This window comes from Mercenaria mercenaria, chromosome 1 (assembly GCF_021730395.1).
Source record: "Mercenaria mercenaria strain notata chromosome 1, MADL_Memer_1, whole genome shotgun sequence".
Lineage (NCBI taxonomy): Eukaryota > Metazoa > Mollusca > Bivalvia > Venerida > Veneridae > Mercenaria > Mercenaria mercenaria.
In genome coordinates, this window is record NC_069361.1 from 24,028,737 (window position 1) to 24,172,915 (window position 144,179).

Sequence of the window (144,179 nt, forward strand, 5' to 3'; positions counted from 1 at the left end):
AAAACAAGAATAAAATAAACTACATTCCCGACATGATACAGGATTTTGCTGCGTCAATTTAATAAGTGTACAACTAATTGCCTCAGTAGAGTCGTCCTGCATTGTTTATTGGTTGTTCTGTTATCAGCACCCATCAGAATGAATTATGTTATGCCGCTTTAGATACTGTAGATCTGTCAAAACAAATTCTATCATTTAATTCAAGGTATTTTACTATTAATGCCTAACTGATCATAATGGTGGTTGTAACGGCTATTTAGTCTAAGAATAGGTTCAGATAACATTACCATAGCTCTTCCTTTGGAGATAATTGGACGTAAGAGAAAGAAACGATAAACGTCTTCAGGAGAGAATGAAATTATTCTCTGTTAACGTATGTTACCATTACTTTTATCACTTATATATAAAACTTTCTAAATTAAGATCTTCCAATTACTTCCATTTTAAGGACAACCCATACAGCAGTCACAGCAATTGTTGGCACAGTAAATTTAAGTTATCTAAAAGAAAAGTGAATAATTTGCAGACCATATCGGACATTGCGCAATAATTGAAACAATCTAGTTGTGAACATTTTACTCGTTTTAAGGTTAAACGGTCGGTTTATATCTAAGGGAAAGACAGAATGATGCCTTTTTACAAGCAACACGGTGGAAAGTAAAGAAAATGCAGTTTTCTGTAGAGCAGTCAAATTGAATACAATAAGGACGCTACGTTTAATTCTTATCCGTGTTTAAGCATTCAATAAGACACGTGTGTTAATGTTCCTAAACCAGACACACAAGGATGGAAACAATACAGACACAAACGAAGTTAAAAGGTCGAAACTGTCCATACGGTTACACATATAAGACAAAGGTTAACATGGTCTGTTTCTTGTCCGGTCTATAACTCTGCCATTCATCAAGTGATTTTAATATTACTTGGCACAAATGTTCTCCATCATGTGCAAGACCCAAACTCTTTACTCCAAGGTCAAGGTCATCCTTTTTAGTATTTTTTTGTCTTGGCTGTAACATTTTTATACAAAGGTGTATATTTAAATAACTTTGCATAAATATTCACCATTACAATTTTGTGTCACGTGCAAAGGTCACAGGCATCCAAGTTGACTTTCTTTTTTGTACCTGAAATTACCTCCCTTTTATATGATAAAGAACAATACATGTGTTTTTATATCAGTTTTCCCACTAATTTAAAATACAGTTATGTTTTATTAAGATGATTGATATTGATAGATATGGAACGTTATTTACAAATGTAGACTTGTAGAATGCAGACCGAGGCACAAGTAAAACAAAGCAGCATTACTGAAAGGGCGGATAGAGCGGTTGCAATACACTAGGTTAATATAAATGTAGTGCAGCTCTGCGTTAACCAACGGTGTAATTTAAAAACAATATTTTAGTACCATATAAGTGACATGCGTTTCATTTGTATATTAATTACCTCCATTTAATATCATAAAATATTTCATCATTATATTTTATTTATTTTTCCTGACCAATTTAAAAAGAAGTTCACATTAAATTTGAAAGCATTCACCAATTATAGATTTCCAGACATTTTCAAACTTCATAACATCTTCCTGAATTATATGATATATGGTTATGATTTATATACATTGTTAGTACGGTGCCATATTACTTAGAAGATTTTGTATTGGCATGCAATATATTTTGTGAGTGGGGGACGTTTGTAACTCTGTTACAACTTCTTGTTAGCATTATAATTGATAATTATAATTATGTCCCCATATACACACATGGAAAAAAACCTATCTGAATAAAATTAAATCCTTGGTGTTTTTAGGAAATCAAATCTTTGAAACTTTAAAAATGCATTTCTGATTCATAATCATTGGTTATATTTAGAAGTATGGATACATTTTAGAAACTTGTTCTATTTGTGCAAAAATACCGTAAGTTATTCAACACAAAATCACTGTAACATTCCTCATAAATCGACATTACATCTCCAGGAAATGAAATAAATGTCACAAAATCATTTACTGTATCTCACTGGAGTGCTAATATTCACGAGCTCTTAGCTTCGTTGCTTAGTAAAATTAGTGACAAGACTATAAAATAGTCCCTCGATGGTCATTATATAGAAATAGGCACATAACTTAATATCTTAGCATAGCACAAGTGCTGAACTAGGTAACTGTAACGAACATTTGAGAATATGGATTGACGTCAGTCAGACTGTTGAATCGTGTAACTATGAAATAAAGTTTTGGAAGGCCGTTTTTCAAGGTCTATTCCTTTAAAAGAAGATATTTTCTTAAAGACTCAATACATAATTTGATTACATATAGGATCTGAGGATACAAGTTTTTTAAGATTGATGTCCCATACGTACAAAATAAGCGAAGTCTTATCATTCTCTAATGACGGTTATCTAGTCATTCATAGCATGAGAATTAACATGTATGTTGCAATGAACTTGAATTTGTATCGTGTATTTATTCCATTACTTACATGTCTATATACTTTTAACTACATGTGTTTACATCACTTAAGTTATGGAAGTTACGTAATAAAGATGTCAGCTGTAACGTCTGTTAATATGAGTCGCTTAAGAAAGTGAAACCGACAAATGCCAAGAAAACGGTTTAGAGGAAAATGTAATAATGTTAATACCGATGATAACTAAAAAATGTTGACGACTTGTAATGATACTGGCAGTAAAGAATAGATATTTGTTTGTTTTCAGGATCGAAATATATCTTTACCAACAAGGGAGGGAAAAAATTTAAAATGTCAGAATTGTCTCCCTTGTCGGTGAAGATATATTTTGATATCTCACTGAAAACAAACAAATTTTCTTTTTTGCGAAGATCAACGAATTTTCTGTTTAGTATATGCTTACATATTCAGATAAGACCGATACTTTATGTCAAAATTTGGATTTATTTAGGCAACCATGTTTCGCTAAATAATTTAAGGCTGATCACTATCAAATCAAATATAGGCATCCATAGGTCACTCTTTCTTCCTTTTCTCGTACCCTTTCTCCGTAGCATCGTGTTTCTTTTACTCGCATGTTAGATAAAATGGCGGCGTAAGAACTGTATGCCTCGAAAAGTGATATTTAAAGAAGCGAAAATGAGTACATTCAACGCGTTGTATTTAACAAACTGTAGTTTTCTTATATAAAAGTTAACACCAGTTTTTCTTTTTCTTTGTTTTTCCATAGTAACGATGTAGTTCTTTCTGAGAAAATAAGCCTCTAAGTGTCTGATATGCTAGAAAACTTTTATAAAGTAAGTGGATTTTTTATGAAATAAAGAACAGCCGGATTTAGTGGTGTTCATCCATAACCACGGTTACTTATGCACAATAATATCGAATATTGGAGATAACGTCCATGAAATCAACACGAAGCCATTTTTAAAAACAAAAACACATTTAAATATGTTAAAAAATACTATTTACACAATATGTTAAAAAATACACTATCCATGGCTAACAGATGGTTTTAAATGTCAATAGTAAAGTATGCATTTTAAAATCTTTTCGCGTCAATGCTGTCAGTTCGTTGAATAACCAGAAGTTTGCTTTGCTTACCACACAAACTAACAACACGTAAAACGTAAACAAATGAGGAATAATCGAAAGGCCTAGGTAAATGAAGCTGCAGAATTAAATATTATCACGGATTCGATAGAAATAGCTTAGACAACTTGTGTGGAACACATCTGACAACGGGCTAGGGAACTATGTCGACAAAAATGCTGGCATATTACGTAACCTTAAGTTTATGTCTTGCGATAATTAACTAAGACAACAAGTAACTAAATATGCTGTCGCCAGTATTATCTACCAAACGATAGTAAACAGATGAAAACTGGAGGAAGCACACACAAACATGAATGGCAGTCTTTTACACTCCCGCATTCATTCCGTAGAGCCGATAGCGTGACGCCTAAATTATTTAGAAATATACTCCAGGGGGCTAAACCAGGAGAATATATAAGGCAACGAAGGGTGATATGCAACATTCTTTATGTCCATTCTGTCCATTCTTATAGACGAGTAGTCACGGTATTTTGAGACACTTTTGTATACTCCTGGCTCAACAAGAAACATATAAGACAATGGGAAAATATTTTGAAATTATTAAAGCGTCACGGTATCAACTCTACGGAATGAATGTGAGTGTGTTACTAACTTTCATCAGTTCAATTTGTAAGGGTGACAATGTACAATCCCTGGGGCTAAACCAGGAGTATATAAGTGACTAAGAACAAAAATTTCGAAATGATTTAGGCGTCATGGTATTAGATCTACTGAATGTTATGGTAACAATGTATTTCACTCATTGGGGTGCTAAAGCAGGAGATTGCCTCAAGTTCAAGCAACTAAGGTAGCATTTCTAGAGCATTACTGTTACTGTCTAAACAGAATTGTCTAGCTGTACATGATTCATGTATGGCTTGAATATTAGGATTAACATAGTGTACCAGTAATTATAAAGGCAATAAAGGGAGGTAATTAAAGCATATGTTTCATAGGAGATATTTCGGCACTATGAGTGATACAGATACAAATATCTCACTGATTTTACCAGTTAGCATAAAATAAATTATTGATTCACACTTCCGTTTCATTAAAAATTTAATTACCTTGTAAATAACCAACTGAAATGATGTGTTAGATCTGATGTGTGTCTGGTAATACATTTCCATTTGTATCCACTTTTGTTTTCGTGAACTTATATCTGTTCTGGTCACGTTATATTATTCATAGGCACTATAAGAAGCTGTGAGCGTTAGTCTGTAAATTTCTATCTTCAGATGGTTAAAGTCTTTTTATTTTGCCTAACTTTAAGGTAAACTATGATACAATACAGATATTCTCTTAAAAGATAATTCATTTTTATGCTCCTTAAAAGGGAAACATTTTGTCGGCGCTTCGCCCGTCCGTCCGTCCCGCATTTCTTGTCAATAGTATTTCTCAGCAACCATTAGTTGGAATATAGCGAAACTCCATAGGAAGCTTCACTCTTAAGAGGAGATGGGCATTATATCTTCGTGTTTCGGTTGGATGAATTTATACCGAGTTATTGCCCTTTGATTATTCTACAGCAGTATGTTATAGTACAATTCTTGTCCGGAGTATTTCTTTGCAATCACTGGTTGGAATTTAGCTATATTTCATAGGTTCGAAACTTTACTATCAAGAGGAGATGCGCATATTATCTTCGTGTTTCGGTTTGATGATTTTTCACTGGTTTATTGCTCTTTGATTGGACTTTAGCGAAACATCATTGGAAGCTTCACTATTAGGAGGAGATGGGCATAATATCGTCGTGTTTGGACTTTTTACTCAGTTATTGCCCTTTTATTGTTAACAGTAGTATACTATTGTACAATTCTTGTCCGGAGTATTTCTCGTACTTCATGGAAAAATTCACAATCAAGAGGAGATGCGCATATTATCTTCGTGTTCCGTTCGGATTATTTCATACCGCGTTATTGCCCTTTAATTATTCTACAGCAGTATATTCTTGTCCGGAGTATTTCTAAGCAACCACTGGTTGGAATTTAGCCATACTTCATCGGAAGCTTTACTATCGAGAGGAGATGCGCATATTATCTTTAGTTGGATGGTTTTTCACTGATTTATTACCCATTGATTGTTCAACATTAGTAAACTATAGCGCCATCATAGTCAGGAGTATTTCTCAGTGACGATTGCCCGGAATGCAGCAGAAATTCAAAGGACGCTTTACTCTCAAGAGGAGATGCGCATAGTTTCTTCATTATCCGTTGGAATGAGTTTTCAGTGAAATATTGCCGTTTAAACTATTTGTGTTCAGGCAGTAAATTCCGCTTTTGTTCTTTTAATATGCAAATTTCGGGGAGCATCAATCGGTTTCACCGATATTGCTTGTTAATATTGCGTATTTGTTTGGTGATGATTAATATACTCTTTAAAAATAGATTTTTACTTGTTACATTGTCCGTTGGGCTTTCTATTGATGAAAGAAGTTAAACGAGTATTTCTTTAGTTTATATGCCGTGCCTTCATGTAGAGAAGTTGCCAGTTGCCTTTGGAAAACGTTTATTCAAATAGCAATGAGGAATACTTGAAAAGTCATGCAAGATCCGATTTGTTTGTTTGAATCTAATTAGAGTCACCTTGCTTTTTGCATAGGTTGTTCCACTATCAGTGAAATTAACATTGACTTTTGGTTGTTCTGCTATCAATGAAATTAACATTGACTTTTGTATCTGTGGTTGTTCTACCATCAGTGAAATTAACATTGACTTGTGCAGAGGTTGTTCTGCTATCTGTCTATGCTATTCTCTGCCAAAGTAAATAAACTTTATCATTACATTTACGGCAATCCGATAGCCCAAAATGACCGTGATGATGGTTATTGGGCATATTCTCCAGAAAGATTCAAAGAACGAACCTAGGTTAAATACACATAGGTCTTCCTACTGATATAATAGGACAAAACATTCCATGCAAGTCAAAATGACCATTTCCCCGACAGAATAAAATGACACCCTGTTCACTTGAGTAGCAATTATGTTTTTCCCTTCAGTTATATCTGAAGTCTTCAATATCTAAATAAAACCGCTACGTGTTTCTGAATGAAAGAAGCACCAGCTTCGTAAAACAGAATATCATATATATAGCAACCCGGAACTTTATTTTATTTTACATTCTAAACATGACTCGAACGTCCAACGTCTTATATATCTGTGAATTTTATCCAGAAATTCTTAGTCATGTCAACTGCAATTTATCACACATTTGGCTTCATGTTTAGAGTAAATCAAATAGAAAAAAGTGGAAACTCCACAGGTCCCTCAACACGACAAAACGAAAATGTTGCAGGCTCAGTTTGACTGAGCCTGTTGATATCATTTGAATAAAAAGACGTTGGTGGTAAATACTTTGGAAATAGGTAAAGAAACATGAAATTTCGATTATAATGGAAAACAAGCAAACAACATGTTATTTGGAAAAGTTTCAGTTGGCAATAATTTATCTTATTTAAAGCAGATAGGCATTTATCACAAAATCTGACATTATATTTTATTCACATCTTTTGCAATGTTATAATGCTTATAACTGATATTTTTAACCCTATATATGTATAAACATTTTTACATAATTCATTTTAGATATGTTTTACAATTTACGTTTTCAATATAACTTCTCGGCGATATATGAACTTTTGTGTCGATTAGCCGTAAAATCCAACTAACACACTCACTCACACTATAAAGGGAAAACTATATTTTTGTCTTTCTACATTGAATTTATATAAAACTTTTGGAATATTAAACAACAGGGCTTCGCATTTTATAATTTATTCTTCTCGTTCAATAAATTCAGTTTGAAAAGACACTCTGATTTGTCTCTCCTTTACAATATATACATCAACTTGCTTTCGCCGTCATAAATTGTTTCAAACAGAAGAACCCGGTGTATTCCAGTCTCATTTCCAATCAGTCTGATTGATCTTTAACGCCCATCCTACAATTCTCATGATACACTCTCAGACAATTGTATATTTGGCGATTGCAGCGATAATATCTGCGTAAAACAAGTTTTCTCCGGCTTGCTGATTTTTTTAGCAATCATCGATTGGCATTTGCTTTATGTGATTGCATGAGCATGACCGTTAGGAAAACGAAAGTTTGAAGTTTGAATTCATTGCCGAATAAGGACATACTTATGTTTAAAGGAACACCAGACCAAACTTGATATTTGAAAAATATGAAACAATACCATAGTTTTAAAAACATAAAATCTAACATCTAAGGTAAAAGTAGACTTCTTGCAAACATTGGACACATCTAAAACAGCTACAGCCAAACAGACCGAAAAGTGTATTGCACAGATATAGTCGACGGAATGTTTCAAAAAACCCTTAACAAGTTCATTAAAATCAGATACAATATATTAAAATGCTATTATGGTAAAAAGGAGACAGTGAAGGAAGAAGAGTAAAAAGGGAAAGGTACAACAAAATCTGTAAAATGATCCTTTGGAAGAAAAGAATGCAACCAAGAATAATAACAGCAGACTGGGTTTGATTGAGCCTGTTCATGAGAGGTAACACATACAACATGCAAAACAATGTATATACTAGCATGTAAAACAATGTATATAGCATGTAAAACAATGTATATAGCATGTAAAATGAATTGGACAAAACATGTTGAAAAGAGGCGCACCGCCTTGGAACCGTCAGTTACCAGTATAAATGGAACCGGGGGTTTAAACGCGAGACTGTGAATCCAGGAGTATTTACTATATTCACTGTAGTATTAAACACCTAGATTTTCTACTTATTACCAGACGTTCTGTATTTAAGTATGCAGATTAATCCTTGTTCGCACATCTGTCCTTTCCATCCACCTGTCAACTTTATCGTAGAAACCTCTGCAAATGTATTGCAGTATAATTACTTCAATGTACAATGACCCTGTTGCTGTAAAAGCAATACAACAGCTATTGTTAAACGATGCACACTAATGTTGAATTCAAGAGTATACGCTAGATGAACTTGCAAAAACAGGAGGCAAAGCAATGACTTGTACCGTACAGAACATATTCATAATAATAATCATCATTCAGGTAAGGTAGTTACCTAAGGTATTGCCTATATGACTCTTTAAGACCGCAATAGGAATACTATTCGTATGTTGTGCTCCCTTACACTCTAGTTATATAAATAAAATTGTGGAAGTTCAACGCAGGGCCGTCGGTTTGTTACAATTATTCGTAACGGGCAGATTTACCATTATGAGTAACGAACTTGGTTGATACAACTCGTAGAAGAGACGTACTGACAAGATTTATTACCTTTAATAAAATTGTTAACTACTTAGTTGAAGTCCTTTTGCCGTCATGCCTTGAGTGTGAATCGTCATATACATTTCACATCATACATACATGTCCATACGTCTGCCAATTATTTAAAGTGTTTTTTTTACCCGTATACAGTGGTGATTTTGGAACAACCTTCTTTCATATGTCGGCCCTACACTCCTACTATAACCCCTAGATAGCTGAAATAGTGTTTTAACCTTTTAAGTCGCCTGCTGACGTGCTGTTAATTTCTAACTAACACTACTTTTGACAGCTCGTCAATTAGCTTTTAACTTTTTTCTCGCACTGATGCGCATGTACCAGTAATTATAACGAAGTATTTCACACGTGTCTGGTGGAAGCATGTCTTAACTGTCACTGAAGAATATAAATGGCATTGGGCGATTGGCCTCTAAATACCATTCCGCAACGTGGGTAGGTGTGTTTGAAGAGAAATTGTAAAACATTTGATCAGTTAAATCTTCATAAAATTACTACTTTTAATGTCTGGTATGTCGTCTTATTGAAATATTTACATAATAATGGTCATCATCTCTGAATTTTACAGTATGTGCCAGGATCGTGCATTAGTAGGTAGGCCTAAGGAAAAAACGAATAACTGTCTGACCTTCATTGTACATATTTCGTGTGTGTGGAAGGTCTGCTTTGCGGTGTGTTAGTCTGTAAACTTTGATGTGCTGAAGAATTCCAGGGATCATTCATATTTCCCGAAGCATGATCTTACATCGGCTGTAAAAATGTATCTTTACTGCTCCAAATAAGTCGGCATGCTAAGAGATAAAAGTTGAAGTAACTCACTTATATTTGATTGGGCGTCCGTGCTAAAAAGACCTTCGAATACTCACGGATATTGCAGGAGTACGTGTACATGATTGTATTTATACATCGGACTTATGTATTGATATAGTTTATCAACTGTGTATGTATCGTTATTTGGTTCTCGCGCAATGTAAAACCAGATCCCAGGTCAGTGACAATGAAAATAATAGTACGGTTATGATTTAGAGCAATATAGTATCATAGATACATGATGTTATACTAAATGCCTATTTCTTTCTTTTGAGAATTTGTTACATAATTTGAGAAACCCATTACCTGCATAGATCTTCTAGACTGATTCACAAAAGTACAAACGGAAGCACGAGTACATTTCAGTGCTAATTTACGTTTCACGAGAAATGGTTACAATGTATTTGACATAAAATAAAGAGTAGGATTAGTCCTGGAAAACATTATTGCGCCTCAAGGGTATGACACAAATGTCATAATAATCATTTAGCGTATCTAAATGGATTGCTAATGTTCACGAACTCTCAACTTAAATGTTTTATATTGACAAACTAATGCAAACACTAGCCAGACAGGAAAGTATCTCCAAAAAGGTCATTATTTATAGAAACAGAAAAATAACATAATAAGTAGAGTATTGTGTAAATGCTAAACGAATCATGCTGCAAGCGTGTCAAAATATTTAGATTGCTATTAATATTAAGAACTCGATCCATTTCTATGTTTTCAGAATACTTACTTTAATAGGCTAACTCTGTCACGGTCATTTGAACATTTGATGGAACTTATAAATCAGAAATAGTCTTACACTTATCTGAGGAATTTATTTTGTAGAGCACACTTAGATCATAAAATGCCTATGAAATAAAAAGTTAGATATAATGTATCGAACAAGACTTAATTTAGTTGATTTTAACAATATGTAGTGACTTAACAGAATAGAAATTTTTCTACCATCACCGAAATTTGGAATGACCTGAGATAAGATAAAATAAATATACGACTTTGTTTTTATTTATGTTTGTCATTATTATTAGTAACATTCAATAAACTAGTCTGAATATTCTAGAAATTAGATATGTTGGTATCAAAGTTTTATTTTGAGATAGATTTTGCTAAACTTCTGTGTTACTGTTGTATTTCAGTACAAAAAACGTTCAATACCTACAGACAAAGATAAGGATAAATGCAAAACACCACTGAGGAGCCAAAATCGGTTTAAGTTAGTTATTGAACAGACAACAACTGTTTACTATAGATACAAGCTTTGATACATGAAACACAATAATCATTACCGTGGAACAAAATATTTAGTAGATTCTGTGGTATGTTCTATTTAACAGAAGTTATTACTAACAAATATATTATCTAAACGCATATATGATTATTATTAGAAAAAGAACATTGAAGCTACCAGTGCATCATTATTATCAAACTAATTAAAATGATTTTACATGCCATATGATCGATAAATCCATGACTTTCTCAATCAATATAAAGATACGATGAGAATTATGACAATTATAAAAATAATAATTCCTTTCTTTAGAATGTAATTAACTTTACAATATTGCGCACATCATTGGGAAATAACATCAGACGCCCATTTTGGTCACGAGAAAACGTAATTTCAAGTTCACACTAATGGATGTTTAAAGTGCCCAATAGTATAGGGCCAATTCGTTTCATTCCACCCGGGGCACGCCGGTCACGTGGGCGGCAAGAAAAAAATCTCGCCGATTTATCAATAAAACGAACGCTTCGGCGTACGCCAGCCACGAGAACTGCAGAAACAAAAAAATAAGTTTCCAATTTATTATGATTTTCTCCTGTGACCTTTTCCAAATAAGTTAGCAAATAGTTCTTACAGCATGTTTCTACATTTACTTGTATTAATACCCAAATTTTCAAATGTTTACTCGATTTTGTATCGCGAAAATATATGATTTGCCGGTTAGCCTATCTCGCAAGACCGGCGCACATCGGCGTACGCCGGGTAGACCCGGTCAGTGCCGGCAAGCCAAACGAACGCCTAGCCGGTTGTACACGACGAAACGGCGTACGCCGCAAAAGTGAAACGAATTGACCCATAGTTTATTCACATAATTGGGAAATATTTGTTCAAACATTGTTAAGTATAGTACATATTCAGACTGTTAAAGCCCGCCCGCTTAGCTCAGTAGGTAAGAGCGTTGGTCTACGGATCGCGGGGTCGCGAGTTCGATCCTCGGGCGGGGCGTATGTTCTCCGTGACTATTTGATAAACGACATTGTGTCTGAAATCATTAGTCCTCCACCTCTGATAATTCATGTGGGGAAGTTAGCAGTTACTTGCGGAGAACAGGTTTGTACTGGTATTGTTAGGTTAACTGCCCGCCGTTACATGACTGAAATACTGTTGAAAAACGGCGTTAAACCCAAAACAAACAAACAAACAAATAATAACTGTTAATATGACGTTTATTTTCAGGCTATCTGTTAAATCAAGAATCATGTGGGAATAGTTTAAGTATTCCCTGATGCCGTCAACATCGTGGGCTTTAAACACTCGCAGCACTAACAGTCCTGTCCAGACCGTTTGTTGAGTAACGTTTTTTTTCCGTTTCTAGCGCTTCAAGAAAGTGTCTATGTGTACGTTTTGTGGTAAGGACCGTAGCTAATTTTTGTATCATTACATATACATGAACTATTTGAAGCGTCGCAGGAAATGTGTACTACACAACGGTTTATACTTTGAAAAAAGAGTGACTTCCAGTTGCACGTCAATTTTGGTGTATAATAGTGCTGTTTTACATCCTTGTGGTTAAAGTTCAGGAGTTTAATCATAGCTATGTGTGTGCTAGTATTGAAGCCTACAATGGATACTTCTAAATGCAACATTTTATATTAAGACATATCTCATTTAATTATCAGTTGATTCGAAGACAGCTAATTAGCACGGCCAGGTTTATCGTAGACATATGATATTCGGTGTATTAATAAAAAATGTAAGAGGTCAAACAATACTGTGAGACAACTAGTCAGCATCAGTATTTCAGTAAATTCTGTTTTGATCCAGAATAATGCGGACTGACTTCGAACATTTTTACTAGTAACTTTTTTACTATTATCGGTGTCTATGTCTTAGACTAAGTGTTCGTCACTTTTCTACGTTCCAATGGTCCTACTGATGTGTCAGTTCAGTGACTAAGTATGGAATGTTTCGATTGCTTTAAAGTTTCCGGAAATTCTACTTGGGTCGACGTCTCGAGAGAAATACATGTTCATTTTGTTGTAATTAATAACAGATCCCAATGCGTGTATAAATGTAGCTCCCGTCATTTTCTGTCAATTATTTCTATTTCCAGAATATTCATGTTCGTTTTGTATTGATGCACAAACGCGTTTTGATGTTTTTCTGTTAATGATAGCGGTTGTATTACAACGTAAGTAGCGCTTAATTTAGTCTCGAATCATCTATATTCTGTTATTAAGGTGTGTTATAAGAAAACGTATTTGTTCACAATTCTGTTTTAGCTATCTATTTCAAATTATTTAAATAACCCGTCAACTGCTCATTCATGAAAAACACTTCCTGTATGACAGCAGCATTATAATCATACCAAATAACGCGCTTAGGAAGGCTGGCTAATCTGAAATGCGTTGGTCTTGTGTTATCTACATTTTCTAAGAGTAAATATGTTATCAAAGTGATTTTTTTCATAATATATCATTAGATTATAATATTTTATAGTCATTTTGCATCAAAGAATCCTTTTTAATGTACCTGTATTATAGAATGCTGCCAAAGCCGGTGCCGGTCCTAAGACCAAACGTAAACAAACCGATTTTGCGAATACTTGGTTGCGTTCCATGTCCCCAGTGTATCTTCTAATTGATTTTAGTAATCGAAAGACGAGTGGAAAACATTCTATAATATTTCTGTCAAAACTATGCATATCCAAAAGTGTAAAACATTCTAGGAAAATTACGCGCAGTGCCATATCAAAGAAGTTATAGAGGTCGCAATAGAAAAGAAAGAAGAATCTTTATTATGCATGAAATCTTACCAATCTGTGAGCATAGCTTGAAAAACACATGTAACCAGTTTATCTAGAAATCAAAATCATGGCAAGATGGCAAAACATTTCCGATTTAATATCCTTTTACAAACATCCAAAATCATTAAGTATCAAAAACGCAGAAACTGCCTTTTGTGGGAGAGACAAATTAACATGAAAATGTTTTGCCTTTCACAACGCAATATAACAAAGACAGAAAGGTTATATTGTAACAATGACAAGGGTCTTTAATAAAATTTTCTGGGTGTAAGTATGTACATGTATATTGTTTCTAACATTAATATTCATTCGACTACCTAGTTTTAACAATTGCAAAAACTTAAAATTACTCGGATTTTGCCAATAGTATTTTCTTAAATATTGTCGACGTAAATAAGAAAAAACTGAGCACTCAATAACAAAATAAAATTCGTCCTCCGGGACGTTACAAGGTGTACATTTACGTTCCTCAAAAGGGATGCTTACTGGCTTTCTCCACCTGCCCGTTTCAACTGCCAGTCTTTGAGAGGATAGCCTAAGTCGCGAAAATGAAAACCTGTATTTCTGCACATTTAATATGTCAAGATATTCGCTGATTTTAACTATAAAAATTGCTCAGCTAGAGCCATTTATATTAGAGTTTAAATCTTGTACAAAAATTTCTATAACCCTTTGTTTAAAATTTGTTAAAAATAGTTTCTCATTATATACCCACTCCTTGTGAGAGCCAAACTTCGTAAAAAACCTAACCGTGCTAATAATTGTTCAACTTGCGAAACCCAATTCACTCTCCTAGGATCCGATTCGTTATAACTTGATTATATTGTAATTTCTGTAAGTTTAGACTGATTACCCAATTTAAAGAATAATAGGACTATATAGTAAATAGATAATATAAAAATGAAGGTAGGAAATGTGAAAATCACACAGAATATTTTAGTGTTGTCATTATTGACAAAGATGTCTCATAATGTGCAAATATAAGCTTTTATCCTTTACTTTAGTGTGTAAAATGTACGTGTTAAAATGCCACGAATCAATGATTCTATAGCCAATGTACCAGACTTTTGGGCGTAGCTGTAAAACACTGAATATCAGAAAACATATACTAAACAGAAAATATTTAGTAGTTTTGTTTCCCAAAACTAAAATGATTTATTTGAATTTTAAAGTCATCGCAAGAGAAATCGAAACTAAACTTCTTACCTCTTTGCGTATCTTGCTTACTGATGAAAGTGTGGCTGGTTGTAACTGTAGTCAGTATACCCGGTTTCGCATCAAACATCCAGCAAATTTATTTTCTTCGTAAAAATAAAGCAGAAACTTTAACAGTTCTTGTTATTACTTCAAGAATCTGAGTTATTCTCGGTTTCACGGTTACATGATTTGACACCAGGGGTCTTTCCCCCACTCAGTCCTCGCTCTGGTAAATACAGACGAAAACAATAACAACACCAATGGAGGCCAATAGGTAAGCTGAAAAAGCTTAAATTTCATGACAATAATGTTAATGTAAACAACAACAATGTGCAAATTGAATTGAAAAACCACCATTTAATCATAAATGTAAGTATTTACCTATTACTTTACCCTGATGAAAAAGATTTCAACAGTTACTGAAGTGCTCCCAAACTGACTTCCTCTTGATATTTTGCATTAGATTTTATTAAATCTGAGAATTAAATCGAGTAATTAAAATGTGTATGGGTCACTAGTGTTTCAAAAACATCTAGGGTTTTATTTTATTTCAGGTATTCAGCTGCCTTACCCTTTTCTGCATTTACGTGTAAAACAGGATTTTAATATCTGGCTTTCACGTAAGAACTGCATTTAAATCTCACGTTCATGTGGTGTTTTATTCCTTGCATATAAATTTCGCCTTCATGATAAACTACATAGACGTAGCAGGGACGATTTAGAAAGGTAAAAACTAATTGTATGCGGGGCGAGATATTGTGCTAGTAGGTTATTTATTGGGGATTCTGACCCAACACGAAATAATTTCAGAATCCGCACAAACCATTTTGACCGTCTATCACTGAAGGATACATATTGATCATTTAACATGTCTGCTTAGTTAAAAATATTTGTAAATGAATCATTTGTTCATAGATGCAAATCCAAATGTTTTCTGTCTGCATATCCTGCATATCCTGTTTAATTCTGATTTTTTCATGCGCCAAACATTATTAATGTACCTCTACGCCGTTTGTCTTTTTTGAAGACATTTCTCGTTTCTGATTTATAGATTTGTTGCGGACTTTGCAGCCTTTGAGTCATTTATTGTCGTCACAGTCAGAATTATTTAGAGATATATAAGTTCATGTATTTCATCGTTATAAAATGCAAATATTTTAAAGCGTAAAATGTAAAATTATAGTGAATTGTATTATTACCGATATAACAATTAAACAGGCCCAAAAGTGAAGAGCAAAACTATACCTAATGTATGCTTCCATTTGGCTGGAAATTTGATATGCATGTAGACAAGAAAATATTTATTTAAGAGGTAATAAATATGGCTTGCAAAATAAGCACACCTAATGCAATATTTGCCCGACAGCTTACTCCAGTGGTCAAGAAACTACTTAGGTCAGGCCACTATGACTCGAAGCGCTAGTTGTATACAGTAATCACCGTGTCTTTTTGTTCGTCCCGAATTCGTTTCCTAGCTCAAGGTCATATTTGGAGGTCAAACGTCAATAGTGTTTTTCCCTGACCGGTTCCTAACTCATTCATCCTTAAAGGGATGTCACAAATGTATCCCATAATGAAATACGCATACCAAGACCCCTAGCCAAAAGTTCCAGGTCAGACTCAGAGATGAAAGGTCAGTAGTGTTTTACCTGTGCAGTCCATGACATATAGGCTACAAAAATGTGACCAAACATTTACCTACATATTACGTATCAGTTACCAGTTCCATTCAAATGAAGCAGTATTGGGGGGGTGGGGGGGGGCATGCACTTTTTCAAAAGAAGTTTCCTAATTATGATATACATATTCATATTTTTTATCATGATAATACTATTTTTCATATTTTCAGCAGTCTTAACGTGACAACTGTATTGCTTTTTTCACGGAGGTTCCGTCTGCATGGGGTCGTCATGACTATTTTTGCGTGAGGCATACTGTACCGTTATCAGTCCTAGAAACGCATGCGTAAGGATCGTTTCTTATGGTGTTTTAACACTATCTTAGTAACTTTTTAACATATATAATAAAAGATATATTCTCATCAGTCGAGTAAGCAAATTGAAATGTGTTAAACGATAAAGTTACTTAAATTGCACAACTACCGGATATGTTCTCGAGTAATATTAACAAAAAAAAGAAGTGTGCTGTTTTCGAGCTTTTAGTATGTTTATATGTGTATTAAATTGTATCATCCTTTTTCGCTATCAATGGTTTTATTAGTTAGAAAAGAAGAAGTTCATTTAGACTATACAATATTGTGATGTGTTATTAATGGATCCATTTACAAACACGCAATCCAGCGATGTGATCTGTGTACCGACAGTGGTACTGCCTTTATACATCTACGTTTAATTGATTTTGAGTAGAAGAAAACAGTAAGCTTTTGAAAGTGGAAACTTTACGTAGCAACTTCGCAAATATAAACAAGTGTTTTTGCTGAAGAGGCGTTGATCGTGTATCACACTGTTATCCATTTTACGAGGGTCCTGCAAAAAGTTATGTCACTAATGGAATTCCGTAGTTTTATCCCAGATTTTTTAAAACGCTTTATTGCACTTGAATGGTGTGTCCAATAGCTAACGATATCCGTTTATTTCGTGCAAATTGCTTTTCGAGTAACTGAGTTAATTCAAATTGAAATACATGCAGTCGTATACACTGACCAATTTACTTGTCACATTGTATAATGGACGCAAGACTGAAATTCGTAGCCATATTAAATGCCGCATTAGGTTTGAAATCTACCCTTACCTATTATCTTTTGATTTAGATTCAAATCAGATATTTCATGAATTGTGTGGAATATATGGACCTCAGGCCATTTCAATGCACACATTTTTTAGTTAAAGCTTTTAAAGCTGGGAAATTATCTGCCGAAGATGATACCCGTTCTGGTAGGCCTAAAACCTCTGTTACCAAGGCAAACATCGCTGCACGAACAGGATGCGCGATTGTCGGTGAAAGATATGGCCAGTTGTACTGGTATATCAAAAGGCATTGTTCAAGCAGTTGGACATGAGAAAGGTTTGCACTGGATGGGTACCTCACTGAGGAGCAAACATCAAAGCCTTAAATGTGCCCGGGAACTTTTGAAAACATACAAAGGCTGTGGTAGTCGGATTATTTCTAACTAGCTAACAGGTGACGAAACCTGGTCGCACATGTTTAAGGTTTCGATGGAGGCCTTGAGAAACAAAAATCAAACAACACCAAATCATAGAAAGAAAGAGTTGTTTGACATGAAAATTGAACAGCATGTAAAACATGTATATTAATTTACGAAACAAGTGTCAGTATACTGATATAAATATTGAATTCCGGAAAAGGGCTGCCTAAAGGGGCTCCACTTCCGGACAGTTAAACGCCTTTAAAAACTCACCATTTTCAAAGAACAGTTACACATGTTCGTTTTGATGCATTTGCAATAGCGTGCGAGTGGTGAAATTTCGCATAACAAGGTGGAACACAGTTTTCAGCAATTGTTTATCTTTATTTATTTACAAATAGCATTCATTTTCAAAGGGAGACAACTGTTCCCGATTATTTTAAGTACAAATGACATTCATTTTCAAAGGGAAACAACTTTTTTCCGATTATTTTAAGTAATCTTTGAGAAAAAGTTGTCTCCCTTTGAAAATGAATGCCATTTGTAAAGACAAAAATGTAAACAATTGCTGAAAACTATGTTCCACCTTGTTACGTGAAATTTCACCACTCGCACGCTATTGCAAATGCATCAAAACACACATGTGTAACAGTTCTTTGAAAATGGTGAGTTTTTAAACGCGTTTAACTGTCCGGAAGTGGAGCCCCTTTAGGCAGCCCTTTTCCGGAATTCAATGTTTATATCAGTATACTGACACTTGTTTCGTAAAGTAATATACATGTTTTACATGCTGTTCAATTTTCATGTCAAACAACTCTTTCTTTCTATGATTTGGTGTTGTTTGATTTTTGTTTCTCAAGGCCTCCATCGAAACCTTAAGCCACAGAGAAGGGCTGATAACAAACATTGGGAGAAAAAATAAAACAACTTCCCTGTATTTTCAAGAGAGCCATTAGTTCAAAACATGATGTTGTACGCAATTTTCTTCAATTCTAGTGGGCCAGTCATTCAAGTGCCTTTATAAGGCTGAAGAAAATACTTTCTGGAAAAGAAATTTAAGTACAGAAGTTCTCTTGGCAGCGCCATTTATCGGTGTCTCGAACAGAAACCAAATGAAGACTATTTATCTGCTTTTCGCGATTGAGTAAAAAGGTTACAAAAATGTGTTTCGGTAAAGGGGGGATATTTTAAAGGTTTGTAATAAAAATACTTTAAAATTTGATTACGAAATCCGAACACAATGACAGAACTCTTTGCAGGACCCTCGCTTTATGAATATTTTATCAAAGCTAGACGATACATCTGATGCTTTTTTATTGAAATCGCGTAGATAAGTGTTTAAATTAAAATTGTATGAAACTGTCAATAAGCAATTAGAAGATTTTGCGAGTGGGAAGATCAAGTGTTAAGCCAGAAGTGATCATGATATTTAAAGCTCAGTCTTAGTATGAAAAAATTATGCTTTTGTAGATAATATATCTAAGCTAACATGGTATTTTAATAAACAAATACATCAAATTTCACATAATCATCCGTGGCGATATTGTCGAAGACAGTGGACAATTTTTCATTGCAACGGTGACCCGGGTTTGGTTCCCAACGCCGGCCTCGTGTTTTTCTTAACTTGGCATTTTAAGATAGTTTAAAGACAAAGGGTTCATAACTTCAATTTTAAAGAAAGATCACGCATTCGTATCCATGTCGCACTAATTGGTTAGAACAACGCTCATAGTTGTTTTAATACCAAAACAATTGCCACATGTATATAGGACAATTTTTCAGTCATTTGATGAATTGACTACCTTTATATCTAATCATCGATACAATCAGTCTAGTGAACTTTAATAATGCTTTTTTTTTCTAAAAAAATACAGTTGTAAGGATTTAGCTCAGGGCTAAGGCGTTTTCTATTTTAATTGCGCGTATTCTTTTCATATATAAATCATGTAAATGAAAGATCAATGAACAATAAGTAAGACTGGGTTGTGCGAAACTTTCAACTGTCATGTACTACTTCACTCCCCCAAAATTAAAGGCTCTCTAAAGGCTAAGATTTAGGCCTCTTTTTTTTTTGCTACACTCGTGTTATGTTCTCGTTGTTATTTTCGCTAACTCGACGCAACCCTACTCATGTGTTTGCAAAACAAATAGGCTCTTTGAGTTTTTCGAGTCATCATAGAAATGTTAGAATACTATTAGGTTCTTTTGACCAGTTTTAAATGTTACTGAAGTGCTGTGAAATCATTAAATTTCATTACATAACATTTCAAGCATGATTTTGACAAAAAAAGCTTATTTATGGTTTTCAAAGTGTAATGAAAACATGTATAATGTTTTCCAGTCGAGTGAAACCTTACAATAAAGATGCGTGCGATGTAAAACATATAATATTTTCAATAAAACCCCGGAATCATAGTCATTCTAAGCGCAGAGAACAGAAATGTATTCGGACAGATGAAGTTGTACATTTAGCATATTTATTTTAAAGCACAAATTGTGCTTGTTGAAAGGTAGTTAGTAACAATCAAACTAGAAAACTATTTATTTCATGGTGGGCCGGTGGTCTAGTGGTAACGCGCATGACTGTCAATCCAGAGGTCCGGGGTTCGAATCCCGGTCAAGGCACTGGAAATTTCTGAGATGCTCTCGAGTGTCTCCCAACTAACTAGAGGCATGTACTGGTTCTTCCCAGGAAAGACGGCTTCGTGTGTACCGGTGCTATTCACCGGGCACGTTAAAGAACCATACTGTCTATTCGCAAAGAGCTAGGCTAAGTTAGCCGGAGACGTCTGTATCTAAAACGTCTGTCTGTTATTGGGACTTTATCTCACTCTGTCCTTCTGGTCAGATCGCTCTGTATCTGTACTAGTAGAGGATGAATTTCGCGCCCTGTGGGGCTGCGTTTGCTATATGTAAAGCGCCTTTGAACGTGTTTATCATGAAAAAGGCGCTATATAAATCTGGTAAAAAAATGAGGCGCAGAGCGAAAAATATTTTTTTTAGTTTATGAGAAAATCAGCGAAGAGCGAAGAAATATAATTGTCTTGTTTGGGCACTCGAATAACTAATGAAAACCTTAAAATAGAATGTAAAACCCTTTTACATTAAAAATAAGTCGTCATGGGATGATAAAATATGGGTACATTTTGGTTTGGGTAGGTTTTGACCTGCAGGCGCATAGAGCGAACTCGTGAAAAAACGTAATAACATTGGCATACAGTGAATAATGAAATAATGTATGTGTTTGAAAATGCGTATTTACCCTTACCAAATAATGTACATTGATGTTATCAAATAAATTAGTATGTTTTTTTATCCAAATTTCAATGAAATAAATCCGATTTTTGTAGCAATTCATTTTGGTAAATCATTCGAAGAAAATGGCGTAACTGCATAAGGGGACATAACTTTAATGCAACTAAATGTAAGTATCATGTTATATTATAGATAATGTGTGTATATAGTATGTTTTTATTGTGATAAAAGTCCATTTTAGAACAATAAAGGACTGGAATTTTAAGCATTCATATACTGTTACGTCTATAAAAAGTAGCACACTAACAAATTTCAGCTTGATTTTTTTTTCAATGGGGCGAGCACAAGAAAAAAACAACAACACAAAAATATTTTTTGTGTTTCTGAAAATATATGAGCTGCAAATCAACCTGATCAACATATTTTTAATTTGGTGAGGCTTTAATTAAAAAGTGAAACTAGTCAAAAGGTTCTACTATGCACAAGACATTATTGTGTATCTATGTAAATTTTATCAAAGTCGGATAAGCATTATTATATTTAGTGTGTTCCTTAATACGACATTAATATCTACCAGTTTAACAATGATATATTTAATAAATGCCCCTAATATTAAAAACTGCTTTGTGATATATGGGTATTTCGCGTAAATGCAACATATTACCATGTCTTTCTTACATCAGTACGCCACAGTTTATAGCTAAGCAAACTAGAAAGACGGTGATCACTATTGATTTTCTATTTGTTGTCTATGAAACAGCCTTCGTAGATGAAACTAGTCGAGATAATCTAAGATAACTTTAACTTAACTTACAGAAGAGAATTGGTTCATGATAATGTTAAATGACTTTGATATATTTGAGCATAACATCAACTATTTGATGACAGATAAAAGATCAGCAAGACTGTCACAACAATGATAAACACGCATTCTATTGGGCATGTTTTATATGCTTTTACCTACAAACAGGTACAGCTTATTGCTCTTTCCTTTATTTGACTTGTATTATTACATAATCATACTATTTCACTTAAAAGATTGATTTTAAGAGACTATAGCAAACACTAAAAAGAACAAATATTATCTTTTCGCCGTCAAGTATAGTACAGAACATCAAGATATTCGAGATATGCAGATGCCGACTTATGACCGGTGGCCGCTGGCTATTCACCGTTTTGCTAATTATTTGATTTACGCATCATTCTTAGAACAGATAGGAGATCTGTTAATGAACGCCACAAGCGGAACATTAGGAGAACGCCGATTTTGAACACAGATATTTTTCCTATTGACGAAAGCTTTATCTAGCTACAAATTAGCAAGAGACTAAGTATGTAATATATACTGAACAAAGAAAGAAACTTCCAATTTCTATACATACTTTTAATGTTTTAAAAAGGAATCAGCATGTCAAATGTCCTACATATGTTCGAGCGAACGATAATGTGTCCAATAAAACCAATTATAACTGGATTGCACGCATTACACAAAACAGAAACGTTGAACTCGACTTCCTCTTGCATGAATGGACCAGTATGATCCGTGTTTATAAAATAAAAACTTTCAGTCTGATTTTAAACACTTTGTTGTCAATAAAAAAGACGTTGAAAAAAAAAAAAACAATTTTAGACACATATATTTCGTTTATTTAATATGCAAGTTGAATAATACTTTTTATCCATTAACTAGGCATTGAGATATATTCGAATTCTTTTCTGTTAACAATGCAGACATTCTGTAAGATTCAATTTCGCATATATACGTAAAACTATCGGTTTGATTCAGCTCTTGCATAATGTAGAAAATAGTTGTGAATAAAGGGTATACTGATTGTACTATAATATGACAATAAATGGATATTCAAATATATTAATATTGTACATCAAACTCTCACTATACTCAGTATAAACTCGTACACAATTTTAAGAAAATCATAACACATTCCTGTTCTTTCTCCGCATTTTTGATTACGCGTACTATATTGAAGTATTTTTTCTACTACTCTACATTTGAAGATCCTAGACATTTTATCATTATTCAGCACACATTGGAGGATTAACGAAGCCAAATACATTGCATTCTATCATAACCGAGATTGTCAAAAAAAGGGTATACACCGATAAACATGTGATCCCGACACATCTATTCAGCAGCCAACCAGAAAAGTGTACAGCGCCAACCTGGAAACAAAGTAGCATAAATACGAGTTACACTGATGTTGGCACATTAGCTTGAGATGTTATACAGAAGCTTGTACCTTAGAATATAAAGTAAGTACACACATGTACACAAGTACTTTTATTGAACTGTTACAAAGTTTCATACATATTTCTTTTTAGTACAAATGTAAACACAAACTTCAGCAATTGGAGAGTATAATCAGGTTCTGTTCTGTAGTTAGTACACACATACAATGTAATATAGTTATGTTAAGCAGAATAATAATATAGTCTCCGCGATTTGATAAAAGCCATTGTGCTTGAAATTATTCGTCCTCCACCTCTGATTCATGTGGGGAAGTTGGCAATTAGTTTTTACTGATACATAATCCAGGAACACTGATTAGGTTAACTGCCCGCCATTGCATAAATGAAATATTGTTGAAAAACGGCGTTAAACTCAAAACCAAGAAATAAACAAGCAACTTATACGTTCAAAATCTAAGTCACATAAGACCGTTTGAAGTATGTATACATTTTTGTACATGCAGGATATATATAAGCACTCACTGTTAGCAGAACTGTAAGGAAAAGGAGAATAATACTAAATACCATGCCCTCACTATTGATTGCAGCCTGAAATAATAATATACTTTGATAAAACACACATAGACAAATCGGTAGGTACTAAAGATGGAGAACAATTATCGCCACTTTCCTTTTTGCGTGTATTCAGTATCATAACAATTCAGTGTAATTAAAGTCAATAAAATTATCATACTATAGATCTTCAAATAATGTGTTATTTTGTACACCGTAAATAACCGTCCGAATAAGTAACGTCTTAATATTAAACTAAATAGTGTTATATAACCGTAGATTAGAAACCTCTGTTTTTAAGACGGTGACGTATTGCGAACACCAATATGTGGAAATGAAAATATTGCCAAAACCAAAATAGAATGCAAAAATTGCAGTCCGTTTAAAGTATGCCCATTATATACTCACCGTTGATCCTGGACTAACGAGTGCAGTTTTCAAGAACCATGGGAATGACAGTCCTAATAGTATATCAAATATATTGCTGCCTATACAGTTTGAAACCGCCATGTCACCCATACCTACGGCAATAAAATATATACTATTTTATAAAAACAGACTCGAGAGTATAGATATAGAACAAATTTTCGTTCTCAGTGCAAAACAAAGGAACAAAGTAATTTACACCTTCCCTAACAGGGTATCACTAAGCCTAAAAGATGAAAGAATTGTTACATTAATTTTACAATATATAACCTTTTTGTCTACTTCGGTAAATTCGAAGAGTTTTCATTGCTTTTTTAAAAATATATGACAAAGGGTGATAACCACAGAAACGTCATAAAATTGAAGCAAGTTTTGCAATTACCAAACGTTCGTGACATGGTTCCCTCAAGTAGTTAAAATGCAGTAGAACTTACAGAGAGCTAGCTTTGCTAATTTATTCATGATTAGTTTCGCATTTAATTCCAATTATTGACCAATAGCTTTTTGCACTTCCTATAGGCTATAAAAATCAGTTTTCTGACAAATTTTGTCACCATTGGCAATATTATTTTGCCCGTATAAGCTCTGATGATCAGTTTTGTTTAAACTGTTTAAATATTTAAAATGTTTTTTTTTTTTAAACATGTGTAAGGGTTATATCATTTATTAATATCATAAAAAGATACAAACGTTCAAAATAAAAGTATGCGCTGAAAGTACTCTAGATATGAATAACATGGCTATAAACCATTGTAATACATAACTAAATGTCAAGTACGAAAAGGAACGACGGATTATACCTTGCTTTGCTACGAAAACACTAGCTAATGCATCAGGTATACTTGTGCCAGCAGCAAGGAATGTTATGCCCATTACACTGTCTGGGATATGGAAAGCATAGCCGATATATGTGACCTGAAATCATAAAAGAAATTTTGGTTACATGCAAACCTTCGATACGCGCTAATCTGTCATTTTTAATCGAATACAGTTAGTATGCGTGCCGCTTGCAATATCATTTACTGATATCTAGTCTAATATCGATACTGATCGATTCTATGCCATTACATGTATTACATAACATAAATGAAAATGTAATGTACTCTAGTAATTTGCTTTGTTATTTATTGATCCAGCCACATGTAAACTAGTGCTTATATAATATTTATTGCATTCAAACACTTCCTAAATAAAACGAAAATCCCTCTATCTAATCATTATATTTATCTTACTGCATAAAACTCACCATCCAAATTGTAACGTAGGAAAACAGAAATATCCATACTATAGACATGACAAACGTTCCTAAAAAGTACTTCTCCCACCTGTAAATAGCAGGACAAAAGCAATAAGAATAATTGTTTCCAGCGAAATTTGGATGATATAGTGCTGTAATTCTCTACAGTCATATTTTTGGACAGTCACATTAATTTAATATTTGTGGTGAGGGTTTGTTTCCACCAAAAGCTCTTTGCAAATGTGGTGAATATTAACTTATTATAAACCGAGTTATTATCCTTGGTTTTGCTCCTTTTTGTTTTCTGAAAACTATATGCTTGATTATAAAAATATCTAAAATATTTGTATTTACAACAGTCAAATTTTCAAAAATATGCAGGATACTTTCCCTTTTAATTCCGATGATTAAAAACTACATTTTCTGCCGTATATGGTGCCTGAGCTTGTACTTGATAGTCACATGATATAACTGTATGTAGTACTTTTCAGTCAATGATCAGTTTCCAAGTTTAGTCACAGTAAGGCTCGTTCTTAAACAGCCAGTAGTCTGGTGCCAACAGTGATTGATAAACCAGCTAATGCGCCAAACTGTTATTATGTAAAATGCTGACTATTTTTTATAAACAGTGCCATAAATCCTAATTTAAAACATACTTATATTTTATCTTTCTATCCAGACATTTTAAAATGAGATATTCATACGGCGGCTGAGGAACATAAATAAAATTACTATCTCTTCGTTTTCGGAGCGTACACGATGTTTTGGCAAGACTTGATATTCTGACTACATTTTTGTAGTTATATATTTTACGCGGGAGATACTTACTTAATTAGACAAAGTTGTATTATTGTGTTCTAGCGGGACATTTCAATGCGATAAAAGAAAATAACATGTTTTTTCTTTCTTTAGGACGCATTCACGATATATCATCGAGGCTCAGTTTTGCGGGTGTTGGTTTAAAGTGACACGTACACATTTAAGGTCAAATGGCGACTTTTTAAGGTCTTTGTATGGAGGGGAATTACGCCATATGCCCCTCCGGGCATCATTTCATGATGGGCGGACACCTTGGTAGCAACACCGACCTTCTACGAGAAAGCTGTGTTGCTTCCTAACATGACGAATTCTACACGAAAAGGAAGGTTTCGAACCTGCGTCGGTGATTAGCAAGCAAGCGATTTTAAGTCAACGACCTTAAGCGCACCACCACTACGGCCCCTGAACAAGTTCAAAAACACTTTTGTTACTCTACAAATAGTTACTACTCACAAATATTCTATTGTAGTTCATGGTAGAGTTCAATCTGAAACTCAAACTTTAAGAAACAATAAAAGCAACTCACAACATTTTCATAAATAGAATAAATTTGAAATCTACCGAGAAACCTACGGTTTCCTTTTATTTTCTAAGAGGTGTTAATACAATATTTTGTATCAGTTTATAAAAATAATAATATACCTTGGTTTTCTGCTGTCTGGTACGGTATAGTAAAGTAATGTTTTAATAGGATAAACTATTGCCCATTTCACTGTTGCAAGGTAACCTTCTTGAGCTGCAATGTACAAAATTTATAAAAGAGTTTCAATAATTATCACATCCCTTACGCTAAAATCATTTAACTCCACAAAATATTAATAATACTTTAATCCTTTACTGAATTTTATCATCGTTAGTCGGAACAAACTTAAGACTCTTCTGCGGAAAAGGTATATTTCACAACCTGACTATTTTTGAAGGTGCTAGGGGGCGTTGGCCGCGTTGCATTTTTCATTACTGCTCATGAACAGTCTCAATCAAACCGAGTCTGCAATTTTCATTGTCTTTGCTTTGTTCTCGGTGCTTCCGAGGTACCTACTTATTTTATTCATTTAGAAACTTCGTAAAATTCCCGAGGGCGTAACCTTTTCCGACCAGTATATTTTATGTTTCATTGAGAGAAGCTATGTCCGTATAGATCCGGGACGAACTGCAAGCTTAGTATTTCTCCTTATACCTTGATCAGTAGACTTTCCCCTTTGATTTTTAGATGACGTGATAGGTATCGGACCCCATTGAAAATAACTGTTACTTTCCCATCTAGGGAAGGACTGGTGTGGTATCTGTCCACTGTCCTGCTCCGTCGTGCCCTTACTGGTTTTTATGGCGTTTGCAACGTCACCAAATACAAGTGTCTACCACTCTGTCTACCACTCTGTGATTATTACATCTTTGCATTCAGCATATTTAAGTTTTAAAATGTGTATTCCGTGGTTACTGAATCGTGCGTAAGTGACTAGTCCATTGGGATGTTTTTTCATTTACATTTTCTTGCAATATATTTCAATAGCGGGGTTTGTTGCAAGTAAACTATGTTAAACTCCTCAGTGGTGTTTTTGCCACTGACCGTTCCAAGACAGTACTCTGCTGTGTTTCTTAATGTACACTGAACCGCTTTAAAAACGCAACAATTTTGTCGATTATTCAAATAGATAATATGTTTTAATGAATCTGCTAACTGCAGTTGAAAGACCAATACTTTTAACTAGCAATGTTAAAATACTCGCTTCATTTTAGGAAAAACTATGCATATATTGGTGGTTTTAAAGAGCGCAACCGTCCACAAGGACATGTCATGAAATTGTCGTTTATTTTATATCATTTAAGACTAAATTTATAAACATTTTATTTCATTTGTGAATATTTCGTATTTTTTGCAGTTTTTTAACAAGTGAACGATTAATATTAATATATCCAAACAAGAGTTCCAGACTGTCACAAAATACGCCCGTCATCGAACTTGGCCTAATTCAAGGGGCATAATCAAAGAGTGCCTGAGACGATTTGGGTGGTCATCGTACTTGACCGAGATATTATGCCAACAAACATTGTCAGCAAGTTTGGTGATTATCGAATGAAAACTGTTCGACTTAGAGAGCGGACATGCTTTGGACGCCGCCCGCCGCCACGGATGTTCACATAATACGCCCAGCTCTTTCAGAGACGGGCGTATAGAATCGTCACATTTTGCCTAACAAAACATATTGAAACTCAATTTCACAGAAATTCACAATAGCATTGAAGGTAAACGGCACTCTGACAAAACTTAAAACTGTTGTTTTTCTGAAGTTAACAGCGTATAAATCATATAGTTTGGTGCAATTAAAACACTGCAAAATGTTGTTTTTTTTTTTTTGTTAAAGCAATTTTGAACGTAATAGAAGCGGTATCGTAAGTAAAAGGACGTTGTAATGTTTGCCCATAAGCGGAAATCTCCTCAACCCAATAACGCTGATTTCCATAGCACATAGAAGTGCTAGATCTTATTGGAGCAACTCCAATACGTCTTTGTTTTTAAATGTTTAATGTTAACGTTTAAATCTAACTGCGCAAACCATCTTCAATTTACAAACAGCTTTTTGTAATGATTTAACGTATCATTTCTGAAACAATTTTCTTTTCATATTGTCCGTAAGTATTGACCTGGCACTTATTAATCTTCGCCAATATTTTCGGATGTGTCCGTTATTTTACGCGATATTTGAGTCCTGATATCTACATTTATCAAAATAACCAACACAGTTAATCAATGGCACGGTGGCGTAGTGGTAAGCTCTCCGACTTTTAAGCACGTTACCATGGGTTCGAATTCATTTCAGATCATTTTTTTTTTGTAATTCTGTGTAATTGTTACATTATTTTATTAAACATTTCAGTTCCTTGAATTCTGTTCACTGGCATCACACCAGAAGAAATTGCCACTGTTCATGATATACCCTACCCTAGTTATACTACAAGAACCTTAGTATACCTAGGGACAAGGTATAACATGTACAGTGGCATTTTCTTTCTGATAAATCATATGTGTGACAAGTTTTCCGTCTGTTAATTTTACAGATAAAATAAAAAAAAAATAAAACAATTTGGTCAGCAGACACAGGACTGGAACACACATCCCTGAGATTAATAGCAGAACGCTTTGTCCGCCCAGCTATATCTGCACATGAAACATGGTGGTATATTATTGGGGTTTTTAAAAATAATATACCGTTGTTTTAGGTTCGGACACCGGAAATTAATTTACGAAACATACGGAATATTCATAAGAACCAGGTCAATACTTACGGACAATAATAAAGGATGCAATCCTATCTTTAGCATTCTTGTTTTGATAAAACCTTTTTTAAAATTATGATGGTCTCGTGCAAATCATGAAAACTGATAAAATGTCATTAAATACCCACCACGGCCTAGTGACCTATTTTTTTCGCTCACAAAAACTTCATGAAAATCATTCTTATAATATAGATAACATACAGCTATAGTATCCCTGTACGAAAATAGGACCTGTTTTACAGCTGTAAAACGTCTGTAAAAGATTACAGCTGTAAAAGACCTGTAAGTGGAAAATTACAAGAAATACAGTTGAAATTTACAGGTGTAAAACAATTGCAGGTCTCAAAAATACAGCTGTAAATATTTTAGTTGAAAGTTACAGCTGTAAAATGGTCATGTCTCAAAATTACAGCTGTAACTTTTTTTGGTGGGAAACGTAAATACTGTCAGCCATCTTTAATGCATTTTGGCGGGATATAACTGAAATTCACAGAGACACCACATCATCTAAAATATTGGCATTTTAGCCATTACGGAGTAAGTGCAAATGTTTAATTATCTAATACAGTTGTAAAAGGACATGTGTAAGCATATGCATTAACAATTTACTCTTTATTTGAAACTGATAAGTTTAAAGGAAATAATTACAAGATTGTCATATGTTTAGAAAGTTTTATAAACAAGATATGATGCATAGTTTCTACTTTGTATCCTACTCTTTAATTTTGCAATTGCTATTATACTAGAAACATACTTGATATTGTTCTTTACTTACTAGATCATTTATTTTGCCATTTGTATAGTAATTGCCTGTACGAAATTTTACAGCTGTAAAAGACCTGTATTTTTGTTCAAAATAACAGTCATGCTTATTCCAAATTTACACCTGTGGATTTTATATAACAACATTGATTTTACAGTTGTAGATTTCAATTTACAGCTGTCAAACGACTGTAAAACAGTTCGAAATATGCAAATGAGCTACACCTGTAAAAATAGTTACAGCTGTAAAAATGAAAAAAGTTACAGCTGTAAAAATGCCCCAAAGTTACAGCTGTAGAAATATTATAGGTGTTGAAAAAGTGAGCATTATTTTAAGGGACGAAAGTAGAGGTGCAAAAAGTTTTAGGATGAATTGCAATTCTCTAGATAAGGTAGCAATTACTATGAAAATGGCAAAATAAATGATCTAGTACGTAAAGTACATGTGGTATGATTACAGTATAGCAACAACAAAATTCAAGGGTAGGATACAAAGTAGGACGTATACAGATCTTGTTTATAAAACTTTCTTTGTCAGTCATGAAAACTTATGACAATCTTGTAATTATTTCTTTTAAACTTATCGGCTTCAATAGTAAGAGTAAACTGTTAATGTACGTACTTATACATGTCCTTTTACAACTATAATAGACAATTAAACATCTGTACTTACTCTATACCGCTTTAAATTCCAAAATTTTACAAGATGTGATGTCTGTGTGAATTTCAGTTATATCCCGCCAAAATGCATTAAAGATGGCTGACAATACTCATGTTTCCCTCCAAAAATGTTACAACTGTAATTTTGAGACATGACCATTTTACAGCTGTAACTTTCAACAGTAAAACTTTTGCAGCTGAAAATTGAGACCTTTATATTTTACACCTGAAAATTTCAACTGTATTTCTGATCATTTTTCCACTTACAGGTCTTTTACAGTTGTAATTTCGAAATACAGGTCTTTTACAGACGTTTTACAGCAGTAAAACAGGTCCTTTTTTCGTACAGGTGCTACCCTTTCTAGAGAATTACAATTCATCCTAAAACTTTTTGTACTTCTGCTTTCGTCCTTTAAAATAGTTCTCTTTTTCAACACCTGTTATATTTCTACAGCTGTAACTTTTAGGCATATTTCCAGCTGTAATTTTTTAATTTTTACAGCTGTAAGTTTTTTGTTACAGCTGTATCTCATTTGCATAATTTGACCTGTTTTACAGTCGTTTTACAGCTGTAAATTGAAATCTACAGCTGTAAAATCAATGTTGTTATATAAAATATACAGGTGTAAAATTGAAATAATCATGACTGTAATTTTGAACAAAAATACAGGTCTTTTACAGCTGTAAAATTTCGTACAGGACTACACGTTATCAGGTTGACAATTTAGGCCCTTCCTGAGTAAATGTGTTTCACAACTTTATCTGCAAACTTATTCAGTCAATCTCTTTTCAGCATAGTTTTAAGAATATAGATGAATAACTGTCCGACAATGTAGAAACCAGATGTGATTGAAATTTTAACTAAATACACTGATTTATGTACATTTTACTGCATTAATTCAATAAAATGTTAGAACATTGAACACATTGTCTTAGCCTAATATATATCACTGTCAATTTGAAACTAAATTCTTGTATATCTCATATTGTTCATGCAAAGCATGTATAATTACCATCATGGAAATACAAAAGACTAAAGTTATTTTGTGGTGCCTCTTTAAAGGGAAAATTAGCCCGGATCTTGCAAAAACAAGATACGACACAGCAAACAGGTAGACGGTAAATTAAATCCACTGGTCCAGCAAATTGACACATCTTTATGAATTTTGACAAACTTATAATTTGAGCATTGGGCAAATTTCCTGACAAGCGCCTTAGACCAGAATGATGTCTAACAGACTGAAAAATAATATTATCGAAGAATCCTTACGTATATTGTATCTATATACCCGTTCTCTTCATCAGACTGGCGGCCGGGGGATACCTTTTATTTACACTGTCCTGTGACTTTGGAACATGGTGGAGTTGAGAGTGAGGTTAGGTGCACCATAAACCGGTTTAAGCTCCCGAGTGGTGGTTTTGCCACTGACCGTTTCAAGGCGATGCCCCTCTGTGTTCCTTTATGTGTTCGTTTTGTCCTTGAGCGTTTTGTCCTTGAGCGTTTATTTTGTGTGTGTGTGTGTGTGTGTTGGTCGTGTCCGCGTCTGCGTGCTGGTTTTACGTTTGGGGAGGCTGCGTTTTTGGAACGTGGCTTTCCCTGTTGGGTAATCATTCTTGTTTAAAAGGAAAGTTTACTAACTTAACTATGTCTTTCAATGTATTGTTGTGCATTTTTATCTTAGTTTTGACTACATAATTGTCATCTGTATTACCCATGTTAGGAATTTTTCTCCAGTCATCTATGTTTTCGTCATACGCCATGCTCATCCTGAAACGAATTTTACGTTCGATGCTTTAGATTTATTATTATTATTATTATTATTATTATTATTAAAGTGTATTAATTCGTTCGATTAATTTGCCTTCTGATTCTGACACTTTCTAATGAAAACGACTTATTATCAGTAACTAATGTCAATTTAAAGTTCATAGACATTGAAAAAATGAGAAAAATCATACCAATTTCTAACAGATTTTGCATACGAACGCATCGTTGACGCCCTGCTTGCTTTCTTAAAAAGTTGTCGACGTAAATAGGCAGTATCACTTTTCATTCGTTTACTCTGAAAACATTAACGTTTAGAACAGGTCTAAGTTTTGTTTTTGAATTCAAATATTCAGTAGATAGGCGAATATTCCTATCAAAATCTTACTATAAGAACGAAAGGGGGTATAAACATTCTGCTTCTTGGGCGTTGCAGTACAAATAAATTCATGAAAATGTATTCAGTATGCCAGTAAAGCTGGCAGAAACAGCACAGACCACCTTTCCAGAGAGACTGGCATTGGCAGGACACTGAGTGAGATATACCATGTAGCATTATTATTATTATTTCGCTGTTCTAATTTGCATCAATTATTTATTTACAAAATGTGTTAGTAATACAATACTTTGAATGGGATTTACATACTTACGTAGGAAATCAAAAGTCTGGCTGCAGCAGTAAATCTACATTTTCCTCGAAAATTGTGACCCATCATAATTCGGAAAGCTGCTTCCTCGAATGTCAGTCTGATTATAACAAATTAATTGTCAGTACACTAGAAAATACTATTATCACTGAACTTTTGTCATACATATAATATTTAGTAAAAACGTGATTTAACTTTTTCATGAATATCATGTTTTTCGTGAAAATTTGTTTTTAGTATGCTGTAAATTGTATTCAGTCAAAAATCTAAGTGAATGATTGTTTCAGATCGCACCAGTTGTTACTTTGAAATAAGTACAAAGATCTGTAAATATATGAATCACGTACATGAGCAATAAAATATGCTTTAAGGGAACAATAAGCTTTAATTACTATGTACTGAGAAATACGAAATATGTACACAGCAAAAGTTTGTACACAAGTCAAGCTGATTAGGAATCAAGTAGTAATTAAAATAATTTGATCAGACACCATTTGTAATAATACAGAAAATGTCGTTATGTGTCTAGACAATAAAAGTTACAATCAATTCTCTGCAAGTGGCATTATTATTAGAATATTTGCATTCAACTATTTAATTAGACAGCAACGGGCACGTACTTGATATTGGAGTTCACAGCATAATTATCAGCTGACATATGATTGGTTCTCGGAATCTCCTGCATTTCAGTATGGTCTTCATTGTGTTCCTCAGTAGATGAATGAAACACATCATCATCATCGCCGAATTGCTCTGAAGTAAAAAGATACGTTGACACTTGTCTGGTATCCTCATTATTCCTGAACATTTAATGAAACATCGGTTATCTAATGATTTTATCAAACACAAAACGACTGAGGATGTTTACAGGGACAATTTTTGCGCAAGATTTGAAAAGCTGAATTATAACTTGTAAATCAAGCTTTATATGAGCCGCGCCATGTGAAAACCAACATAGGGCTTTGCGACAGCATGATCCAGACCCTACGCCTCGCGCGTCTGTCAGGATCCATGCTTCGCTTTCAAAGCTAATGGAATTAGAGAAACTAATAGCGATACAGCATGGATCCTGACAGACTGCGCGGAGGCGCAGGCTGGTCTGGATCCATGCTGGTCGCAAACCCACTATGTTAGTTTTCTCATGGCACGACTCATATATCAAAGTTCACAAGAATGGTGTATGATAGTAAAGTTCATTGCTTCTGACATTCCATAAATAGATGCATTTCTAAATCGGTAATTGTCTGCCTAGAAACGTTATTAGTGATAGTTCTATAACAAGAATAATTTCCCCATTTCGTGTTCTTGTGAAGCTAAAAGCATACAAATATCTTGTTTAAGCTGCAAATCACACTTATCTTTGACACATATGGCCATACCATAATCCCCTTGAAACTTGTTTAGCTGTTTTCCAATAATACCATTGGCAGATATTTTCTCGGTCGTTAGCCACTTCAGTTTGTCCGTAACCATGCACTGGATAGTGCGATTGTATCTGTCAGAAAGTAGAATAATGTGTTAGGTTCTTATTGTAGAAGGCTTAGGAGCGCAACTATTGTCATATTTGTTTAGCATCTTATCTTTAAAACAGTTAAGAGGTAAGACTTATAAATTCATTCATTTGATGACTTTTCATCCAAGAGGCTTGCTCAGTCACAAGAACGCTTCTTTTCTCACATTTAGGATTATTCAACTAAGACCTAACTGAAATTTAATGAACGCCAAAAAAATCGTTACACTTGCATGATTAATCTAAATCACTGGAAATGTTTAGCATTTTAAACCATTTAACGCGTAAACGATTAACACAGATAAGAACATTATTCATCGTAGTCAAATGAATTGCAGTCGACCTGACTTCTAACTGTAACATTTAGTTTTATGGGTAACCTGAACCTCTTTAGATTAGAAAATATAATACATACCTCATTATAACAATATAGACCCCATACATGAGAAGCATGATAAGTGATTCATACCATGTCACCTTTGAATCGGCTACTACCTAAGAAATAAAGACACATTTTTGTAATGTAGTAGGAACTTAGTTAACTTGCTTAGTTCAACTGAGCACAAATTGTGAGCTTTTAATGTCGTCCCTTTTCCACCGTCCACAATTTCTTTAAATAACATCTTTTAAACCACCTGGCCAATTTCAACCTAACTACAGGAATGCTGCTTGACGTGTTACCTTTCATATTTCTTCAAGTCTAGGTCAATTCTGCAGAATGTCATAGCAACTACAAGAAAATATCGTGAAAAATTCTCTCCTCAGAAAACCTCTGGCTTGATTATCAAATTCCTAATGGGATTCCATTCAAATCTTTGTTTCGTTAAAAAATTGGCCGCCGTGGGATTGGACTAGTGTTCACGTCATCGTCCCCCATCTCCTCATTGATCCCCTATAAACCGACATCCATCCAAATAAATATTTTTCGCTGTCTCATTGTATTTTCTCCCATCTTTATTTTGTGGAAACTTAAAAAATACCGCTATGACCCTTTACCCAAAGTTTCAGACTTTTTCTTTTGTGGTCAACTGAAACTGTTCGAGCAAGTTGTGAAAATCGGATAAGAGTACTAGTGCTACCATAGCCCTCTTGTTAAGACATCATGTCAAAAAGAATGTCTTCTAAGTTTTCCATTTGTTTACACTATCAACGATTTAAGTATAAACCAGTTTTGAATTGTCAGAAGGACAAAGGTTCTCAAACATTGTTGTTGCCTAGGGTATAAATTATTCCTAAGCATTTCCACTACCTCCTCGAGCAGGCTCAGTCTCATCGAGCCTACAGCATTTTCATTTTTGTCGTGTTAGATGACCTGTGGAGTTCCCAGTTATTTTATGCTATGTATATTAATATACAGTGTATCTTTGTAAGATAATGTCTATTCATGCATATGCGACTGTACATTTGTCATAAAATATTTGTTTTGTTTTTTGTTCGGTAATATAAATTTTCGATACAACTTTATTGCATGAAGGAGGTTTTATACCTTGTCAGGGTAGATTCAAATTAATGTAACCGTAGCCGTAGCAAGTTATTGTATTTCGTGTAATTCAGTGTTGTACCTGCTACAATCTGAACTTTGTTTATCTCTTGTGCTTCAAGTACAGTTTTTATATTTTTGAAACACATGACCCTCTAAAATTATTCAAAATTGAAATTGAAATGTTTTTTTCTTTTTGTTTTCAATGTTATCCGTAGAAGTCTGTGTAGTTGATAATTTTATTAGAGTGCGCAATTGTTTTCTTGTACAAGCTTAATATGTATATGTCGCGGTACTCAAGTTTCCATGGTAACGTATTTTCTCTCTTTTTTAATTAATAATGCATGATAATGGTTCTTTCGACGGCTTCGGTGTCATTTTCTTTATGAACAGAATAGAATTTCATTTTATAAGCAGAATATCAAACCCTTTACAGGGTATCCTATTTATCTTGTGTGTGTTAAATGGCTCAAGTTAAACAAAATGCTCAGATATACGTTCTTTCAAGATAAAAGCTGTTAATTTTGCGCGATATATTACACATAACGTCATGACGTCGATGACGTTATTTTAGCGCAACAATGTTTTAAAGCGTTTCTGCGGTAATTCATTATTTCAGAATTATTTAACCATTAAGCATCAGATCGGACAGTGGTTAATTATCTTGTTTTAGATGAATGAATGTACAAACACATTTAGTTTGTCGCATATGTACGTTCTCGTCAACCCTCACGTTAGCATGCGCACATACAAATATAGTGAACACTTACTGCTATATTACGGCTGCGTGTTGAAAAGCTTTTAAAGAAACGAAATCTCGAGGCAGAATATTTTCAAAATGTCATTCTTCATATGAATCTTTTCTACAGCGATTGTTTCATTACAAGACAAAATAAGACCTGCTCGGTCTAACTCAACTACATTTCAAACATATTGCACACTTGTTATTCAATTTTCAGACCATACGTTAACTAGAATTTCCCCCGAGACACTTAAATGTACTAATTATTGAAATAAAAGTGATATTACATTAAATAATGATGCTATAAAATAGAAAAAGTGGAAACTCCACAGGTCGCTCAACACAACAAAAACCAAAATGTTGCAGGCTCGGTCTGATTGAGCCTGGGTATGGACAGTAGTGGAAATGCATGCTACCGTCCACGCCCTCTTGCCCCGGGTTGAGCAGAACTCAACATTTACACATGTTAAAAGTACAAAAATCAATTAAGAGACATCCGCAGATGTGTTCATACGGCGGTGCACATGGAACCTTCAATGCTACACTAGTGTGTAATTCCATGAAAAGCGGCGTATGGTCCCCATTTGCCCTAAACGAGAAAACAATGAGCAGAACTAAACAAACTGGAATTTAGAAAGGGGATCTGAGGTTATGGAGCCTGTATATTACAGGAACTGCCAAAAGACAAAATTAAAAAGCAGGCGCCATATCCAAGCTGAGGTGATAGTACGTAATAAATATAACCTTCCGTAATAAAATTGCCTTCCATTCTTAAGAATTTCTTTTTCCATTATATTTCATGTACATTTTAACTTTGTGTTTGTCTTTTTCTTACTGTCACGAATTAAGCATATAGTTATTTTACACTGATGTGAACTGGATATGACTTACCAGAATAAGCACTATGATAGCAAGCGCATAGAATATCGAGTCTCTACATAGAGGCCACCAGGACAGCGTGATTGCCTGTAAAAATATTTGATTCAATATTCATTATTGTACAAATTTAACTTAAGTAAAATATATGTGTTTTATACATATAGTATTGTTCAAGCGTACAGGCTGACAATGATTTGAAAATAAGGAGTCAATCATGAATTATATCTTGCAGCTTTCTTCTTATTTCATAATAGGTTTTCATAACTCCTTCTAACAAAGTCTGTATTTAAATGTTTAAATACATTGTTAGCATTTAGATACTGTTCTAGAATCCATTTGCATGTTAAATACTAATAGTTTTCATTTGACTACTATTCTCCAACCGTTAATGACATTTTCATTAAAATACCTTTGACAGAAACTTGATTTACCTGTTTAATAAGAACTCCACAGATTCCTATAACAAAGAGAATATTGAAGACAGCTGAGCCAACGATGGTACCTATACCTACATCTCCTTTTGTTATGAACACTCCTGGAATAACAAGTGAATGAAGTATTGCCATGCAATACAAAGTCCCCTACTGGAAGGCACCTATTTTATCTACCGCAGTATAACATATGAACTGATATCTGTCAATGATGTATAAACATCTATACTATATATACAATATGTTATAACAAAACACTTGGATTAAAATTGGCATATATAAAAACCTTAAGTTGTTTTCAAACGGAATTTATTTGGCCAATTATAAAAAGTTATCATATAAGTAATTTATAGTAACAACAAATGGAAATTAATCCTAGAAATAATCTAAATATAAGTCCACACAAAACATTTTACCAGGTACAGATAGGTGAAAACACATCTAAAATTCGATTTAACATGCATGTTGTACCACAGAAAAGTGGGCTCGATTTTCCCTACAGCCAGTTATAAAAAGGTAATAATATAATTTATTTATAGTTACAAAGAAGGGACGTAATTCTAAACTCAAGGTGCCTCATGGAGGTGAACATTTGTGCCAAGTTACATCAAAATCCCTCCATGCATGAAGAAGAAATGCTCCGGACAATGTCATTCTTAAATTAAGCTTTGACCTCAAAGAGTGACCTTGACCTTGACCTAGGGCCCGGGTTTTTAGATGTTGTTCATCCAGGGGAATATTTGTGCCAACTAATATTTGAACCGTGTCTTGAATGACAAAGTTATAGACCGGACAGGAAAAAAAATCCTATTGACATTTGATCTCAGATGGTGACCTTGACCTTTCAGCTTGGGTTCTTGGTGTTGCGCATGACACGTCGTCTCATCATGGGGAACATTTACACCTAGTAATAATGTAATCCCTTGATGGATGACAGAGTTCTGGACCGGACAGAAAAAAAAAACATATTTACGTTTGAGCTCGAATTGTGACCTTGACCTTTGAGCTAGGGTCCGGGTTCTCATCATGGGGAACAATTGTGCTAAGTAATATTACAATCCCTTCACGGATGGCAGAGTTATGGACCTGACAGGAAAAAAAGCCTTGTAGACCTTTGACCTCCAACTGTGACCTTGACCTTTGAACTTGGGGTCTGTGCTTTGCGCATGACACGTTGTCTCATCATGAGGAACATTTCTGCCAAGTAATATCAAAATCCCTTCATGGATGAGATTATGAGTTATGGACCGGACACGAAATTGCGGACGGACGGAATGACGAAAAAGCGCATTCCTCTAGTCCCCGAAACTGGTTTTCAACCAGTAGGGGACTAATAAAAACATGGCATAATATTTGTGGAAGGAACGATACCCTATTATCAATTTTTAAAAGGCGGGCGATCTGGTTTTAACGAGTGAAAGATAATGATTTTACGTGACAACAAATTTTCCTCTAATATGATTATTTATAGTTTTACCAAATTTTGTTCACAAGAGTTTTGATATGTTTATTTTATTTAAATTACCAGACCTAGTTATTAAATATGTCACTGAAAAACACATAATAAATAAACTCAAAAGTATTTTCTTATTAACTGAAATGCTTTTCAGACACATATACATTTGATCCTTTGTGACAGAAAGAGGAAAAAAGTCCCTTTATGCAGTAACATATATGTGCCGAATATAAAACATGCTTCATTAATCTAACTAGAAACAAAAGTTCATCAGTTACAATTTACCTATAATCGCTGTGAATAATTCCGGTGCTGAACTTCCTGCGGCCATAAAAGTGGCTCCCGCGACATCTTCGCTAAATCCAAAGCGCTTAAAGAAGAAATTAAATACGCTTTAAAACTTATCATTTGAGTATCAAGCGAATCAATCAGCAAGCTTGTGTTATTTTTATAGCGTCCAAAAGTTATCTGAAGAATTAGGAAATGCAAGAAAAGACAAAACATGGCTACAGTTAACCTACTGTTAGGAAGCAGTACAAATTATTCTCCGAAATATCTTGAATCTACCTAACAAAAGACTGATGAAGTACCTGATATGGTATTTTCTGCCGTAATTATATAACAACAGACAAAACAAAATAAAGGTATAAGTTTAATCTCTCCTTATAAAAAGAAATTATTCAACATTCAGAGGCCAGAAAACTTAATTAGGATGTTTTGTAGGTTGAGTCAAGATGTTTTCTAGAATATCGTTTTTCATATTGTTGGAGATGTTCTGCTCGTTAGACCAAAGACCCTAGTATATGAAATATGCAAATATGTTGAAATACTTGGTTTGGTCAGTAAAGGTTCTGTATGACACTTTTCAGTGAATACTGTATAACAGTATTGTATCCATAACATGTTTTACCCATCTGCAGAATCAGCGTAAATGTCAATGAAATGCACAGAATATATCACTTCAAATACAAAATACTCATCAAGAATTAGTTTGCAAAACCCTTCTTATACCTTCATTTCTGTGTTCTACTAGCATGACACGAATTTTACATTTAACATGCCATTATCTAATTCTATGAGCCGCGCAATGAGAAAACCAACACAGTCACTTTGCGTCCAGCATGGATCTAGACCAGCCTGCGCATCCGCGCAGTCTGGTCAGGATCCATGCTGTTCGCTAACAGTTTTTTTAACAGGCTTTGAAAGCGAACAGCATGTATCCTGACCAGACTGTGCGGATGCGCAGGCTGGTCTGGATCCATGCTGGTCGCAAAGCCACTATGTTGGTTTTCTCATGGCGTGGCTCATATAATGATAAAAGTTGTAACGCTCAACGTTTATAATATTGTACGTCATTAAAAATAAAAAGCACATTTTAACCTATACCAAATTCTGAATTGACTTAAGAATTATTTGTTCTCTGAGAAAGCGATGAAACACTTTGAATGAAATTCTTCTCGGTTGCAGACAGCAGAGCGGAAATATAGCGCCAAAACTTCACAAAAGGCATTTATTTTTGTACTGAAATCCAAGATTAATAAAATAGCAAAAACGTGACATTCTCATCGTCATCAGTAACGTCTTCCGACAAGAAGCAGAAAAGAAAATGATTGATTTGCAAATGACGCAAATGCTGCGAGTAACAAAATGCATGCACTAGAAATTTGGAGATATTGATTTAACAGATTGTTGTAACTGTGTACCTTTTTCCATATGAGAAAAGGACACTTAAGACTTAAGCACAGCTTTTCTGTCGGACGAAAGCTGGTGGTATATGTACATCGTATGCGTATACGTTATTAGAACATTTGAAAGGTTGCGACGTGGTTCGATCAAACACGCATCCGTGCCAAAGCAAATTAGTATGATTCTTATACTTTTGAAAACATAAATCTAATGTGTCATCCTAGCAGCAGATATTAATATATATAGTTCCACCTTCAATATGCATTAACGGAAAAAACGTGATGATTGAAGATATCTATTTTAGTTTCAAGATTAGTGTTCTGTGTTCAAAACAAATATGATGAGCATATTCATTCAGTGGTCCTTTATCAGCATACCAGCACAACAGAAGTACCTTACATACATTTTGAAATTATAACCGAAGTATGGACGGACAGGCAGATGTGAACAGGAAATTTTATATTATTATAACGTTATCATATTCTTCTATGACTAAACAGTTTTTAAGTTACAGTTCTCATCCGTTTTAGTTACTTCACTTTTCAAATAATTTTCTTTGCTGTTGCCAAAACAACCAAAATTGTGGCCAGACGTTTAAGGAAAAATACCATGAATTATCAACAACTGGTCTTCACACAATAGCAAGTGCCATAAGAATTCAAGTAATCGTATGAGCAAGATTTTGTGGACGAATGAGCAATGGGACAAAGCGGTATGTCCCCTGTTAATACCAGTATACGACTAAAACAATGGCAAAAATTGTTCTAATTAGGTAACCTCGTATATCTAAGGGAAAACTGTAAGGTTTTTGACCAATAACGTCACGAACCATTTATTCATGGTTCGTCAAAGCCTTGTAATCGGCACAACACTTAAAAGTTGAGACATAGGAAACTAACACGTTTCGTCAGCCTTTGACTAAGAGAGTATACATCAACATGCTCGATTACAAATAATGACATCTGTGGTACGCACTTAATAAAGGAACAGAAATATAAGCTATATTTGTAAAGATATTTTGTTGAATCCACTTCCTGTATAGCATTGTCCTTCTTCAAATTGATTGTTAAATTACGAAATAACCTTATTAAAAAGCTGACTCACCTCACACACTTTGTCAAGTGAAGCGACAAAATAATCATCACACACGATGGAGAGTGCAACAAACATGTAAATAACGAGAAAAATGTGCAAGATGATAGCACCGTGGGAACGTTGGCTGTTTGTAAATAAGTCCGGCGGAAACTCGTGGAATGCTGTAAAATATAAATTAACATACACATTTAATTACACAACGATTTAATTGCAAGAACACAAGTTAATATTCAAGTTAAAAAATAACACATTTATGGAAAAGTAAGTTAATATATTGCTTTTATTCTACCTTTTAGGTAATAATAGAATTTCATGCATGTGATGAATACATTTTTAAACAGTACCATGCGACATTTTACACTACCATGCGGAAGAATAGATAACCAGTTACTGATTATATCTAAGAAGTGAAGTCTAGTTTTTATCTTATGATAGTCTGGGTAATAAACTTCTCCCTCAACACATGTATAAGAAACTGTAACTTCTTTTCGTCGTCTATCGTTGTTAATTTGACAGTTTAAATTAAGATTTTGCTCAATCTAAATGAAACTTAATCAGAATGTTACCCTCAATAACATGCCGGCAGAAATTGTTAGTGGGTCATCTGGTAGTAAAAAGCAGGTAACTAGGTCATCAAAAAGTTACAGGAAAACTTGATAATTCTTCCGAGATCATCTTTATAAATCTTTATCAATTGCAAATTGTTTGTCTCTATATAAAATCTAGGTTAAGTTTGGAGTCTGACTTTTTGAGATCAAAGCTTCGGTCTTTAGGTCTAATAAAAGAAAAAATATTGTTAACATACTAGGGGTCACATTTTCTTTCGATCAGCATAGATATTTTAGACTGTCTCCCTCTGTGATGACAAGTTAAAGTTCAAAAGTAAAAAAAAAATGTTACTTCATTAAAACGTAGAACATTTATGTAAACATTCTAGAGGTAACATGATCTATTTAATTATCATCACATTTTTTTTAAATGTTTGTCTCTATGAAAATGTCAGGGTTGAAATGAGATCAGAACCTTGGTCACTAGGTCAAATCATAGAAAAAATGCTAACAAATGAGAGGCAACATTTCCGATTAAATTATCCAAACACTTGTCAAAATATATATGACATCAAGATCGAATTTATTACTTGGTTCAATTCTAAGAACAAAAGCAATGCCATTATGGCAACTCAAAAAGAAACCTTATTTAAACTTGAGGCCACATTTTCCACTTAATCATAATATGTTGTTCGCTAGGTCCAGTGCAAAAATGTGTTACATGAAGTAAAAAACTAGGAAATTAGTTGAAACCATAGAAAAACATTATAAATACACTAAAGACAAAATTTTCTACTTGAAATTCATGAATCTTTGTCAGAGTCATTTTCTCTATGAAGTTAACGTCATTGCATGTGGCCTAACATTATAAGAAACGCTCTAAAAGATACATTTTCAAAATGATTTTCATAAAAAGTGAAAAATGTTTTTCTCGGTGAAATCTATGCCAATTCTAATACAGACATATCTAGGTCAAAAGCTATGTCATTAGTATAAAAAAATGGAAAAACCTTGCTAACATTCCGGATGCCACATTTTTATATTCCTATATAGACCTAATGTCATATTGATAACATGATCTTTAAACTTTGTCTGCATGATTGCTCAGTCTCTAGAATAAATTTGTAAACGAGTTCATCGTGTAAAGCATTAGGTCACATGTTACATAATTAAAAACGTGATAGATGATCTACTTGATTTACAAATTTTGTAAGAATATTAGTGTGTATGAAATCTAAGCCAAATTAGAAAACAGATTATCTTGGATGAGAACTAGGCCAGGTTAACGATACAATGCCTTTAGTCCCCTCTTGTTTTCAACATTGTACCTTCCTGTTAGCCAGTGATTAACGGTCACATGACATTTCATTAAAGGATCCGCACTCATGGAATGCGCCAATAAATATGATAAATTTCAATGAACTCTTCATTCAAGTGTACATTTCAGAGACTGACCTTATTTTAATTTCACATTTACACATTTTCTTGAAAATATATTGTGTTTAAGAATTAATTACGTGAACGACGTGGCTGAAGAAAAGCTTTGTTACTAGAGACCAAAATTTCTTCTTGATCATCATTAATCATTGTCAGAATGTATATGCTTCAATGAAATCTAGGTTAAGTTCAAAACTCGGTTAACAGAGATAAAAAAACTAATTCACTAGGTCAAACCGTAGAAACTTTAAGATTAAAACCTAGAGGCATTGTGAAGTAAATACAAGAGCCATGTCAGACATGGCTAATCCCCCCCCCCCCCCCCCCCCCCCACCGGGCATATCATAATTGAAGGATGTGGTCCGCATCAGGGGTTTTAAGATGTGGAAGAAAGAATAAGTCAGTAGTGAGGTGGTTTACTGCTAATTGTATTAATTTTCATGAAGAGTATAACTATGATGTTTTTCTATATGGCTACTGTAAAAAGAAGGAATGGAAAGTTAACAGGGAACAAGAGTGCCAGAATGTCACAATATATGCCCGTCAAAGCAAATTTCTTTACTCTAGCAGCTGTATTTGCAAATGGAATGCTAATTTTGTGGTTGTTTAGTAATCATTGTAAGTCTTTTGTTTTTTTAAAGTCCACAAAAAAACTCCTTACTAGGTAGAGATACCTTATATATAATAAAATTAATAAAATACACCTAAAACTGGAGAGTAACATCTATGCTGTACCACAGAAAAGTGGTCTTGTTTTTTCCCTAGGGTCAATTATAAAAATGTTACAATATAAGTTATTTATAGTAACAACTAAGGGAAGTTAATCTTAAAAAAAAAAAAAAAAAAAAAAAAAAAAAAAAAAAAATTGCAAGTCCACACAAAAATCTTTATCAGGAAGAGACTGGTCAAAATACACCTCAAAATTGGATTTAGCATGTTTGTTGTACTACAGAAAAGTGGTCTCGATTTTTCCCTACGACTAATAATGAAAAAGTTACAATAAAAGCTATTTAAAGTAACAACAAAGGGAAGTAATTCTAAAGAAGGGAACTGTGCATGACACTTCGTCTCATGATGGTGTATAATTGTGCCAAGTTACATCAAAATCCCTCCATGCATAAAGAAGAAATGCTTCGGACAAAGTCATTCTTGTATCTGACCTTTGGCCTCTAAGTGTGACCTTGACCTTAGGCCTAGTGACCTGGATCTTGCGCATGACACCCCGTCTCGTGGTGGTAAACATTTGTGCCAAGTTATATCAAAATCCCTCAATGCATGAAGAAGAAATGCTCCGGACAAGGTTTTTATTCTTGTATCCTTTGACCTCTAAGTGTGACCTTGACCTTAGACCTAGGGACCTAGTTCTTGCGTATGACACTCCGCATCGTGGTGGTAAACATTTGTGCCAAGATATATCAAAATCCCTCCATGCATGAAGAAGATATGCTCCGGACAAATTTCTTTAAGAAAATATGATAAAGGGGAATAACTCAAAAAATAGGCAAGGTAGAGTTATTGTTCTTACACACTGCACTTCCTCCCAATGTGTTCTATCAGTGTATGAAGTTTGAAGAAAATCCCTCCAGCACTTTTGGGGTTATGCTCCGGACAAAATGTTTTAAGAAAATATGATAAAGGGAAATAACTCAAAAATAGGCAAGGTAGAGTTATTGTTCGTGCACACTGCACTTCCTCCCAATGTGTTCTATCAGTGTATGAAGTTTGAAGAAAATCCCTCCAGTACTTTTGGAGTTATGCTCCGGACAAATTTTTTTAAGAAAATAAGATAAAGGGGAATAACTCAAAAAATAGGCAAGGTAGAGTTATTGTTCTTGCACATTGCACTTCCTCCCAATGTGTTCTATCAGTGTATGAAGTTTGAAGAAAATCCCTCAAGTACTTTTGGAGTTATGCTCCGGACAAATATCGTTGCGGACGGACGGACGGACGGACGCACGGACGGAGAGCATTTCTAATATCCCCTTCACCTTGGTGGGGGGGGGGGATAAATAATCTGGAAAGTAGATCCCTTGGAAGCATCGAGAACAATGCAATCAGTGAAAATTGCAGACTCGGTTTGATTGAGTTTGTTCATGAGCAGTAATGGAAAATGCAACACTGCCCATGCCGACTTAAGCAGTATTCAATTTTCAAATCTAAACGAGTTGAAACATTTGTCATTCAGTCATAAAACGGGTTTTTTTTTTGTCAAAATAACAATTTTGTCAGAATGCTTGTTAATATGTAGAATAACTTTGTAACCGGATCGCTTGGGACTAGTTCAAATTATTGTAGACCTTGTCAAACGATCGACATGATTTACGTATGACTTTGTCTCTATGAAATCCAGTGCAATCTAGACACTAGATTATTTGGGATAAGAACAAAATCAGGTTACATATACAGGTCCTGCAGGGCCCTCTTGAGTTAACCCTTGATTACCGCTTAAAAGACATTTCATTAAAGGCTCCACCCTCATGGAAGGCGCCAATTAAGATAATAAATTTCAATGAGTCAACGTTCAACAGTACTTGTACAATCCCAATTCAAATACTTTATTTGATCTCATAGTCACATTGTACATTTATATAATGTAAATAAAACGTGTTTTAGAATTTATCAAGTGAACGACGCGTCTGAGAATATATGTTGTTTGCTTTGTATTAAATTAATACAACTTTACGTCTTTCTCTATATAGAAACAACAAGTCTAAGCTATATATATTTTTTTAAATGTTTGTGGTGACCTGAAGAGTCTGTTGGTGTTGTGAGAACAAATTGGCTGCTATTTTACTGGAATCAATTACCTTTAAATTTGATTACTATCCAATTTCCTATATGCCGTTATCTAATTGGAAAGAAAATAAAATAATTGGATTTTTCCTAAGGATAGCAAATACGTTCAGGGCAACAAATGACAGGAACTGTTCGCATTAATTATTGGAAACCGATTAAAGCAAATAATGATTTCACAACTGCAGAACTAATTGCAAAACTAACTGAATAGATGGTTTTTAGCATTTTACTTTGAAGATCACAATTTAAAAAAAATCTTTTACGTTATAAATGATTTTGTTGACGATCCAATATATTTTTCAAAATAATTAGGCTAGGTTTCCCGAAATAAGATTTCTGTAGAATCTGCGACGTTTCTGTCTGAAACTATTTTACAGATGCTTTTCGGTCTCAGAGAAAATTGCCTTTCTTGTGTCTAGGCTATTCTGTTAGCCTCATTTCTGTCTATGTCAGTAAGTTACCGTTAATAAAATAAGGAATTCTATATATCGCCACAAAGACCATGATGATGGTTGTTGCGGGTGTTATGATTGGCAATTCTACGGAGAAATTTAATAATGGTAAAATTGCCACAGCTGTACATATCGAGACAATTGGACTGAATTGTCTCTGTAGGGCATAACTAATGTATCGTGGACAGGAGGATATGATACCCTTCTCAGTATAGTGACAAGTGTTTTACTTACTTTATATACCTCAAGTAACATAAATAGGACTCGAAAATAAGCCACCAAACCTTTACAAAAACAAAAATAAGCCGCAGCTTATTTTCGGCATTTCGGTGCATAGTTAATTTCGTTTATGATTTTTGACTTCTAACAAGTTTTATACGGCCCTTTGGAATCACGGAAAACAGTAAATTCTACTATAACAAAATTCTGCTTAAGCCCGTACTGGGGCTTGATGGGTATTACAAATTTTATTTCCTCTCATGAGCTGAAGCTGCAATCAAACCGAATCTGCTATTATGTAGTTTCGTTGCGTTTTGTTCTTAAAAAAGGATATTTTCACAGATTGTTTGGTCAAAAGTATTACTTTTTGTCATGAGATCCATGTTATAGATTTATTAGTAAAATGATGAATTTGTGCACCTGTTGTTTTCTTCTTACTGTATCAGAGAGCAGTAATTACCTTAAAATTTAGATACTTATTACTAACTGTAAAAATTATACAATTATGAATCCGGATATGAATAACACGATTTCAGCATCATTGAAACGACAATATCCGAATACAAGAAGTTTATATACCCAGGTTAGCTTTAACAGCTGTGTAAGTAGGAATAAAGAAAGAACAAGTCGTTTTAATCAAACGAAGTCCAGACTACACACTTCACGAGAAACTTAAAACAAATTACAAAAGCAAACTTTACGTTAGGTACCTTGAAATATCTTCAGAGGGAAGCTTTGACAGAGCCTTCATTGACGGGCTTATAGCTTACAAAGCAATGATTATATCCACACAGGTTCATTATGTTATATATGAATTTTAATAGTCTGATTCAAATGTTGTATTCTTTACATATGTGACAGTTAGCTTCCTCATCGTGGCAATGCAATGACTAACTAAATGACAAACGTGGCACTCCAATAGAGACTAGTCCTCGTGAATCTTAAAGGATACAGTGCGAGATCAATTTGCAAAGCGTATAGACGAAATGATGACTCATACTGGACACAACATACTGATTGGTCAAAAACTAAATTTATCAATTCCTTTTATAATCTCAGTACGACCAGATCTCAGAATATACAGGATTCTCAGTTGTTTGTTAAACACGAACACTGCCCTGAAATTCAAGAAAAAAAAACAAAAAAAAAAACAAAAACTGTGGCTTTTTTAAATATGAATTTGCATTAAAACTTACTACATGACAGGAGAAATTCAGTCAGATACACACGGTATATTGCACATGTATGCAACTATTTACAATATTACCCGAGCCTTCATTTCTAGATTATTTCTTAAGTTGAAAGTTTGCTTCAGCCTGCATTATATACTCTTTTTTAATCTGAATTGTATAGAATACAAAACACGAGTCCCTATAAAGTGCACTTCAATCTCAGTTAAAATATGAACTGCAGTTCCCTAACCTCATCATTTTATGGTATTTAGCTTAGTCGTAAAAATCTCAAGTATACTGTGAAATCATTAATATTCGTGGGGAAGTCATTTTCGTGGATTTCGTGGTTGAGTCAATCCATGAAATTTAATCCCAACGAACAAGTAAAATTTGCGTTCATTTTATGTTCAAAAGTTGAAATCCACGAACTCATATCCCCACGAAATTGCCGTTTTGACCAAAACCACGAAATATCATGTCCACGAAATTAAATGATTTTACAGTAAATGCTTTCAGACGGCACAATATTTCTTACCTTAAAGTATGTTTATAATGCTGTTTAAAGTGTATTTGCTGATTCCCAAACATAGAGCAAATTGTATAGCTCTGCTATGATAACGTTTCAAGATTTTTCAAGAAGTGTGCATTACAGGTTTAATTTCAAACGGATATAATAGTAGAAGATAAAGTGTTTGCTTGAACAATGCAATTCTTGTTCTTCACCACTGATGTCTTATTTCATGATGGGTGTGTAAAATATTTTTCTGGCAATAAATTTACAATAAATTCACACCATTTAAGCTCTTCTGTATATGTATTTTAAAATATCTCTTAAAAAAGTATGTTTATGTAAAGGAGAAAAGCCGAAAACTGTCCATTATGTGAAAGAATGGACGAATCGAGGCGCATCGCGCCGTGCTTGTCCATTCTTTCACATAATGGATAGTTTGAGGCTTTTCTCTGACTTAAAACACGGTCCTCACGAAAAATTCAAGATTGCCGTGATATTATATAAGGTCTCTAATATTGTCCTCTTTGAGGCAAAGACAAGTCATTGATTTGTGTCTCTGTGCTAGTCCAGTAGAGTTTAAATTAGATTGCATATAAATATTTCTTGCAATTAAAAGTTTTTTAAACACTACTGTAATGATATTCTGTGCTTATTCTTAGGAAGTTTCGAACATATCTCGTTTTGTCATATTGATGAATGATTTTAAGTACCTTTACAAAATCAAATCACTTGCCCCTCATCGATGTGGGTTCGAGCCTCACTCGAGGCGTTGAATTCTTCATGTGAGGAAGCCATCCAGCTGGCTTACGGAAGGTCGGTAGTTCTGCCCAGGTGCCCGCTCGTGATGAAATAATGCACGGAGGGGCACATGGGGTCTTCCTCCACCATTAAAGCTGGAAAGTCGCCATATGACCTATCATGTGTCGGTGCGACGTTAAATCCAACAACCTTTACAAAAAGTAAAATTTAACTTGGCCGTATGATGTATGTAAGAATAATTGTCAATGCTTTGTTCGTGCTGAGTTTGCAGTTATATATAAATCACGGGTCCAGGTGAAGACATTCTAAAATGTATGTATGTATTTTATATCATTATTACAAAACAATCGTTCTTATCTCATAATCATGAGATATTCTATCGATTTTATTAGAAGAAAATTATACGTAATACATGAGCATACTAGTTATGACTCGTATCGCGTTTTACGAGAAAATATTTCGTTATTACAATAAATAACATCGTTATTGCAAAAGGAAATGTATTGTTAAATTAATATCATTATGGCCAGATTTTACGGTAATACCTAAATACCGAAACATGCAGTAACACTTCAGCCTTTTTTAGGGAACTTTACATTTTTTTGTTAATTTTTTTTTGTCTTTGTAGGAGAAAGGTGAAATTGCACATTTCTGGGTAGGACTGCATCAAATGTCTGGTATGACAAAAATTTAACCAATTGTGCACGAACGCTGCATGAGAAAGATAGGTCTGCATAATTTGAAAAAGAAAGGAAAATTATGTTTTTAACTCGATTATTCAAAGAATAGGTAGAGCTATTGGACTCCAGTTTGTTATTTCTGCCCATTGTTTTCTCGTTTAGGGCCCAACCATTATTATATCCGCTTTTCATGGAATTTGCACTCAGTGCATCAAAGAAGGTTCCATGTGCACCGCCGTATGAACACATCTGCGGATGTCTCTAAATTATATTCTGGTACTTATAGCAGTATCTTGTCAACTTGACAGCTCTACTTTCACTTTTATTTTGCAATTTGTGCAACGTTTTGAAATGTACATGTTTTTAAAATTTCAACACTGGTAGTACCTGGAGAAATATGTTAGGCACACAATAAATAGACACATAATGTCAAAATAGTTTTGAAAAGAAAGTTTGATATTTACTACAGTTTGTTGTTTCTGCCTATTGTTTTCTCGTTTAAGGCCAAACCATTATCGTATCAGCTTTTCATGGAATTGCACTCAGTGCATCAATGAAGGTTCCATGTGCACCGCCGTATGAACACATCTGCGGATGTCTCTAAATTATATTCTGGTACTTATAGCAGTATCTTGTCATTTTGACAGCTCTACTTTCACTTTCATTTTGCAATTTTTGCAACGTTTTGAAATGTACATGTTTTTAAAATTTCAACAACACTGGTAGTACCTGGAGAAATATGTTAGGCACACAATAAATATAGACATAATGTCAAAATAGTTTTGAAAAGAAAGTTTGATATTTTCTGCAAAACAGAATGTGGAGGAGCAAAGTACATGTGATATACTAGTAAGAGAAAATTTATTATTCCAAAATATAACTATTCTCTTGAAAGACACTTCTACTTATTCTGAACAGTTTTGTATACATTTTATGAAAAGCAAAGATCTATGATGCCTAAAAACATAAACCAAAAATTCACCTGAGGGACAGTTTCAAGACACTTAACATGAACCTTATTCACAGTGAGAAATTGGCTTACGCTACATAGGTCCCATAACTCTGTTTTGCTTTTGTATAAAACTGTGCCCCTTTTACGACTTAGAAATTTTTGATTAAAGTTTTATATGTAACCTGGTATTTCAGTACCTACTAATAGAAATGGATTAAAACGTCACACACTTGTTCACTGTGATGATCTGATATGCAGTGCTCAGATGTCATACATCTATATTGCATTTTTACAAAATTATGCTATTTTTTTCGACTATGCAGTTGTTGGTTATTTTTTTGTATGTTAGCTAGTATCTCCGTACCTTCTAATAGAATGGATTGAAACTTGCACAGTTGTCCATTGTCATGAGCTGATAGCCCAGGTTCCATAACCCTTTTTGCAATTTTACAAAAAGATGCCCCCTTTTCGACTTTAATATTCATTCTATTGACAAGACTGTTGAATGGTCGAGCGTTGCTGTCCTCCGACAGGTCTTTATTTTATTATCATCTATTTTCGACTGAAAGTGCCATATCAAGTGTATATCTGCGATACTTTTCTATTGCGATTCAAGAGTACACAAAGAGGACTTTACTACTTTCTAACGATTGAAGATTTACTTTTGGCACATTGTTCGATTTTCATTTGACTGATAATTTGTGTTAAAATCATACGTTCCCCTTCAGGGTTTTTTGTTGCAGCTGCAAAATTTGAAGAAAAAAAAAACAAAAACAAAAACGTTGCAGTTTATATTTCGAAACTTTCGAATTTCGTAGGTTGATGTACTCGCACCTCCCAACGTAAAAGGTTGTTACTATACCTGTCCATTATTAACCTGTACCTGTCCATTCTTAAAGTATCCATTTTTTAAGAATGGATAGTTACAGGTTAATAATGGACAGGTATAGTAAAATAATCATGTGTATAGAGCGGTATCGGTACAATAACCTATATAATGGACAAAAATAACAAAGGATTACATCACAACCGTGTTTTAATAATTGGGTTAATAGGTAACATGTGAAGTGTTATGTGTCTCTGGTCATTTTTTTTTGAAAACAGTTTCAATAAATGAACAAACTGATATGGATTTGTTCATTAATAAACGATCGTATGATTGTTTCGTATGATTGTTTTACTAGTTGATATCACAGCATTCATCGACAGTCATAAATAAATTATCCCTAGGCTCACTTTCCTTCCTGATATTTTCTGCACTGGGAAATTGTATACACACAGGAAAAGTAAAATAAACATGAACACATCAGATTCAATTATATAACCTGTGAAAGTTTCGTGAAAAAGAACAAGGATAAATATCCAACACGGAAAGCCACGTTCCAAAAACGCAGTCTCCCTAAACGTTAATCCAGCACGCACACATACGCACTCACATAAAGCAAATAGTGGGGACACCGCATTGGAACGGTCAGTGGCAAAACCACCACTGGGGAGCCTAAACCTGTTATGGTGAACCTAATCTCACTCTTAACCCCATCATGTTCCAATTCACAAGGCAGTGTAAATAAAAGTTATTTCCGCCAAGTGAAACCCTAACATACACCGAACCGCAAAATAAACGCAATACATTTCTTTTTTGAATATTTCCGCCGTAAATATATTTTACTAACCCAAACGTATTTTAATATTATTTATACATGTAAAATATTACTATGCCACTAAAATTTATTGAAATCATTGTACCGTGACACCTGACTGTCACAACAATACGAAAAGCACGTTTTGCACGTGCGTGCTGAAAGTAAGTATTACTAAATTATTTTTTAAAAAATCGCTAATTTCGTGACCTGTTACGATTTTGCAATTAAAAAAACACCCCGAAAAGATTTTTGCCACGACTTCCGGATAATTTGCGAAATCAGACTGTCGGAATGCTACATGCCGGAATGTCCACGAGACGTATAGCTGCAGCATTAGGTTGTCATGCTTTGACGATTGTAAGACTCCATCTGCGTCTATTACAAACTGGTAATGTTCAGGATCGACCAAGGACAGGATGTCCCAAACTGACAACACCGGCACAAGACGCACAGGTGCAAGCTGCCCACCGTCAGGACAGATTCCTCAAAGCCACAACTACCGCCAGCAATACTATTGGTATTAATGGATGAGTCTCATATACATGTACAAAACATTGCAATCATTCTTTATTTTAAATAAATAACCAGTTATATGTATCAACCTTGTTGGTATCAATTGAACAAATAACTCAATGAAGTCATATTAATAATATTTCATATGCGATTCGGTGCACTACTTCATACAATGATACAAATAACGTAATGTGCATGTACTTGTACTAATTGCATATTTGTTCATTATAGACGTAACGTCAGCGATGATACGATATGCCGTCGGCTATATGCTATTGGTTTCAAGGCTAGACGCCCGAAGAAAGGATTGATTCTCACTACTAGACATCGGCAGCGGCGTTTGAACTGGGCTACGAGACATCTTCGATTTACCCGCAGGCAATGGGGTCAAGTGCTATTTTCGGACAAATCCAAGGTCAACGTCAACCGGCTGGATGGACGTGTACGTGTTTGGCGCGCACGTGGTGAGCGAGTAGCAGATCAGTGTGTACAAAGGTATGACCGGTGGGTTGGTGGAAACGTGCACATCTGGGCTGGTATGCCCCAATTTGGATGTATTAATCTAGTTATTCTCAACGGCAATGTCAACGCCCATAGGTACGTAAATGACGTTCTCCAACCGGAAGTGATCCCGTATATGCGACAATCCCATAACGGCAATCCCATAAATACAAAATTCTTATAGAATCGCTGTTATTGCGACATAAAATAAAGGTTATTGCGCTTCCATCTCCTCTCCTGGGGATGCTCTAGAATAGATTAAACTGATTAAATATATGTAGCGTATGATGTGGTTAAAATGACTTCAGATGTACATGCAATAAACAAGTCTTTCGTTGTTTGAAAATAAGACATGCTGGTATCAAGGCGTTGTGTTGGGATTATTACTGTCTTATTTTTTGTTTGTTCATTATACAAGTACATACTGAATATCGGGTAATAAAGAGCTCCTGAATGATAAACTTTATTTCATATAATTATCAATTATCTACTGCAGTTATAATATATTATTATCAGGTCTTCTGGTTTTCCGAAATATCATATGGTTACGCGTCTTGGGCTGGCCTCATCGAAACGGTATAACAATAGGATTTTACAACGAAAACTAGCTAAATATACGATTTTTCCAAATACAGAAAGTGTATGGTTTCAAGCTTCTCATTTCATTATAAAAGCAATTGACTTATGAAAAGAGAACACTAGAGAGATATTTTGCTCCTTAAACCGCGCCATCATTAATGAACACAAAGTGTTCAATGGCGCGAAATGGAACAAATCTAGAAACAAGAGTGCCAGAATGTCACAATATACGCCCGTCACAGCAAATTTCTTTACTCTAGCTGCTGTATTGCAAATGAATTTTAATTTTGTGGTTGCTTAATAATCATTGTAAGTCTTTTGTTTTTCTAAGTCCACAAAAGAACTCCTTACCAGGTAGAGAGACCTTAAAATACACCTAAAATTTGAAAGTAACATCTATGTTGTACCACAGAAAAGTGGTCTTGGTTTTTCCCTACGACTGGTAATGAAAAAGTAACAATATAAGCTATTCATAGTAACAACAAAGGGAAGTAATTCTAAAGAAAGGAACTGCGCATGACACTTCGTCTCATGATGATGCATAATTGTGCCAAGTTACATCAAAATCCCTCCATGCATGAAGAAGAAATGCTTCGGACAAAGTCATTCTTGTATCTGACCTTTGGCCTCTAAGTGTGACCTTGACCTTTGACCTAGGGACCGGGTTCTTGCGCATGACACTCCGCCTCGTGGTGGTGAACATTTGTGCAAAGTTATATCAAAATCCCTCTATGCATGAAGAAGAAATGCTCCGGACAAGGTTTTCATTCTTGTATCCTTTGACCTCTATGTTTGACCTTGACCTTAGACCTGGCACCTATATCTACTTGTCTAACCCTATACCAAATATTTGAGAAAAGAGATGACCGTGCTAATTCATCCATTTTATTCATTAAATTAAGCCATCCCTAACGATCTTTTCCATTTTCAAAAATTGAAAACGTATACCTTCAAGGTCGCCGTTCTTTTAAAAAGCCGTTACAGTTAGAGATGCCTAAACGAATACTCCCTGAAGCATTCAAAAAGTATGAAAACTTTCAGGTCGGCTGCATATTTTTTTTTTTTTAAAAAAAAAAGGTAAACTCCCGTTATTAGAATTTTTTTATTTTTTGGTGAAAATTGCATTATAAAATAATGAACTGCTCTCGTATTTTCTGGTTAAATACTTGTAAGTTTCTCGTCCAACAGAAGTTCATTTCAATACAGTGTTTGGAAGAGTGACGCTTCAGCTCTCCGCGAGCAATAACGGTAATCATTTCACCAAACGACGAATGAAAAGTGTCCTGTAGATCTGACGTCATGTAACAGTGCACAGGTTAATCAAATTTTGGATAAGATAATTTGATACAGCTATTAGATTAAGGTTTCCAACATGATATCAAACCTTTCATCGAAGTTCACGCGATAACATTAAAACATCTGAAATAGCCCGTTTTCAGCGCATTGGCAGTAACACTTTGACATTTAGTAACTGTTGTATTTCTACATGTTCAATACATCGAAGCCGAAGACACTACTCACTTGATAGACTAGAGCATAAAATAAGTTGAAACACTTGCGCCAGAAAAGAAATCATGTTTTTCTTTTATCTGAAAAAAATGTGTGTATGTGACATATTTCTAAAGCTTTGAAAAATTCAGCTTAAAATATGGAAATATCTTTATTCTTATTACTGGTAAATCTCTCAAAAATTTGATAAACTGACTAAAAAATTGCCTTTCGCTTAGTGTCATTTAAGAAAGCTTGCTTGCAGGAAAAATTATGATGATACTTTTTAAAAATTGACGTTTGACCAAATTCTTCATACTAAAAAGTATTTGAACCTCATGTTCAGACTTACCTTAAGATGAGTTTTTGACTGATAAAATCTATGAAAAGATCCTTTGGAAGCATAGAATGCAACCAAGCAAAATAATAGCAGACTCGGTTTGATTGAGTCTGTTCATGAGAGGTAATGAAATGTGCAACACCTCTCTCGCCCCCTAGCACCGGCTTAAGCGGAACTCTATTACACATGTACTGAATGGACTCCCAAAGGATCATGATCCCAAAGGACCAGAAAATATAACAACATTGAATCCATGTACGGGGAAACTTTTTACTGCCGCCACACGGCACTGAAAGATTGACTAAATGAGACAAATATACTTAGTCTATTACAGGATAGATACGCAATCACAACTCACATCAAATAATTCTAAACACGTTATCAATAGTATGTCCGTGCGAGTGGCTGAAACTAAAATTTATTGCAATAAATTGCAATGCTTGCAAACGTTGATAGTAAAAAAATACTTATTCCTGTGGCATGGTATTTGTACAGATGCTATATGTTACCTGCACATACATAAGAATAAATTGATATTTGATAGGTTACCGTATTTACACTGTCCGTATTAAATATTGACATATTCCATTTAAAAGACGATTTTAAGAATTCAGTTGCATTGTGTTCATGTCATCTTCATTGACATGCTGCCAACATAAAAAAGTTTCTTTTAAATACATGTACCGTACTAAGCTTCTCTGCGTTTCAGAATTGATTAGAATTAAATTCCAATGAAACACCAGTTAATGTAACGAGCTGGTAGACTATTTCTGTTAATCATTTATGATCGATCTAACGTTCAATATGTTCACAGACTGCACCTATTGAAACTCGTCTAATAGGCGGGTGAGACAAGGGCAATCAGTACACTTCTATAATCACTTATTAGTCATAACTAATGGCTACGACAGCAGTAGAGAAATCTATTTCAATACGGTTAATCACAAATTGTAGGAATGTCTAAAATATTACAATCCAACATGTAGGCGTCTTTATCAAACAGCAAAGTGTACATACAATTGATGCCGAATATATACTAAATTTTGTTTTTTTGTACTTAGATACAAATGTTCGTAGACTACCTAACTTGTCAGTCTTAAACTATAAAATGTTCTTAAATTGAGTACATATACATACACGTCTATGAAATAGTTACTTGCCAATAAAATATACTAAAAACTATTGAATAGATATTTTTTGAATACTAATTATTATACAAGAAAGTGTTTTACAGGATGAAATCAATATTATAACGAAATTAGATTATTGACGTAATACAACATTGATTTTCTTTTCTAGGACAAAAATATATGATTATAGAATAAAACATAAATATTGCTTATTTAATTTTGCAATGTTTGACAAGCTATAGATATAATTTGGTTGCTAATTATAGTCTCATGTCATAATATCTCGCCTGATGATCGCAGATGATCTTATATTGTTATTCAATTTCAAAAAAAAAAAAAAGCAATGCCAAGGAAAGTAAAGTTAATGGGTTAAACGTATTGTTTCAAAAATCATATAAACATGTAAAATATTCATTCTCAATGAAGAATGGACAAACCAGAATATTGGCTTTCCGTTCAGTGATACATTGCATGGTTTGTTAAATCTCTTATTTTTGGCATGTGTTAAACATACACCTGAAGGATTTCATAGAAACTACAAGAACATCAGTTTAAGACGTGTCTTATTTTAATATTTCTCAAGGAGAGTCTAAAGATAAACCTTCGAAAGGCAGAACCTTTCATCATGTACGTTGAGATGTTTTCATCCAATGAATAAATTATTGGGTTCAGTTTCTTTTCTTTTGATTATAGCTGGAGGATCGATACCAATCTTTGAGATGCAACTTTCTATATCTTACTTTGAATTCAACATGCAACACGGCTATGTCACAGCAGTATGCATTGAAACAATTGAAAGTATTTACCATAGGAATGGTAGTTTTTGTAAGACAATGTATCGCCTAAGCTCTCATACACAATGTGTCTTGGTGTTGTTATTATAAATAGGTATTTCGATTACTTTCAGAGTTCTGCTAAAACTGATGATAAGGGTATGAGGCTTTTTATCTCTCATGAACAATAACAATCAAACCGAGCATACTATCATTTTGCTTGATTTCGAAAAGCATGACTATAAGACAAAAAGATAAAATTCATGAAAGTTTTACAAAACTATTATTTCATAAGAGAATCCTTCGGAAGCATAGAATGCAAGTACGTGGAGACTCACGGCACTGTGATAGTTGATAAAAGCTGTAAGAGGATGCTTTAGAAGCGACCAAGAAAAATAATAGCAGAAGTGGCCAATATAATATCATAAAAAAAATGTGAAAACTTACAGAAATTTTGGTATTCTACCTTTGTTCTTACGAGGCGAGAAAAACATTTTTTTTTTCTGCGCGCTGATAAGTCTTGTAAATGTCATGCAAATTATGCATTATTTACCATAAGGCAAGAAAAAACTATGTATGGTCATAAAAGCTGCAACTGGTAGGGTTTATTATTTCTCATGGTGAGCCAGTGAAAGTCCCAAACCAAAATGTATGAAACACTCTATTGCTAGCTTAGTCCGATACCATGTATATGTCTTTCGCACTAATTCTACGCTGATCGTTCTAGAACCAGAACTACTTTGTGATCGCCCAGCATTAAACATATGCCACAATACCAGTTGCAACAGGAATTTGCTCCTGGGGCGATAGCACTGTAGTTCAAACTGCTAACCACCACGCCACTGATTCCTTATCTTTAACGATGTTTTATGGAAAATGTAACATTTCGCGCTCTTGAGATTGAACTTTTATAAAAAGTCAAACCTCACAAACCCGCCCGCTTAGCTCAATAGGTAGAGCGTCGGTCTACGGATCGCGGGGTCGTGAGTTCGATCCTCGGGCGGGGCGTATGTTCTCCGTGACTGTTTGATAAACGACATTGTGTCTGAAATCATTAGTCCTCCACCTCTGATTCATGTGGGGAAGTTGGCAGTTACTTGCGGAGAACTGGTTTGTACTGGTACAGAATCCAGGAACACTGGTTAGGTTAACTGCCCGCCGTTACATGACAGAAATACTGTTGAAAAACGGCGTTAAACCCAAAACAAACAAACAAACAAACAAACCTCAAATGTGGAACATTTAAGTAATATGAAGGAGTGATGGGAAATAATATCTCTACTTACAGATATTAGCATATGGGCCATTTTAAACCATAAATGCACAGAAGTATGAGAAAAACTCACAAAACAATTCAAAAGATATTAGCAATTCGACTGAGATAAATTGTATCGCATGTAACGAATGTTTTCAAGTAACAAATATAGACTTAAAATCAACAAATGACATAAAACATGTTATTACTTTTCAGTGAAGAGTGTTTTATAAGATTTCACTCGCTTGAAATAACACATATTAAATATACATACTAGTAGTGAATACTTTGTATTCATAAAATCGTCACATAATAATGTATATCCTATTAGAGGATATTTGTGGGGTTTTTTTTTTTTTCAGTGTATAAAAAAATATCCGAAATATAGCTCTTACCAAGTGAACACCACACGAGTGGTGTAGTTCATGAGTGAAATATACTCACTTATTCCATAAACGTCTTAGCTATAAACTATATTATAATTTTAAACTAATTCTGATGCACGCTATTCCATTTGTAATACGCATTTGAAGTGGCTATGCGATGACATTATTCCTAGTATATAGTCGCACACGTTTAGCGTATTGCCAAACCCCTGATATGTCTGAACAAAACATTACTCTGGCAATTTGCTTGAGATTGAAAGTCATAAATTCTTTTTTGTTGATTGGTGTTTTCTGAACTCAGGAATATTTCTTCAGATCTTAACGAAGCACAGGTCTTCAGTAACTAAGTTACTGAAACATACGTCGATACCAAATGAAATTAGCTAGATAGTAGACAGGTCTTTAGAATCATGACTTCTGTGATAGAGATGATTTTATTGTGAAGTTTTCGATAATAGAAGTTGGCAAACAACAGTTTTTGCGTATTTGCCTTAGTGAGTTACTCATTAATAATACGTTGTAGACAATTTTGTGTGAAATGTTTATATTTGACCAGGAGATGTTCTAATAATGATCGTCAGACACAGCCTGCAAATCAATAGAGCTTACCATTGTCTCGTTCCTACGATTGGGGGTCTATAGATATTAGTTAAATGTAACAAATCAGTATTTATTATACTTATGGTGGGAAGGTTAGGAGCAATCTGATGTGAGTGTTTATATATGAAATGAGCAGTTACTGATCATTGTAAGCTTTTGACGTAGTCATTATATTTATATACTTCAACATGACCGTTCCAAGTGTTATTTCTAGCATTGATCCGGCAGAAGTCTTCCAAGTGGTACACATTCATACTGTTGTACCAGTTTAGTTCATGGATAAATTTTTAATCAACACCCAGTTCGCGGCAAAACATACATTGTCAGTTTCTATAAAGTCATTGTGAATTGCACGTTAAAAGGTAGTCATTAATCACTGTTGTTGTGCATGAAACACTTTTCTAAATAAAAAAAAAACAATCTACTTTAAATCAAATTTAGAGATGTAAAATGCGAATACATTTACGTCTAAACAAAAAATACAGCTTTTAAATTTACGTTCTTGAGTTGCCTCTTGTGTTTATTGTCATTGGCAGAAGGAAAGAGATAAATCAACAATAATATTCTTCAAGGATGGTATTCTGAAATATTAATCAAACAGCAATGTTGTTCAAACATCTATGAACCATCATGTCTATGAAAAGAAGCACAAAATACAAAATCACTTGAATGACATGGTAAGTTGTACATGTATCTAATTCGTGCATACAAAGGAAAAACTGCATACTAGACAAATATCTTCAGAAGTAATTAAGAAGTCTAATTAAAAGCATATTACTAAAGACCTACATTTATACATATGTCTTAATGTCATAATATTATAAAGCGAAAATGTTTATGTTTATTGTTTTTAATATTATGCTTGTATTTTTGTACAATGTTTTCGTGTTTTGATTTTGATGAAGCCAGGAAAAATAACAGTTCATTTATATAAATATGAAAATGCCTGTATATAACATTCGGTTTGTTACAATTAGACACATTTGCAATCGGTGTGCAGTGTGTACATATCTAAATACACCCATGGTCAATTGACGTAATTTGTACCAGTAAATGTTTGAAGCAGCCTAGCAAAACCCCCATTTTTCGTTTTGTTTTGTGGGTATATGTTTTTATTGTTTCTTTTTTTTCATGCTGCAGTACTGTAATCGTGAATCATACTGCAATTTTAAGTGTGAAAATATTATCTTTCACGAAGCTAAGATATGCTATTATTACTTATCATCTTCAATGATGCATAGGTCGTGTCTAAGTTATCCCCAATACTTGATCTTCTATATGCAGTGTATATCCCATAGTGTCATACATGTCATATTTTACAAAAGATAATACTTTAATCTCTTAGACAATTGAATATTCAACATACATTTAAAAATTAACAACTCGTTGTTGATAATTTCATATTTTGTAAAATTAGGCTGGAAAATGTTGTGCTGCATTTTATTTTAGCAAATAACAAAGTACACAGTCATCTGAAATAACAGAGGTCGAATTTCAATTACATAAAACATTATCTTTTATCAGACATAACAATCTTGTGCAATACATCAGAGGTCATAGGACCGTGTTGCCGATACGAAAGAAGAACAATTACATCTTATAGCTATACAAATAGAAATAGCTAGTAACTCTTTCCTGTTCTCGTTTTTCATTATTTAATAAGGTTAACTTTTCGCTACGACATCTAAGTATTAAAAACTTAACGACCAATCAACACATTGAAAGAAACATGGTAAATATGTATAGCAGTAACTTCAAATACTAGTGTCTATGTTTTGCTCTGTACATAAATGTTTTAATAGTTATTTGAAATATGTATCATTTAATAAATAAGCCCCCGTATGAGATATATTGTCGTCTATTTGTCGGTCAATTGGAGATTTAGTATTGAACGCAGCAGAACAATTCCCTTGATAAATTGGGAGTACTCCTACAGCCAATCTAGATGATACGTTTTTCTTGTTGATAAATGTTTTATCTGGGTAAAATTGGTGATAAACAATGTAATATAGTTTCCAGCTGATTTCCTATCAATTAGCGTTGCATTGGATGGTACCAATCAATAGTATTAAGTAGATCGGACTCGATGGCATAAGTCTTGTCACAGATTTATTCACAAGTGATAAGTAAGAACAAAGAACAATCATCAAAATGAGTAATCCGATCTATAAGAAGACATTTAGAAGCATTAACCGCAACAAAGTAATAATAGCTTCGAAACAATCTTTGTTTCCTCTTTCATCCACTTAAGTGGACATCCCTTTTTTTCCACAGAAGGCCGTAAATAACACAGAGTTCAAGCAGAGGTGCAATTTTATGCCCACCAGATGGCCCATAAGGGCACTTGTTGCGAACAGTAGTCATGTCTGTCAGTTGAATACTTAGAAGTTTAGAATGCGAACAAGCAAATATTAGTATATTCGCTTTGACTGAGTCAGTTCTGGGAGAGTACCATAATCTGCAATATCATTTACGTTTTCTAGTGCGGGCTGACATGGACGTCTAGTAAACAGTTACTTCACTTATTCAGAACAAAACTAATAAGATGACTCAGTAACTGAAAATGAAAAACGACTTATAGATTGAAACAAATTCTTCCGACATACGAAAACACAGTTGAAGAAAGATATCAAGAGGAATTTCAACAAGGCAAGTAGTGTTTCTTACCTGGGTAAGTACAAATCTCCCCTGGAGCAGTTGAAACATTCATATAATATGATGTGGTATTGGCAAAGGTAGACGATAACGACGACAGTATTTTACTGTTGTTAATCGTCGTTGTAAGGATGTTTTGGTCAGTCGTTGAGATACCTTGAATGGCATCGGTTATGATAGAAGAAAGGGTTGAAGTTGTAGAAATATGACCGGATGTATCCCCATTTGCGTAGGAGTCTCCGGAACTGTTACTTGACATCTGAAAAGAAGAACATACTAACTTATTATGTCTAGTTTGATAATAACATTGCCGAACACGATCATCAATATAGTTACTGCTAGGAATTACTATTGCCACATTCATACAGTAATGGTAAATATGTACATAATACAAAGCGAACAATGGCATGTAAACACTCTTCTGATCCGGAAGTCTAATATTTAAGCTCTAACATGAAATCACTTGACGCCCACAATTATACCATAAACCGTCAGACTATTCCCAAATCAGAAACTATGTACATACGTGTTTTGCTAAATGAGACACACGGGGTATCATCTCATGTAAGAAATGATATATATCAGGACCATGTTTAAAGGTCCATTACTAAGGGAAAGTGAGTTGGCAATTTTTTTCATAGCCAGTGCATAGACTTCTGCAAGACACTAAATAATGAAGATTGGCAGGTCAAAATTTACAGAAGGTCTTTGGAACTCAAAGAAATGTATGTGTATTATGTTGAAATTTCAATGAATCGACAGAATGACCCCCCAGGTCTTTTTAACTTTCTTCATACTTCATAGAAAAATAATTGTACATATACTGCGATTTATTTCGAATTTCTACATACCAACTTTCATTTTCCAATAAAATGAAATAGTTTCTGTGCTTTTTAAAAGAAATTAAAATGTTCACATTCCTTAGTATTGGACCTTTAATATATCTAAAGAAGACGAAGCGGCTAAACAACTGCGGAATAAACGTTTCAAATTAGCGATTCTGCAATATCATTTCATTTCTGAAATGTTTTTGATATGTATAAGTAGATCAAATGTGGTAGCAATCTTTCTCGTATTCTAGTTTCAGAAAGTGTTTTCAACAGTTATGAAAAGAAAACAAGAAATATCTTTTAAAAAGAAGGCTGCAGTGTAGTTGGAAAATATGTTATGCATAAATTTGGTAATTGTTTGTTCTTGAAAAACTTGACTTTGAAGGTATTATGAAAGGGATCCATAATAAAATGAAAAAGGTCCAGAGATGGACAATGTGATAAAAGAGTTTGTAGGTCAACGTGAAATGTTTATACATCAATGTAAATGACTAGAAGTATTGTGTGTGACATTCAAAGAAATCCATCTTCAAATGATAGAGTATGAGCAATGTAACACTTTGTGATAGACATTTTGTCTCGGATATCTTGTTTACGTCTGACGAGGCTACTCTTGTTTTGAAGATCTATCCACAATGAAACATATAACGAAAACCGCATGTTATTCGTAATTATACAAGAAAGCTATGGTCACGGGACTGAAACACCTGACGTAAACAAAACCATTATTCGGTAACCGGGGAGCAGTTTCGAATTGTGGTTCCGGTCGATTCTTCTTAAATATTCGGATACCTTTATTCAAAGCGCATTTTTATTAATGTTTTAATTATTGAAAGTAAATTTTTAAAGAAATCAACATGTACATATATTTACTCTAAATAGCAGATGCAAATATTTGGCTACACCTAGATTCATCAATTTTGTGAGTCATTTCTTTTAGATACAAATTAGAACGAAACAATTCTTTTCTAGTGCAAACGACAGTAAGTGTCTTTGACCTCCTTTTTTCTCCTAAAATCACTGAATGACAGACACTTTGTTCCCTAAGGGTTGATTTGTATAAAACATGACCTTATTGTATTGAAGTTCACAAACGAGTGAAAGGGATATGTTTAAAGGAAACAATCCAAAATTTCTTGATTATCAGAGTTATCATAATGCCTATCCCTTTAGAGGTGAACACATACGTCCAAACTGATAATATCCTTTTGTGCTATATTATAAAGGAAAGCAGAAGTGCTGCTACTTTTGTTTTTATTACCTATAACAACAGTTGAAAATCAACTGCTTGAAACCTACAAGAAAAGAAGAAAAAAGAAACGCTTTCATTCCTTTCACTTTCAGCAAAGCAACCAAAACCGTGATAACTACTTTCGTTTCGGACATACCTTTCAGATCTATTCCAAACATGCTGTATTTGAGATAAAAATCATCTAAAGTAGTGCCTATTTATAGCTGAACATCAAACAAGGAAAATTCTTGCATTGAAATAATTGTAGTTTTCTACATGTAACAGAAAATATTGTCACCAAAATTCCTTCTATACCTGGTACACTAAATCTTTTGCGCCTGAAAACCACACCTTCAACTTCAATGAATTTTCTTGCTAACATGCACAACGTAGACATCTATAGCAAAGTGACTGTACATCCATGTAGGGTGAAATGCGTCGGCAACCATTCATAAAAACTACTTACAGTTCACGGGATTAATGTTACAACTAGCTGTCCATACGGGGTCGTGAGTTCAATCCTCGGGCGGGGCGTAAGTTCCCTGTGACTATTTGATAAACGACATTGTGTCTGAAATCATTAGTTCTCCACCACTGAATTATGTGGGGAAGTTGGCAGTTACTTGCGGAGAACAGGTTTGTACTGGTACAGAATCCAGGAACACTGGTTAGGTTAACTGCCCGCCGTTACATGACTGAAATACTGTTGAAAACGGCGTTAAATCCAAAACAAACAAACAAAACATATATCATGATGTTCACCCATACACTTTTAAAATAGTCCAACTGACTATGTATATACAATGTATATCCAATGTTCACTTTTTAGAATTGTGCAGATGGTACAAAGCTGGACTGCTGATTTGAAGGCGTCCAAACTTGCAGAAGTTACACAAGATTCTAGTAGAGATCCAGGCAATCACAGTTCTTGGAAAGAAAGAATATCTGTATACATTTATTCTAGTTGTATACGGAATAAACTTTAAACAATGACTTCCCCGTTTGGATCGAACTTGTGCAAATTCAGGATGGTAATTGACTGGTACTGCTATGAAACCATTCACAACTTAGTACATTAAAGAAACATCGGACCATGTCCTGCGCTGTTCTAGTGACGGCCATTGTAGTTTTTGAATGATTGGAGTCACGCTGGTTGGATTGAGTCTACTATACGGTTGACTCGTTACCCAGCGAGCTGCATTTTGTTGTACCTGTTCGATTTGTTTAATCTGTGTCTTTTGATGAGGGTTCCATATTGTTGACGCATATTCTAATTTAGGTCTCACTAGGCTGGTGTATGCTTTTTCTTTCACTTTTGGCGGACAATATCTAAGATTCCGTCTAAGGAAACCTAGAACACTTGATGACTTCTTTGTGATGTTATCGATATGTAAGTTATATTTCAAAGTGTTGGTCAGCTCTACTCCTAAGTAGGGATGGTGTTCTACTGTTTCAAGTGTTTCTCCTTTCATTTAATATACATATTGCCTTTTCTTTGATGTTGAGAATTGCATGATGGCACACTTTTTTACATTAAACTCCATTTGCCAGATGTCACTCCAATGTTCAAGTTTGCTTAGATCTTGTTGTAATAGATGGTTGTCAGAAATAGATTTAATTACCCGATAAATGACACACTCGTCAGCAAATAAACGTATGATTGATGTGATGTCATCTGCGATATCGTTAATATATATTAAGAATAACATTGGGCCGAAAACAGTTCCTTGAGGCACTCCAGATGTAACCGTTGTTGTCTCTGATGTTCCATTATCAACAACTACCTGTTGTTTTTTATCCTTGAGAAATGAGTCAATCCAGATCCGGGTGTTGCCTTGTATTCCATAATATTCTAACTTGTGGGATAATCTACTATGTGAAACCTTATCGAAAGCTTTTGAAAAATCTAAGATGGCCATGTCTATCTGGTTGCCATTGTTAACTTTTCTTGCTACGTTGTCAGTTGTCATGAGTAATTGTGATTCACAAATTCTTTTTGCACGAAATCCGTGCTGGTTATTATGGAGAATGTTTTCTGAGTCCAGATGGTCCATTATTTGAGACACCACTATGTATTCTAACATTTTTGAAACAATCGCTGTTAATGAAACTAGGCGGTAATTCTCTGTTTTAGTTCTATCACCCTTCTTAAAGATCGGAACTACATTAGCTTCTTTCCAGTCCAATGGTATTTCACCTGTGTTCATTTTTAACACCATGTTCAATAATTTTAATTTCTTCCATCGGTTTATGCGGAGATGCCCCTTTGTTCGGAAAGTTAGAAAAATTTTCACGTGTGAACACTGACGTAAACTGTTTATTCAAAAGGTTGGCTTTCCTTTCAGCTGTGTCTGCAACCACCCGTTTGCTTTTAATGTACCTATACACATAGTGTCTTGTTTTCTAGCTTTAATGTATCTCCAAAAACGTTTAGAAGTTGTATCTTGTTGTTCTGTGTCAAGAAGATTGTTCAAGTATTTATGGTAATCTCCGTGTAATTTGTTTCTAACTTTCACTCTACAGAATTTAAATTCATCAGAGTTTAGGTTGTTATTTCGTACCCGTTTATACATTCTTTTCTTTTTCCAGATCTTTCGCTTTGTTTCTTTACTTAGCCACGGAATGTCTTGTTTTTCCTTCTGTTTTCTGGTTGGTACAGATGTGTTCATATTTTCAAATAAAGCCTTTTTAAATTTCAGCCAATTTTCGTGTACACTCACTTTTGATATAAAATGCAGTATGTACTACTGGCTCTATGACCGTACACAGTTCTATATGTGAATTTATAAAGGATAGTATTTTAAGGGATTTATATTCTATTTATTTGACATACTTATTAATTCATTTAGACAAACTAATATATAAACATATACCTTTAAACCTGTAAAATCGTTACATTATCATTACAATTTGCTTCCTTTTGGATCTATTTGTTTATAGTAAATGAAATAGCTTGCTTAAGGCTACCGTAATTTAACACTTTATCATCATCATTAAATAACAATCTCAATGTAATGAGAGATATTTGCAGTCTATTTGCATCAACATTTTTACATTAATCAGTGTACTGAGAGACAATTATTCTCTTTTACCTCACATATCAAAAGATTGGTTTCCATTGATCTGGCAAAATGTGAAAAAGTATAAGGCTCTATCTCTTTGTTTTTCGCCCGATGTAATTAAACATTGATATGCATTATTACGCATACAATTTCAGTTGTTCCTGTACATATAGCGTGACGTGTAGCGAGGCACAGCGAAGTTTATTATTTTTTAAACACGATCAATCTTCCATGATACCTAACTGAATAAAACATAACTTAATTTCTTCATGGGAAATTACTAACCAATTTAGGTGATTCCCAATTCCATTGAAGATTTTATCATCTGAATTTTAGTTATCAACAAATTGCTGCCAAACTGTTTCAACTGTTAAAAGAATGAAGCCTGGGTGTATGAAGATTTTTTTACACTTCTTTTGAAATATATATATGTACGAACAAAACTCGGTTTAGATCATGGGGATAGTCATATGTGCTTTATTTGATACTAGTGTTTTAGAGTTGTTTATTATTAAGATCTATAATTATAGTGTTTCAATTTACAATAAGTCGGTATTAATGAAGCAAATGAATAATGTCAAGTATGTAATGAACACTGTATAGGTTTGGCGTATAATTATACACATATATCATCATTTACAAATGCGTCATTTATACTGAATCAATCGAATACGAATAGTAGGGACAATATTGAAAAGAATTACTGGAATAACTCGCGAATTTGTGGTGCAACCTTAACATAATGATTCACCGGCGAAAACAATTATTGGCGGATCAATCAAAGCAATTACTCATCTTTCCTTTAACAGCCGTCCGTTATGAATATTGTTATATTGTCGCATGTTAAATTAAAAAAATATATATATACTGTTTCATAGATAGTGCTAGAATCCAGTGTAATAATTGAATTTAAATAAGTTATCCGCCAAAGGTTGGCTTGTCTTTAAAACTTTTTTTTTTTAAAAATGTGTATTATATTGATTGTACACAACATGTATAATAATTATATAAATACGAACTAAATACTGTTTAAACCAAAATTGAATATGCTCTTTTCCCTCTATTAAACGGCAACTTGGACACGGATAATTTCTTACTAATTTTACTAATTACTTACTTCCTAATTAGACAAATAACTTACACAAATAATACATGAATTAAGCAATAATATACAGCAAAAGAGTGCTTTAACACTGTTTATGCACGATGGGTGGTTATACGTCGGGCGTAATAATTTCACAAGGGCGCAACCCGAGTGAAATTATTTGTAGGACGTATTACCACCCGAGTGTATAAATAATGTTAAAACACGGTTGTGCTATAAATATTTCGATTCTAATATACCCTTAATCTATTAAAACAGTAGATAAAATATAGAAGCGCTCTTTCTTGGCCGCAACAAAAACCTTGACGTCACCGCACGTTAGCGTAACGTCATTCTAGCGTAAGTGTTTTAACAGAGACAAACATATTAGAATTAATTTTAACATATAAAACAATACTCCAATAACAATTTTTTATTTGAATATATATTTCTTTCCGTGTTTGAAAGCAACTGATATTTATGCTTAAGCATAAAATGTGTATTCAGCATATGAATTTCAGTCTAGACATATCTTTAATATGCTATACCAGCCATTCATCAACTTAATCATTATTGTTCTACAAAGAGAAGTACGATATTTTGTATTTACTATTGTTTTTCTGAAGATAGGGAGACTATTTTCTTCTTCTCAACTGCAAACATGTTGCCGCTTGTTTCATGCGGAATAATAAAGACTGCCGTTTTAAGAGTAAAGAATCAATACAAAGCAATCCAATATTCCACTACGATTTCTTGCCAAATTTACCCAAAGCGCAAACGTTGGGATTGTCATATGTAATCAGTTAAAAGTATTCATGAGAGAATATTGTTAGCTAATAATTATCTAGGATTTACAAAAGATTATGAGCAATCTTCACGACGTCCAACATTTAATGGATGAAAAATAATTGCATCACTATTTATGGATTGAATTGAATTAAAATTATTAAGTCAGTGAAAACTGAGGAAGTATTTTAAAATATCAATTAAACAAAGCTTTTTTTCAAAATAGATTTCATTCACGTTTAACAAATATCTTTGAATATGAATAATGTCTGTAACCTACATTAATATGCTATCACAGACCTGTAACATCATCAACTCAAAGACTCTTTATATACCATCTGAAATCATTGTAGACATATTGCTGAAAGCATATATTCAATATTCTTCTACTTAAATACGAGGGAAACTACCCGTGAGGGAAATGAATAATTCTAAAATTGCAAAAGCAAAGTTTGCTTTGCAACCAAACAAATTTGCCTTATACATAACATAAAGGGACATAATCAACCAGTAATATTACTTTCAATAATAGGCTGATTCATTATTTTTTGTTTTGTGTAAATCTATATATAGCTGTCTTACTAACTATCAACCTGAAAAATAAACACTTAACTTGTTTTGAAAAACACATCAGTCGCATTGTCATAGAATGCTGTCTTTGAGTATACAATTCATCTTAAAGAAACCTATCTTACAGTTACCTAATTTTTTATATATTAATCAATTTGGCAGTAGCTAGAATATTTAATCTACAATTAGATTTGCCTCATTTCCTATGAAAGCAAAGTACAAATGTATGACGTATATATGCGTCTTACTGGATATGCCATTTTATGACATTTAAAATAGCACGCAAGTCCATGCTGAGTGAATAAGCCACAAGCTAGCATTAGGTTACAGAAATTTGACGAACCATATTCCTCTAGTCATTCTTAAAGTTTTTTTTTAATTCATTAAAAGCAAAATGGCCTCATAATTGTTTCATTTTGAATTCTGTGTTCGATTTAAAATGCTTATATTTTAAGTTCTGGGGAATTCTAAAATCTAATAATCCGTTGCAAGGCAAAACTACATCTGGTGAAATCTGTTGGATTTCAATAACTGAGACTATTATCCTTGGAATGAATATAATTGAACATATCCACAAAAATAATTTCAAAATACGATAATTGGAAAATAAATGCAAATGTACCAACGTTAAGAAGAGAATTAGGTGTCATCATATATCATAGCAGTAGCACAAATGCATCTTCAACGGAAATAGAATGTGTGCAACGTCAGTAGCACATCAGTAAAACTCGTACAACTGCCGACAATCTTATGTCGATAAAGAAACCTTAGGGAGATGAACTTCTCTGAATTTATTCATGAAACATGTGAATTTCAGGCACTGAATACTCGTTTTTCTCAGATTTACTTTCCGTGAGACATTGTAATAAGAAAGATGATGTATTGAAAATAAAATGTCTTATGCATGATTGATAATGCGTTTTTATGCTGTGATAGTATTTTTAAACTCCAGCAAAACTTCAGTAAAATTTTGATGCTAGATTAAATTTATTCACATTCTATTAGACTTAATTTTTAGCATCTATTTGACTTTCAGTGTAGTCACAGAATACTTAGTAGAACTTCGATGAAATGTTTAGTTGTTTCTCTTAATAAACATTCCGTTTGCAGGAAAGAACTGAAACGTTTTATATCTGTTTAACGTTAAATTTGGAAACATTTTCCAATTGAAAAATATCGTAAAAGGCAAGGCGGCAAGAATGAACACATCAACTATATGTGTACATAGAAAACATGTGCCCCTGCTTCCAGTCACTGTACAATGTTGATGCCGCTAGGTAAATATTTTTGAGATACAACATGGGTTAGATACAAGATACATTTTGAGATATGCACGACACAAATTTGATTCCTACGGACAAGGACACACGTAGGGACTAAGGCAAATCTAACTGCTGATTTTGCTTTTAGGGGGAGGGGCACAATTATTCCTTGCTCTTACATAATTAATGAAAGAAAAGAAGATGATGATTATGAAATATGGTCTGTGCATTAAGTCACTGTTTTGTCCGCTTCGCAAACAAGTCATATCTGGTGCATTTTGACAATGTGTAACGTCCGGATTTAGACCCCGGTGCCTTTACAACTACATCGATGTTTTATTTTTAGGTGATTATCATAAAAAATGATACGTTTTATGGTAGATATATGGCAGTATCAAAACATACATAATAATGTTTTATTTTCCCCTATGACGGTATGAAGTTCAAACAGTGGTGCCATTGTTTTGTTAAATAAAAAGTAACGTCGTTCCTCCACGTATTTTCTTCTAGTAAGGAAATAATGTACTGTATTGTCTGTTTCGTACCCACATTCACAAAAGCGTCTTTCCGTAAAAGATTATTATACATATCGAAGTTACTACTGTACGAGCTTTTTATCAGAATATCCGCAATTTTGAAAAATATTTCTTCGAATATTCGTTCTTACAAAATTTATGCCAAAATCAATGCTCAATAAATTAAAATTTGGTTGGCAATGAACTGTTTAACTAAACAGATGCTACTTGTTGCGATTTTTTCACACTTATATATAACGATAAGCTACAACTAAGCTAAAGGTTTTCAACATAGCACTTCATATTATCTAAGAAGTATAAATTAAAACAATTACGTATCAAACTTCACCAGTTTTGAAAGTGTTTTTCTAATTATATCTCTTAGATGCTTGGTAAACCCAACCTTTTTCCTTTCCACTTTGAAGCATTTTTGTGTGTCATTAAAGCAGCAAAATATTCTAAAAATCTTTACAGCTGATTTTTTGTAGACGTAAATACGTTTTGTCCATTGAAGAAAGTGGGTGGGGTAATTATGCCAACATGTAAAAAAAAAAGATTTGTAAGTGACATTTATGATTATATAATACTGATATTATTTTGTAAAATTTTAGTAACCTATAAGACCTAAATTCCCTATAATATTAAATGGGATATTATATATTTTATAAAGTACCTCCCATTTTTTCAAATTTATTTAATGTCAGAAATGTTTAAAGAATAGATGGAGAAAATGCCCTATAAAAGAAAAACGAGTACTTTTTCTTCCCTTATTTGTCTTAGAAACTAAGGTTTTACAAGCTCAAAGAGTATGAAAACAAATTTTAGCTGTAGAAAAAAAAGATCCTACTTTGTTAAGGCAACTATACTTTTATTTTCTAAACGAGCATAATAAAATGAGCTTATTTCATATTGGAGGCTTTAATAGATATTTTACTTTTGCTTAATTTGTTATAAAGTATTCAATGACATATGCATGGTCTTGTTCTTTTGTTTTCTTTTCTATTTACATTTTATTTACTTTGTGTATGAAATGTTTTAATCACATTTTATTCTAAATAAAAGTTGATACGTTTTTTCCGCCATGTTGACGGGGCTTACGTCTAATTTTTGAGATAAAGTATGGCCTATCAGTTTGTCGAATGGTCGGGTATATGTGTCACGTCTTTGCGTTGATGCAATCGCAATAATGTCCCAGTGCTTAAACTTCACGTAACTAGGTAAAACATCGATTTGAACAATTGTTTACTTTTATTTCTTTACAAATGGCATTCATTTTATAAGGGGGATAACTTTTGACAATATTTTTATTATCCAATGGTACAGGACAGTAAGGTAAAACATATATTTGACAGGTAGATTGTTGGTAAAAAATGTTGTTCCTTTACCAAATATTTCTGTGATCTGGAGATATATTGCTAAACCTTAAAAAGTCTCCCACCTCTCATCCTTAATAAGGTCCTCAGTTACACAAACATTTTGCTATAAGCTTTTTGAAAATTGGATTTATTGTTTGTGTTTCAAGAATCAAATTTGCATATAATCTGAATTTTTCTTTCTTGGAGTTTTCCAATAACGTTGGTTCTACTAATACTTTTTACATTTAATTTATCAATGCAAGTTTTTACAATTATAATGGAGTACACTTTAATGTTTTTTGGTGTTCCATCCTCCTTGGTATTTACAGAAAAAATGTGGAATGTATTTGGTGTCTGTTTTATTGCTATAAATCATCACCATGAACTTGAGAGTATTTTTTGCAAATTAGAGCTAAAACTAATTTCTTCAAGCTGATTCATTTTTTGTTCATTAATCTGGGTTTCTTATATTAGATTTTTATCTTGATTCTTTTGTCAATCAATTCTATCCAAAAATGGTTGGGTTTTTTTTCAGAAAGCTCATGCAAGGTACCAAACTCGACGAAATAGCTGCTATGAATCCTGTGATAATGCTGTTTAAATCAACTGGGTGAAATCACATCTTTGTGTACGGTTCTTATACAGGCGACATGAAGGTCTGGCCAGGAATATTGTCAATAATAATCAACCCATCTAGTGAATTCTACAAAACACATATAGAAGTACAATTTAATCACACTCGAGTGTTCAAGGGACATATTATTTTCAACATTTTCTAACCCTAGGGATAAATTGGTCTGCTTTGTCGTCATTATAGGAAGTCTAAAATAATGTTTCTCTCGTATAAAACATTAAATAATCCTATTTACACCTTTTGAAATAGATTTGTACCTAAAATATTATACAACAATTCTGTTATAAAATCGAACCTACTCCTAAGAGACCATATCTGACGTAATGCAAAAAATAAAATACACTTTTGTCATACTAAATATCATTTTGATGTGACTGGAAATTTAATCATTGTTAACATTTAAGATTCTAATATGCTTTTCTCTGTTAAAACACTCTTACGTCAGAATGAAGTCACTTTAACGTGCGTTGACGTCAATGTTTTTGTTGCGACCAAGAAAGGGCGCTTCTATTTTATCTACTGTTTTAGATTAAGGGCATATTAGAATCGAAATAATTTATAGCACAAACATGTTTTAACACTATTTATACATTCGGGTGGTAATACGTCGCTCAAATAATTCCACTCGGGCTCCGCCCTCGTGAAATTATTACGCCCGACGTATAACCACCCATCATGCATAAATAGTGTTAAAGCACTCTTTTGTTATAAATTATTTCTTAAATCAAATATGATTTAGAAAATATTTTATGTTTTCAATCACTGACAGATGAAAAAAGAAATATGTGTTGCTTTATCATTTGGATTATTGTGTTGTGAAAATTTTGTAAGGATACACCAGTATAAAATATTGACAATAAAAATAAGGAAAGTCAGTATTTTACATTTTTCATATTTCATGATATGTTATTTTTGCTGTGATGCTAACTAAAATATTCTGAAAATGATGTTACAATCAATCGAAAAAGTGTAAAAACATGGTGATATAATTTAAAAAATCTATTTAATTAAACAGCTGGAACAATTAATGATAACCAAATAAAATGACTTGAATTGTAAACTCAACTAATCAGTGCGTTTTAAAAATTTAAGCGAGTGTATTTCTACCATTCAATGAAAGCTAACTGTTTGCTATTTTTTGTACAGGAATTACTCAACGATACTATATTCGAAAGCAACGTTATTGTAACAAATCTTGCATAATTATAAGAAACGAAAAGTATTCTTATTTTGATAATTGAAAACCTTTAACAATTAACTATTGCTGAATAACGTTTATTTGTATTTGAATGCCATTTACTTTGGTAAGTATTAGTCACTCCTAAGACAGCGCCTAACAAAAGTATACAAATAGTTAGACACTTGATAAATATTGATTTAAGAAAACTACACTAAAATAAACTAATTATGCAAACATAATTGTTATATTGTTTTCTAATACAAACATAATTATATTGGGATAAACAATTAATTTCTTCCAATTTTTAGCAAACGCACAACCCTCAAAGACAGAGCAAACATATAAGATAACATTATTAGTAATTTGAGCATGATTACCTGTGCATGGCACTATCTTTCAGTTTAAAATTACACGACAATGGTTTTTCTTCATTGTGTAATTCCAAAGAGACATTGCCAATGTTGTAATACCCTTGATATCGAAGATGAGTACCATTTCATTTTAATTTGTCCTTGTTACAGTAATTTACGTAGGAAATATATAAAGAAATACTTCTATGTACGACCATTATGTTCAAATTTATCCAGCTATTGCAAAATACTAGCAGATCTCTGATATACAAATTTGCAAAATATGTTAAAGAAAGTTTGGAAATTAGAAATACTATCAAAAATGTCTAGCAAAATATGATTATCCTCTGTGTAAACTGTGTAAATTTATCCTCTGTGTAAATTTATTATAATTTATCGTACAGTCACAGGTGATGTTATACTATATGTAATGAAAATGTTTAATTTATATTGATGATGTACTATATACAAAGCTAAATAAAGTATATGTTCTGTTCTGTTCTGTAATTTCAAAACACTCCCTCCGAAACAGTGTTAGATTATAATTGTGCTTTATCTTGCTTAGCCATTCTCTCAAGGAGATTGTATATATCGCTCTATAATTCCACGTTAATTCCAGAGATCATCTGAGATGATTATATTTACACGGTCTTGTCCATTATACTACGTTTAGGGTAAAATTGAAGTTATGTTGAACACGTCATTTTGGTTCTGCGAGGCAGTAATTCAAAACTTCAATCTCATAAATGATAAAAGTACAAAACGAAATATGCGCTTGCCATTATTTTACTCAGTTTTTACATTAGAACAATAGGTACATCTTCAAAAATAAAAAAAAAGGCGTAAAGATAAATTTTGAAAGTTTTATTTATCTGTTGAAAGCGATATTTAAGAAGATAAAAAATATTATTTTCATACCTTTACAAGTTTTAAATTCACCAAATACGTATTCCTCTAAACAAGATTTAGAACACAAAGAGACGTTTTTCTACAAAATTATATCACTGTAGTTGTATTTTAAACACATTTTTTGTACAACCTCTTCCCTAATAGGACAGAAGAACGTGAAGTTTTCCCCGAACCGTCATTCGCAACAAGTTAACGCTTATCTGAGATGGAATGATAGAGGCTGACATTTTAAGAGAACATAATCAATACAAATCAATGCAATATTCTACCGTTGTAGTTTTCCAATATAGCTTTTTCATAAAGCGCAAATTTCGGAGTTGTCATATATAATCAGTTAAAAGAATTAGAAAATGAAGTACTGAATGTTAATAACCAAGATTAAATTATTTCCAACGAAATTATTTTTTCAGTCTTACGGCGCCTGCCGTTATATAGATGACAAATAATTGCATTATGTTTTACAGACTGGGGCATAAACAAGCTTTGTTACAGAGAACGAGTACAGAATATATTACAAATCACATATAATGTTTTTTTCTCTCACATTGAAATCTGATAATTTGCTCTTCAATCAACAACCAAAAATCTAATCTTAGAAATCCATTAGTCTTAAAACGGGTATAGGTATTTCAGTGACAATATGACTTATATGTCCTTGTGGCCAGACCAAAGTTGCAAAGCTAGCACATTAAGCTATCTATAAGTCAAAGTCAATCGTTCCATTTCAAAACACATCAGGAAGAACACATCACGGTAGTAACACAGAATAAAAAAGTGACTTACAGAAGCACTGTACTTAGTACAATATAGAAATACTGTGCAGCACTATGTAACTGGTCAACGAGTAAACAAATCTTATTATAAGCTACTTTGCACTCTTTATGCTTCCTCTATAAAGTGTAAGTTTGGTAACTGATATTTTGCATTATACACCTGTGATTAAGACAATAAACATGTCATTCAAAGACGTTTTGGTTCCAAACTTCTCTATTTGCGTTTCTCTTTCTTGTAGGAAAAAGCAGGACCTGTTGTGTTCTTATTATCATTTTTCACCGCTGATAAATATCTATGATCCCACCTTTGATCTAAGAACTGTGGCCTTGTGTGATGCACCCAGTCTTGCTCCCACATAATATTGATAATACTTGCATAGGACATGTTATACAATTTAGCCAAATAATCACAGCGTACAGTCTCTAAGACTTTCCTCTCTTGATATGAAAGTATTAATTGGTAAGTACCATTTTCTGTGCTCATGTCTATGATTATATACCAAGCTTTCAATTTCTTTTGTTTTGTTTTTGACCACTGGTCTTAAATAATAAATTACAGCTGTCAATTGGAACTGGCAGCAAACTTGTAGGAAAAAAAGGATCTGTTCTATTCTTGTTACGTACTATTTAAAGTGATCAATATCAGTTAAATGTAGTATTATACCATATTTGATCTTAGAACTTTGACATTGCGTAATATTCTCAGTCTCCCTCCCACGTGATATATGCTGATAAGACTTCCATAAGATTTATTATGAATACTTTAAGTTCATCTAAATAATCATTAAATACAATCGAACAGAGAGACATAAATGTGACAAAGCAATAGTTTATCTTTACATCTCAGAGAAAACAAACCAAAACGAATCCGTACTTAAATCAAAAGGTTTAATTCACTTTATTTTAAATGAGTGTCCTAATAATGTAAAATTAAAAAGTAAGGGTACATTTCTCGGCAGTACAGACCACAGCAGCAACGAGAGTATCACGGAACTGTATCTCGTTACCACGAGATAAAAAGAAAACACTCATTTGCCACTCAGTTGGGCAAGTGTATGTTTATCCTTTGACTAAAAGATTAAGGTACTAGATAATTACCTCTTGGTCACGAGATACTAACTCGCGGGAACGAGATACTTAATCCTGGGGACGAGATATTATCTTGCGGCCACCATTTAAGTATCTCGTGATCTCAAGACTCTATCTCGCTCCAATGAGTAGCACCTCGCTGCCACGAGATAAAATAAATGCACATTTTCCACTATAAGCTCCCGAACTATAGTCTGAAATATACGCATTGTAACAAATCGACAAAACAATGTCATACTGGCACATGATATGGAACAATATTCGATAAATGTAAAAAGTTGACTCAAGTAAAAGGTTTGGCGCTCAAGCATAAACGAATGATATACCACATCAATTTCAACATTGACACACATTTATGATGCTTCACCAGTTATCCATAAACTTAATCCTGAGGTTGAGAAAACGGCATTTCTTCAATAAGATAAACAAAGCATTTACTTTAATAAAATCCCCCTTTCATCATATAGTTCGGTATTGCTTTTTTTTCTTTTAACTACAACCAACGCCTTGTGGAATAATAAGATTGTCTTGTTACTAGAAAACAATTTAGTATTCTTCTACAACATTTTGCCCAATTCACCCAATGAACAAACTTAAAAAATTGCATTCTTAATCAGCTGAAGTATTCGTTAGTGACTCTTGTAAGCTAATAATTGTCCAGATTTATAGAAGAATATTTGAGCCGCACCTTGAGAAAACCAACATAGTGCGTTTGCAAACAGCATGGATCCAGGTCAGGATCCATGTTGTTCGCTTTCAAAGCCTATTGCAATTAGAGAAACCATTAGCGAACAGCATGGATCCTAACCAGACTGCGCGGATGCGCAGGCTGGTCTGGATCCATGCTGGTCGCAAATGCACTATGCTGGTTTTCTCAAGGTGCGGCTCATTTGTTTCTTTAAATAAATGAAAAGTCATTGCACTTAGATTCATGAACTTCGTTGAATAACAGATGTGAAAATTATGAAGAAATGTTAATATCACACAAACCACAACCTTTCCATATATACAATTTACATTTTCATTTCACACATTACCAATGCATGTGATCTACAGTCATAAGGAGTCATCGTAAAACTCTAGAATCTGTTAAACGGAACAGCAGACATATTGCTGAATATCATACAATTATCTTCACTTCTTAAATTCTCGTAAAACCCGTGTAAAACACGTTTGAATTTTCCTTTGCATCGTGACCAAAAGAATGTACCGAGGATACAAGAGGTTGTAAACCACCAGGAATAATACTTTTAATAACATGTGACTACAGTATAGCCTGCGTGTCAAGCTCATATTTAAGTCTCGTTTGCATTCAGAAAACTTTTTGTAGACTGAAACAAAATCAATCTGCATAATATCCCCCCGTTTTCGCATCAAGATATCAAAATGCCAGACTGATAAGGAGTACTAAGTGATTTGTCTTGTAATCGCATAACTGTCATTAATTTTGTAATTTTGTGGTTTCTGAAATGACCATTTTGCTAATGCTTTAACTAAAACCACTTCTACTTTTAATTAGTAGGAGAAAAATAGTTATAGTTAGTCGGGATACTGAACATTTCAAAAGATTATTTTATATAACAACAACGTGCATACTGCATTTGTATGAGTATTGAATTTAAATCAGCTTTATTTATACAGGAGTGGTAAGCGCTGAATGTAATGCAGTTTATAGAGGTAATAAAATCCTTGTATCATTCAATTATTTTCTAAATGTTATGTAATGCCTTGTATGCACGACCTATTGATTACCTGTTAACATTAAGTACGACAAATGTTTGATTTATATCTAACAGGTCTGCAAGATCACTGCATATAATTTTACAGATAAAGACTAGCATTGATGGGGGATCATACTTAACAGCTAGACAATAAATGTATTATGGAAACTCTTAGCAAGCAGGTTGGCCTGAGAAGTTGTTTGTACGACCATAGCAAAGTACTTTAATATATACCTTTGCTTAAACGTGGTGTTAATAAGGTTTGATTTTCAACCTTATGACACTTTCATTCATTGTTGTTTTATAAACTCTGTACTTTGGTTTTGTAGCATATCGTTTTTGAACAATAAATACGATGAAATAACTCGTAAGTAATCAAATGAAAACCTTTCATAATTATACGCTCTGATTTCTTCTATAATGATCATCTCCATATTGGTACAGACATTCAAAACACACAATTTCATTTCATATTTATTTTTATACTTACTGTTCTACTTTCATCAAAGTATCCAAAGTATTGGGGATTATAACTATGTGTACAACTGATGGAACATTTATGTTACAAAATTAAATGAGCCGCGCCATGAGAAAACCAACATAGCATTCGCGCAGTCTGGTCAGGATCCATGCTGGTCGCTTTTAAAGCCTATTGGAATTGGAAAAACTGTTAGCGAACAGCATGGATCCATGCTGGTCGCAAACCCACTATGTTGGTTTTCTCATGGCACGGCTCAAATACTGTTCTAATTTGCTCTCTGTATTCAAATACTATAACACCTGCTTTCTTTTAAATGTAGAATTTTCATAAAGTAAATTTATGTTCTCTTATGAAATAAATTGCTTTAATTTTGGTGGGTATCGTCTTGCCTAACATAACGCTTCACTGCTAATCCGCACCTGTATTTGTATTTATAGTCGTATCAGTTCAAATACTAGTCTGACAAGTTTTAATCCCACGGGATTTTCATGGGCAAATTTAGTGCAGCGACAAGTACATTCTTTATCGGAAATCCGTAGCGGACAGATCGTTTACAAAAATTCCCTCCCACCCTTCCCATTACAGTAACTTTGTTGTTTTTTAACATATTTCTGCCGTTAAGTTTAATCTATTTCAGGGTCACAATGGTGAACCATACTGCTGAACCCTGCCACAAAATGTACTGCTGCACCAAACATGTCACGCCGCTTCTATAATCTGTGTATATTAGAGAACAAACTCTTTACAGTGTGTGTGTATAAAACTCAATTTTGCCAGTATGCTTCTGTTGGTACATTTAAGGACTATGCTATTTCGACAATGCAAACTTCCTATGTAAAACTGAGATTGTTGTAACAACGCGAGAAATGCACGGGGATCGAAAAGAAACTAATATTTATAAGAAAATGTATCTCCGAATAAATTATAAAGTATCAATGACACTCAAAAACATGTCCCAACAGTACACTAGAAGAAAATGCATAGAAATTTTCGGGGTAATTATTTGGTACCGTAAGTCTCTCATATATATACAATATATATATTCTTCAATCAAGGATATGTCAGTGTAAATTAGCTGAGCGTTAGTTTTCTAAGAAAACGCCGTTAAACTATGTTACACGAATCACACGTGCACCGCTCTTTTACAAAACTATGTCCGCCATTTTTTTCTTCAGTGAACGAAATAAAAGGAGTATTTTACCTTAGAGTTCCTTATTGTAGAGTACGATTGACTTTCTAATCTAAATAAAACATCACTTTTTTATAACATCCCACTGTCCGATCTTTCTGATCACTTAACGATCACTCACAATTACAAAATAAAACCAACGTGTCATCAAAATTATCACTTTACACGGCTTCATGGACATCACGGCCTACTAACATTAAATTTGTAATCATGCGCCAACCAAACAAATGATGAAAGATCGGTACTTTTTCAAAGACATGCTTTATTTCCTGTAATTTTCTGATATTCTAACCTTCAAACAACCGAATTGTATGCACAGAAATAACGAAAATTTTATGCAATATAGCTTTTAGTTTAAATTTTGGATCTATCTTTTTCCAGCCCAACAACAGACATGTATATGTCACAACCCGGTCTGTCCTCGAAATCAGTGTCAAAGGTTACTAGAACATAAATACAATAAATAAACAACCGCTTACTATGTTCTTGTAAGTCCTGTAAGATGAAACGGCTCGTGTTTATACATTCATATATATTCCGTATCGGGAACATTGACAATCACAAGTCGATCCTTACCACGAACATGAAAACAGTTACTTTTATGCCTTTGTTTACATTTCAAAGGTAACTATTCACATATACGTTCAAGAACGTAAATTTCGTGCTTTCCGACCCACATTGTGTGTAAACTTTGTATTTAAAAGTATGGTGTATTCGGCAAACCATTTGTAACTTCCGACGTGGTAAATGTCATTGAGCGTATCAGTTATGTTTACGAAATTTAATTGAATATTTATGTTTTATACTTGCAAAAGAAAAACTTGATGGTCATGGTCGCTGACTTCGAATTCCTCGCCCATCACTGACGTGGGAACAAAAACCCACTTGAGGTGTGAAACTTTTCACGTAAGGATGCCATCCAACTGAGGTTAGTGTCTCGATCTAGGTACTAGTCTGAGCCTCAAAAATGTCTGGAGGGACCCCTGTAGCCTTTCCCCACCAACAAAACCTGGTGAAAAGTTCATTGTGTCGTTTCGGTGTTACTCTCAATCAAACAAAATAAACATTGTTCCCGTTTTTGTCTGTTTGTTTCATATAAATGAAATAAAAAAGGGTTTGTTTGTTTCAGTGTAACGTCAAAATATAATATTACAATTACAAATCAACAGTGAACGCCACATGCATTATTTTTTCACGAGGGGTTAATGCTTTAATCTTACAGGTAAAACAAACATATTCCTATTGTATAAAGGGTAAAGATAAATATATATGTATATGTGTGTGTACTCGTGGAATTAAATGTTAAGTGTAAAAAGTATATATTCACAGTTCAAATCATCCATGCTAAATAATACGTCGAAAGATACCTTAACAAATTTATATTTTCACGTATCTGGGCGAAACATACCGTCCTTAACAAATAGATATGTTCTCATATCTGAATGGAATTACAGTCCAATACCATAACAAATATATATATTTACATATTAGGGCGGATATAACCACCGAAAGCATATCAAGATATGTAGATGAATTTGCCTATTAAGAGAAATCTTTCAAAATCAGAAAATTGTCACTTGAAAGAGAGGCGGATTGGGATGTGGTGGTAAGATAAAACAAGAAATTAGCCAAAATAAAATTAAAGAAAGAAGCGTGCTATTCACTCTTGAATGCTGACGAAGATGGAAGATGCCGTTTCACGATTGGTTCAACAGTATAAAAGGAATTCATTGATTGGCTTTTACCGTAGTATATAAATCAACATATTTCAGAATAGGACCGATTTGCTCCAAATGTACAACAATGACATAAATAATTTTATCTACCTATAAAATTCATATATATATGAGCAGTACAATTCCTGTAAATGAGCACTACGTAAGCGCCCAGGCCCTTCTCGCACACCATACCTATAGTTCGGACTTCTTTCATGTGTAAAGGCATGTGCACAAAAATGACAAATTTTGCCAACACCTGGTAAATTGTAATGTGTTTTTTAGAAAAGTAATAAACGGAAATAGAAAAATAGCTCTCAGCTCATTTACACGGATAGTTTAGCTTTATTATGTATGTTATAGTTTTTCGCAGTTATGCACGATGACATAGAATACTTACCCCGAAAATTGTAACACGAACATACTGATAACTTTTCCCACTTTACTTTTTAAATTAAAGTAAGTGTTCAGCACTTCATGGTTTTGATGTATTGTCACATTGGAATAACGTTTGTTTTACAGTAACTTCGAAATTCATCAGAAATAATATCATGTACCCCACCCACCTAATTCATAATTTCAAAATAGCATAGGCCTTAATCATCATGGAACAATACGGTTGAATGAAACCGACTTGATTTTAAACTGCATGTATTCATTTATAAACATTCCGAATGTTACTATCTTTCTTTGTTTGTTGTTTTTTGTTAAATTTGGTTTGAATTTAAGCACGATGATATCATGAATTAGCGCGGATTTACTACACAGAGCGATAGCATGCAGGTTCGCCAAATTCTGGCATAGTATTTGCAGAAATATGAGGAGATGGTCTTAATGTCATTTATTCTGTAAAAAAACCCAAACATAATTGAAATATTTTTGTAGGACATCGTTTTGTACGTCGATTTATAATTCGATGACAGCTCATGAACATTACCCAGTTTTTCGTGTTGTTTTTGTTCTGTTTGGCACATTTATTGTATCTACTAGAAACACTGATGATAGTAAATACTCGGTAAGCAGGGGGTGGAGAGAGCCTTTTCGCTGGTCAGAGCCTCGGATTCTCCCTACCTCCCCACTCTTATATAAAAATATCATAAAAAATAGAAAAGAGTTAGGGTTGGGGCAGCCGGCTCGCCGCATACGATTAACCTGTCTTTCTGGGTGGTTTTTAGATGAAATTAAAACAAAAATCGATAATAAGTATTATAATAATAATAATAATGCGTTAAGATTAAGATAACATGACAAGTATTTGTCATAATACATATGAATTGTCCATTCTGTAGTCTGTCTTTACTGCATATGTTCATAAATAGTCCGGTATATTTTATGTTTCTTTCGGCATATTGATTGCTTACGTACATGCATATTTGGAAAGAATTATGGTATTTCTGTCTATATATATATTTCGAAGGCGTTCTATTGATGCATTGTGTTATTGGGATATTGATTTGTTATATGAACAGTAGTTAACCACCATCTTTGAAACCAGTTTAAGTTGTTTGTTTGGTAATAATTATATAGTAAAGGAAAGAAATAATTTATTTTCGGACGAATGAAGTGAGGCCGAAAATAAGGCGTGTATGTGTATATAAACTTGATTTTATTAGTAAACATACACTACTTGCATTGATCTGATTTCATCAATTTAGAATTATTTTATTGTTGTGACTTAAATGGCGCTTACAAATTGTATTCGGGGTACAGTAAAGAAAGTCTTCTTTAGTAAAATGTTTGGCTCAAGTCAATTCTAATTTCATTTTAATTTTGTCCGTGTTGTGAGCAATAATTATTTAGTGATCCACAAAATATTTTAATCTTGTATACTACGCAGTATCAAAATAAAAGCTCACTTGTCTAGGTTGACCTTCTCGTATCTGCAACCTCGCGCTCGGTTGGTCATCTCTTGTTATTGGTGTTATTGGGCGGGCGCTCTTTAACCGTTAGAGGGGGTCTTGACCATGTGGTCGGCCATTCACCAGGTCCATGGATTGACTGTGTCTTATATAAACAGGGTTGTTCAACTTATCGGCCATACGATTATTAATGATCAGTCGAAAGTTGCATTTATTATATGTACATGTAGGTCCGTACATATTATTATAATTTGTGGATCACTTTGCTACAAACCTCTAACACATGGGTCATGTAAATCCCCCCTGTTTTCTTACGTTTCCAGTCTGCCGGTTAGCTCAGTCAATCGCTTGGATGGATTATTGATGAGGCCGCGATCATATTGAAAAGGTAAAGTATATGCGCGCTGGGGAAAATATTTCATGATGGACCTGTGAATTCTTTACTTATGGGTGAAACAGGTCTCATAAGCGTAAATACGACTAGCTTCTACTGATTATAAAACATACCGTACGATTTGTTGTGAATTAACTGTTGTTGTACTTTTAGTAGTTCAACCGCCACCCTTGTTTAAGAGCAACATTTAAAAAACACGTTTTTTTTCATCCTCAAGTAATAAGTAAGTAGACTCGCCCTGTTTAATCAATCTAGACGCATAATCTAACTCTATACATAGAGCGCCTACTTCACCTGATTTACATTCGGAACATTTTCACGCGTTTCGGGCTTTATCGTATGTTTAACATGGGATTTTTGAACCGTCCAAAGATGTTTGTCTCATTGTTTTTTTTTTTTTAATAAAAATGTTACTGCTTTCATTGTCTACCACTTTTTTTCCATCCTTGCCTGAAAAAACAGTAATGAGTTTGTACACTGTTCAGACAATTGTGCTCTGTTGAAATTTGACCAAACACAAGTTTACCTGCATAAACAGAAAGCATGATATGTCACCATGCGCGGATCCAGAGGAGGGGGAGGGGGGAGGGGGGGGGGACCGGGGATCCGGACCCCCTCTGGAAAATTTTTAAAAAAGGAAAGAAAATGTTTTTCGAAAAAGGCAACATTAGGACTGCATGTAAAGTATATGCGGCTGCTGTTACATACGACCCCGACATAATTCATATTATTTATCTAAAAGAACTAAGAATTTTACCTTCAAGAAAGCTTGATTTTATCATTTTCCCAAATTTAACAGGTTAGTTCATAAAACTGTCCCAGAATGCAAAAAATGAAGTGCTAAATTTCAAAATTTCCAGGGGTGGGGGGGGGGGGGGCAGGGGATCGGACCCCCTCTGAAAAAATTGGCTATGTCCGTGCATGGTCACTATACCTGTCCAGTACTGGACATTACGGTAAACGCTTCTTTCCTGCACAAATGACAATTTCGCAACTTTTGTCCGGTTTGTACAAATTTGTGGCCGCGATAAACCATTTGACTTGTATTATTATTGTAGCATAGTTTGCTATAACCATTCCCTCGCACCGGTCCGTTTGTTCATTTATTACATTGAAACAAATTTTTCAATATTTTGATATTTTTGTGCGCTTGTTTGCTGAAGACTTTCTTGACTTACATCAGATTTTATTTTGATCTTGGTGTTATGTTTCATTTCGTATTTACTTAATCTAGTAAGAATATTTTTGTTGATATATCATCTCATGTCATAGAGATCTCTGAGAGCATCTTTGCCTCGTTTCTCATTAGTGCGAAGTACTAGAACCTACAATTTCCTATTAGGTCTGGTATGTTCTGCACTTATTTTCATAGTTTTCTGCACCTTCGCGCTGCTATGTTGCTTCCAGGCATTTTAGCTGGAGCTTTGTCTTTCATATTTTCTCATCATATATACCGTGCTATATATTTACAATATGCCATAATTTTCATTTGAAAATTTACAATAAAGTCACGGCCTTATCCCACATAAGTTTGTTTTGTTTTTGCTATATTACTTGGTACATTTACCTTTGTCTTAGAACCGATGAACTCCCTTATGCAGTCAGACCCGTACTGTAGACAGCCTCCAAAAATATAACCTGCTTACTATGGTCACACGTCACCTGTCTTGAAGAAATATGTTTTCACAAATACCGGCATTTTCAGTCCCCAAGGGAGGTTCTGCAGCCGGGTTCGACTGTATATATATATATATAAATACCCTAGCACCCACCAATAAATTAATGCAGTATATTAAGTACGCATGTTACAAGATACGGGATGGCATTAACATATCACCCCGTTCCGAGTTATGGGGATAGGCTAAAAGAACTACATTTCCACAGTCAATATAAAGTGGATAAAATTGGTTTCATTTGTGTATGTGTTCTGGTATTTGAAAACATTACAATTTCTATGAGTTTTGTGCTGGCGATTGGTGAAATTTGTCGGATATCGATCACATATATGATAAGAGTTTTTGGCATTATTGTATTTCAACATTTCTGCTACAATGATTTGACCATATAAATCTAAAATGAACTAGTGCTACTAAGTTACTCCTTAAAGATACCCAATGCCTCCCTTTTACTAACATTTTGTACCTTTACTTATTTACTATGTGTTTAACTATGAATGTATTAAGTGTGTACGATTTTAAACCACAAGCACAGTACTGTTTATATACATCAATTCATTAATTTTATAATATTTACAATCGCACTATTCTTTTCCATTGAAAATTATGATGTTCATTTCGTATGAACAGCAAAAAGAAAGGCGCGAAAGTTACGTCATCGCTGCTTAGTAATATTAAAGGACCACTGTTTTGGCGACGTCCGCGTATAGTCAGGGAGAACGTTCCTTAGACGACGTCGCAGTTGTTCCGTCTGGTGAACAGAATGGCCTGAAAGCTGATTTTAATGCTAAATGCAACGAAATATGTGCAATTTATAATATTACGGCGATTCATCGACTGGCCGATCTTATTCTGTCGTTCATTTTGCATGGAGACCGACGAAAAAAGTGTTTTTTTTTTCTTCTTAATTTACATCAGTTATATGAAGTAATTGTATATACATGCTGACAATGTTCTATTTATATTAAAGCATAGGGTATTCTGTTATGGTATTAAATGTATTCAACAAACATGTGAATTGGGCACTGCATATTTAGTATTATATCAATCTAACTTTGTAATTATAAAATGTGACTGATTTTACATATCGATTCAATCATGGCCCAATGCATGATTGATGATGAAATGTTTATAAAATCCCCAGTTGCCCTCAATCAAAAGCAATGTCTAAATGAGGTTGATTCTACGGCGAATAGCCTAATCATTAAATTCGTATCCGTCGAAAGGGTTCCATTGTTCAAATATATACATTTAAAATTTATTGTGATATATGCTGACCATCCCATGCAGACAACTTGTTCATTTCTGACGCTTAAATATAATTTATCAGCAAATATATTGTATTTTTATCACACAAATTATAAAAATATAAAAATAAAAATAGAACAATTATTACATCAGCTGCGATCTTGTTAGTTTGACTTAGTAACGACATTTTTGTAATGTTATTCCTTAAAACGTATCATATATATTTGCTGTCAGACAAGAATTGAAAAAAAAATGAATCTGTATTCTTCTTAATATTTAAATAACAAACATTTTGCATACCTTTAATTTGTTTTATCATTTATCCATAAACGTATTCCAAAAAGTACTTCCACAAATATATATCAATATAAAACAATTTTTCATATACCAATTACCACTGAATAAAAAGTTAAAACATGTTTTTCTCTTCCTTTCAGTTGCAACAAGTTGCCGCTTATCTGAGGTAGAATGATAGAGGCTGACATTTTATGAGACACGAATCAATACAAATCAATGCAATATTCTACCGTTGTAGTTTTCCAATAGCTTTTTTCCTGGAGCGCAAATTTTGCAATTGTTATATCTAATCAGTTAAAAGATTCTAAGAAGGCATATGGAAAGCTAATTCTCATCAAGATCAAATGATTTTTCAAGTTTTATAACATAAGTTATTGCATCATGTTTCATGGACACAAAAACGATGATTTTCCTATCACAAACCACTTAAGTCACATTTTTCTTACAAACTGTATTATTATATTACATTTCCTTTTCCTTACTTCATGCAATTTTTGAAATTCGACAATTTTCTGCACCATATTCCACCAACATGTATTTTACAAAAGGAATATCACTTATAGAAATATCTTTATCTTTGATTTTGTAGTCTATCTATCAAGGTAGGATAGTCTCAACCTCATTTTCACTAGAGAAAAACAAAACCACACATGCGCATTGTGACGTCACATAATGATATCTTAATCAATGTCATTGAAAATGTTGCAATGCCATCTACCATAAGATTGTTTATTTATTTATTTGGGTTTTACGGCGCACCAACTCAGTATAGGTTATATGGCGCCAAACAGGACTACAAGTTTTGGTTTCACATCTCATTTACATTGAAATAAAAACATGAGGTATGGAATCAAAATTTGCATACCTGCTGGAATCACAGAGTTACAGCAAAACCAAGTGTTAAAACCCTATTAGTCGCCTCTTACGATCATGCAAGGGTAAGGCAGTGGTTCCAATTCTTTTCATACACAGATCGTCCCAGAACCACATAGGGCACCATAAGATTGAAACAGATTGAACATGGAAGACGTTTTTCCCACCCTGTCTCTCACAGGAGACACGTTATATAGTCATCGCCAAATACTTGCACCTCGTAGTGTAAAATTTATATTTAATAGTACAACGTGTATATCTGTCTGATAGTAACAACTACGTCAGCTTATCAATAACAGTCGTGAAAGAAGTCATGAGAATTGATACAGTTACTGAATTCATAATTATGATAATAACCCAGTCACACATACGGCGCGGATAGCTACGTCTAACCACTGATAGAAACGTAGTAATCCGTATCGATCCGTACCTGAGCCGTACCTTAAAGTAGTAATCCGTATGAATCCGTATCAATCCTAATGTACGGATCGATACGGATTACTGCGTTTCTATCCGTAGCTAGAAGTAGCTATCCGCGCCGTATGTGTGACTGGGGTATGATATAAAAACTTCAATTTACGTAGCGAGTCGTGTATCCTTAAATTAGCCCGAATACTCCTTCTGTATTTCACTATTTATTCACATACCTGTAAAATAATTGCAGTGCATTTTGCATTTCGTAGAAAGCAAGCTTTGTATTATGCGATGACAAATTTAAATAATTTACTGATTTACTACTTCATTATATTTAGATATTGCCGGATCTAGTTTTTTTTTTGTCTAATTATACTTTGAAATTAGACATGTTATATTTTTGCAAGTAAAATTTGTCATTTTAGGAAACGTGGGAAAGCATTCCATTTCAGTTTACGGAACAGAGACCGCATCAATGTAATGCTGTTTTTAAGCAATACGTATTCAAAATAGCTGACTTGTAGAATAATAGTTCTGTAGTTAGAAAATATGTCGTATATCTTTTAGTATTACAGGGATTGACACTTCACATCTGTGTAAGAGTAATAAAAGTCAAGCAATAATGAAATCACAAACTGTGTAAAAAGTAAATATTAAAAAGTAAAGAATCTCATAATTTATTTTCGTAATAAATATGCAAATGGCGTATTTATTCAAATGAAAAATTATGACATTGTTTTTATACACATGACTCAGAAAATTCAATACACATCGGCACGAGTTGTCTGAAGACAATTTATGTTATTTTAACATTAAATACAACTATCAAGACATGACTTATCATTATGCTTATCTCAAACATCAAATATTATTTTATGAAAATAACGAACGTCTGACATTCAATTGAACATAACCTCAACAAAATTAATTTTGAAGCATTGGTTGTGAGATAAAATCAGTATCAATTTATTTGTTCGCTTTTTAAAAATAAATCAACCGAAAATGTTATTTTCCGAGTGCGACATATCGATTAGCTGGCATCTTTGATTTTATTCATCACCAATTCCCTTGCAAGTAATTTCCTACTGGAAGGGTGGAATGTTTTTCCCAGGAAAGGTACTTCAATTTAGCAATTTAGGAAATGGCTAAAGTCCTGGAGCCAGTTGTCCGAAATTTTAACAGTTGATTAAGCTAACAGTCGATTAAGTTTTAGAGTAATATTTCGACACTTTAGAAAACGTAGAAACCCAAATGTATGGCTTAAGGATTATGAACACTGAAACGTCTTTACAGTAAAATTAAAACATCATACTAATGTTTCCCACCAAGACTAGTATTTTGGATCAAAATTAAACAAGCGATTAGTTTAACAGTCTGTTAAAGTTTCGAACAACTGGGCCCTGTTATATAACCTTAACTGTTCAATTTTTGATTTTTGAAATATTTTAAGTTGATCTTGTATAAAAGTGTTGAGGTAAAAGATGGGCTTATTTTGTGTTGTTACTGAGCTAATTGCTTAGGTTAATAGAACTGAGGATGACTTGTCTTGCTGTATTTTTATTAGCCAAGCGTCATGTTCTTGCATGACATCAGTTTACATTAGCATCTTGATACGAGATTAAAAGCAATGGACAATTTAAACTAATATCTCTAAATACGCAACTATCCAATATGTATGACTAATGTTATTGTACGAGTCACAATTTTATTCTGTAATGATCTAATTTATAAACATATCAACACATACATATAACGTTCTGACAATTATGTAATTCCTTAAGGCAATAATTCTCAGTTTAAGTTTTGATTCTTCATAATTCTCATTAGTTTACATGCATTATAAGTTTAATCTTTCAGGCCGTTTTCGATATCCCGATATAGAGGATTAAAAGTTCATTTGTATTCATTGTTTTATAAGTCACTGTTAGATATGAGCAAACAGATCAACAAGACCTTTGTTTTAATTACCAACAAGCAAGCACGGTTTTACATTATTTTGCATGCAGGTCACGTTTTAAACTGTAATAAAACACTGATAATATAAGTGAGTCTGAGAATGATGAAACAAATAAAAGCTAACTTAAGACAATTTGCCTGATCATTAGAGACTTTGTTTCTCCCCACTGTTTCGCATCCAGAAGAGTCATTACAGAATTAACAGTATAAAGTTTATGCATAAGGATATGGATTAGTAAAATGGTGTTTTAAACTATTGTGGTTGTGCCGTTATATTACTGAAAAAAAATATCAAAGCTAATTTCACATAGCTTGTTATTTTGCTACATATACTTTCTACAGTCTAAAGAAACATTGTGCCCAAAGCTACTACAGTCACAGACACAGTGTCAGTAGTTAAAGCGAGCAGAAAGTAACTTCAGCTAGAAAGATGATTCAGCAGAGCTGAATATTCCGTTGAATGCAAACATAAAAAAATTCTACTGATCTGTCGACTAACGAGTAATTGCATGAATATACTTACTACGAGTTTCGCTTCCTCAAATTAATCATTGATGTACCGTATTTCTATACATTGATTAAGGTATGCCTTAAATGCTACACAAAATGTGACTAAAGAAGGCCTTTAACCCTTAGCCTGCTAGCGGCGATTGGTTTTGCCTTTGCGACCAGTGCAGACCAAGATCAGCCTGCACATCCGTGCAGTCTGATCATGGTCTACACTGTTCGCTATTCAGTCAGTAAATTTTTAATAAACACCCCTTCAAATGATAAATGGTACTGCCCAAATTGGAAGATGGGCCAGTCCATAATAGAAATTTAGCATGGTAAGGGTTAAAAAACAACACTCGTCCGCGATATGTACTTAAACACAAGAGAAACATAAGAGAACTACATTTCTTGTCAGTAAATGATAATCGAAAGCAAGTCCACAAATCTAAAAATGAAAGGGCATCTTTGCTAAACACTTAGTGTCAAACAAGTCTTCAAAATAAGGCAATTTATATCTCTGATACTTTTATACATTTAAACAATTTTGTTAAAAAGACAAATTCTCAAATCACATGTTTAGTACAAGAAAAGCAGACGTATCCCGAATTGTTTTGTTTTATAATCTAAGTTTCCACGACGAAATTTTCAAAGCAAATAGACTTTTTGAAGAAAAGTAGTACAAAATTATCGATCAGAAATATATTGATTTTACTAGAACGAAGGAGAAACGTGCGTTGCACAATAATAGTAATAATACAACTATTTTCTAACTATTTTTCTATCATTATCGAATATTCTAAGAATTGTAGTTGCAGATGTACAGTTTCAATTCTAAATGTTCTAATTATCAGATTTGAAATGAAATTTTCTAGAATAATCCTTAGTGATGTGATGCTTAATGAAAGTAAAAACCATTTTCCCGTCTCAAAACTAAATTGCAAAATAATAAGCGGAGCTTGTGTAAAAATGTATGATGAATTTAAAACCATGTAAAAGAATTCAAGACGCTTCATAATCAAAAGCAAAACTTAACATTCTTATGTCTTCGTCAGAAACAGACATTACAAAAGACTTCAACTGTTGCTTTACAGCGTTATACTACATAGGTATGCCCATCAAAGATACCTGTGAGAGCTAAACTAAAGTGTTCGGTAAATATATGCTACTCGGACAATACTATCATAACATATTGAGTAAGATTTAGAGACTATCCGATCACAAATGTGTTAGTTTTGTTGAACTTTCCCCGTTTCACCTACATATTTGGCTCATCATAAAACACCATTGGTTGTTTCCAATGAAGGAAACTCGGAAGTGATTTAAACACTTCAGATCGTGGCAATCAAGCTAAAATAAATAATGTCTAAAGTGACTTAATTCTTCAGTCCGAATTAGGAATATCGTAAGACGGTTACAAATGACAGGTAGGAAATGTACAAACTTGTCGCCCATTAACCTAAAATGTCCGATTTTCCAGGAAATAGTGATCTTCGAGTATGCTGATTGCGCCAAAGCACTACTCATGGCTAGTGAGGTTATAACGAATACTCCTGCAATATAGCGGATTCGTAAAGTTATTTGTTTTCTTGATTCGGATATACATCAACGAAAGGACATAACGTAAACTATTTATCTTTATAAGTTCGAATAAACTATCTATAAAACTAATGACATGGATATCAACTAAATTCACTATTAATTGTTGCCATTAAGTGATTTTAATTTAAAATCTTGTTAAGTATTCTTAATTGTTATACTGTATTTAGGTCATTTAGTATTAATAAAATCGTACCTTTTCTACGTATTAGTTAAATTTCATGTAAAAGTTCAATCGAACAGCGTAAATTCCTGCGGAAAAGAATCCCTTAATATTGTTACACCAATGTTTGTCATATTGAAATTTACATGATCTTTATTATATAAAGTGCGTACTTAATGTAATGAAATGGAGATGTCATGCGGTAATTTTTACACAAATGTTTTGTACACATAATCAAACCAGTCACTCTGACTTTTATGTGTGTCTGTTCTATTTATTTTTTTCTGAGTTACAAAAGCCAGACATGTGATTTCTCTGCTTCATTGCCATTGACAAGAACAATGATGCTGGCGTTAAGTCAATGTCTAACCCACATGTCTGATAATGTTATGGTTATTTTTGATACTTATTGCTGATTCATATAGTTAACCCTTATCCTACTGAATACGATTTATTCTGCCTTTGCGACCAGTGTAGATCATGATCAGCTTGCACAGCCATGCACTCTGATAGTGATCTGCACTATTCGCCATTCAATCAGTATATTTTTGGTAAGCACTCCTTTTAACAGCTACTGGTACTATCGAAATTGAAAGATGCACACGTCCATTATAGAAATTCAACCCGGGGCTAGAGGGCGTGAACGGTGGCATGTATTTCTACTACCGTCCATGAACAGGCTCAATCAAACCGTGTCTGCAACATTTTCGTTTTTGTCGTATTGAGCGACCTGTGGAGTTTCTACTTTTTCTATTTTAAAAGTCTTCCATACCCCGAAAACATTTCATTTTCATTTTCGGGTGAGTATTCGAAAGAAACTGAAATGGCATACAGCAAAAGGTCCATAAATGATTAAAACGTCACTGAAATATAATCAATTCTGTGTTTTTGTAAATAAACAGACCTTGTGGAAAATGGGTGAAAACTCGTATGAAATATAAGACAGATACTCAACGAATGCAGACTACAAACTGCATGCATCATGCAGAATATATAAATAAAGGAAGATCAAATTAAACACAATATGTAATTAACAACTTGACACAATATGTAATTCACAACTTGAAACTAGTCCAGCTGAAAATTTTTATATTATATTTGAATAAAGTTTTTTTCAGTACATGTGCTCAGATAATGATAAACCAGAAAAAAAAATGCGATTTTCCCAGCTTCAAGATGTGTACATGTACTGCAAATTCTGTTTTCATCTTCTACACATTTTAAAGCACTGGATCTATCAAATTCTATCATTCAATAGATCTTTCAAAAGCAACATCTGTAAAGTGAATCTAAATCTCAATAATGTAAGCTATACGAAGCCTAATGAAATAGTGCTGATAAAAGTTAATTGCATCTATTAAACATAGTATCCTCAGCTTCAGGGCATTTTTTTTTCTCTACGAAAAACAGCTTTTAATGTGGGAGAATGTTAGACACACTAAGTACAATATGACAAAGTTATATATCGCCATTGCTTCCATTTATGGGAAGTCTTAATTTTCGAGACGTTTGATCTGTTTTGTAGAGATATCACAATGAAAATGAAGGTCATGACTTTCACAGATTTTATTAACTATCACAGCAGCAGTCTTTAAATGCCGAATGGCGGTTTTAAAATGTCTCCCGTACTTACAATCAGTGTTGTTATATTTTCTGGTACTTTAGATCATTGAACACATTTATTTATAATATAAAAAAACCCGCTTAAGCCGGTGCTAGGGGGCGTGAGGGGTGTTGCACATTTAATCATCTCTCAAGAACAGACTCAATCAAACCGAGTCTGCAATCATGTTGCTTCGTTGCGTTCTATGCTTCCAGAGGACCTTTTCCCAGATTTTATTAAGTATTAATATAAAGGACGTATGGTGGCTGATTTCTGCCAGCGTCGCCCCGTCGTTCTGGCGTCCCCGCCATAACGAAAGAACGACGTTTTACTCTTTTGATGTTGTTTCGTTCCCTCGTTTTGGCGCCCCCGCCAGAATGACAGAACGACACGTTTTCCTCTTTTTATGTTGTTTCGTTCTCTCGTTCTGTTGCCCCCGCACAAAACGGTATAACGAAGAATGCAACGCGACAGAACGAAAGAACGACACTTATAAACGGCGCCCTAAAAACATCGTCTTGGCGCCCTCGCCAGAACGACGGAACGGAACAACGCCAAATGGTTAGAGACCACCAATTGTTTTCCCATAGACTTACATTGTAACATTATGGCGTGTACGGCCTTCCATACATCGAAACATGTATATCTAATTACAAGTTTTTCAAGAACTATTTTAGTTCTACCAAAATTTTCGACGAAAAACATATGAATAGTGATACTTTATTTAAGTAATTTTCGTGTGAACGAGATGACCCCCTGTTTTCATCATTGACATGGCGGCAGAAATTCGTTTGATAAAACTTTTTTTTTTAATACACATAAAATGTAGCAAATGTTGTCAAAATGTATAATAAAATACTGTAAATGCAGTGAAAAAATATCAATTTTGAAAAAATAATCACTTCCTGGGTTTGTTTACATGACTGACCAATCAGAACGCACAGACGTTACCTTATTCCCAGGTATACACTTACCTCATTCCCAGTAAGTTCCCTGTACTTTTTTGAATTCGTGGTCTCTGACCTATAGATGAATGTTTCGTATCACATTTTCCAATTTTACAGTAATATTGTGAAACATGATCCTATACCAAATGTCTTACAAAGTTTCATCAAGAAATGTTCAGTTTTAAGAAAGATATGTACAGTTTACTGAGGTCACCCCCTGTCGATTTATATGCCCAGACTCAGTCCCTGTCGTCGTGAGATTGCAATTTTTCGTTGATTTGACTTGGAAGCTGAAATACGATTCATTCCGTAAAAAATAGAAATAAGGTCTAATAATTTTGATCATTCTCTAACATTACAGAGATAAAAATGATCCCTTTCGGTCAAAAAGCTCAGATAAAAATGGGCACACCTGTTAAAAAAAGAGGCCAAAATTAAAAAAAAATCAAATTTCACGCTTATTTTTGCACGAAAACGTCTTTCTACATCATTTACAACAGATTTGTGGCCATTTACATTACCTGTGATGACTTCCGACGAAAGTCATGTTTTAGTTCTTTTATAGGTTAGAGACCACCAATTGTTTTCCCATAGACTTACATTGTAATATTATGGCGTGTACGGCCTTCCATACATCGAAACATGTATATCTAATTACAAGTTTTTCAAGAACTATCTTAGTTCTACCAAAATATCGGACGAAAAACATATGAATAGTGATACTTTATTTAAGTATTTTTCGTTTGAACGAGATGACCCCCTGTTTACATCATTGACATGGCGGGAGAAATTCGTTTGATAAAACTTTTTTTAAAAATGTCAACATAAAATGTAGCAAATGTTTTTCAAAATATGTTCTAACCAAAATATCGGAGAAAGCATGAAAAGATACAATTTGAAGAAATAATCACTTCTGGGTTCTGTTTAACGAGAATGACCTGTATAAATCATGACATCGCACGAAGTTACCTTATCAGAAACTTGAATCACTAAATTTGCAAATTTGTCCTGAAAATGGAAAATATCGTTCTGGCGCCTTCCGGTAGAGCATGCGCAGTGTTTTGATGTTAAAGTCACTAGTGCATAGACGTCTGCATCGCAGCAACTAGACCCGTGAAAATTAATCCAGTCTAAGTTGAATCTTTCACAAAACGAAACAAAAAGATATCAAAATCCTGGATATTAAGCTTTCAAGATTGCATTAGTACATGCTAGAATATTTAGATGTACGGATTTGGGTTTCTTTGTTATATAAGGAATTAGATAAAGAAGTCTTACTTAAGTGCATTAATAAAGTTGAACATATTTTTATTCAGTTCAGTTAAGTATATATTTGTATTAATAATTCTTTTAAGGATGACGAACACATTCATTTAAAGACATCAGTAGTAAATAAACTATACATGTAACAAATATAATTCCTACACAGAATATTATCAGTTATGGTTTTTCATAAAATTTATACGTAATAATTCAAGAATGTCAGAATATATATATAACGTCAAAATTGTTTCACCAACTTCTTTACTAATTATGTGAATGGTCTTATTTCGTTACAAATATTATTTCACTTTCGCATGTATTCCTTAACAACTAATATTCATAAAAAACCAGCAACAAATGTATCTTTCGGATTTTTTTGACGATATGTCTAAAATTTTCTCAAATTTCAACTAGTTCCTGGACCTAGGTGGTTAATCAGATTTTGGTCAACTAATGGAACAAACTTATATCATCATATAAAATTTTACTGTAAAATAAGCGAAAAAAAAAACGATTTCCATTTTGCTGTATTCGGTTAAATTTTCCCCTAACAAACTCCCCGCCCTCCTCTTGCACGCACAGTTTTGAGCATCAAAACTTCACATTAAAAAAGTTAATCACAAAAAGGTATACAACAACATAAATTTTCATGTTAAGCGTATTCTAATTTTATAAACCATTTTCCGATTCCTTTCCGATTTTTATTGTCACACTTGTATACCTGAATGCATGTGAAACACAAAAAAAAGCGTAATGAAATAAATGCTGCTTCTAAACATTTTACTGCTCATTCTCTCCTCCATAAATTAAAAAAAAAAGAATTCTGAAAATGTTACTTAATGTTTTGTTTTGTTTTTTGATAAATAAGATTATAAATATTCTTGACTACTAGGTTCTTTTTCACCCTACGGTGCTATGAAAATTGGGAATTTTAAGCACAGTTACAATATTACGTCTTTTTTCCCGCGTTTTCTCATCCAAGTTCACAGTGGCTGTTTGTAGGATTTATTTGCAGCTTTTATTTAACGGCTTGTTGCATTATAAAATAATTTTTCGTATTTTGCTTAAGCCCATTTCTACTGTTTCATAAATAGATAGATACACTTTTTCACGGAATCCATAAAAGTTTGGAAACGGCACCTATCTTTCATATTTCACACTTCATTTCATTCATATCAGCCGGTTTTGTTTCAAGCTTATAATAAGTTCTAAATAACAGCGACTTAGCAGATATATCCAGCTATAATACTCACGTTATTCAAATTTGGAAAATATATACATACTGATAAAAACGGTGGAAGTTTTTATCTAGTGTTAAGTGTGTACACGGTCAAATACTTAAAACATCTTAGCCATATTTTTACTCTAAACATAAGTAAATATTTTTATTTACTGCTTTCATTGTAGCTTTGATGGAAAAGAATAATATCATAAAACATGTGGTTATATCCACTCCCTTTGTGAACTACATGTTTAAATATGACGAAAAACTGGGTCATCAATTAGCAGCAAACATAATGAACCTTAAGATACAATTTTTAAATGACACTAAATTATATACATATCATAAACATGATAAAACCGGCTAAACCACAACAACAGCGCCTTAAATATGTCTAAAAATATATTTTTCTTCGTCGTGTGTTTCCGCCACAATCCGTGAAAGCCGAAAGTAGCCGAATATGAATGTTTGGTACGGGTACGGTATGGGGATTAGGAACAACCCAAATGGCGGTCTCTACTAAAGGGGAGTAACTCCGAGTTACTCTGCCGAAACATGACAACACTGCGCATGCTCTACCAGAACGCGCCAGAACGCCAGACCGACATTTTCACATTTGGCGTTGTTTCGTATGCCAAGACGACGTTTTGTAAGTGTCGTTCTTTCGTTCTGTCGCGTTGCATTCTTCGTTACATCGTTTTGGCGGGGGCGCCAGATAGAGGGAAAGAAATACATCGCCAAAAGAGGAAAACGTCATTCTTTCGTTATTGCGGGGACACCAGAACGAGAGAACGACACTGGCAGAAATCAGCCACCGTAAGGACGTAATATAGTGTGATAGTGTCGCCCACATAAGCATAGAAACAAGAATTACGCACACGAGGGAATATGATCTTCTTGAATATCGAATATCTGGATTTGTTTCTGTTAAAACTGACGGCTCGCCTTAACTTTAAAGGTACAGGAATATGCGTAGATGTTTTGATTTATTTAATTATGAATCGTCTCGATGTTTATATGAGTTGTGTTTAATAGATATTGAAGAACTCCGCAATAGAGGTCATCTACAGTTATCTACGGTTATTTGAAAAAGTTTTAAAACATGTCATAATAGCGGGGTGGTTTCGTTATGGAGTATTAGAAAATTTAAAACTAGAATTTTATCTAAAACGTATGACTTCATGTTCTAATAAACAAGACATTTTCTTAGTGCTTTGCAGTAAGATATACATATGAAATTAGAACTGTTAATATAGTAAAACAATTTCAAAAATATTTTGCAAACCCAAAAATTTATAAGACAAATAATGTAGTCAAGTAATTTAAGATATTAATAGAAACATGTACATGAAAATTATGTCTTGATCTCCTGGGAACAAAATATTTCTAAAACTGTTTGACTTTGATGAAATAAAAATACTTCAAAAAATCTGAATCAAACTATAAACTAATATTTACTTTTTATGCGCCTGTTTTGAAAACAACGGGCGTATAATGTGGTGGTGTGTGAATCTGTCCGTATTTTCGAACGGACACTTTTTGGTAATTCTTTTGTTAAAAAAAAACAGAACAAGCAAGTGAAAGTACGCAATAAGCAGTCTAGAATAGATAGAACTTACTCGTTACCTATTGTTCTCGGTACCTAACAAATGTCCTTTCGTTTGCTCCTCCGTCCGTCATATTTCGTTTCAGGAGCATAACACAATAACAATTACAATTATATTGGTTTTTAACTTTGCATATAGGTAGATAGCGGTGCGACAATGTGCAGAGCACATGAAACAGATCGAATTCAAAGGTCACGGTCAGAAATAGAGCTCAAAGATCAAATTTTGACCCTCATATTTCGTGTCCAGAACATAGCTTAATAACCATTCAAGGTATTGACTTTAATCTTTGCGTGTAGGTATGTGGCAATGAGGTAATGTGCAGAGTGCATGAACCAGGTATGTAGATCGCAGGTCAAAGTCACAGTAAAGTCAAATCTGTCCAACATATTTTGTTTTTCGAGCATAACTTTATAACCATTAAAGGTATTGACTTCAAACTTAACATGAAGGTAGGTGGCGATGAGATCATGTACACAGCGCATTAATCCTGTCCAAAGACCAAAAGTCAAGGTCACATATTGACTTTGAATTTTGTGTTCAGATCACAAGTTCAAAATTATTTAAGATATTGACTTTAACCTTGGAATATAGCTGGGTGGTGAAAATATGATTTGAGCAGTGCAACAATCCACATTACTCTCCGACCTAAACATCAGTTTATAATTTTGTGCCTTAGTATACAAGCACATGAACCAGGCCAGTTGGTCGAAGGTAAATGTTACAGAGAGGTAAAAACTGTCCGTCGTACTTTTTGTCCAGATTTAAGAAATAATAAATCTGTTCCTATATTTTATCAGTTAATAAAATATGGGCAGGAGTTTGGATGCGTAATAATTAAATCACGAGTGCGCAGCACGAGTGATTTAATTATTCGCATCCAAACGACTGCCCATGTTTTATTAATTGATAAAATTATTGGAACATATTTATTATTTCGATTCTAACAGCGCAAATAATTCGCATTTTACAGTACTACATTTTCAGCGTAATGCGTCATTCGGGTCATATGCTGTTACAATTTACCCCCTATGGTTAGAAAGTGTTGCATAGCCAATGGAACGTATATATATTTGTTTCTTTTTTATCAGAATTTTGAGAAGTATTTATAAATTAGTAATCTAACAGCTCGCAAACTAATTATGAACAGAATCATCAAAATAGGCGAGTTGACCATGTATTACGAGTGACGATATTAACTTTTATATGACGTCACATCACTATGACGTCATACTTTATGTCATACATTTATGACGTCACCGCTGAATCATAAATAAGCTAATTGAATTCGCTCGTAGAGATCAGAGCGTGTTTTACGGACCTACACATAGGTCAGTATGACTTTTTATTATATTTATGTTTTTGAAATGCTGTTTTCAACCGTTTTGCCCTGAAATAATTCGTATGTAATGGAACTGAAGTAGAATCTCTAATGTTACAATCATAGGGGGGTGAAATGTAACAGCCAACCATATTTTATCGTAGATTCATGTATAGGCGATTTCGCTATATGTTTATATAGCAATTGCTGCGGATCGTGTTAGAATATAAGTTAATTACCATTCAAGCAATAATTATGAATTGTGACAATAAGACGATGTGCAGAGCGCGTGAACTTGGTCGGTCGGTTAAAGGTCAAGATCACAAATTGAGTCCTTTGTATTTTATGTCAGCTTCAAAACTACTCAAAGTACTGACTTGAAATGGAGTTGTGTGGCATCGAAGTAATTTGAAGAGTGCAACGATATACAATACTGCCCCCCACCCTCGACACACATTAACCACCTCCACTCCCTCCCCAAAAAATCACTTGCAGTTTCTTATTCTTTTGGTATTCCATCACTGCTGCTGCATCAGCCTCCCTCCACACACACACCCTAGAAAAATCTTAAAATTTTGCTCCCCCCTCCTCTGATCTTGTACTTCGGGCGTATATTATCTGACTTTGCGGAGCTCTTTTTGTATATCTCGCTCAAGGCACATTACGTTTCTCTGGGATAGAATGTAATAATACATAATAATGTTAAACAATTATAAACTGAACAGTATTAATTAGAGTTATTATTTCATAGTGGTATGATAATTACAAACGTCGTCTAATCTTTACGAAACTTAACATCTGATGAACATGCTTCTCTGTAGACTTGTTTATTGATACTATAAAGCCGAGTAACTAACAGCTGATACATGTTGCAATATAACCAACATCATAGGGTCGATTTAACACACATAAATGTAAGAAAAATAGTGATATTCAATAGATTCATTATCGAAACGTCTTGGTAGAAGTTTTTGAAACAAATATAGGAAACCATTCAGTACGCATTAGAATATGATTCCATATTCGATTAAGTTTCCATATGATTTCAAAAACCACTAATAAGTTAATATATTGAAAATTGCAATGTGCGGTCTACGCTGGAACTTGCAAACATCTGGAAAAGGGCAGGGTTCACAATATTGGCAGAATAACACTACAGAAATAAGAAAAGGGCATGATCAATGTATATAGCTTTTGACCATAAAAGAGCACCTTTAAAACCGGAATATTTAACATTATTTATTTAACAATTGAATACACTGTTCTTCAGGTACATATATGAAAAGCAACTACGTGTTCTGCTTGTTTAATCTGGACTTTGTAACCAGCAGACGACACTACAAAAATAACGGTATTTGCACTGGAAAGATATAAGAGACGGAGTGCTTCAAGAATACGTAATCAAGTTAACCAACCAAGAATGTTCTAAAGTAAATATGTGCTTCAATAATAAATCCATCATTAAATAGTTTGTGAAAATGTATAAGGAGTTTGTGGTATTAATTCAAAAAATATACATGGAAACGAAGGCTTGTGTGTGTGTGTAAACGTATTTTCCTATTTTTATTGTTTGTGTTGTCTTAAAAAGCTATTATTATGGTCATATTCGTTAATATCTGCATTGCTTAAAATATTTAGCTTGTAAATGATAACTCACTTCGAAGCAAAAATATTTTAGCCGCTTTACCGCTTGCTTATATATTGCTTTCAAGCTGGAATGTTTTAAAGTTCCAACAATATTCTGCATACTTATGATAGATAATACATGACATTGTCTAGCCATACCTTCTACGAACTTGTAATCGTACTGATCGAGTGTAATACATTGTGATGGGAAGTATTCCGGTGTAAATAAAATCCGTAACATTAGAAATGTATTGGACATAATGTCTGAGATACTATCACCGGCATTACCATGAATGACGATATATGAAATTCATCTGGGACTAAGATGATCTCAAATTCCAGATATGTTACAGCAGACCTGTTTATAAAGAGAAAATATTTACAAATGCACATAAATATTCTGCCTATATGCTGTCTAGGGCTTATTAATTTGAATCTATTATATATTATCATGGAGATAATAAACTCATTTGTAATACATTGACATAGGATCATTTACGAATAAAACCAGAATGAAAAATATTCTGGCGCACTTTGGTAAAGGGAGATGAATAATTTTTGAAAAATTGTATTGTGCGTTGAAATGGCAAATTGTATATTTGGTACAGAATGTGTTATAGATAAAACAGTTTACTAGAAAGAACGACATTCTTACCGGTATATAAACTATTGTAACTATATCTAAGTATCATAGCAGCTTGCCTCGATGCTAACTGGTGAAATCTGTACAATATACATGGTGACACTTCCATCTGAAAGCAATACTGACATTCGACACTGTTCCTTGAGGGTATGAATGATTTTGCATATTTCGTTACCTAGGATAAAATATCAACCTCCACCTTTGAATCAGATTGGTACAAGATTTGACTTTGGCTCTTTCCGACAATAATCCTAATTTCAAGGAATTGAAAGTAAGTAAATTTTTGCCTACCTCAAAATTAGCAATAATTTCTCATATTAATTCCAAAAAATATGTTTCTTTTTCAAAATAGTCACAGCTTTAATTCTGTCGTTATCACTGGAAGAAGCTTCAGTTGAAACTTGAGAACTTTGTTCTGACGCTTTCTGTCGCAACAAGTTGCAACTTCTGTGAGGCGGAAATACAGTCTCTTAGTTTTAAGAGACAAGAATCAATAGTAATCAATGGGATATTTTATCTCAACACTATTTCAATTTCTTATTCCCTAAAGCGCACGTTTTGGATTGGTTAATCCAAATAAAAGAGGATTTTAAGAGGTTTTAAAAAAAATTGTAATTTCTTAGACATTCATTATTGCATCGAAGACAGTTGTTAGAATAAAAAGCAGGAGTCTTGTTTAATTTAACTTTCGTAGAATTAAGGAATAATCAATTATTCATTTTGAAAAAAGAAATATGAACTTTGTTTGAAAATAGATAGATTTCTTTTTCCCATTTCAATGAGTTATAGGATGGGACAAAATTGAGCCGCACCGTAAGAAAACCAGCATAGCGCGTTTGCGACCAGCAGCATTGATCCAGACCAGCCAGCTCAGTCTGGTGCGGATCCATACCGTTCGCTTTCAAACCCTATTGCAATTTACCAGCTAGACTATCGCATAACGTTGCTCAACTTCTGCTGAACCCGGAATTTCGTTGGTCAATTTCGTTAATAAATGATAATTTTGCAACAACTCGTTTTGACTTTCTTTTCCAAGAGCGTTACATGCAGCAAACAGCTGTTTAAAAGTGTTACACAAAAGTACAGCAATGTAATTATAATAAGTCAATTAACACAGTATTGAAAACTCGCCAATTTGTAAATGTATATTGTAAACGTAGCATCATAAACTTCAGGTGTGTATTATCTACTTGAAATAATGTTGATGTCTTATATTGTTTATTTTTTTCTTAATTGTATAAAACAAAAAATCAATACATATTTGATAGTCATCTTGTCATTGAAAAATTTACTGCTCTTTTAACTATACCTTATTTGAAAATGGTTATATAACTCCTCATATAATATTAGTTAGTACTTTTAAACATTTTTGTACATTTTATCATTGTATTTTTCATTGTTTTATTTTTCCTAAACCACACAGTTTGCTTTGCGTTTGAGGATCACTTTGAACAAACAGTTACGAAAGTACGAAATGTTTAGTTATGACATTAAAATCACTAAAGTCTATGTCGGCTGCTATTTAAAGAAACAAGACAACAATGCGTCAGTATTTTCTATGAAAAATATAGAGTTTAGTCAAGGTATATAAAAAAAACAAAGTTTTGCTTTTCATAATCTGAATCAAAATTGACTTATAAACAATTTTACTTGTAATGTCTTTCATCGGTTTTGACCCTACATCTCTAGCGGGTTCAATCTGTAAAGCATACTTTTACGATTTTTTTTCTATATAACCAACAGCTAATCACATGAAATGTTTCTGTTCGCTTCAGTCGCACACCATTGGTTATTTCTAATACAAGGGGGTGCGGAATTCTTATGCCTATCGGGGAATGTCTGCTCGATTTGCCAGTACAATCATGCTCCCTGAAAGTATTAAGCCGAAATTTAAAAGCATTACAAATGTTCTTCTCACTTCATTCGCACGTCGTCATTTGTTATAGCTAAAGCTGCAGAGCCGATATTCCTATGAAATTCAATTCTTCAGAAAGCATACATATTTTTGTTCGCTTCTCTCGAAAGTTATAATTACATTGCAACCATCTAAGGTATGATCAAGGCAACAAACAAAAACTTTTTTCTCACGTAACTTAACTATTAGGCACTAGGATTGATATTTCTATTCAGTTGAAAAGTAAAAGCTTTCATTTTAAAATATCAAAAGCTTACCCAAATTTTTGGATAGACCACTGACTTCTTTATGTTTACAAGAATTTTCTTTTAGATAGTGGTATCTAAATAAAGATTGGTAAAAGCTTTTTTTGAAATCAATGCTTTTAGTACATAATTAATGAAACGCTCCTCTGTGTATGTTCTATGCAACGTACGATTTCCCGGGAGATTATGTGATACGAGTTCTAAAATTAGATCTACATTATGAGCTTTGCCTCCGCATTTTATCGGATATGTTGTCTGTTGGCTGATTTGATACAAAAGCTTTTATATATCTTTTTTATTTATTGATATTACTTGAGACTATAAATGAAAAGCATTTAGAAATCCATCTACTCTTATTCATGGCTAACAGACGTATTTCTGTCTCCGCATAAAAAGGTCCGTTAGTGTATTGAACGTTGCCGTGCAAAGTAAAAGTTGACTGTGTGGAAGTCTGCTCATGAGGCCTGTTACAGAATGTGCAACACTTCCAGGTCTGAATAAAGTGGAAGTCTTTTATACAAATCCATTGTATGGACTCCTTGATCCCAACGAACCCAGACATATAAAAACACTGAGTACAATATTCTTTTATCTCGCACAAGATATTTGACGTAATATCTGAGACAAACAGATATGCATTACACATGTAGTAACATAACAGTATTACTGAAGATTCATTGTATTACTACGAAAAAAAAGTTTAACATTAATATGTGATAATGTTTTGAAATAGAACAAGTAACTATACAAACCGTATTTGCTTATAATATATAAGGTACTAAACCCAGCTCTTGGTAAGGTATCAATATAATTTTCCTAATCAAAATAGTGATTGTCTCATAGAGGCATCGTCAAAACGGGTTGGTAGAGAATCGATATATATAAAAGTTTTCAAAGTCACAAAAACGGAACTATAATTTTCAAAGAAGTGCAGGACACAATTTATCTAACAGCCTCACTACATGTATTCGGTCATGTGTATTTATAATTATTGATGGTCTATGTGTATCGAGTTTTCAAAACCACAATTAAACGAAAGTTCCTCTATATAGGTTACTGACCGTTCCAAGGCGGTGCCCCTATTTCCAACTGGTTGTTTTGTCTGTCTTGCATTGTCTGTTGCGTATGTTTTCTTGTTTGTTGTAAGCGTTTTTCCTCCACCTCACTCCCCTATTGCCCGCTCCTTTCCCTTACATTTACGCTACTTTTTGCATCCCCTCCGCCTTTACTTTTAGTAAGTTTTCGTGGCTCCCCTTTGTTTTGGCAGCCGAAACCTAAGATGTTACTTGATTGTTTTTTCCTACTTGTGTGGGTGCGTTTGTATGCTTGCGAGTCTATAACGGTGCCCTACTGTTTTCTTATGTGTTGCTTGTTCGTTTTTCTATGTTATTCAGTTGATCGTAGTTGTATATTTATCTTTGGTACATGAGTGTCTGCGCTATTGTGATTTACTTTGTAGTGCGACTGTTTTTTAAAGAACATGGCATTCCCTTGTATATTCGTCCTTGTTCAACTTTCACCTTCGGGTTCCTCCCCCCCCCCCACCACCCCCGCGACCCCATTTTGCCCTTTACTATTTCCTTCCCCTCCATCAATATTTAGCATGAATTAATATGTACTTGCTGGATGTTTGAAGCAACTCGTCTGAAATATTTTTCCATTACAGCTTCTTTCAGCGGCTCTGGGGCTGTGTTTTTGGTGCTCTGTGCTTCCGAGAAATCTACCCTTACCTATTATCTTTTGCATTTTAGGTATCAAATACTTACTCATAAGCCTGACCGATTGCAGATTGCTATTAATATGCAGTTTTTGTGGTTTAATGCCTGCGATTACACATGTGTTCAAACAGTCACGATTAACATTGAATCCACTTTTCTATTTTGTGTTATCTTCGCTGTCATGCATTACAATTAATAACACTTTAGATTCCACGGCTTATTTATAAAGATGATAATCTTTATCATTTCCAGGACTCTACTAAAAATAAAATATGAATATATAGATTAATCATAAGCTTTCATAAGTGATTCTAATATATCACATTTTAGTAAAATGTCATTGCAATCAATCTCTAGCTTCAGATACAGATATCTATAGCAAGATGGTCACCGCGAAATCATATTTATATTCACCACCCACTGTTACTTCTAGTTTGTCATAATCATTCTACATTCTACTTTATTTGTATGTATTTCCCTATGCAATTTGGTAAATCATATTGGGTTTTCGATCGCCTGTGATAACTGAAGCAAAATGATTACCTATCATTTTTATTTCTTTAATTGAACTTAGTGAGTAACAGGCACTGTTTAAACAATGACGGTTCTAATGCAGGTTAAATGTTTTGTCTTTACAAATAATAACAATAGTATCACATCGTCTAACTTATATTCTGTTCATTTGATTAGCAAATATATCTTCTTGATACTGATTTAGTTTAACTTAATTGTAATGTAATATTAGTTACAGAGTGTGCAGTTTACCTAATCTGTGATATATACTGCATAGGAATTCTATATTAGATAAAATGCATACTGTGTAACTAGCAATACGTTACAAGTAAACTGAACAGTATCAAAGAAGCACGAGTTCCCATATACACTTTGTAACGCATAACAGCAGTTTATAACGTATTTGACTAATATAGATGAATTTTGAAAACGAAAACTTGTGGTAATAGAAATGCTAAATATTTTTCAGGATTGGGAGGTGCCAAATGTTAATTGCTTTTCATGCGTTAATCACTTCATGTTGAAGTGTAGTGAATCCTTAGCAGAAGTAGTATTTTAGGTATGGAGGGTGTAAAGTTCCGAGAGTACTCAGCATTGTTTCCACTGAAATTTATTAAACTGTCTAGCCACACCTTCCACTTATAGGCAGGCTAATTCACTGTGATGTCAAGTATTACGGGAGAAACAAATTCCGTGACATAAGTAATTTATTGGACATAATTTCTGAGATATTGCCACCAGCATTACCATAGATAACGATAAACAGAAATCACTCGGGACTGAGAGGATTTATTCTGCCAAATGTTATTTTCTGTCAACGCTCATGACAGACCCAGTGACAATGTTAATAAACACTTTTGCCTAATTATTATGTCTATATGTAGTTTACAACCTGCTTTTAATTTGAACTGGGCATATTAATATCTAAGGGAATGTTTAAGTCCTGAGAGTGACACTGATTACGGATAAGTAACGAATATTTCACGTGTTGCTATTTATAAACAAACATCCTCCATATATGGTGCCGCGTTTAACTTCACATTTGTTCTAAAATAAACCATGAAATCTACCCCAGCGAGTTTAATTTTCCTACGTTTCCTTTTGGTTAAACGTCTTATAAATGAAATTCGTTCATTTTAAATCGTGATAAATTGCAGAATGTTAATCAAAGTCATGAACACGTATTCCAATCCAAGATCATTTACACATATTTCTCTTTACTTATTGCTTAATACCTGTTACATTTTCTAAAATTTAATTCCTACCCTAGCTGCACTGTAGAGTTAATTTAGTTTTACTATAAATTTTAATCATATTTGCCTTATGAGTTATACCATATCTACCTATCATATTTGTGAAAGATTTGCTTTAATATTTATACATCTAGCAGAAAATCTTCTAAAATATTATTACTTCCCTTTGTCTATCTCGGTTATGCAACCAAGAAAAAGTGGAAATGAATTACTTCTGAAGCGACATACAGTCTTAAAATATGTACTCTGTTTCTGATTGTTGAAAAACATATAAATGCAAAACTAGGAATTCAACTGAAATAAAGTGTAAACATACTCGTCTTTTTAAACACTTTCATATATTCATGGGGATGAGTTTATTAAAAAATATAAACCATATACATGTACTTCTAACAGGACGTGATGTGCCAATTATGGTCCTTAAGTAAATGTATGAAAAGTGAAATATATCATGAAATATTACTCAAAGTGATTGATCACATCTGAAGCATAGTACTAAAATAAATTATAACGTTTTATTTTAAGCATTATGCTTGCAGACGAAAGAAAAATACATATTCTAAAACCCAGCCAGACAGTATGAATTTTATTTGTAATTATGGTAACAGCTATCTTTACTGCTTTAGAATCTAAATGAAAAAAAAAAACAAAAAACAACAACACAAAATAGGGCCAGGAGGTAGTTAAGTTAAAAATTCCAGAAAATGCACTGAAAGTGAAAAACAAGGTTGCAGTTTAATCGATTTGCGATCATGTATGATTAAAGCAACTTTTGATTATAAATCATGATAGGAATCTCCCATACAGAATGACAGGAATTTCTTCCATTTTTGTTTTATTTAAAAGTGAAGTGTAAGAAAAAGTAAGTGTGAAATGTCTGAATGTGTTTTGTCGAAACAGAACACGTAAAAATACTCATATGTCACGAAAATATACACTTTTCAACAATTTTTGACGATCAGAAATAAAGAAAACGCAAGTTACCGTAGAAAATTTAGTCGCAAGTCTCGATGGTGACTTGATTTAGTTCACAAAAGCATGCTTTATGTCCTTTGATCAAGTTTCAGATGGAAGTTTGGTTCTAAAGTGAGATTAGACAGACGTTGATTTGCGTCAGTCGGAATCAGTGTACAATTTGGTCAACACGAAATGTCAAAGATCGACTGACTTAAGTTCCCAATGATACATTCCGGTATGCGTTTATGTCACGAAAGTTAAAACCAACAGAGCAGTTTCGGAACTTCCGTGTAAATTCATCACGAAATCGTGCTATTACGAGAGAAAATATTATAAAGACTATAAATATTTTAATACGCTTGACAGAAAAAGTAAACTAAAGGAAGACTGCTGTAATATTACCTGAAGGTAACACTTTTGAAAACAGGTTAAGGATATTACTTAATCTCTCTGATCTATTGTAAAGGGCTGAATCATCGACACTGCTGACATTGAAAATCCAATCATAGTCTAATGGATACATTAAACTTGTTCTAGTATTTAAAATTCTTCAAAAATAAAGATGAAAGATCATATGTAAGACCAACTGTCCTAATATTCTGAATGTTTTCAATGTTCTTGTCCTATGATCTAGTGGTTCTCAAGGTTCAAGCCCCTTTGAAATTGACCTTTGATCTACTGACCCAAAAATCTATAGGGGTCATTTTCTTCTTACGTCCAATCATGCTACCACGTTTGAAGATTCTGAATCAGTTGGCCATCCAGTTATTAGACAGAAAATATTTTCAAGGTTCAGGCTCCTGTGATCTTGACCTTTGACCTGCTGATTCCATACACCATATAGGTCAATAACTTCATTAGCACAATCATGCTACCAAGTTTGCGTGTTCTCGGTAATGTGGTTCTCCAGTTAATTTGGCTGAAACTATTCACTCTTTACTACCGAACGCCTGGTGCAAAGCAATATACTGACGCTCCTTCGAAGGGGGAGGAGTGGGGGTGGGGGCGGGCATGATAAAAGCATCAGTAAAACGTCCTTGATATATGCAAGGAAACGCACCACAAAGTGCTCAGCCATCTGATAAGACTGCGTATTAATTTTTAAGTTGTCATAGTGTGCCCTAAGTAATTCCGTGTCCTGCCTTTTACTTCAGACATTTGAAATAGTCTGCTTGACAGTGTTCCTCAGTAGACTTCAATGTATTCTTCTCCGCAAATTGCAACAGAAAAAATAGAATAATCGAATGAAATTCATACACAAACAAATTCTGTGACGTTGATAAGGATCTTTGAACGCTTAAGTATTAAGATTAGATTTTAGCTAACTTTACATTTATAACTTGAAGTTTAATACCATCAGTGCATTCTGGCGATGAGATTTAATTGATTGAACCATATATAATTGCTTATACATATACATGCAAGTAAATACATAAAAGTTCTATCAACATTACATTAAGCTCTTCCTAGAAGTGAAAGTTACAAGAAAAATACAAGAATGGCGACACAGAATTATTTACATGTATATGCAGTTAATAATTTAAATATTATTTGTCATTATGTCTCCCACCACACAGTGGTGTGGGAGACATATTGATTTACTCCAGTCTGTCTGTCTGTGTATGTGTGTGTGTGTGGGTGTGTGTGTGTGTGTCTGTGTGTGTGTGTGTCTGTCTGTCTGTCACAAAGCTTGTCCGCACTCTAAGTCGAACATTTCTCATCCGATTTTCACCAAACTTAAACAAAATGTGTTTGAGCATGAGACCTCGGCCAAGTTCGATAACTAGCCAAATCGGTCCAGGCGTATTGGAGTTATGGCCCTTGAATTATCAAAAGTCGGTCTTTTTCCTCTTGTCCGCACTCTAAGTTGAACATTTCTCATCTGATCTTCACCAAACTTGAACAAAATGTGTTTGATTATAAGACCATAGCCAAGTTCGATAACTAGCTGAATCGGTTTAGGCGTATTGGAGTTATGGCCCTTGAATTACCAAAATTTGGCCTTTTTACTCTTGTCCGCACTCTAAGTCGAACATTTCTCATCCGATCTTCACCAAACTTGAAGAAAATGTGTTTGACCATGAGACCTCGGCCAAGTTCGATAACTAGCCAAATCGGTTTAGGCATTTTGGAGTTATGGCCCTTGAATTACCGAAAAATCCACCCTTTTACTCTTGTCCGCTCTCTAAGTCGAACATTTCTCATCCGATCTTCACCAAACTTGAACAAAATATGTTTGGCCATAAGACCTTAGCCAAGTTCGATAACTGGTCAAATCGGTCCAGGCACTTTTGATTTATGGCCCTTTAATTACTGACTGGATCCACTCGTTCAGACCATCTAATTGGATCCACTCGTCTAAACCATCTAGAGAAACTAGACATTTTTCATAGGGGCAGTTGTGGGAGACATGCGCTTTTCTCAAAAGCATCTCTAGTTTAATCTTGAGATGAGACGATCAAAACCACAAACTATTTCTCATTTGAGGGTCTCATTTTCAAAACAGATACCTTAGTGTTTATGTGACTTCCGTTGCAGTTGATAACATGATAATACATACTGCTTCCATTCTAGGTATTCTAGAAACATTTTTCTAAGGCAAAGGCAATGACCGGTTATATACGTTCGACATTACCTAAAACTTAAGCAATTATAGAACTGGAAGATGATTACTTTGTTCAGTTGTATCCTATGCCACTAATATATCTGTCTGTACTCTTTTTATCTAAACGGTTGAAATATCAACAGTATTTTATTCTACTGATTCTATTTTCTATTTACAAATACCTGTCGTTGATTTTATAGCCTTTGTACTTAACTTATTTTCACTTGAAAGTGGTATGCTGTACAGTCAAAGCACCCTGCAGAGATACAGCGTGACGTTATCAGATGTTGTGGTGTTTCAATATTTTGATAACTAATAATAGAATCGGAATAGTTCATGTTCCATACAATAATATTTGATTCTTTTGATTCTATTTTCTATAAACAAATAAATGTGATTGATTTTATAGCCTTTGTACTTTACCCATTTTCACCAAAAATTTGTATAATGTACTACACATCAAAGCATTCTGCGTTTCAGGAATACAGTGTGACGTTATCAGATGTTGTTGTCTGTAAATAGTTTGATAATTAATAATAATACACTCGATTCCATAGTTTAGACAGTATGGAATATAGAGATACATCTTTTGCCCTATATTACAACTTATTCCTGCCAAGGGCACATTGTTTTATCATGATAATCAGACAGTTTTGACTGGCTTCAATGCATTATCATAATAGAGTAAATTATTAGAAAAGTATGGTAAAAAACTCTATATAATATCACCTTTGTAGCAATAATCATATCTTTTTTCATTTTCTATTTCCAGTTTCTAGAAAACGGCATGCTTTATTCTGGGACATATTAATAACTGAACGCAGCTGTAAGTCGGTAGCAGACAACAAGAAAAGGTTAATACGAAAACAATGTCTGCCTAATCATATGTATAATACATCAGAGACAAAATGCTATTAGTTCTGAACATGGAAATTTTTATGATCTTTCTTTTTTTGTGTCTGCTTGAAATTCGAAAATCTCATAAATCATAAATGCCTCAGAAATAACATGTGGACCTATACAAATTGCTTTCTATATAGAGAGTTTGCTAATTTACAATTGTGGATTTTTTTACAGTTCTATTTGCAAAATGACTTCCATTAAAAATATTTGACAGGAATCCAAATTTCTCATGTCTGTCTAGAGAAAAAATCAAGCATATATTCTGATTTGTTTGAAAAAAAAGGTTTAATGAATTTCTACATCGTAGAAAACAAAGTTGATCTGACCGAAGAAAAATACATCAAAACGTTTAAAGCTGCCTATAAAGTCCATTAGCACTGGCTTAATTGGAAATAACTTTAAGCTGAATTTTCGGAGTGAATCCTGAAGTTTCTAAACTCTCCTTTTAAAAAAAAATATTAATAAAATCTGTAAAAAGGTCACTTGGAAGCAAAGAATGCAACCAAAAAGAATAATAGAAGACTCGGTTTTATTGAGCCTGTTCATGAGAGGTAATGAAATATGCAACACCTCTCACGCCCCCTAACAGTCTAGCACAGGCTAAAGCGGAACTCTATTACGCATATGTTGAATTGACTCCATGATCCTAAAGGACTACTAGTTAAGTTTGACATAAACACAGATAATTCCATGTGCTTTTTATGGTTTATGTTAACTTATACACCTTTGGGAAAGCAAAATTTAGCACATCCTCAGAAAACCCAATTATATTCTTGTCTTGACACAAGTACATTTATCATATACACTGCTTATCGGTGCAATTTAAGTTAAAAGCCATTTGGTATAAAATATTAGTATTAATCAGCATGGTTGTAATTTCATATTTAAGCGTTATACAGTATGATTTTTGTCATATCAAATAATTTTGATTTTAATTTTCGAATTACGTTCACTTGTTAGTACGTAATATTGAACTTAAGTTTTGTAAATCATGATTATTCATTTTTTCCAAACTATTTCTACAAATCTTTAATCCCTGCATTATTCCAAAACACCTTTAGTACTATAACTGTTCGTACAATAGTCTTTGATTCGAAGACCTCTCACAATAGTTTTTCATTCACTTTGATAAGCGAAGTTAAATTATCATTTAAATAAAAGAAAGATATTTTACTACCATATCAATTGTAAACCTGTGGTGAAATAAAATCTAATGAAAATATCTATTTCTTCATGTTCAGGTTTAAGTATAAGCATCTTTCATAATAGTATGTGTTCCCCAGGGGGGAGGGTTTGGGGTGCTTGTTTATTTAAAGTTCAGTTTTACCATTCTTAAAATGTTGTCAAAGGTTTGAGGGGCTTTGGAAGGAAGTTTGGACGACTGTCTATCTTCCTTCCCCGTAACTAGATCCGTTCACGCGATCATGACTATTTCCCCAAAACCGCCAGTATTCAGTCAGTTGTTTCTTACTTTTATTGCAAACAAATAACTAGTAAGTTTGACAGTACGATGTAGTTGTGTTTTTATTTGGTATGTTTTGTACTGAAAGTCAAGATTTTGCTTGAAGTAAACACATAGATATACTGTACTGGTTCACCCAAGCCAGACGTTTTTTAATTGAAGACTGATTTTATGTGAACGTAGGAAGTGGAAATTTTGCATTTGAAATTTGTCCAAGTCCTCAATAAATCTGACACAGAACCTATCTTCATTGTCTTGCAATCACGAAATATGCTGTGTTGCAATACGAAACCGACATAGAAATTAAAGGAGTATTTTATCACGTTCATGCAAAATACCATTTTGTTGCATTTTAGATATGTGTATTTTCCTTTAAACCTGGAATCGTTGAACCTAAAAACATTGTAGCACTGAATAGAATTTGTTTATACATGATGACTTTTGTACACAAATTGCAACTTGTATAAAATGAGAAAAAATGGAATTCCAAAAGTATAAATTATATTGTTTATACAGATTTCTTTATCTGGACATTTTATTTTGATGCGTTTAGCAGCAGGGACATGTTGTTAGGCAAGGTCTTGAATAATATCCGTTTCCAAGACCCTAGATCAGGAAATCGAGTGAATGATGCTATGTTAAGTAGATTACGTAAGTGTGCTGCCTATCAGCAAGTAGATAGACTGAACATAATTTCTTGAGAAATAGTAGCACACCAGCTACAATCTCAAGTGTTTCTTCAATCACAAAAGCGCAGATACTAATCATTTGTAAAGTGTCGTCAGCAGATTGAATCAGAGGCAATCGTGGAAATGCTTTTTTGGGTGTGATTGACCGAGTTCTTACCTTTCAAGCGGTCAAAGACTGATTCGTAATGGGTCGTTTTCATTTTGGTTTACCACATTTAAATGATAAAGTTTCGCAACTCCTTGGCCCATCCGCCACGGTGTCAATTAAGGAAATACGTTATCAGATTAGATATCTTGGTAGTGAGACATTCGGAAAAGTGTTATACAATAAAATAATAATGTATTTCCTCCCTAAAGTTCTATGGGGCATCCAAGATCCTCCTTTTCGTTAAAAGGGTCGTTATTCATATTATGGATCCCTTTCCGAGGAAGTCGTACAACTGTGTAGAAAATATGGTCAACAATTACTTTCTTTTTGTCGGTAGGTGGCAGTGAGAACAGAGACATTTGAGGTAAGCTTTGAAATAGTATAATATGCTTTTAAGGATTTAGACCTTCTTGTGTTTTATTCACTTACTGTTGAAGTGTCAGTATTCAAACTATATATAACATAATAAATACTTTATTTGCTATGTTAACAGTAGTGTTCCAACAATGCTCAGTATACTAACCACGTATGTTAAATATTTGTGGCTAACCATATCGTGCAGTAGTTGGAAACCTCCCATGTCTACTCTTATTCACTTTGATGACAAATATACAGAAAACATTGTAATCTATATAAAGTGTTGGATATTATTTCTGAGATACTGCCACCAGCATTACCATAGAAACCACTTGAGATTAAGAGAATCGTAATATTCCAAATATGTTATGACAATTTTCACGGAAGACCTACATCGAAATGTAACAATGTTCAACAATGCGAGTGATTATTAAGTCAAGGGAGTATTTAAGTCCTTGATATAACATCGATTATGTGTCATTTGTAGATAAATTCAAATTATATTTTGGTCCGCCCGATTAGCTTAGTAGAAAGAGTGCAGATCTACGGATCGCAGAGTCGCAGTTCGATCTCAAAGCGAAGCCAATATTCTCTGCGACGATTTGATAAAAAAATTATGTGTCTGAAATCATTCGTCCTCCATCTCTTATCTATGTTGGAAAGTTAGTAGTTATTTGCATAGGACAGGTTTTTACTAATAAAGAATCCAGGAACAATGGTTAAGTTACCTGGCCGCCTTTAAATAGAACTGAAATACTGCGTTAAACCCAAATGAATATATTTTAGGGCATATTTTCAAAAGAGAAATAAACAAAATAACACAAAACTGTATAAAGAAATGAAACAGGTTTATGTGTATTAACAGAACTATGCATTAGGTTAAGAATAGTACACACTGTATACATAAATAGAAAAACACAGTATCAATTTGTACTGTTACCATCAAAAAGCTGGCTGCTTGTTTTCAATCAAACGTTATGCAGGACATTTAATTATGAATATAGCTCAAAATGCAAACTTAATTTAAGAATTTAGTAAAGTTAAATACAACAGATGAGGATTTTATACATTTGATGTAAATATCTAAAGTGAAAGCTAACCATTGGATATCTTTAAGCACCAACAACAGACAACTGGTGCAAAATTTCACTGAAATATTTCTTCTTTCTTGAAAAGACACGTTGTAATCTGCACAGACGAATTCATTTAAGAATAATGTCTGAACTAACAGCAAAGAGGGAATAATTTACTTGAGGCACATTTCGACCCACTCGAAAATCAATAACCATTATTTCTAACTAAATATGTATGTTTTATCCTAACATTAATAAATCTTTTGAGTAATGCGTGATAGTTAGATATAAATATCTTAGCAAAGCAAGTTCTTGTGCGTTAGAATGCACATCGGTGCAAATAGGTGGTGTACTGCAATGTGTTCGGTCTCCAAATAGTAACTAATGTTTGACATCTAAGCAAATGATAAATCATGCAAGTGGCAAAATTTCTGGACTATGTACTGTCATCAGTAAATACCTGGCATGTTCCTAAACCCAGAGTAACCGAACTTGTCACAACTCGGGCTTTGAATCAGGTGATGCAGTTACAACAATATGGCGTAATATGCAGATACATGTTTCAGTGTCTCAGCATAAAGCGTTATTGACGTTAAAACGGAATTTTTCAACCGTTTTTAAGTCGAATGTTTCTCATTTTTAGAGTTGGTGCAGCCGTTCTGCGCATGCGCGGACGTATTATCCATTGGAGATCACGGCAAAATTACTCATTTTTTTTGCATGTCCGCACGCATTTAGTGTATAAAATGCATAATAAACTGACTAAGGTTAGGGTTTGTATCACCATGGTTACAAAATATATACATTTAAGATATTTTCGTTCAAATTTAGTTAATCCGGTATATACCGGAGTCTGTAATATATCACAGGCGCACCAACTCTGTATTTAGTCACAGCCTTTAAAGTCAAACAACAAACAAACAAACTGTATCCTTGACTGGTATTCTGAATCTTATATGGAATCACTAAAATGTTTAATTATAGAAATAATGCTTTTTCTGAATTTTCATGATTCTAATTTAATATTGAGTTTAGTGTACAATGTTTGCATAACTTGCCTTTTTTCCAGTTCATAGAATTGAAGCGGAGTTTAATTTGCTAAATTATTATGAGACGAGAACTTAATTTTTTACAGCTGCTTTAATATATGTAAATAAAAACTACTAAATGCTAAGACAATTGTATTGGATATGAAATAGTAACAGCTGGAGCTTAATAAGTGCAACATTAAGAAGCTGAATGTTACATCTGTTTTTATAAACACAACTATTCAAAACATTCCAATGCAAATTAAAATAATGTCAGTAAGATGAAATATAAATAAGTTGTAATCATATAATTTATATAGGTATATTTAGATTTTACTTTGGCTCTTATAACGGAAGTTTTCAATGCAGTTTAAATAAGCGACATACAAAACATGTTACCTATGGTTAATGTTAATTCTCTACTACCGGCTTTTAATTCTATATACTGTATAACGGGTTATTTTTCATGAGGAAGAATTGACCTCATGACCGATATTGCAGAAAATCGATATCAGGGGAGACAACAGCTATTTGGTATTGGTAACAGGTGACCGGTATTGCGATGTCGATATCTACTGCCTCCGGGTATTGTCATCTGGATGTTTATTTCAATATCAAGTGTAATAAAAGAGAAGGTTTTTCAAAAGATAATTAAACAAGCTTAATTGAAATGTCACTGGAGTTACAAACTATGGAAAAGGGATTTTTCATTAGAAATAAAACAAGTCATTTTTATCAAAAGAATGTTTAATATGTAATTTTCTGAACCATAGCATTTTTAACATGTTATTTTATAATAATTAAATTAATTTTTATATCAATATAACATATCTATCAGCAATAAAAAACATATTTTCATATAAAATTATTTTCATACATATTCTTATATAAGAAGAATGTATATTTTAACATGTTTTCGAAAAACAATGTAACAAATCGGGTGAACATTGCTATCTGTAAACCATTTAGATTCAAGTTAAAGGCAAATATCGATGAAGACATATATATTTTAGAAATATGATCTGATTTTACATTGTTTTAAATAACGCTGTCTTTAAGTATAATATGTGTAAAAGACCTAGGTACCACCGCCCACTTCCCAACCGCCCCCCCCCCCTCCCAAAAAAAAAAGAAGATCGAACCATGTTTTATACGATTTTATAACTTTTACGGCCATAACACATTCTTGTCCAAAAAAAAGGTAAAAAAACAACAACAAAAAACAAAGACAAATATCAAACAAGGAAGTCACAAAATACAAATAAACTTGACGAATATATTTTAAAATTGTCTGATTGATATGTATTATACCTGCTGCCACTACCACGCCCATTCTTATGTCACAAAAATACATACGTAAAAAAAAAAATTACACAGGTGTAGGTTTTGAATTATTTTATTCTGAAATGGTTGAACATCACACGTATATCAATTCAGTAATTCTTAAAATATTGGCAAAATAGGAAGTTTGTAAAATTAAAAAAAAAGATAGTGGCAATCAGCGTGGTACAGGTATTTTGCCGTATTCAAGCAGACATTATTCATTTTAATATAACTACACATATTCCGCCAATATATGAAAACTGCTTGCAAAAAAAAAATATGCGAAAGATTAAAATCGCATGATAATTATACCTTGTAATTACAAAAAGAAAATACCCGTAATTCAAAACGCAATTATAGCCTTATCAGTGTTATAAACGTCTGTGTTGTTTTAACGTTCCTTATTTAGAGGTAATTGGCAAGTTTTATTACAGGTCCAATAAAAAGGATTTATGCGTGATGCATATAACATTTTATTACTTCTATAAACTATCATTCAATAGGATAACAGTATAGAAATTAGTTTTATGTAAAATTATCTTGAATTGAACATGTACAATAAATAATGAAAATAAGTTAATCACGACGACATTTATGATAACTGAAAAGATCATGAAACCAGGTAAAATTTTCACGAAAACAAAAATATATCATTAAGTTACTGAAGTAAAATTCAATTCTGTTTTAAATGCAGATATTATTTACATTGCAAAAACATTCTTGTACACAAAAATGCTCCGGACATAATTAAATATTCCAGCTTTAATTTGATTAAGGCGGACCTTGAATTTATTTACTAAAAATTATTAAGTAAAATATATACAAAAAAAATCTGTATTTTACTTTTTTACGACAGTTTGCATTTGTGACTCAAGGGTCGTTAGGAAAGCTATCTCTTTTAATGTTTAATTGACATAATTGGCATAATTGACACTGATATTTAAATGTATATGAAATAAGGTGAGAACAACAACATAAGAAGAAATGCGCGTCTCTTTCTTTTTTCTTATTTTTTTTTTTTTACTGAACAGAACAGAACAGAACATATCTTTATTTTCACCCAGGTATCACACAGAATACAACATGGGGTATAACAAAGAAACATTTGCAAGTTCAACATTGAAATTTTCCAGTACAAGAGAGTGACTAAAAAGAAAAATGTTATTGCTACATATATACTGTATACTATAACAAACCGGAGAGTTAATTACTAAGTACTGACTGTATATGGTACAAGGGGGAGAGACAGCTATTACAGATAGTGAGTCTCAGCTACGCTCTTTGGTTTTGACCTTATAACTCGAAAATAGTTCCTTTATTAATTTAGCAACAGTCATTCTAAAAATAAACCGCTATATAAACATTGTATAAGCGGCGCTTGCACAAAATAAACACGCTCCATTCATAAAATATCGTAGTACACACAAATTTCTTAAAATAGTTTCATTGATGTAGATTGTGTAAAATTTATTTATCATCAAGTAGGTTTCATAATAGTACACAGGCTGAAAATAGGACTAATTCCTAGCACGAGAAAGTTGTTATTACTTGCAAAATCTGGGTAAAAAAAAGAAACTTTCTCTATAAAAAATATAATTATGAAAAGGAAGAAAGAACAAATATCTTCCGAGTTAATAAGGTCAAGTTACCGCTGTGATTGTCTAGCGACAAAAATTTCAAGTACATATATAGTGGTATTAGTGCTATACAAAGTAAGATGATAGAATTTACACATTTATAGTGGTATAAGTGATACAATTAGTTGAATTTTTCCATAATTATTTTTAAAAATTTACACAAGTGTTTGAGTGTAATTGTATTCTCAGATGCTAAAACACAGCTTCAAAGTTAGATGTGGTGTACCACTTAGTTCTGACGCAGTTAAAAATTGTTCTCTCCGATGAGAGAAAAATCACATTGGAGCAAGTAATGTGACTCAGAACCGACTTGATTTCCACTACAGAGATCACATTTTCTGTCCTCGTATGGAATCGCTTCGTAACGCAGACGTTCAACCGGGAGTTTGAAGTTGGCCGTTCTGTATTTAAACAAGATTAGAGAATCGTTGTTATCTAATATCTTAAAGTAATTCTCGAAAGCATGGGTGTCTTTAAAACTATTATAAGTTCTACCTTTATTAGATTCGCGAAGCTGTGCAAACCAGGTCTGTTTGTATTGATCAATCAGCGTTTGTTTTACTTGTTTATGGATTGATTTACTAATTATGCTATCCTGATTCTGCCATAGGTCTGGTCTACCGACTGAGTTTAAGATGCTTTTAACATGAGATGCCCATTTAAAATCTCTATTTGGTTCTTTTATCATATATTGATACAATTGAAAAGATAATTTTGAAACTTTTCCAGTGATTAAACGATTCCAAAACGAAATCATACGCGTTTTAACTATTACGGAAATAGGATATCTCCCGAGTTCGCCCATCAGCATGTACAAGGGGGTTGATTTTCGCGCCTTCGTAATTTTTCGCAGAAACTCGTTATGTACTTTTTCCAAAAGATCTAGATTTTCATAACCAAATATTTCCGATCCATAGGTAGTATAGGGAGAACTGTGTGATCAAACAACTTTATAACTAAATCGATAGGTAGATCTGTATTATTACACTTTGTGAATAATAGATACATTGCTTTATTAGCCTGTGCGACGACATGTTTTCTGGCTTTTAAGAAAGAACCACTGCTTGAAAAAGTTACTCCTAGATAATGATAGTTATCTGTTATCTCTATATCATTATTACCTAGCTTAAAGTTAAAATTTCTAAGTTGACGTGCTCCAAAGACTACAACTTTCGTTTTGTTTAAGTTAACTTGTAAGTGCCAAGAATTACAGTATGTATTGAAGCAATCTAAGCATTTTTGTAAGTCCGTGGGTGTATTAGATAATAAAACGGTGTCATCTGCGTAGAGTAGAACTAGCAGCTTAAGCCATAGTGTAAAATCTTGTGAGTCATGTAATTCTACTCCAACAGTGCCGTTATTCATTAAATATGATTGCAAATCATTCAAATAAATAGAAAATAGTGCCGGAGATAAATTTTCTCCTTGTCGAACGCCAATTTCAGAAATGAATGGTGCCGAGACAGCACCATTATGAGCCACACATGATTTGATATTCATATACATGTTATTGACGACTCTAAAAACTTGCCATTTACAGAGTTCTGGAGAAGCTTATGCCACAATCCAACCCTCCAGACCTTATCAAAGGCCTGCGAAAAATCCACAAAGGCACAAAAAAGTTTTTGTTTTTTCTTCCTAAGAATTTCGATTATGGTACTTAAGGCAAACAGATGGTCTGACGTGGAGTAACCCTTTCGGAAGCCAGCCTGGTTTTCATCCAAAATATTATTTTGTTCTAGGTAAGATGTTAACCTTTGATTCAGAACAGAGGTAAAGAGTTTTCCTAAGCAGCTTAAAATTGTTATTGGCCTATAATTACTTGGAAGTTTAGAGTCACCCTTATTTTTAAAAACTGGAATAATAGTGCCTTCTAACCACGAGCTTGGTATAAAACCTGAATCTAAGACGCAATTAAACAATTTCGTATAAACTGGAATGAAAAGATCTTGTGAACTTTTTATGTATTCATTAGTAATACTATCCACTGGACTTGACGCTTTACCATTGTTAAGATTTCTAATACACTTATGAATTTCGTACTCTATTATAGGAGAATTTAGATACAAATTAGACTCTTCTGAAATGGTAATATTAATATCCAAATTATTTTCGTCGACAATCGTATTTGTGTTAATTGATTTAAAATGTTCATAAAACTCCTCGATACTGGGTGATTGGTTTTGCATCGAACGTGGCTTTAGACTATTTAAGAATTTCCAGTACTTTTTTGGATTTTTTTCGCTTAAGTTTCTCAGTTTCGCCGAATTAGCCGTTTTTTCTCGTTTTATGTAAAAATCCATTGTTCTTTTATAGAGTTTGCTAGCATCACGTAAACGTATCTTGTTATTGTCGTTTTTATTCAAGTAATAGTTATCCCTAGCCTCGTGATAATTCTTTCTCGCTTTGTGGCATTTTGGACCAAACCATGGCTTATTTGTAGCATCGTTTTTGAACTGAACTTTTTTGTTTTTGCATGGAAAAGTAATATGGGCTGATTCATGGAATATAGCTTTAAGTCTACCGGTTATATGTTCGATACTTTGTTGTGTATGCGGAGCGGTTTGTAATTCCTGATTTAATAAATCTAAGTGATTTCTATCAATGTTATTTACAAAATTCTCTTTTAAATTGTTGTCCCATACTGGTCTAGAGCTATATGAATAAGAACATTGCTCTTGCAGAATAGTATTTTGTGCGCATTTTATTTCCCACGCGAGGGCGCTATGGCCATCAGAAAACAGACAATCTGTTTCTGATACTTCAAAATTGCTAAAGTACTGGAAGCAGTCCGCGGTTGAAATGACGTAATCAATCACCGATCGATTTCGAAATGTGAATTTTCCACGACCCCTATCACCAAAAAGTCGGCCGTTTAGGATAAATAAGTTATTGTTCCGACAAATTTCAATTAATCGAAAGCCGTGTGTATTTGTTCTGAGATCACATGTACATCGGTCCAATGGTACTGATAAGTTTTCAAGTACAGTAAATTTGTCAAAAAATTCCTGAGTTTCCCCATCAATGTCGAAATGCTCATTCAAAAAATTATCTGACGGTACAAAATCTTTCATTTTAGCTACCCTTGAATTTGTGTCCCCGGCCAGCTGAACAAATTTATACTCACTGCATACTTTAGTAATTTCGTTTTCAAAGTCATTCAAATCATCAGGATTGAAAAACCTAGAATTTTCAGGGGGTAGGTAAATAGAACCTAAAATCAAATCTTCATTCAAATTTGTTAAGTGCTTATCAATGCACACCCACAATATATATTCAGAGCTGCTTTCTAAAATTTTTGTATAAGGTGCAAGCTCGCTACGAACATAAACACCAATACCACCAGATTTCCTAAAATATTTCTGCTTTCTATGTTTAGACAAAAAAACAAAATTATCTATATCGACAATGTCCGTACTATCAATATGAGTTTCTGATACACAGAAAATGTCAAACGAATTCACATAATCAGTAAAATCTGGATAGTTTAACCTTTTTTTAAGTCCACTAACGTTAAGACAACCAAATTTGAGACTGTTTATATTTCTTAGTTTATCATTGTCTGACCCCCGATTGGCCTATTTTCTGTAATTTTGGGGGGATGTATTTCCATGGCTTTTACTTGAGTTCACATTTGGCTGATTGTCCCATGGACGCTTAAACGGTGGATTCCTATTACTATCACTGGCACTAGTACGTACTGGCGCATGGTTCCTCGGACCTCGTCGTTGGGGTGAGCGCGATTCTGGCCGCCTTGATGGTCCACGTGCTCCCGGAGACCTCGATGCGCTACGCTCTGTAGATGCACTACTCGACTGGTCACGCACTGGTATTGTATCCTTGCGCGCACGATATTCACGTGATGACCATGGATCAAAACTGGTAAATGTGGGTTTATCAATTACTACTCTATTTTGCTGCATAGCGAGGTACCAGTTGGGGAACATGTCCGCTACCAGTTTACCATCCATTACGAGTTTTGCGGGGTATATGATACTCACACGACTTCCTGGAAATGCACCTCTCAGTTCTTTAAACTTAGGCCACAACTTGCGCCTTGCAATTTCTATTTCGGGAGGAAAGTCACGATTAATATGGAAGTTTGTTCCCTTCAACTTGTTTGCATTTGAAATAACAAATTCAGTGTCCCGTGAATCAAGAAAATACACGATTATCGGTCGGGTGGAGCCTCTTTTAAATCTTCCTAATCTATGAGCTCTTGGAATTGCTGGACACGGCGTGATGCCAAGCTCTTCTTTTAAGAAATTGGCAATCTGATTGGAACAGTTCTCGCCTTGTTGCTCAGAAATGCCCCCAAATATAAGGTTATTTCTCCTGTTGCGGGCCTCCATATCTATGGATTTATATTCAAGCAAGGTCATTCGCTGCTCGTGACCCGAAACTTGTTTGTGTAGATAATGTACTTGATTTTGCAACTCTAAACATTTATCAACTTTATGATTGATTTCATGCATTTCAGAATACAGTTCAGAAAGTTTATTTGAGACCGAAAGTTTATCATAATTTTCAAAATCGTTTTGGCCACTCCTACCACCAGAGCTTATTCTATTACGCTTTTTAGAATTTCCAACCTTTTCCCATTCTGAATCTCCGTCACGCCCATGGCCACTGGAGAAGACATCGTCGCCATTTTTTGATACGTCCAATGCTTCAAATGAATTTTGTGTAGAAATGTCCGGCAAAACGCTTACCACACTGTCTTTATTATATGAAATGTCTCCAGAGGGAATGTTTAAATCCATTTGTACACTCATTTTAATCCATTTTAATCCAGTATTTTGAATATTTTGATAAAATTTCACCACTGTCTAAAATGTCTGACCACCCTCTTGACCGGAACCGGAAAAAAAAAAAAAAAAAAAAAAAAAAAAAAAAAAAAAAAAAAAAAAAAAAACCGAAATATTAATTGCAATATTTAATTGCATTTCTTATATTGTTAATTTGTGATATTAACACAAAATGAATTACTCGCGAAGTAAAATTACATTAAATGATTAAATCATTACTTAACGTTTTGATCACAATACCGCATGTTCACGCGGCATACTATAATATCGTCTGCTTATGATGCTACAACAACAACTTCGCGCTGAAGTTAATTTTTCTTCGAAATTAGTGAAAATAAACCGTCTGAGAACGAATCAAATTTTTATTTCACAAAAATGAAATAAATATCATTCAAAAGATAAATTCAATGAGAGTAGGAAAGTTCTTGCACCTAAGCTTTCATATCAATGGTTTTATACAAAAAATGCTTTGAAGAAACGCATGTATGAGATTTTTGCACATTTTATATGGAAAAAAAAGAAGGGAAAAATGACGAAATGATGACATCAAACTTCATGCGAAGAACGAATCAAAAATTTAATATAAAATTTAATTTAAAAAAACCTTGTGATGAATCAAATGTTGAACTTTGGTAATATTTTTGCACATAAGGTTTCTTATTTTTAGTAATTTTGTTATTAAGTAAAATGTGTACATGCCCTTCTTATTTCTATATAGAAAATCTGACCGCTATCGATTAGTGGCCGGAGGAATATTCTTCGGTATGACTGCTGCAAAATTTTACGGGTAAAAGAAAACAAATGATTTTAATTTATACGATTTTAAAATTTTCGAAATCACAATGTCTGTTAAATGTGCGAAAACGTATTTCTTTTATATCAACATAATAACTGTATTGATTGCTTGTATAAATTCGTAAAATATCAATTAAGTATATATCATTTATCGAAAACTACTTCTGAAACCAAAGAACATTAGTTTGATTCTTTCTGTCGCAACAAGCCACTGCGTTTGTATTGTGGAGGTTTATTAGACAAGAACTTATAAAATCAAAGGCGTATTCTGTCAGAAAACTTTTTCAGTACAATGTTCCTTAACGCAAGGTTTGGATTTGTCATGTTTAAATACAAGAAATATTTCAGAATTTGTTATCTTCAAATAATTCTGTGACACTTATTAATGCATGGATGACACTAAGTACGACAAATCTCTGTGGAAAGCAAAACTATAAGGAACACTGAAATTATTTAAATAGATATTTATCATTGTAACACTTACGTATTTTATAGAATCACACAAATGTATGATCAATGACATTAGAATAAAGTTCACCGAATAAAAATAAAACATATTATGACACGACTAGTTGTGGGAATCAGCACTTTTTACACTGTATATCACAATTGTAATGGAACATAAATTTTCATAAATAACATTTTTTGAGTTCCTTTTTCTAAGAGCTTTACGTGAAGCTAATAACTATCTTTTAAGCAGCTTCATTCAACACAATAATGTACGGTGTAGTAAGAATCAGTTTCAACGGTCTTTTTTCTGTTTCGTAGAGAACGGTTGTCAAAATGCATACGACTTGTTGAAATTGATGCCTCTATTAAGAACCTAAACGCAGACAATGATAGAGGCATACTGGTTGTAATTGTCTGCAATATTGCCCTAAGCCTAAGCATATATGTATGGAAAAACATGAGGTGTCATTGTTAATTTCTTGAAATGTTTGTCTGTAAATGTAGCTTGTTTCTCTGATATATCTGTAATATATAGCATAAGATACAACAGACGGCAAATCGATGCGAGTTCATAAATGACTTTCGCCTTCGCTGTATTGTCTGTCTGTTATATTATTTGATTTGCAAGCATTTACTTGGCTGTTATTTATTCTTTTATTTTCATTTATTTATGTATTATGTTGTCTGCTCGACGAAAAATATCATGTTCAGTAATTTTGATCGTTCTTTTCGGTAGTTTGCTATTATCCGGCATCGCATCCATAAAATTTAGAAACAAAGGAAAATCTTTCAAAATATGACTTAAATGTATGTTTTTTTTTTTAGATTTTTGTTTTTTCATTGTACTACCAAAATGATACTGCAAAATGTAAAATCTAGAGTTCCTGAGTTAAAGATAATTTTGATCTTACATTTTTTGTTTCTTTTCAATGGGTTTAACGACAATTTTACGTACGCAACATAATGCCGAAGGCGCCATGAACATGACGTCATTTTCTCCCGACCGCTAGGAATCAAGGCATTTCTGTTCAATTTCCTGTCAAAGTTGTTTCCATAAAACACTTTTATCAATTAAACAATTAAATGCAAGCCAGTCTCATAAGAATTGTGTTTGAATTGAGAAGTATTATAAATCCTATCTTTCAGTCGAGTATGCTCTTCACTGTTTCTTAACAATGTCGGTTACGGTAATGTCATCACGAACAACAACAACAAAACGGTAACAACAACAACAGTAAGACTGTTTCAGTAGAAAATATTCACATGCCCGTAATTATTTTCGTTTCACTTTAGCAAATACACGTGAACATTAACAAAAAATAATGTAAAACCATCCGTGTTTTTTTGTATTATACGAATGTATGATTTTCCCAGCTGTCTAAATAAACAGTTGTGTTATTTTGGCATTTGTACAATTTGGCCTATACTTTTCTTTGCAGTTAGCACACTTTAGGTTGGACACAGTTTAAAAGTATAGTTCACTTTTGTCAACACGAAATGTGTTTTGAAACAAAATTACAAAGCGTGTTATTACGACATCAAGTTGCGCTGACATCATAATGTTTGGCGTGGCGTTAGCCGATCTTAATGTGTAAACCGTTGTTAAAACCATTGAAAAGCCTTTAAACAGACAGAAAATATGCTGGCCTTGCTCTAGAATGTTTAATGATGACAAGCTGGTGGTATAAGCGTAATGGTGGATATGCCTAGCGCCGGTAGTTAGGTACGGAAGCTGGTATGTCCAAACTGTAAGGGGAATAAGGTAGTACCAGTGAACATCATTTTGCATAATTATCCTTGTCCTAGAGTGCAAGAACTGAAATGCAAGATTATATGGATTTAATTGAGATATATTTTGAAAGACCTGCTTTTATTCCTAATTTTTGTAACACGAGCAAAAGGCGACAACTTGCTATAAATATCGAAAAGTACAATTTATAAGGAAAAGACGAGCATTACCTTACATAATTGACTTTTCCCGTCGACACTGTAGATTATCATACAAAAAAGTAAAAATACAGATGAAAGTCCATAATGCTTTATTTGAAAGATCCGTGTTGTGCGAACAGTACCTTCTATTATGAATGTTTAGTGTAATTAACTTAACTGATAAAATGATAATACAAAATGTTTTAATTTGCGCTTTTGAGAAGTTCTAAATTCCTATAGACCCCTACAGTTTTAATGGAAACCATATCCAAAATTCGATTACTCTGTCAGTCATCTAAGAGATATCTATTGGAATTGCCTGAATTAAGTCACGTTTTTTTATAATGCAATTTGATTCCAATTTAATTCAAAATTGAATGTATGTATTATAACAAATATATATACAAAAAAAACGGTATGCAATAGTCATGGGAAAAGATATTCAACTTAACGCCTGAAAACAAAACCTAATACAGGTTAAAAGAATGTTAATCGATTGTGATACCTTTGTTTCTGTTTTCACTGAATTATTGATACTGTTCAGTCTCTATACATATTTTATTTATACCCACCCACTTCATACTAACGGATTTTTCCACATCGTATAGATTACGGAGGAATCTTAAAATTCATTCAGTTTTCCTATCCTGGTTGCTTAACCAAAAAAAAAAAAAGAGTAATTTTACTTTTAGTTTAATCCAATAAATATTTCTTTTTAAATTCTTTTCACAGGAAATAATATGAATGTGAGAACTTTTGAGGTATACTTGGCAAAATGTTGTACTATAAACTAAATATTTAGCCGAAGTTCCTGTAGGTCTTAAAGAAAATGAAATATGTCACTGAAACCAGCTAAAAACTCTAGCTGCTCAAGTATTTTATGACATAACATCTCGCTTTTTTTCTTCTTCAAGTTTTGACGTCGGCTTAGTTATAAGATCTAGGTTTTAACTTTAGATCGGTAAATGGAATAAACTGTGGACAGACGCTTTATAACATATACATGGCAAAGAAACGTAATCTAAATAATGTTTCGGGCCAAATTTCTGAGAATTTGTCACCAGCATTACAATAAATAACGACATATAGAAACAACTTGAGACTTGAATCATCGTAAAATTCATGATTAGTTTCTAACAAACCTCAGTGCAGATGTATTTACATGGTGACAATGTTATATATGTACATACTATGTATATATGTAGTGTTCAATAGCTTATTCACTTGAATCAATAATTTATTTAAGGAAATATCTAACTAGTAAATTCCAAGTACTTTCAGTATTCCGTATAAGCTGATGTTAGGGGTCGTGAGGGGTATTGTATTTTCCACGACATATCATGAACGGACTTAGTCAAACAGAGTTTGCTATTATTTAACATGGCTGCAGTCTTTGGTTCTTAAGGATCTTTTAACAGATTTTATTTTTTCTAATTAAATTAAGTTTTAACATTTTTTGCCAGACGATATTTTCTGTATTTTCCTTTACATCTTTTTTTCAGTAAATTACCTGAACAAGCTACCCCTAAAACTATCTCATGTTATTCTGAATTTCTCAGCCACTACAAGTTGCTGCCTTACTGGGAAGTAATTTTTAAGAAACAAAAATCAATAAAATTCAGTGCAATTGTCTTACATTCCTATATAATCTCAGCTAAAGCGCATGTTCTGGATTTGTCATGTGTAATTTCAAAGGCCAGTAATCATTAAAATCAGATTATCCGCAATTCCTTTGCCACTTAGATCTGTGAAATGTGGATAGACTTCCGGTAGTAAACAAAGATGGCCGCAAATGTAAAATCGCTGCGGTAAACAATCAAATATTGACTTATTTGGCTGAAACTAGTGAGCTGAAGATCTGAATAGTTCGTGATTAAACCTACTTGAATTTTGGATATTTTGTAATTATGGCTGAGGGTTGTGACATTCCCAAAACCCCAATATCAACGTCCAACGTTTTTAATTCGCTGGACCACATGGGCACAGCACGTGATTCGCGGGATGAAGTTCAAGATAGCCAGGAAGATTACTGGCGTGTGCAACGTTCGAAACAAGCAAAAAGGCCTAGAGTGAGAGACAATGATTTATCCATCTCTGAATTTAATTCTCTCTCCACTGACGATAAACTAACTGTACTTTATACTGATGTACATAAGGTGTCTGATATTGAGGCCAAATTGGACATGTGTTTGAAAGTGTCAAATCGTGTTGAAAAAGTTGAAACCACAATAAGTGAGTATGAAAAACATTTGAAGTTTTTAGAATATAAAGCGTTAGATCTTGACAGCAAAGGCAGAAGATTGAACTTATTATTCGAAGGTTTACCCGAGCGTAAGGGAGAGAACTGTGAAGGGAGAATCAATACTTTTCTAAGGATTATCTAGATTTCACCTGGCCGATTCACACTGAGCGCGCGTTTTGTTTGGGTCCTTATGAACGTGGTAGAAAACGAGCAAATTTGTGACTTTTTTTAACCCAACTGATGTAAGTGAAATTCTTAGAAGTGCTTATTTGCTAAAAGAATTTGAATATAGCATTAATCGGGATTGGCCCAGAGTTATTGCAGTTGCCAGGAAGAATCTCTGGCCGACTTATAAATCTATGCGCAGACAGTTTCCTGACAGCAAAGTTATCATGGCATATCCAGCGAAAATCATCAAAGACGGTGAAACCGTTATTGACAGATTTCCGGATTGGGATCAAATTCTCAATCAGACAGGTGAACAATCAGCTGTCCGCTTAAACAAACAAAGGTATAATTCTATGAATGGACCGCGCAAGGATTTACGATACAGTGAACGCGCTAGTGACTCAACCAATCACAATCAACTAACAATGAGCGACAACACGGCTGCAGCCAATAGTAGCGCGGAACGTATGGATTATCATGATTGGGGCACACCACGTGACTCTTTTGAGCAGACACAACAACCGTCTGCTAAATCAGCTGACTCGTCCGGCGGGGGGCGTCTCACACGTACTGAATCTTTGTCTCCACATCGTTCGGCTTCGGGACGTGCATCAAATTCACCTCCTCGGAACGGGATATTTCATCGGGTACGCTCAAAATCACCAGGCAGCAACCACCGAAGCAGGCCACCGGAACGCATAGTTGCACAGGCTCAACGGAGGGCGAGTGCGAGCTTATCTCGTCCATGGACCAGCAACATTGAAAATCAAAATGTTAACAAGCAATAAAGTGACTCAAACAATCACTAGGGAATTTGGGGGAATTCTTTGAACTCGTTAAATGAGGATGAACTTACATTTGTGAGTCTCAATGTTAACGGACTGGAAAAACGATTAGAGTACCCAGATTTTGTAGAATTTATTGATTTACATGAGTTTGCTTGTATAGTAGAAACGCATACTGATGACTCTGATAGTGTTGATATTGAGAATTTTGTATATTTTCATAAGAATCGAAGTCAACCTTTTTTAAGGAAATCAGGAGGTATTGGTTTCTATGCTAAAGAAAAATACAGTCAATATGTAAGCCCTATTTCTAATAATACAGCTTTTATTTTCTGAATTTCCTTAGATAAACGTATGTTTAATCTTGATGAGAATGTCATTTTAGGCATTATCTACTTGCCTCCAGAAGGTTCACGTTTTTACAATGATACTGATTACAATATTTTTGAAAATTAAATTATTTCCAAATTCAATTTAAATAAGTACGTTCTCTTAGCAGGCGACCTTAACTCAAGAGTATCGGAACTATCAGACTTTATTTCGTCTGACCTTTTTTTGAATGAGCATTTTAATATTGATGATGAATCGTTGTCTTTTTTTGACAAATATACTATTCTTGAAGAGTTGTCAATTCCTTTAAAACGGAATTCAAACGATAAGCGTACAAATTCTCATGGAATTCAGCTTATTGATGTTTGTAGAAGTAATAATATTTTTATTGTCAATGGAAGGTATGGAAGAGATATTCCAGCTAGAATGACTTATAGGGATAAATCTATTATTGATCTACTCATGTCAATTGCAGAATCCTTTAAATTTTTTAATGATTTTCAAGTAATTGAAACAGACACATTGTTCTCAGATGGCCATAGTGCTCTTTATTGGACACTGAACTGTGTTAAAAATAGTTTAAACCAAGATCCAAAGAAAACGAGTAACTTGAAAACCAACTCTAAGTCGAAATTGTGTGATGAGTTAAGTAGTGATTTTCAAGCAAATATCGACTCAAATCATGTACAATGTGTCAATCAACTGTGTGATATTACCAATGTACAAAATGTTAATACTCGTATTAAATGTATTACCGAAGAAATTCAAAAGTTATTTAAAAATGCGTCTACTCAAACTTTTCCCGGACAGAACCGCACAAAATTCAAGAATGTAAATGATAAACCATGGTTTGGGCCGAAATGTTACCAAGCACGTAACACTTATCATGAAGCCAAATCACTATATAATACTTGTAAATCACATGATAATAAATTACGAATGAAAAATGCTAGTAAAGAGTATAAACGTGTAATGAATTATTACATTAATAAATATAAGCATGACAATACTAAGAAATTACGTAAAATGCAATCAAAAAATCCTAAACAATACTGGAACTTCTTAAAAAGGCTTAAGCCAAAATCAAATACGAAGCCATCTCCGTCAATTAATGAGTTTTATGAACAGTTTAAGACAATTAATAGTAATCCAAATGATGACCAAGATATAACTTTTGATCAAACGTTTATTAATAATTCAAACCTATTCATTAATAAAGAAATAACCCATGATGAAACTCAACAACGGTAAAGCTTCAAGTCCAACAGATAAGATACTAAACGAAAATATCAAGTATACAAAACACATGCTTTTACCTATCTATTAACAGTTATTTAATATTATACTAAATTCTGGCCATATTCCTAAAGTTTGGTTAGAAGGGTGGATAATTCCAATCTATTAAAACAAAGGTTGTCCTAAAAGTACTAATTCATATAGACCAATCACAATACTATCATGTCTTGGAAAATTATTTACAGCTGTTTTAAACACTAGGTTAAGCAACTATATGGATGAATTCCAATTACTGAATGAAAGTCAAGCAGGCGTTAGAAGTGACTACTCATGTTCTGATCATTTATTTACCTTGCATTCATTAATTGAATTATTGAAAAAGCGTAAACAAAAACCTTTCTGTAGATTCATAGATTTTTCACAATGCTTTGATAAAATCTGGAGATTCGGATTATGGCATAAACTACTCCAACATTTTGTTAATGGTAAACTTTTCCAAGTCATACTTAACATGTACAATAATATTAAGTCTTGTGTGGTGCACCTAGGTGATAGCTCACCATTTTACATTTCAGAAATCGGGGTACGTCAAGGGGAGAACTTGAGTCCGATTTTGTTCTCCATATATCTAAATGATTTCCAAACATACCTAGATACAAACGGTATCAATGGTGTAGAACTGAAAGACGTTACGAATAATGAAACGTGGCTAAAATTACTAGTACTTCTCTACGCTGATGACACTATAATATTGTCTAACTCTGCAGACGATTTTCAAAATTGTTTAACATCATTCAATTCATATTGCTCTGAATGGAAACTCAAAGTTAATGTTGATAAAACCAAAATAGGTATCTTTGGTAGTAGGAACGCGGGAGATAGATTTAATTTTACTTTAGGTGACGAACCGATCGCTATCGTTGATTCTTATCATTATCTTGGTATGACATTTACCAGCAATGGGTCTTTTCTAACTTGTCGTAAATATGTTACACAACAAGCTCCACTCGTTATATTCTAGATGAAGTAATGCAGACTTGCCTATTGATCTCAAATTGAAACTGTTTGATCACACAGTACTGCCTATTCTAACATATGGGTCAGAAATTTTTGGATTTGAAAATTTAGACCTTTTGGAAAAGGTCCATAATACATTTTAAGGAGAATTACTTATGCCCGAAAGAACACTCCAAATTATATGTTGCTGGGTGAACTTGGAAGATATCCAGTTTCTGTCACAGTCATAACCAGAATGATTTCTCTCTGGGTCAGGGTATTATTAGGAAAACAGAGTAAAATCTCCTACATCCTATATCAATATATGCTTAATGATTATGACCAAAATTTTAAATGGATAAACAGAATTAAAGACATACTAAATTCGGTAGGCAGACCTGACTTATGGGTGAATCAAAACAGCTCTTTAAATTAAAGTACTCACTTACGTATTAAGATTAATTTAATTGATCAATATAAACAACAATGGCATAATCAGATGCAACTTTCGAATAAAGGAAAGGTATATAATAGTTTTAAAAAATCTCTTTGCTATGAAAAATATTTTAATATTCTACACCGAAATCTGACACTTTTTAAGTTTAGAACTTGTAATAAACGAATTCCGTCAGAAACAGGTCGTTATGATGGCACCGCTTTTCTTGACAGAATCTGCCCACTTTGTCAAACGGACTCTCCCGGAACAGAGAGCCATTACATTTTCAAATGTAATTACTTTGTTAACCAAAGGAATGAACTCCTTTATAATCATAACTTGACAATCGAAAACGATATTGCATTTGCAAAAGTTATGAACTCGATAAATGAGAGAGATCTAGTAAACTTATGCAAATTCATTCGTGCTGTTTTGGCAATATTCTAGTGTATTGTACAACAATTAAAATAATACATTAAATCTGCTATTGCAGTTACCGAAACGGCACGTTTAATAATCCAATAAAAATATAAATCTTTTATATTATTATGGCATTTTATTAGAATCACATAATCAGTGACCATTCATCAATTATCGTCAATTCATTTTATGTAATAATAGCGTAACAACTCTTAATAACCTTATTGACTTAGCACTACTTTATATTATGAGAAAAAATAGTCCTAAATGTAAACATACATATATATGTATATTTTTATTCAAGTCAACTTATGCATGTAATTTGATTAAAATCTTCTTGTTTGACAAATGACCATCTCAAACGTATTTTAGAATGTTGAAACTTCAATATGCTTGCTGCAATAAACACCAATCTTATTTTTTCTTTCTTTATAATTGATAATGACGCCTTAATATGTAATTTTAATACATTGAATATTTGATCAGAAAAATATATGAATTCCCCCACCATTTGTATTAAATTTTTGATCATGTATGACATCATTAACGCTTGAATTTGAAATTGTTTAAACTTGTGCATCTATCTTTATGTTTACTACTGGATATATACTGTTATGAATAACTTTATTAGAAAATCCCCATATTGTGTGTGTGTGTGTTCGGGTTTAACGTCTTTTTCAACAGTTTTTCAGTCATATAAACGACGGTGTCTACTTGTAGCAGTGAGCACAATGCCCAACTTTATAGTGCTGCCTCACTGGAATATCACGCCGTAGACACGTGATATGATACCCCACCCAGTCACATTATACTGACACCGGGCTGACCAGTCCTAGCACTACCCTCTTAATGCTGAGCGCCAAGCGAGGAAGCTACTAGTACCATTTTTTACGTCTTTGGTATGACGCGGCCGGGGATCGAACCCACGACCTCCCGCACTCGAAGCGGACGCTCTACCACTAGGCTACCGAGGCGGTGAATCCCAATATTGTATATGTAAATGTTTACTTGGGTAGTAATAAAGAAATCTGTCTGTCTGTCTGTCTGTCTTTCTTATTATTGCATGGATGACAAATCTCTACAACATAATTTATGAATCTTGTATGAAAGCTAAGAAAATGGTATAATCTATTATCAAAAGCCTTTCAAGAAGTAAACATTTATCATTTTAACCTTTTAATATTTTATATGATGAGACAATTGTATCAATGCTGCCATGGCTAAAATCACATAATGTTGTACAACGACATGCTCGAGTCTAGTACGGCAAATATCTATTAATCAAGAACATTCCTATATGAAAACATGCCATTCGACTTGTTTTGGTGAGGCAGCACTATAAAGTTGCGCATTGTGCTCACTGCTACAAGTAGACACCGTCGTTTATATGACTGAAAAAATGTTGAAAAAGACGTTAAACCCGAACACACATAATTTTGATTTTGATTTTCGAATTACTTTCACTTGTTAGAACGTAATATTGAATTTCAGTTTTGTAAATCATGATTCTTCAATTTTTTCCAAACTATTTCTACAAACCATTAATCCCTGCATTATTTCGAAACATCTTTAGTACTATAACTGTTTGTACGATAGTCTTTGATTCGAAGACCTCTCACAATAATGTTTTTCATTCACTTTGGCTTGCGAAATACATCTTTTTTTTATATTGATTTGGTTTGCTGAATTTTAACGTAAGCATAACTCTAATTATTCTCTACTGTAAAACCAGACCGGACGAATTACGTCAAACATATTCCTCTGATAAAGTGTGGATCAGAGTAGTGAGAGAATTAAATTTTTCAAAGTGATTCGTCAGAAAAAGATCATATACGGCCGAAAACGTCAAACTGAAAAGCGAAGTTAAAGCAGCATGCCTCCAAATTTGGCTAAAAAATAATCTTTCTTTTAAATTGAAGTTTGATCGTATTATGAACATTAGAATATGAATTTTTGTTTCTAACATTCTAACATATTTTAAAAGTTGCAAATCAAGAGGTGGTGGGGGAGGGGGGCGGTTGTTAACTTGAAGTTCAGTTGTATCATTCTTAAAATGTTGTCAAAGGTTTAAGGGGCATTGGGAGGAGGTTTAGACGAATGTCTAATCTTCCTTCCCCGTAACTAGATCAGTTCACGCGATCATCACGTATTTCCCAAAACCGCCAATATTCAGTCAGTTATTTCTTTGGGTGTTTTATTCACCATTATTGCAAACGAATACTAGTAAGTTTGTTAGTACGATGTTTGTACGATGTAACTGTGTTTTTATTTGGTATGCATAGATACACTGTACTGGGGTACCCGAGGCAGACGTTTCTTTAACAGAAGACTGATTTTATGTGAACATAGGAAGTGGAAATTTTGCATTTAAAATTTGTCTGGCTTATGGAATCCAAGTTCTCAATTTATCTGACACAGAACCTAATTTCATTGTCTTGCAATCATGAAATATGTTGGGTGTTGCGCGACGAAACCGACATAGAAAATTAAGGGAGTATTTTATCACGTTCATGCAAAATACCATTTCGTTGCATTTTAGATGCAGGTCAGTGTATTTTCCTTTAAACCTGGAATCGTTGAAGCTAAAAACATTGTAAAAACATAGAAGAGAATTTGTTTATACATGATGACTTTTGTACGCAAATTACAATTTGTATAAAATGAGGAAAAAAAATGGAATTCCAAAAGTATAAATGATATTGTTTATACATATTTCTTTGTCTGGACATTTTATTTTGACGCGTCTTGCAGCAGGGACATGTTGTTAAGCAAGGTCTTGAATAATATCCGTTTCCGAGTCCCTAGATCAGGACATAACGCAAATGATGCTATGTCAAGTAGATTACGTAAGTGTGCTGCCTATCAGCGAGTAGATAACCTGAACATAATTTCTTGACAGGTTTTAGTACACCAGCTATAGTCTCAAGTGTTTCTTCAATCACAAAAGCGCAGATACTAACCATTCGTAAAGTGTCGTCAGACGATTGAATCAGAGGCAATCATGGAAATGCTATTTTGGGTGTGATTGATCGATAAGAAGAGTTCTTACCTTTCAAGCGGTCAAAGACTGATTCGGTATGGGTCGTTTTTATTTTGGTTTACCACATTTAAATGATAAAGTTTCGCAACTCCTTGGCCCATCCACAACGGTGTCAATTAAGGAAATACGTTAACTTATCAGATTAGATATCTTGGTAGTGAGACATTCGGAAAAGTGTTATACAATAAAATAATAATGTATTTCCTCCCTAAACTTCTATGGGACATCCAAGATACTCCTTTCCGTGAAAAGGGTCGTTATTCATGCCAAACAGGTGTTGGCTCCCTTTCCGAGGAAGTCGTACAACTGTGTAGAAAATATGATCAACAATTACTATTCGTTTTGTCGGTAGGTGGCAGTGAGAACAGAGACATTTGAGGTAAACTTTGAAATTTAGGGATTTTAAGGATTTAGACCTAACGTAACTGCAGCAATACCGACTGACCGTTCTTGTGTTATTCACTTACAGTTGAAGTGTCAGTATTCAAACTATATATAACATAATATTAAATATTTTATTTGCTATGTTAGCAGTAGTGTTCCAACAATGCTCAGTATACTAACCACGTATGTTAAATATTTATGTCTAACCATATTGTGCAGTAGTCGGAAATCTCCCATGTCTACTCTTATTCACTTTGATGACAAATATACAGAAAACATTTTAATCTATATAAAGTGTTGGATATTATTTCTGAGATACTGCCACCAGCATTACCATAGAAACCACTTGAGATTAAAATCATCGTAATATTCCAAATATGTTATCACAATTTTCACGGAAGACCTACATCAAAATGTAACAATGTTCAACAATGCAAGTGATTATTAAGTCAATGGAGTATTTTACTCCTTTATATAACATCGATTATGTGTCATTTGTAGATAAATTCAAATTATATTTTGGTCCGCCCGATTAGCTTAGTAGGAAGAGTGCAGATCTACGGATCGCAGAGTCGCAGTTCGATCTCAAAGCGAAGCCAATATTCTCTGCGACGATTTGATAAAAAGATTATGTGTCTGAAATCATTCGCCCTCCATCTCCGATCTATATGGGAAAGTTAGTAGTGATTTGCGTAGGACAGGTTTTTACTAATAAAGAATCCAGGAACAATGGTTAGGTTACCTGGCCGCCTTTAAATAGAACTGAAATACTGCGTTAAATCCAAATGAATATATTTTAGGGCATATTTTCAAAAGAGAAATAAACAAAATAACACAAAACTGTATAAAGAAATGAAACAGGTTTATGTGTATTAACAGTACTATGCGTTAGGTTTAGAATAGTACACACTGTATACATAAATAGAAAAACACAGTATCAATTCGTACTATTACCATCAAAAAGCTGGCTGCTTGTTTTCAATCAAATGTTATGCATGACATTTAATTATGAATATTGCTCAATATGCAAACTTAATTTAGGAATTTAGTAAAGTTAAATACAACAGATGAGGATTTTATACATTTGATGTAAATATCTAAAGTGAAAGCTAACCATTGGATATCTTTAAGCACCAACAACAGACAACTGGTGCAAAAATTTCATTGAAATATTCCTTCTTTCTTGAAAAGACACGTTGTAATCTGCACAGACGAGTTCATTTAAGAATAATGTCTGAACTAACAGCAACGAGGGAATAATTTACTTGAGGCACATTTCGACCCACTCGAAAATCAATGAGCATTATTTCTAACTAAATATGTATGTTTTATCCTATCATTAATAAATCTTTTGAGTAATGCGTGAAAGGCTTCGATTCTACTGTTAGATATAACTATCTTAGCAAAGCAAATTCTTGTGCGTTAGAATGCACTTCGGTGCAAATAGGTGGTACTGCAATGTGTTCGGTCTGCAAAACTAATGTTTGACATCTAAACAAATAATAAATCATGTAAATGGCAATATATCTGGACTACGTACGGTCATCAGTAAATTCCCTGGCATGTCCCTAAACCCAGAACAACCCAACTCGTCACAACTCAGGCTTTGAATCAGGTGATGCAGTTACAACAATATGGCGTAATATGCAAATATTTAGATCTGTTGATATAACATGTTTCAGTGTCAGCATAAAGGGTTACTAACGTTAAAGTATTACAAAGATAACGGAATTTTTCAATAGTTTTAAAGCCAAACAAACAAACTGTATCCTTGCCTCGTATTCTGAATCTTATATGGAATGACTAAAGTGTTTAATTATAGAAACAATGATTTATCTGAATATTCATAATTTTGATTTTGTGTTGGGTTTAGGTGTGCGATGTTTGCATAAATTGCATTTTTTGTCTATTTCATAGAATTGACGGAAATGAGTTTAATTTGCTAAAATATTATGAGAGGAGAACTGAATATTCTCTCATACCCTCGTAGCGATGGATTCCATCGGGAATGAGGTGTCGAGAATGATTAATATAAGTTGTAGAACTTCCTTCACAATCGACCTAAAATAAATTATGTATAAACTAACTGAATTTTTACAGCTACTTTAACATATATAAATACAAACT

The 144,179-nt window shown here is 33.7% G+C and overlaps 1 protein-coding gene across 2 annotated transcripts; it reads right to left on the bottom strand.

Moving 5' to 3' along the window:
• Positions 1 to 22,620: 22,620 nt before the first annotated feature.
• LOC123543652 (sodium/potassium/calcium exchanger 3-like) lies at positions 22,621 to 90,671 on the bottom strand. Of its 2 annotated transcripts, none has more exons than XM_045329728.2 (18): positions 90,485 to 90,671; positions 64,284 to 64,530; positions 42,892 to 43,043; positions 40,387 to 40,471; positions 38,646 to 38,749; positions 38,227 to 38,301; positions 35,529 to 35,608; positions 34,983 to 35,098; positions 34,224 to 34,356; positions 33,607 to 33,703; positions 33,151 to 33,254; positions 32,904 to 32,959; positions 27,136 to 27,229; positions 25,684 to 25,762; positions 25,238 to 25,352; positions 24,420 to 24,532; positions 23,982 to 24,047; positions 22,621 to 23,432 (listed from the first exon to the last, which is right to left on the bottom strand). In XM_045329728.2, exons 2-18 carry the CDS (start codon positions 64,528 to 64,530, stop codon positions 23,286 to 23,288), a joined length of 1,863 nt encoding a protein of 620 aa, XP_045185663.2. In that variant the 5' UTR covers positions 90,485 to 90,671; the 3' UTR covers positions 22,621 to 23,285. The 2 variants fall into 2 exon arrangements, with proteins under 2 accessions (XP_045185663.2, XP_045185658.2); XM_045329723.2 differs by lacking the exon at positions 90,485 to 90,671 and adding an exon at positions 78,049 to 78,218.
• Positions 90,672 to 144,179: the final 53,508 nt, after the last annotated feature.

Excerpts from the sequence above, each read along its gene's own strand:
- LOC123543652 (XM_045329728.2), bottom strand. The coding sequence starts at position 64,530 with ATGTCAAGTAACAGTTCCGGAGACTCCTACGCAAATGGGGATACATCC. Across the intron at positions 38,750-40,386 it reads ATTATTCACAGCGATTATAG|GAGTGTTCATAACAAAAGGA; the intron begins GTAAATTGTAAC and ends TTGTTATTCCAG. Across the intron at positions 35,099-35,528 it reads GTCTATATTGTTATAATGAG|ATACAATCGCACTATCCAGT; the intron begins GTATGTATTATA and ends ACTTTCTGACAG.